Below are 137168 nucleotides of genomic sequence, written 5' to 3' on the forward strand. Positions count from 1 at the left end.
CTGGGGTCAGAGCTGCCTGGAGGGGAATAGGAAGGGGAACTGGCTCCTGGAGGGCACGAGGTGAAAGTTGCTGGGAAGTGGAGTGGGAGGTTTCCTCAAAAAGCCAGGAGGGAACCTGGTGAGTCTGCGCCCTGGCTACCACTTGAAGTCCAAAAACCAGCCTGGCTGCAGGGAAAGCACTGGGGAGAGATGGGAGAAGGATCGTGAACGTTTTACCTCATCCCAAGGGGTTTGTGTGTGCTTGAACCTGGGCTGTCTTTGATGGAGGAGGCTTTGTCTCCCCAAATGCACTCATGGTTTGGATTAAGCCCCGTACACCTGATTTCAAGCAAGCCTGATTCGGATTTATGCAGGGTTTTTAGTGCTGAGCTTCCCAGTCAGTACTTCAGGTAGAAACAGTTTGGGTGGCTGGGTGAAATGGAAAGAGCTATACATAAACATAGTGTCTCCTCAAATAAATGCAGCTAGGATCACCTTATATACTTCTTGATGCATCTAGGTCATTATCTTGTCTATATTTTAACTATAGGGTCAGAACACAGTGCCTGGGGTCTCTGGGACAGATCACAGGGGAGGCAGAGCAGGGTGATGCTTTTTTACCCCTGTTTAGCCAGTGATTGATTTTCAGCTGATTGATTAGCATCCCTATCTGGATTGTGATCACAGTGGCACCTGACAAGTTAGGTGCCAGCAAGGAGTTCAGGTGTAGCCCCTTAAAAGAGGAGGCCTTGCACTGCTCCAGGAAGAGGTGGGTGCATGGTTAGGAGAAGCAGTGGTTAGCATCGTAAAGTAGTTTTTATAGAGGTTTCTCAGTGGCTTGTAGGGGTTTGCCAGGTGCAAGGCAGGAGGCAAAAGGACTAGAGCACAGAAGTAAGCCTGGAATAGGTTTTTATGAGGAAAGTTGGTTTCAACATTTTATTGTCTAAAAGAAGAAAAGGCAGCAATGCCACAGCAGCTGACGCAGACACAGGGGAGAAAGAAAGGGGGGGAAAAAAAAAGTCTAATTACATCATTCACACACATTCATACACATTGTTTCATGGAGACAGCAAAATTAGTGTTGTTTTCTGCCATTTACCACGGATAAAAGATGCATTTTGGTATGGCAAGTGCTGCCTGCCGCCAACAATCTGCGGAGTTCTTTGTCAGCTGGGAAGAAAATTGGGAATTTAGTGGGAAGGGGCATATTTTCCTCAGTGGCCTTTGCTGCCTCACGCTGAAGAGACACCCAAAGGTGCTCCTTTGCTAACCCAGGGCTGCAAGCTGACTAATTCGTGCTCTCTGCGCTCTTTTCAGTTTCAGCAGGGAAACTGCATTAGGGATATTTGGAAATAGAAGAATTTAGATGACCCAAGTGCTTTAAATTGTGGCAGATGGGCAGATGACAGGGGAACATTTACTTTGGGGATACACCCATCTGTCCAGGGATTAACGGGGGTGAGAAGGAGTACGAGCTAATTGCCAAACTCCCTCAACACGTAACCCGGCAGATTAGGCTGAAATAGGTCATGGCTTCACCTCCGCGCTTGCGTAACGAGTTATCAATCCCCTTTTTTATTTCTCCTCTGTTAAGTGTTTCAGGGTGACAGGAAGCGTTTGGTGTTGCCAGCCCTCACTATGTGGGAACGCCAAGGCATGTCCCTGCAGGACTGTTATTTCTAAAGCTGCAGCTGAAGGGATCTTCAAATGCTTTTCCTCTCCTAGAAGTTACCGTGTGCGCTCAAGGAAGGTTCCCCCGTCGCGCGTCTAAGTGCTGCCAAGAGGGAAAAGCTGGCGGCAGCTGGGCACTGCTTGTCTTTCTCAACACATAGAATCACAGAATCCCAGGGGTTGGAAGGGACCTGGAGAGCTCCTGGGGTCCAACCCCCCTGCCAAAGCAGCTCCCCAGCTCATATTGCACAGGGCGGCGTCCAGACGGGGCTGGAATCTCTCCAGAGAAGGAGACTCCACACCCCCTGGGCAGCCTGTCCCAGGGCTCCCTCACCCTCACTGGGGAAAAGTTCTTCCCCATGTTGCTGTGGAACTTCCTGTGCTCCAACTTGCAGCCATTGCCCCTTGTCCTGTCCCCACAGAGCACTGAAAAGGGGCTGCCCATTCCCCCTGCATCCCATACTTCAGATATTGATAAATATTAATAAGGTCCCCCTTTAGTCTTCTTTTCTGCAGGCTGAACAGCCCCAGCTCACTCAGCCTTTCCTCACAGGGCAGATGCTCCAGGCCCTTAATCATTTCCGTAGCCTCCTCTGGACTCTGTCCAGGAGATCCCTGTCTTTTTTATCCCAGGGAGCCCAGAACTGGACACAACACTCCAGGTGGGGCCTGACCAGGGCAGAGCAGAGGGGGAGGATCCCCTCCTGTGACCTGCTGGCCACACTCCTCCTGCTACCCCCCAGGATCCCATTGTCTCTCTCAGCCCCCAGGGCACACTGCTGGCTCATGGCCACCCTGTCATCAACCAGGACCCCCAGGTCCTTCTCCACACACTCAAGCACTGGAGCGCCTCAGATGAGGTTTTATAATTCCATCTAGCAGTTTCTAGTGTATAACACATCCACATGAGACAAGGCTACACCAGGAACTGGGGGATAAATTTGTCAGTCAGAAATGTAATTCATCTAAAAATGTACCATGACAAACCAGTCACAATAGGATGGGATTGTAGTCAGTCATTTATTTGCTCTTTGATGGCTGACTGCACGCTTTGGTTTTAGAAAATGAGGCTGCTTTAACATGAATGAGCCCTTTTCTCTGATGTTTGCTGCAGAAAAGAAGGCGTTATTGAACGTTTGAAACGTGCTAGGAAGCTGGGCATGCATCACTGCTATGAAGAATGTTCTGCGTGGAGGGATTCACCCATGTTTCATCAGGAATTTTGTGGGACAGCATTACAACATGTCATTTCTTCAGATCCCAGGAATCTAGGTTTCTTTAAAGCTTGTGAAATAAATATCTATTTCTGCCTGCAGCGCTGCAATGGAAAGAATGTTTTCGTTGTGCAAAGATACACTTCGACATACTGCAGGAAGAGCTAAGTGCTCTTTGTTAAAGTTAAGCTTCCAGTTGGCCAAGTAAGGAAAAGTTTGGGGGGCAATTAGAAAAATAAAGATGCGTGGAAATGTGCAACCAGTGACTGTAAATCGGATTGCAAACAATAAAGTGGAGGTTAAAGTAACGGGCTGAACGTGTGCTTGAGCACAGTGAAAAAGATACGTGCTCTGCTGAGGAAAACCCTGGTTCCTCAAAATGCCGTTTGAATGCAGGGCAAAGGTCTGGTGTTGGGAGAGGGTTTGGGGTTTGGGTTTTTTTTTTTTGTGTGATGGTTCTCTATTTCCCTCCAAGCAAGGAGGACACCCCACTGCCATACAGCTGGGCTGAGTTTCTGTTCCCTCATGCGGCGGGCGGCGGCGTGTTGCCTCGGCGCACGTGAGGACAAGGATGTGAAGGCACGGGGCTGAAATGCTTTGGCCATGGCATGGCCTGCCTGGATGGTCATGCCAATATCCAGGCACTCAGTGTGCTGATTTAAGGGTCTTAAGAGGGAAGTTTGTGCCGATTCCCGATCCCTGCTTGTCAACAGGAGCACGCTTTGCCCAGTGGGAGAGGACCAGTGATGCTTAAGAGTGAAACAATAGTGTAATTAGGTTTAACTCAAGCTAGTAGAAACAGGAGGGCTTTTAATCTTTCCAGCAAAGTTGCTGTTTGTTCCATCCCACCTTTCCTTACACCTGGGTACCCCTAAAGGAAGCCAGCGGTGTGTGTGGTGCCAGGGGAAGCACCTGGGGCTGGTGGGTGGTTTAATGCTGCGTTCCTGGAGAGTAAAGCAGACCGGGGAGGGGGGGAAGAAAGCAGATCCGAGTGTGTGCTGGAGAAGGAGAGGAAAAAAATCATCCAGGGAGGATGGTTAAAAGGCATCACAACTTGAATTGCTGCTGAAACTGCGGGCATTCCTCAGCCACGACTGTGCTTGCAGGATGGCGATGCCAAGAAGCGAGAGATCTGCTGAACCCCGGGTTCCCTGGCCGGGGAGCACAGCGAGGAAATGACTCACCGATATTACAGTGTAATTAAGCAGCAAGTGCAGCTCCCCCCATGGGAAGGGCCTGGGGGTTCTGAGCTGGGGGGGAAGGGGCGGGGGAGGCTCTCGGAGATCCAGACTGCCTCTCACTCCGCGCGGAAACACGGGCTTGTCTATTGATTTGCGCGTTTATTTACAGAAGAGCCTGCGGAGCGGCGGTAACTACCGCTACCCGCCAGCGGCCGCTGCTCATTCACTCACTGAGCCGCCGGCTTATGCGGGGCTGGAGCAGCCCAGCCGAAGGGCTGAGCCCCGGGGGGCTCAAGCCCAGCACATCAGCATCCCAGGGGCGGAGGCGGCCACCGACCCCGCGTCCCCACCCCGCGTCCCGACTCCCGCGCCGCCACCCCGCGGAGGCGCGCGGCCCGGCCCCGCCCCCGCCGTGACGCGGCCGCCGGCGTCGGTCACGTGTGGCGGAGGCGTCGGAGGCCCGTCCCGCCGCACCCGGAGCCGTCGCCATGCCGCTGCCGCTGCCCGGCCGCCCCCGCCTCGGGCAGGCCCCGCTCCCGGCCCTGCTGCTGCTGTTGTTGTTGCTGCTGGTGGGTCCGGCGCGGCCCATCTCCTTCCAGCTGCCGGGCAAGGCGCGGAAGTGCCTGCGGGAGGAGATCCACCGCGACACGCTGGTCACGGGCGAGTACGAGATCAACGCGCCGCCCGGCTCCTCCACCGGGCCTTCCGCTAACCTCAAGGTGAGGCGGCGGCGGACACCCGGCCGACCAGCCGGGGGTGGGGGGGGACACACGACTGGGGGCGGGCGGCGTGGCTCCGCCTCCCGTGCCGAGCGGGGGCGGGGGGGGGTGTGTGAGTCTGTGTGTGACGTTTTCCACGCGTGACATCACCCCCCTCCCCGCGTGGGTTTACGGCCCATGCGGCGCATCGGGGGGGGGGGGGAGGGAGGGATGGGGCTGGGCTCTGGGACCCTCCCAGCTGGGTAGCGAGGGAGCGGGGCAGGTGTTCGGGCTTGAGCCGAACCCAAGCGTTTTACCCCTCTCCCCCGAAAAGGCCCCAGCGCAGCGGCCCGTCCCATCCGGCGACGTGTAATCCGCCCGCCGAATGGCGTCGGTATCCGGGCGGCGGGCGGATTATACGTCGCCCGGCGGGACGGGCTGTTGGCGATAAGGCTGTCCTAAAGCTGCTGGCACCGTGCAAGAGGAAAAGAGTTAGGGTGACGTGGCTTTCCAAGGGCTCCCTCCCGGCCTAGGGCCTGGCACGGCGGGATGCTGCCGCAGGGAAGGGGCGAGGCTTGGAAGGCAGGGGGAGGGTTTGAAACGCGGGTCCCACGAGGAGCGGCCGAGGGAGCTGGGGCTTTTTAGCCTTGAGAAAGGGAGGCTGAGGGGAGACCTTGTCACTCTTTACCAGCTACCTGCAAGGAGGGTGTGGAGAGGTGGGGGCCGGTCTTTCAGATGGCAAGCGGCAGCGTGAGAGGGGATGGCTTAAAACTGCACTCTGGGAGATTTAGGTTGGATATCAGGAAGAATTTCTTTACAGGAAGGGTAGTTAAGTATTGGAACAGGCTGCCCAGGGAAGCCACGGGCTCACCATCCCTGGAGGTGTTTGAAAGGCATGTAGATGTTGTGCTTGAGAACGTGGTCTAGAGGTGGACTGGGCAGGGTTGGTTGGGATGTGGTTGAACTCGGTGATCTTAAAGGTCTCTTCCAACCTAAGTGATTCCATGATTCTCTCCTAAGGTTTTGGTATGCAAAATAGCTGGTGCTGCCTTACTGTGTCAGGACTCACATGGGTGTTGAGGAGGTGGGTGCTGAGGGGAAGAAGATGATCCTAAAGCACATTCAGGGAGTGTAGGGGAAGGGTGAGCAGAATGTATGTGCATAATAGACCTGTGTGACAAGCAGCTGTTAAAACTTCAACAGCTTGACATTAATACTGTCCACAGCCTGCCTTCTGTAGGCTTTCTTCAGATTTCCCAAGTAATTCCATTGCTACATGTGTGTGACAGTTCTGGGTCTGGTTTTTATTTCTGTCTGAGCTCCGAAGGCTCCAGCAGTCAGCAGGCAGACAGACAGTGGCAGGACGGTCTGCTCAGGTGTCTCTGACCTCAGTGTTCGTCAGTGAGTATCTGAGACCTGACACCAAGTTGTCCAACATCTGCCAACGGACACCTGAAGGCTTTGGGTTCCCTGCAGTTGTGCTTGGCTGTGGCTGGAGAAGGCTGTTTCTGGAGACTTGTGTTTTGGAAAATCTCCTTCCGCTGTGTGTGTGGTTACATCGTTTGTGAAGAGGAAACTTGTCTCTCTATAAGCAGAGCCAAGCAGCTCTGATGCTTTTAAGTTGTTGCTGTAGTATTTGCACTTCAGATTGAGTGCCATGTTCCTGTCTGCCTCTTACTGCTCAGTGATGAAGCGCCCTGGTTCCCTGGTTGCCCACTCTTCTTAGGTCAACCGATACCCCCTCCCTCCCTGTCCCCCCCCAGGCCTGGCCCAGGTCTCTTCCCAAACTTACTTTTATGACTGAGGACCTGTCTGGGGAGGTGGTGAAGCAGTGAATCCCATCCTTCAGTCTTAATCTGGCTTTCCTGCTGAAGCTGGAAAACAAGAACAAGAATCTCTGCACTTCTTGCTTTCCTTCTTACTGTGCCCTGGCCTCCTAAGGTGGTGGGCCTGTTGTAAGTGCCATAACCCCTCTGTTAGGTGCATATGTCACTCCATGTCTAAGTTTGTGTCCTAAAAATCAGTTTGGGGCCCCGTGTCTGCAGGTGTCTTGCTCCTTCCACTCCGAATGGCCCCCTGGATCGGGGCACCGAACGCAGCTACGTTGGTAGTTACTCCTGGGCAGGCTCAGCACAGCTCCTGAGGGTGAGCTGAGCTTGGTGCCTGCGGTAGCCCGGTGCTGACAGTGGGACCCTGTGTTCTGGAGGAATCCATGGGCTCTGCCAGCTGGCTGGTGAGGGTGCCATGGGGCGGCTGAGGTCTTGCTGGGCTCGGCCACGTGCCTCTGCCCCATTGTTGAGGCCTGCGGTTGGGGGCTGTTTGTGGAGGGTGAACAATGCCCTGTCTGTCCGGGGTGGCCTTACCGTAAATAACGTTAGGATAGCATGAAAAAAATCCCTTTCAGGTCCACTCCCCCACAGGCGTTCTGGCGGGGCTATTAGCAGCTCCTCCCGCCCCCGCAGGCCCTGAGTGGGCAGTGTGTTGGGTAATGCTGCTGGGTTTGGATGAGAGCAGAGAGCAGTGCTTTTACTCTCCAGAATCCTGCTCATCAGCAGGCTGTTGCTGGAGCTGCAGAGGGCAAAAGTGGATCAAGCTGCGTAATATCCTCCAGCTAAAGATTAGCTCCGGTGTATACAAAGCCCTAAGGGAATAGGGCTCAAAATAATAGGGACATTTGAGAGCTTCCTTTACCATGTTCTTGTGACTGCTTCTTGGGATGGAGAGCCCAGCGTGCTGATGATATGGTATCGTGCTGATGAAGCTAGTGTGGGTTAATCTGGGGGGCTCCATCAACACCCTATGGCAGCCAAGACACGTGCTTGTACGGGGTGTTTGTAGGCAGTCCTGCACTCCAGCAGGGCTTGCTTGCTTGAGCCCAGTGCCTCCAGTAGTCTGGTGGCTTCTAGGCAGGAGGTGGCTTGTGTGTGGTGGTTTGTGACAGGGGGATGACTGTGCAGGCGTGCTTTGATCTGCTCCTGCTTGAATACAGGTAGAGCCCTGAGCAGGGACTGCAGCGCAGAAGAACCGTGCTCCCTCTTGTTCTCAGGCACTGACAAATACCATATGGTGCAGGGGCAGTGACAACAAACCCTGCAACAGACTATTACAGGATAGTCAGTGTGTAGAGGAAGCTTGTTCCTAAAGTTTTGCCTGCTATGGTTTAGACCCTGCAGCAGGAGGATTTGATTTTGATTACTTTTCCTACCTAATGCAGAAACTGTCACAGAATCATTAAGGTTGGAAAAAACCTCCAAGATCATCTAGTCCAACCATCCCCCTACCACCTATATTACTAACTAAACCACGTCCCTGAGTACCCCATCCCACCTTTCCTTGAACACCCTGACTCTTAACACCTCCCTGGGCAGCCCGTTCCAATGCCTGACCACTCTTTCTGAGAAGACATTTCTCCTAATTTCTGACCTGAGCCTCCCCTGGTGCAACTTGCAGCCGTTGATCACTAGGTATCTGCGAGAAGGGGCTGACCCCAGCTCAGCACAACCTCCTTTCAGGTAGCTCTAGAGAGCAATAAGCTCTCCCTTGAGCCTCCTCCACACTAAACTCCCAGTTCTCTCAGCCACTCCTCGTAAGCCTTGTGTTCCAGACCCTTCTCCAGCTTCATTGCCCTTCTCTGGACATGCTCCAGGGCCTCGATGCCTTTCCTGCCCAAAACTGAACACAGTATTCGAGGTGCAGCCTCACCAGAGCTGTCATCATCCATGTGAATGTCTGCACCTGGTCTGAGTCCAGCAGGCTGCTGGCATCCGTGGCAGGGGAGTTAATTAGGTGTTCTGATAAGAATAAGGAGTGTTTCCTTAGAATGAACGTAGGCCTTTTGTGTAGCCTTTGTACAGGGAAACAAGGCTGTTTTTCTGTTACAAGGTGAAGAAAAGGAGAATGTCTGGCTTACCATCTCCATACCACAAATTACATCCCTTTAAAATTATTCTCAGGCTTTTTAGTCTCTTGAAAGTCCCCTAGTAACTGTAGCACCCGTGTGTTTTCAGACGTACCTGTTGAAGGACAGAGTGGAGGGAAACTGGGAAGCATTCCAGTGGAACACACACTGTTGATTTTCACGCCTTCAGGGTTTTTTTTTTTTGCCCCTGTCTGTGGTCAGAGTAGTTCGAGTGGACGGAGCCTTGAACTGAGCACAAGGATTCTCAAGTCTGCGTCATGAAATGTGTCCCCTTCTTTTTTTACTCTTTGTGGAAGCATTGTTGTAGACATTCTACTGGGTTTTGCCTATTCTTAGTAATTGCATAGACTTAGCACAAAGCAGTCATTATTCTGTCTGCGTAGTCTGAATTGTCCTCTGAAGTGGCCACTTTTATGGATCTTGGCACCCAAACCTTGTATAACTCAGGACAACTCTGATGGCTCGTTTCTAGAGGGGCAGATGTGCTCTTCTCCATTCCATCTTCTAGTGAATCAGGGTGTTTTTGTCCCATAAGGCTTCCCCATATCTGCATTGCTGTGGGAATTTGTGAAATTTGCTTGCAAGAAGAAGGCAGTGAATAACAGTTTGGTTCAGCTAGTGTTCCTAAATGTAGTCTAAATTCAGAGCTTACAGGAGGAAGAGGAGTTGGTGTGGGCTTGGTTTTTCTTGGTTGATTGTTCTTTGGCGGGGTTCTTTTTTGTTTAAGAGTCAATAATTACCTTAGAGGCACTCTGTCAGCTCCTGAAGCAGGGTGAGGAGGATGGGGATTGATACCGTTGTGAGGAAGGAGGGAAATGGGAGAAGGCAGCAGCTCCAAAGGGGGTGCTGTAAGAATTCTTCCTGTGCAGGCAGAACAAGCCTTTGGCAGCAAAGCACCATGTTCATCACCCTCATTGTCTGTTTTGCAGATAACTGACTCAGCTGGGCACATCCTGTATGCCAAGGAGGATGCCACTAAGGGCAAGTTTGCCTTCACCACCGAAGACTATGATATGTTTGAGGCCTGCTTTGAGAGCAAGCTTCCTGTGGGTAAGTGCAAGGTCTGTTGGCTGCTTCTAGCCTCCCAACAAGTTCCTGTAGGTATGTGGATTGGAGGTATGGGTGAAGTGATCCTGAGTGTGGTCCACAGAGTGCTGTTTGACTTTTAAAGCTGATCTTCGAGGCGCTGTGAGTATTCTCACTGTCTGTGCTGCGTTTGAAGTTAAGTAATCCTGTGGCTGCCATGTGGAGCCTCCTGGTGCTTCCTCTGAAAGGGGAATCGCGTGTGCTGCCCGCAGAGGTCACTGCAGTTGCAGTACCCAAGGAGCAAACCACACTGCTTTTGCTGTTTTACCTCATCTTGCAGTTGAGCCAGGACAAAGCAAGATGCCATCGTTCTCAGAGAATGACATGGTCCTGGAGATGATGGCAGAGTGTGCTCTCTTTGCAACGTGTACTTGGCATCAGCCCTGTGTTAGGTTAGCAATCATTTTCTGGAGTTGGGGGTGTGTGTGTGTGTGTGGAGAGAGCGTGGCCTCAGCCTGCACCCGCAGCTGCTCTCTAAGCAGTCAATAAAGGGAAGGGGAAATGAGCAGGACGTCAGCCTTGCATTTGTGCTGCAGGGATGGTTGCCTAACGAGCGCTGAGGCTCGTTTCCTGTGAGCGTGACGCACGGTGCTGCTGCTGGGCTCAACTTCAGGGCAAGGGTGCTGCAGCTGGCCAGTACGGGGGCTCCGGTCCCGGGTGCTGCGGGCTGAGCACGTGCCAGTTCACAGGTTCTCACATGTCTTTCACTGTCGCCATTGGAGTTGTGTTCCCTGGACCTGGTGGTTCTTAAGCCTTACCGTAAAAGATCCCAGAGCATTTCACAGAGAAGTTGCTAGAAGCATTCCTCGGATCCATTGAAAGGCAGCCTCTGCCTTGCTGTTCTGCTCCATGTGTAAGACAACAAAGAGTCTTCAGGTTGAGGAGAACTTTCCAGAGAGAGAAGGCTATCTTCTTGGCTGGCATTGGGAGGAGCTGGCTTGTAACACCTCTTTTGTAGTATTTTATGGATAAGACAGTGACCCCAAAAGCTTGTGATTTTGCTTTTATCTCGCTCCCAAGGTAGGGCTTTGAAATGCTCCTGAACACATCGAGACACACAGGCGCTAGTGACTCATCTGGGAGTCACTCGTGCTATTTACTGTCCAACACCTGGGTATTTGGGAGGTCTCCAGACAGTCCCACAAGTCCTTTCAGAGCTTCCATGTGATCACACACTGAGGTGGGAAAGGCTTCTTTCTTTAGTTGTGTCTAGACTCTTGCTGCTTGTGGCCAGAGGTTTCTTGCCTAGACTGAGCCCCTTGCAGCTCTCCTGATTGTAGCAAATGTTTGTTCCCCGGCTCCTCTGAAGGTCTGACTGGGAATGGGGGAACTGCCCACGTGCTGTTTTACCCCCATGTTTCTCTTGAAGGTTGGTTTGGGGGTTCTTCATAGTCTTGCCAAGTAAGTGGTCAGGACTTTTAGTGCAGCAGCCAAGGAGGATGTTGGTGGAGTACTGGAAGAGGAAAAACTGTTGGTAGAGGAAGCCTAGAGCCGTTGAGACCTGAGAGGTCTAAGCAACTGGGATTTCTCAATCCTCAACCACAGAAATGAGGAAGAGGAAGTGAGAAAGAGATCCTACTTAGAAGGTCCACCTTATCAGAGCACAGGAATTCTTAGGGTGTTCGTGTGACAGGCTTTTTTCCCCCTCTTCCAGAGTGGAAGGGCCTGGTTTTCCTGACTAGTGCTCTGTTCCCAGGCACGCTGCTTCTTCCACCACATGCTAATCTCTGAGAACAGCCTGGCCCACATTGGATGCTCCCCTGTGGGGTTCTTCCTCTGTGATAATCTTTACCCCTTTGCTCCTTCTGTAATCCTTCTCTTCCCAAACTTTCTCAAGTATTAAGCCTCATTTTTTTTCCTGGAATTCTTGCGGGAAAACTTTCTGACATCCAGTTCAACCATCCTGTTTTTCCAGTAACTTTGCAGACTTCCCAGGAAACAGGTCTGTGCTCACATGGGGTGACCTCTTGAAGACCTCCTGGGGGAGGTAGGCATCAGTTTAGTTCAAGATCTCTGGGACTTAAATGGTTTTCTCTTTGCTGCTGATCCAGTCTTTTGTGGTGAGCCCAGGCTGCAGAAGGAGCAGGGGGCTACTGAGGATGTGATGAGCGTGAAGGGAGCTGCCTAGTGCCTGGGGCTCAGGAAACTTGTAGAAGAGCAGCTTGAGTTTTTCCAGGCCAAACCCTGACAACGCTGACCTCTTGTAGAATGTCTGCTTTCCATCCTTGTGCACCCAGCAGCTCTAAGTTTTCTACTTTCCTACCGCCTCTTGGCAGCTCTCCCTTCCAGCCTTACAAATTAATCCTTCCAGTTCTGTTCTGTTCAGCGGCCTTTTCATCTTTCTCATCTCTTCCTGGAAGCTCCAGCTGTCAGCCCAAATTGCTGTATTTTAAGCAACATTTAAAAAAAACCAAACCTCACAACCCTCTCCCTGAACTCTGTGCTTTGAATTTTCTTCTGCAGCTCCTGTTGGCTGTCCTGCCTGCCAGCCTCCTCACATGCTGGATTATGCATGGCATAAGCGGTCAGAGCCTGTGGGCAGAGGAAGGAGCACTCAGTGGATGTGTGCAGCCTGTCTCTTGAAGAGCAGTGCTGGGATTTTAGTTTGTTTTTACAGTAACTGTTCTGTTCAAAGAAAACAGCAAAAAAAAAATCCATCCTGATTTGTCCACTGGGCTCTTGCATAGCTGGGTTTGAATTGTGAGCTCCCTTATCTCTCAGGAAATTTAAGAAACAGCTTGTAGTTGATATGGACCATCTTGTCAGTAGGTTTTTCCATCTTCTGCTAACAGTAGAAGGTGGAGGTGTTAAAGAGCTGTTCACTAGGTTGAGAGAAGATTTGGGGATGTTGTATTGAAGATCTGGTGTGTCTTCCTGGCTCCGACTGGAGTGACCCAGTGTAACCTGTACACTGAAATTGTTTGTGGAGTGAGGGTATGGATGTCCACCTAGCAGCCTCCTAAGGCAAAGTGTGAATATCTGACATGCTCCTGGATAAAGACTCTGAAATTCATAGTATAAATGCACTCAAACCTCGTGCTTTGCTGGCAGCCAGCTGAGGACAACTCTATGCCCCAATGTGCTGCGATTTGGGCATTTACTACGTGCAGACATTTCCTTGGTGGGTGGGATAGAGGGATATGATGCTTGGGTCAGCTGACACATCACATTCTTCAGGGATTTTACATGCCTATCCTGTATGTTTATTTTTTTTCCTCCTGTGAATGTTTTCAGATGTGACAGTTTGTAACAGTCAAAAGAATCTATTAGCCATAGGTGTCCCTAGCTTGGTAGGGTATCTTGAAAGATACCTACCATGTTGTTGACTGCAGCTTTGTCCTCCTCACTGTGCAGCTCCAGCTGGGCAGTTCTCAGAAGTGGTGTTTTCCTGGCTTCAGGAGCCTCTTGCCATCATGGGGTTTGCATTAGCAGTGTGGGTCTTGGATATCCAAGCTATTCTCCTCCTGAAAAGACATGTTGGTGAAGGGATTGCCTTTGCTTCTGCGGATACTGCAGCCATGTGAGGGTCAGTAGTCCCCATGTGCCGTGTTCCTCACCTGGAGCAGTTTACCTCCTGCTCCTTTTGAACCTAAAATCACTTTTAACCCCAGTAGCCTGGACAATTTGCAGGTGCACGTCCTGCTAGGAGGACCGTGGGCTTCCCAGTTGAATATTTGTCCCTCGGGTGACTTGTCTTTCATCAGGCTGTGTCACAGCAGCTGGTATTCATCATTTAATCCTATGCAGCTTTTTTACAGCGATTTGCATCCTACACACACTTAGCACTTTTAGTTACAGCTTGTTCTCATTATCTTTGGGAGGTTCTCCTTCAGCCAGGATTTATTGTGAAGTCTCTGTATTTTTAGGCTGGACTGTGCTGCCTCCGCAGTTAGCTGCAGACAGGGAGGGAGGGGCGGGATGTTGTGAGTTCTTCCTCAGTGGTGGGGAGAGCTGGTGATTTCCTGGCAGGCTGAAGGTTTCACACAATGAATCCTTTCATTATGCTTCCAGGAACAGGGAGGATGCCGGACCAGCTTGTGATTCTGGATATGAAGCACGGAGTTGAAGCAAAGAACTACGAGGAGGTATGTCCCCTGGCTGCCTGCACTGCAGGCTCCCCTTTCCCAGCACTCACGTGATGCCATTTGTAGATCTGGGGCTCGTGATGGGAAGCTGTTTTCCCAGTGGGGATGAAAGCAAAGCCTGCCTGCATCCTACAGTTCCAGGGAAAGCTTTGTATCTTAGGGAAGAGAGAAAAGGACAAACGTCAACTGAAATTAATTCTATACTCTGGGAACTGGAGTCTGCTCTGTGAATTTCTTTGCTAGAACATGACCCAGCTTCTCAGCATAGGTATTAGATGCAGCAAGACACTGAGATGTGAAGTTTCCCCAGCAGCAGAGGGCATTCTATAGTAATGCCAGGTCCCCCTGAAGGTCAAGTTGTGTTGAGGCTGTTTTTCCCCTCCTGTCTGAAAGGTGTGCTGGCTCAACAGCCCTGAAATGGTGCTTCTGTGTTTCCAAACTAGCAGCCCATCCATGTAAAGCTGTTCAGCAGAGTAGTAGCTGGTGAGCAATGGGTGTTTGGGTTGCAGGCATGACTTTTCAACATAGGAGGATGTGGCTTGCTTAGAAACAAGAGCCAGCTCCGTGGAATACCCGTTGCTCTGGGGCTGGGACAGTCCTGGCTGGTGTGGATGCTGGATTTTGATGGCTGCTGCTGTGCTGGTGGCTTGCTAGAATTTGGGGTCAGTGTCGCAGTCAGTCAGCTCCCAGCACAGAGCCTGTACTTGAGAAAATGAAAGTTGTTGGTGGAGAGAGGTTCCTACAAACTATCTGTGTGTCAGCTGTGGGCAGCAGCATGAGAGATGCCTTGGGAAGGAGAGTAGCAGAGGAGGCTGTGTACAGTGCCAGTGAGAAAATGGATACACTTCTGATGTGAGCAGGCTGCAGTTTTTATATCCTCTTGAGCTTTGGGCTAGCTGTTTCTGCGTGGCTTCAGTCAGTCTAGAGTGCATCCTACATGGAGAATAAAAAGTACTTGGGGTCAGAGAAGAACAGAGCAATCCTTGGGCCAGCTGTCTGGCAACCAGATGCTGCCAAAATCTTACGGGATGACCCCAGGAGTGTAACTGGGAGGATCATGGTGACTACACTTACACAGTGTCTTTAAATACAGTCCCGCAGCATGCTCGGGGTTACATGTCTGTAGGGCTACTTACAAGCATCGTCCCTGTGTGGAAAGGTTCTCTTCTGCCTGTACAGATAAAACGGTCTTGGAGTAAAAGTAAGGATCCATTCTGCTCATCAGTGCAGTTAGATCACTGGAAAAGGTCCAAGGACAAACACTGGAGAAGAAGCATTCAGACTTGCAGTCCCACCTGATACCAAATGGAGATCTTGGTGGTGCTGGCCAAGGACCTCGCAGGGCAAGGCAGGCTGTGGTGAGCAGCAAAGGGCCCAGACTGGTCTGCTGTTTGTACAGCTGCTGCAGATGTTTAGCCACACTGCTTTGCAGTGTGCTTCCTTTTTTTCCATCCTCTCTTTCCCCAGGTTGCTGTAGTATTTGTGGGTTTTGACTTGACAGGTTGCTGTAAGACCTCAGAGGAGAGGACTGTTGCTTAGGTTTCTCTCCTGGAATTGCTGCCTTTTTGAGCATTTGCTTATGATGTTCATCTGCTGTAAGATACCAGTGACTGTCTTCCCCTTGCCCTAGTTCTTCTTGGTGAAATGCTGCGAGGAGGCTTGATGCAGGGAGTTGGAGCAAGGGTCACTGATACTGTCCTGCTTGTGCATGGGCATATGCAGTGAGAAGAGGTGGTGTCCAAGTTTAGCTTTGTACACTGTCATAGATCCAGACATTTCTTGGAGCAAAGCAACTGTGAGAGGGAGCTGGGTTAGAAAACCTGACTGCATGGCAGTGTCCTACCTTTGTTCTCTGGGGTAGGGAGGAATAAATTTCTCCATTCAGGAAGTAGAAGCATAGGTAGGGAAAAGTGAAAAGACTTTTCAGAGGGCACCAAGAAGGCTTGGCAATCAGCTACTCTTTCCCAGTTCTTGGTTAGAGTGTGTCTCTTTCTGGCTAGGAAAAAAAAAAATCTGTCTTTTATGAATCTTTGAGTTGCCCCTGAGAAGTTCAGTGGAGGAGTTGTCTCTGTTGTTATGGTGGTCCAGCTGTTCCTTCTAGGGTAACGGTGTTCCACCATCACAGATCCTGTCCATGTTGGCTTCACTAAGGATGAAAGAGGTTCCAGGATGTGCGTCTCTGTGTACATGCAGGACTGAAAGACGCTATCAGATGTTTCTAGCCACACCTATTAAGAGCAGCTGAAGGCATGCAGGATGGAGCAGACAAGCCTCATTTTTTTCCCAATGGAACCTTTGTTGTCCTTTGAATGAGGAAGAGTGCCCTCCAGGAAGATAATAGTGCCGGTCAATGCAGAGTTAGCTTGTCAGTAGAGCTGCCTGAGACCTTGGGTATGTTACAGACCTGCTGCTCTAGCTGTATCAGCAGTGTCTGCCCATCAGCATGCTTACTCTGGTGCCTGCCAGTGTTTCAGCAAAGTGCTGCTTGCAGGTATCTGTCCAGGCCACCAGGTTTTGTCAGTATAACCTATCTGCTGGAAAGCAGGGCAGGGGGGTTTAACCTCCTGTTGCCTGCACCCCCTCACAAACGTGCTCTGAATTGACACTTGTGCTGGCAGAGCTGTAATATACAGCTCACCTCAGCACAGAAATCCTCAGATGACTGCTTGAGGGCCTGCTGCTTGCCAGGATACATGTGTCCTGGGAAAACCCTTCAGTGAAATGGCTGCTTAGCCAGCACTGGCCTGGTTACCAGCATCTCTTCACATGGGCTCTGATGCCCAGGCAGCTGCCTCTGGAAGTGATGTTTTGGAGATGCTTGTGCTTTGCCTGGCCAGTTCCCTGCCAGTCAGCACTTGGACCACTGAGGGATGCCGTCCTGCAGCTTATGTCCTGTGAGGTCCTGAGCTGTGGGTGCTCCACATGTTTCCTGTAGTTCCCTGTAGCTCAGCTCTCTCCTGCTGCGCTACGTGGGGACGCAGCATCTGGCCTTTGTGAGTGGGCTTGTCACTCACTGGTAGTAGTGACAAACTCCACAAAAGAACCAGCATTACCCAAACCACGTGCTGCAGCAGCGTCAGGAGTTGCAGTTAGCTTCCTTTGAGTAATGCCCTCATGTCACAGAGTCTACTAACATAGTCTATTAACAACAGCCAGGACTGGGGCAGGGACACGTGTCTACACCTTGGTTTTTAAGTAGTTGCTATTGTGGACCGTGCTTTCTCATTTAAAATTCCTGTGGATTTTTCTTTTTGGAAACAAGCCTGTGCTTTGTAGGACTGTGGGTTGCACAGAAACGATGTCCTATAAACCCAGCTTTTTAGGAGGCAAGTGTGTTCTTTCAAACCGGCTCAAAGGCAGCCCGTCCTTGAGCGTTCCAGCAGCGTCACCTGGTGGCGCGATGCAGATGGAGCACTTCGTAGCTGCCTGGCTCCTACCAAGAGCATCACGCTGCCCTTGAGGCTGTCAGCCTAATGATAAAAGCCCTGAGCTCTTGCGGGTGTAATCGTACCGCTGCTGCTGGGAATGAGCCCACCGGGCTTTCTGGGGTGTGTGGCAGCAGTCAGCAAAGCGAGTCCCGGCGCTGATATCCTGGGTGGCTGCAGAACGGTGTCGTGTTAGTCACCTGCATCTCAGTCTGTGACTTCTGTTGGCTGGAGGTGTAGTCATGTGGCAAGCTCTTCTACCCACTCCTCAGAAGACAACTGTGAATAAGCTAACATTAGGCCGAATAAGGAAGAAATGTGCTTGCATGCATGCTGCGCTCCTCCGTTGCGTAGGAGGGGTAGTAGGAACGCGTGTTTCAGAGAACAGGTGGGAGAAGCGATAGTGGTTTGTGCAATGGTAGTTTCTGGCTTGTAGAGGTGTTTCCCTAGGGGAAGGATGCCCCAGATCTGTAATATGTGAGGAGGAGTAGTTCAGACTGGCAGTAAAACCCACGTGGGAGCTTTTGGGTTTGGCTCAGTGATCACTTGACTCTTCTGTTTTCTAGATTGCAAAAGTGGAAAAGTTGAAGCCTCTGGAAGTAGAATTAAGGCGTCTGGAAGATCTCTCAGAGTCCATCGTTAATGACTTTGCCTATATGAAGAAACGAGAAGAGGAGATGAGGGACACAAATGGTAAGAGACTGTGTGTTCCTTCAGAGGGATGGAGCTCTAAGACCCCTTTACTGCTGCTGAATGTGTTATTAGGACAGCGTTTGGAGATCAGATGATTACAGTGGCCTCTGCTTGTTTTGTTTCTACTAAGGCAGAACCTGCTGGTGCTTCTCTCCTCCTGAAATAGTCCCTAAATCTTGTGTCCCATCTTAGAAATGTGCTTCTTGTTGTCTCCATCCCTAACGTGAATTACTCTGTACCATTTAACATTGCCATTAACCAGTTTTGCTTTGTTCCCTCTCATTATCCTCCTTGTTGGTCCCTCTGCTTTTATTCTCAAGTTCTGCTGGTGGGCTTGGGTGCCCTTGCCTTCGTGCTGCATGCTGTCTTGCCTTTTGAAGTTTTACAGGGGTGGGGAGAGAAAATCCTGGGGACTTTGCCCTCTTTGAGCCGTATCCTGTGATGTCAGACATCCCGTGCAATGGTTTGTTGTCTGTTTCAGAGTCGACAAACACCCGGGTTCTGTACTTCAGCATTTTCTCCATGTGCTGTCTCATCGGACTGGCCACCTGGCAGGTTTTCTACCTGCGTCGCTTCTTTAAGGCCAAGAAACTGATTGAGTAAAGGAGCAAGTCCTCCTCCCCCTCCTCTCAGACCCAGCTGGACACCGCTGGGACCCAGCCATGGCCCCATGGAGCCATCTCATAGATGATACCCACTGACTGGAGCTTTTCTGCAGATAACTTGGACTCTAAAGGGGGAGGGGAGCCTAAACATCAAAGGCAATGGGGGGGCACTTTTGAAATCCTGTTGGTTGTTGAGGGTGGGGGAGGTTGTGATGGGTTTGGGGATCCTGGGGCAGTGATTAAATAAAATAAGACGTTTCTATGACAGCTGCAGCAAGTTTTTGCGCTGTCTGTTCTCCTTTTATAAACTTGGCTTGATGGTGTCTCCCATCTGTCTGTGACTGTAGTGTTACTCTGAGCCACTTGACCCTGCTGAGCTCTTTATAGGTGCCGTGCAGCTGGCGCCAGGGCAGAGTGGGGCATCCCCGGTTCTGACGAGCTGGGGTCTGAGCCTCACGCAAGCAGAGGTGAGTGCAGAGCAATAGGATCATCATTCCAGCAGGGCCTGAGGATAGAGGGATGTCCGAGGTCTGGTCCCTGTCGTGGACCTGGTGTTTCTCCCTGTGGGAGCTGGTGTCTTTGTGCTGACAGGTCAGGGAACTTGAGCGTACATCGGCTCAGCCATGGGGAAGGAGCGCTTGGGAACGTGTTTGAGGTTGGAAAAGAGAAGCCTTGCCTGGCCCAAATAAGCTGTCCAGCCTTGGTCCCGCCCCCGCTCCACGTGTTTGTCTTTGATTTGCCTCTCCTGATCTGAAATGATGCAGCAGTTTTCCTGAAAGCCTTGGTCAGGGGCAGCCTTTTGTGCAGAGAGGAGGCCTCAGGCAGACACAGTCACAGAGCAAATAGGAGCAGGTGATGTTGGAAACACGGTCCTGCATTGAGCAGGAGACTCTTCTCACCCGACAGCATAGCATTTATCTCATTGGCAGCTGGCTGAATCTCGTGTTCTAAAGAGACCTCAAAGCAAGGTGGACTGCTGCTCATGTGAAGCATGAGGGCCTGTGCCCTGCTTTGAGGTCTGAGGGTGTAAGGGGTGCTTTGCAGGTTGGTAGAGGAGTTGTCAGAAGAATGTGGACAAACTCATAAGAGCAGGACAGGTTGGGAACATGGCAGTGCTATGTTGGGGGGGGGCAGGCTGTGCCCTCAACATTATTCTCTGTGATATTACACAGAGAGCAAGCAGCTTCTTGTTTCTCAGCCTTTCAGATGACATTATGTTAAATAAGCCAGGCTGGGAAAGAAACAGGCAGGTTATCTTCCTGGACATAACCTGCTGCAGTTTTTAGGCAGTGATTAAAATTCTTTTTCACCTTCTCTGCATTCCTTCAGAGCAAATGGTTCAGCAGCACAGCATTCTGGTGTTGTGTGCCTAGATACTTCTGGCTAGGGCAGGTGTTGTCATGGCCCTTGTCTGGCCTACCATTTTGAAACAGCATAGATTTATAATTTCTGACCTGAATCTGATCTATTGCTGAGCGGGAAACAGTTGTCCAGGGTAAGGCAATGGGAAAGAGAATGAAAATACGATTTGTCATCTAAATACATTAGTACTTTGCCTCCCCTTTCCCATTGCCAAGTTCCTGGAGTTGTTAGTTCCACTGGCAAGTGCTTAGTTTGTTTTTAATTTGTGGGGTTTTTGGTTTTGGGGTGGGGTTTTTTTTGATAAAGCCATATTAAGAACCCAAGTCCACTCCTCTGCCCTTGCATCCATTTTATCCTCGTGTGTTTTTGAAAGCTGTTACAGTGCAGAGCAGCAGCAGTGCCACAGGACTGAATTACAGAAGTCATGTGAAGGTAGTTTTAGGTCCTACAGTTTGAAGCCTGTAGATCCGTTAAGGTTTTGCTTTTGACTGTTTTATAACTTGAAAAGACGGTACAAGAAGGGTTCTTTCCCAGTCTTGACTGTTTTGATATCCTCTCCTCTCCCTGTCCTTATCTGGGTACAAAAGCATCTTCATCTTAAAAGTGGTGATGAAGCCTTAAGTCCCCCAGGTGACTGTTAAACTGTCATTGTTCTGGTGTCATGTTTTTGATCTTCACTGTACTGGTAACCACCGGAGAGCAGGTGTGGGGGACTGGTATGGATTTACCTGTAATGTCTGGTTGGGGGGGATTTTTGTCAATTTTTCTCAAATAAAATGTCTTTGGGGTAAAACAACCCACCTCAGCTGTCTGTGTGAGTCTTGTTCTCTCTGTTCATGGTCTTACCGCCTGCTGTCTCGTGCACGCTGACCTGTTGCAGGAAGCAGCGAGTACACAAGAGCCCCTGTGAGCCCTTGGGGTTTTCTAGTGAAAGTGCATTTGTAAAGAATTTTGAGAATTGTGGACTCTGCAGAGGTGTGCAGGCTTCTCTGCAGGGTGGGACCAGCACAGCAAGTGAGATGCCTGTCATACAGGTTATCCTTTGCTGCCTTTCTTCCTCCCCCCTCTTCCTAATCACACCCCTCTATGCTGAGGAGTTTTGAGGCTCACTGGGAAACAAGGCTGGTGCTCTAGAGCACGAGATTCTGTTTGTCACCCTGGGCTCTCAAGTAAAATTTAGTTTCTTAGGATGGGAATTGCTTTCAGTTTTGTGCTTTAGAGGAAACTTTAAACTGTTGCATAGATGCTTTGGTCCCATGAGTGACATGCTTACTGAAGGTGGCTGGGTATTTACCCAATTGCTGAGCCCACGAGCCTTTTGTCATGTGGTAGAGAGGCCACGAAACAGGATTGGGGACAACTAAGTGCTACATAACTAGTTAATATCACCAGGGAGAACTTCAAGAGGGGAAAGTCCCAGATCTTGGGATAAGGATTAGCCTCTGCAAGTTCTTGCCTGGATGAATATTTAAGCATGTGAAACTGTACAGCTGTTCTCATGCGGTAGGTTGGCGGTGGGTCTGGGTTGTTCCAGAGTACTGCGGATGCAGAGTTGGTGTCCTCGTTCCATTTTACTTCTGGGAAGTGGGCTAAAGTTGAGCTGTTGCAGATACTTGGGTCTGAGCCCATCTTTGTGTGTGACAGATGCATCGCTGGTAAATCTGCAATTGCCTGTAGCAAACTGCATCACGTTTCCAGCCTCTTCCACCCACTTGCCAGTGTGACTAACGATGTAATTATCACACTGCGTACCACAGCGTGGTGAGCATTCCTCAGTAAGGTATAGCTTCCTCTATTCCCCCTCCTGCTCTGCCAACGTAGGCTGCACCCTGTGCAAACCACCTGCTGTAGCTGCTGTGTGCAGGCACACGTAAGGGGGTGTTCTACATGCACTGTTCATTTCTTACAAGCTGCTCAGGTATGTGAGGAGTAACCCAAATGTACAACACCTGTGTTACCTACTAACTGGGGGACTTCTGGCTCAAACTAGTTTGGAAACCTGTTGGTGAGATCATTAGAGAAATCCTGCCCGTGTTTCAAGGGGTCCCAGGGCAGAGCTTTGGGAAAGTAGCATGGCTTCTCTTCACTCCTGCCAGCTCACGTGATGTATTTCTGTCTCTCTCATCTTTAGCTATGTCCCTCTGCTGTGCTTGTCTCTCAGGTGCCTGAGATGGCCTTGCCCCTAGTGAACAAAGTCTTCCTTGGGAAATTAATTTCTCATATGTTCAAGGTGGTTTCTTGGGAAGGAGAGAGCACCTGAAATAGATACATCTTTCCCTGGAGATAAAAAGTTGAGGCTGAGGAAGGATGCAGTTCAAGGTTGGTAGTTTCGTCTGATGCCCCTTCTCCACCTGAAAAGTTTGTCAGGCTCGTGCTTGTTCTGTTGTTTCTTCCCCTGAACCACAGCTGGTGGTAGTGTGATGGCTCTGGCAGGCCTGCCTTTGAGGCAGGTGGAAGGAGCAGGGGATTTAGAAAAACTGCTTCATAAACCTGAAACAGGTGAGCTCCACCTTTTGCTGCAGCGCTAAAATACCTTTGTTTGCTCAGCAGTGTTTGTGGGAAGCCTGTTCTGCTTTCTGCTGGAAGTCTGATGCACTGGCAGAGGAGTCGGGGGTGGCTCTGTTTCAGCTGCAGCTGAAGTGACTTAAACTTTCTGCAAACGGCCATAACAGATGCCTGATCACTCCTCCTCTTGCCAGAGGCCCGTGTGGTTTTATCACCTTAAACTCAGTGCATTAGCTTCTGCCTTTCTAGCTCACTGACACACAGCCTGCCAGTGGTCTCCAGGTGTCTGTCCCACTGATCATTGCTATGAGGACCGTTTGTTTGGAGAAAGCTGCTGTCCCCCTGAAGGACCCATCTGCCTTGCACTTCAGTCTTTGCAATAAAGTGTACACGTTGAATAACTTCCTTTGGGGGCATGTTACTCAAAAAAAAGGCAGTGACAGAACCATGCTCACGTTGCTGCCTCACTTCTGTGGTTTCCTGTCACTTAATTTCCTTTCATCGCTGATATTCCTGAGGTACCTTTCCCCTGAGCTTTTACATCAGTTGTGGTATGTGAGCTGCACCAGGAGGTTCCGTTGGAAACGTAATGAGATGCACTTGTTTTTTCTTGGTTATATGGGGGATGCTGTTCCTTCACCTGCTCACAGCAGGCAGGGGGAGGATGTGTTTGTGTTTTCCAGCTAAATCCCATTGCAGCTCTGGTCTGATCTTCTGCAGAGCTTTACCCTCTGGGGTTTTCCCACACATAGCTGCTGCTCAGTCTTTTATTTCCCCCGAATATACTTTGCACAATCTTCCCCTAGGAGTGAGATACTAGCTGTACACATGTAACTGGACTCTCACGGTGTTACCTTCTTCATTACAATTAACCGTGTAGATGCCTTGTCATTTCTTCCTTAGCATGGGCTGCTCTTCCCTTGTGTCAGTAGCATAATCTGTGTCCTGAAAACCATGAAAGAGATCTTTGAAATAGGGCAGTTGCTTGCCATGATTTGGTTTAAATGACAGTATTCCTACCCTTACCCAAAGTCATTGCTCAGTGATGATTTTGCAAGAGGCGGGGTGGCACGTCGCCTCTTGGTATTGTGATTTCTTTAAATGCTTGAGTAAAAAGTTCAGTGCAAAGTTGGGTGTATGTTCTTCGGTCATATTACTTCCCTTAGGGGCATCTTGCTGAGAATTACTGCCCTGCTTTTTAAAGCATAGTAAAGGCAACGTGGTGAGGTGCTAAACCTGGTTGTAGCTGCTGCTGTGATCATTTTATGGAAGAATTTTTATGATGCTGTAGCTAATGCACAAAAATGCTCTGCTTTTCAAATCAGAACAACTGAGGGTTTTTTTAAATGCTCCTCTGGTTTTCTACAACTGTTCCAGATTCCTTAACCCTATTTCTGTGCAATTATGCCATCTAGGTTTAAAAAAAACCCCGTTATTTGCCAGATGACAGTTTGCCAGGTAGTCCCCTTGCAGTAGAGAGAGTTGAACGATCCTTAGAACATGTCTGAGCTTTTTCATGTGTATCCTGCAAGCTACTTTCTTCTGAGGCTGAGTGCTGCTTTTGCTGCTTGGAAGGATGACATCTTTGTATGGAAACAGTTACGATGCACAGCAAATAAACTTTGATAGATACGTTACATTTCAAATAGATGCATATAATGCTGAACAGCTCTTTAACCCTCACTACATTGCAAGGAACCTACCTCATTGTTTTGAGTTCTGAGCAATGTCTTCCCAAGGAAGTGGGATAAGAGCTAACCAGGCTTTGTCATACCTGGGTTTAGGGATTTGTGTTTCAGCTCCTGACATCTCCTGTAAGCATAGGATCACCTATCCTGAAGCTGAACGTTCCTCATCATTCAACTTTGCTTTCCCATCTTTGGCTGTGGCTGTTGAACTTGGAAAATGACCTCTTGAAACGACGGTGGCGTGCGTTATCTATGAAGAAAATAAACCACCTAGGGTTAAAGTTGCTAATACTTCCTTATGCCAGAGAAATTACTGCAGATCCAGATCTAATCCAGATGGTTTATTCCACCTTGGCTAGAAAGGAGTGCTGTGGATCACGAGTGGCACAGCCAGGGACACTGCGTGTGTACGCTGCTAGTGCCCTTGCCTTTCCAGCAGCTCTTTGAGCTTGGGATTCAGTCATGTTTACCCCTTGAAGCGACTATTTTTCAATGATGCATGAGAGTTGTAGCACAGTTCTAAAAAAAGGGACGTGAACACTTGAGCTTTAAGAAACAGTAAAGGCTTTTCTTTGGTATCCGTTACTTCAGTCGTGTTTTTAGTACCAAAAATTAATCTGAAAGCTTTCTAAGGAAAGGCCTGATCCCTTCCTTGCCTTCTTGTGAGGCCAAGCAACTTCAAGTGTCAAGCGCTGAGGCGATTCCTGCCTTCTACGGGTTTTATGAGGCGCTGGGCTGGAGACAGGGAGGGAGGGAGGGCTCCGGCAGCCCGCGCTGAATCCCCAGCGCTGCGTTGCTTAAAGCGCCGGTTTTGACACCCTTGGTCAGGTTTTCGGGGAGGCGGCCGGGCCGAGCCGGGCCCTGAGGCGGCGGGTGGGGCTGAGGCGGGAGGCGGGAGCGCGGAGGTCGTCGCGGCGGCGGCGGCAGGAAGCGGTTCCGGGTCGTCTTGGGGAGCCAACATGGAGCCCGTCGGGCTGGCGGGGCCGCGCTGAGGGAGAGCAGGGCCGCAGCGGGGCCGCGCCGCCGCCATGTCGCTGGGCGAGTACGAGCGGCACTGCGATTCCATCAGCTCCGACTTCGGCAGCGAGTCTTCGGGCAGGGGCGGCTCCCGCGGCGGCGGCAGCCTGCCCGGCGAGCAGGAGGAGCTGCACTACATCCCCATCCGCACGCTGGGCCGCGGCGCCTTCGGCGAGGCCACCCTCTACCGCCGCACCGAGGTAGGCTGCCCCCCGGGGCGGGCCAAACCCCCGGCCGGGCAGCGGGAGAGGAGCCCCTCTCCTCCTCCTCGGCCCCTGAGGAAGGGGAGCCTGGGGGCTGCTTTGGGGAAGAGCCGAGGGCCGCTGTCAGGGCGAGTGAGGCCGTTTCTGTAGCCGGGGTGCTGGGAGACCCCGGCGCCTGAAGAGCCGCGGTGAGGTTCGCCCCGTGGGGTGACTGGCAGCCCCGTGGGGTGACTGGCAGCCCCGTGGGGTGACTGGCAGCCCCGTGGGGTGACTGGCAGCCCCGTGGGGTGACTGACAGGCCTGGTGCTGCGCCGGGAGCAGCCCCGGTGCGAAGCAGCGACTTCAGCCCTCAGTGTCAGGGGGCGCAGGGTTTGGGTTGCAGCACGTTTCAGCATCACCAGTCTCTTGGCCCCCTAAAGTTTCTTAGGGAGATACAGAGACTCTTCTGGCGCTAATAGACTCCTCGTTTTTCTATCTTTTATTCTAGTCACAGAGGACATGGGGGCATCTCATACAGGTAACTCTCGCTCGCGATCAGCATTTCAGTGTCATCAGGGGGAACTGGCTGTAAAGACAGTGCTCCCGTTGCTCCCAAGTCCTTTAATCCCATCCGTTTTGGTCACAGTCTTGCTTTTTAGGGACTGTCAAAGAAAAACACTTGAACTTGGCTCCCAAGGGAAGTTCTTCAGGTTTTTTTTTCCTTGGGGAAAAGTCACCCTGAGGCGTCAGAGTTGTAAGTGAGCACTGAACAGATCGCTCACAGCGTGTCTGACAACCTTTGTGGGCCCAACAAGGGCAAAGTCAATTTGTTCTCATTTCCTTGATTGCTTTTTTTTAAGTTTTATTATTTTTAGGAACACCTTTTTTTTTTTTTTTTATACAATATCCTATAGTTACAAGTGTGTTTTCCATTTATTGAACCGGAATTTAGTCTTTATCGAAACAAAACAAATTCTGTGTCTCTCCCTGGAAACTTTGTAGTATATTTTTCTGGTTGTTTTTTGTCTTTTTGTGGGATTTTTATTTTGGTTGTTGTTCCAAAGTAAGTGCTGGCCTGCTAGAAAGATGGCCTCAGGCCATCACTATTGCTAGTGACAAAAAGAAAACCTCAGAACTTACTGTTGTGAAGAAACTTTGAAATCTGTAACAGGCAGGAGAGTCTTTTTACCATTCCTGAAATGTTAATTTCCTGCTCCAGAGGCCCATAGTTCTCCTCCTCCTAGTGTGTTTTTAATTAAAAGATGTTTTGGTGTTTCAGGATGACTCACTTGTAGTGTGGAAGGAGGTGGACCTGACCCGGCTGTCAGAAAAGGAGCGTCGAGATGCTTTGAATGAAATTGTTATCCTTGCCCTGTTGCAGCATGAGAACATCATTGCATACTACAATCACTTCATGGATAACACCACGCTGCTGATCGAGCTGGAGTATTGTAATGGTGAGATCCCAACTCCCACTTACACACACAGGTGGCTGCCACCTTGCTGAGTCACCCCTCCTGCAGAACCTGCACGGTGTATCCCTGGGGTGTCCTCTGGGGAGCAGAGGAGTAGAGGTGAATTCTGCTGCATAGCTCTGAAGAAGAGGTTGGGAGCTCTTCTGGTCAATTTGGGTCTCAGGTGGCAAAGAAAGAAGCCCGGTAGCTACTGCAGGCTGCTCAGGCAGTAGATGATTTCTTGTCTCCTGAGCAGGTGGTGCAGTGCAAGAAGCAGGTTGTTGGTAGTGTACACTTCTAATGTGCCTTGCTGTGCCCTTTTAGAAGGACAGTGGGAAAAGACTGTGAGAATACTCAGGCCTCTCTGCCAGTACAGAGTGGGGCTGGCTTTTGGTAGCATCACTTAAATAGGCCCCTCCATTTGGCCATTATAAATCAAAGCTTAAAAATCTGTTGGTGCACTGCAGTCAGGACTTTTTCCTGCCTTGTGCTATCAGCTTCTAACACGTGCTATTTAAAAAACAGAAATCTGATCCTTCTGGTAGTGGAGAAAACTTAAAAATTCCATCCAAGAGTAGATCAGGTGGTATTGTTTGGTGTTTGGAGCAGAAACAGTCCCAGCTAGGATGGAGGGTTAGAAGGATTTAGTACGAGAATCTGCGTTGCAGCTGCTTTTAGGCAGCTGGAAGAGGAGGTTGCATGCAGCTAATACTGCTGGAACAGGATACCTAGCCAGAACTGCAGTATGGTTCCTGTTTGAGTGAGTGGGGCAGCTCCCCTGGCTACATACATATCCTGTGTGTGCTTGGAGGTTACTATGAGCTTTGCTTCATCAGCTGGAGTGGGGTGTTTTGGTGGAAGAGGCTGTCATCGTGCATTATCATCTTGGACACGTTGCTTTCACTGGGACAGGTGGTTGTATTTCTGAAGGGTGTTTGAACAACCTGGTTGACAGGTTGGCCAAAGCTGGTTTTGCTTCTCTCTCTTTGTTCTTATGCAGGTGGAGCCCAGTGCAAGACCAGGGGAGTGTAAGCTCATTGATGCACCATTTATTTTAGGAGTACTTTGAGAGAGTTAGTTACCTGCCGTGAGAAGACTGCATGCTTGGGGCCTTTACACATTAACTGGAGGGCATAGAGAGAAGCTGCATAGTACTGATGTCTGCACATGTTTGTTATTGTTTCTAAACTGTTTTACTTTGGGACAGCAACCAAGACACGACTATATATTCTTTTCAGTATGTCCACACTGAGGTATTGATTATCTGAGACGAGCTAATTTTGTCTCCTTGCACACAAGTGGAGCGATGTGGTACCTCTCACACTGCCCTTTGGTTCAGAAAAGCTGCAAAAAAGATGGCAGAAAGTCAGAGATATGGAACAGAATTTACAAAAAGCTGGGCAGCCAGGTAGAAGGCTCATATGAAGAGGCAGAAGTGAATACTTTGGTTAAATGGTCAACGTGAAGAATGGTTTGAAGATATTTTGCAAATGTGAACGTAAGGCAGAAAAAAGGAGTGATGGGGGGTTATAGCAAGGCTGAATGAGAAGAAATTAAGTGAAGGGAATCTTAATTAGATTACCAGAAAAGTCTTCCTAACGTGGAAATCTGAAATAAGTCCCTCAGGGAGGCAGAGGAGCTATCATGACCTGCTTTGGACGCCTACAACTTAACAAGCCCATAGAAGACATACAGCAGAAAGCTGCCTTGCCCTGTACCTGTGGGAATAGGAAAGTGGCTGGCATTCTGTTACTGTTCAGACATAGTATGTGATAATTTGGAAATGGAATAGCAACAGGATGTGATAAAAGATTTGGGATTTACTGGTAGGATGCTAAGTTGGCAGGGAGTGTTACTGCCCGCAGCCCTCGGCATCGTTTCTGTTAGTTCTCCTTGATTCTCATTCAGTCTAATGTCTTGAAATTGTGAGGTGCCCTGAAAAGTCTGCTGGATTCAGGCTCCTGCAGGTGCTGTTCATGTTGTCAGCACTTTGTGAATGCTGCATCCCTGTGTTTGACAAAGCAGAAGAAGGGGAGAGGCATGTCAGAGCTGGGCAGGAAGCAGGGAACGACAGTAACTTGTGCTTTCAGGCACTACTCTGTAGTTATGATTGCTTTCCTTCTCTTTTTTTTAAAATGTAGCATTTATTTATATAAAATGTCAAGCAGGACAATCTCACGTGCTGTGGTGTACTGGTTATAAATGTTTACATTGCCCCAGAAGCACTTACAGGTAAAAAAAGTAGGGACAGCTAGTTTATCTTGCTGCTGCCAAAGACAAACCTCTCTGTCTTTCTCACTGATTTCTAAATACAGGAGGGAACCTCTACGACAAGATTCTGCGACAGAAAGACAAGTTATTTGAAGAAGAGGTAATTTGGAGTGGTGTGAGGGACCAGAGGGGGTGCACTAATGTCCTGAGGATCTGTCTAGTTATCTGAGTATTTATACAACATTTTTCTGTAGTGCTGGTGGAGAATTTCTGTGTATGTCTGAGGTCTGATGTCCTTCCTCTCCTCTTGAATATTGCAAGCATTCATGGGGAGTTGGAAATTCTTTTATTTCCCTTTGCTAAGGGAGGCATAATGAAAGAGAGCACTCAGGTGACTTTGATCACCTTATCATGCAGGCTAACATTTAACTTTAAAACCTTTTTCTGTATTCCTTCCTGGTTGGTACTCAATTTCTATCTCTTCTTAACCATTTTGTAGGTTCTTGTCTGAGTAACTACCTTGAATCTGTCTCACTGTAACTTATTTTTTTTTGTTCCTTTTTCTTTTATTTTCCTTTATTTTTAAACTTACTTCTGCTGTCTGCTTCTACCTCATGCTGGGGTACTTAATGTTTACACTTATTTATCTTACATAATTACTACTATGGCTTTCCAACTCATGGTGAATATTAAGTGGTCACTGTTCGTGTTCTAGAGAGCCCAACTGCACACCTTTCCCAGGTTGTCATTAGCTGTCATTCCTAAGCCTTCACTTACTGAATGCTGTGATGCTTGTCAGGACAGACACCAGAGGCTATGAACAGCACTAGAGCAATCTACCTTTTGGAATATCTTTTCAGAGGTTTCCAAAACAGGCAATTGTAAATTTTCATGCTCCTGAAAGAGCGTGTAAATGGTATGGTCCAGCCCTTTTTCTGTGCCTCTGTCTAACAGGGACAGGCAGGGTTTTGGGAGGGGGTTTTTGAGCCCTCACCTAAGGCTTTTATTCCTTCCTTTGCAGATGGTGGTTTGGTATCTCTTTCAAATTGCATCAGCTGTGAGCTGCATTCATCGAGCAGGAATTCTTCACAGGTAAGCGTGGCGTGTGTCAAAGCTGGGGTAACCAGCCTGGATCATGGATGTGAATGCAGAGCTCCTCTGAGTAGCCTTTGCTCTGTGTTGAAAGCAAGCACAGGCTTTCTATCCAGAGTGTAGCTGGGCTGCCTGGATGTTAAGTATCACCACTGTGAAGAATGTGTGATGGGCTAGAAACCATCTTGTGATGAACATGCAGGAGATTTTGAATATGGAGATGGAATATCTGCCTTTAATGTCACAGCTGTGGGAACAAAGAGTTAATCCGTGTAGGGAGGAAGTTAATTGGTCCATGATTGCTGTAGCACATAAATGATGTTTGCTAACATGGGTAGGAAGAACAGTTACCACAGGCCAAAGGTACTTCCTACCCACTCCACAATTAATAGCTTCAAACCAACATGTACCTCCTGCTGTAAGTCCTAGAGGCTCACAGTGGTGAAGACTTTGCATTGGTGCACTCCTGTGGTATCATTTCTTCACCCTCTTGTTACTTGAGGAAGTAATGTAGCTTGTTAGCTGGTAGTGGTAATTTTGACATTGACTCTGAGGTTTTAATGAGTAACTAATGCCCTTTTTCTGTTTGGGAGGGGTAAATTTCATGGCTTATGTGTGCTTCAGGGAGGCCGTGATGTTCTGGGGAGTGCTGCACAGGTAGACAGCTGTTTCCAGAATGGTTGGGTTGTGTGCTGCACAACATCTTTAATGAGCATAGCTGTGTGAAGATGTTTTCTGTGGGATAGCATCCTAATTGCTGCTATTGTAAACCTTTGGTGATTGACAGGCCTTTCTAAGGAAGGCTTAGTACCCTACACTCAGCAAAGTAGTGCCTAAATTTTTGACCTAAAGCGGAGGTCATGTCTGTCTTGCTTTGCAGTGATTTCCTGCTTCCCACCTCTGTTGCTCCTCTTCACAGCAGGCTTCACAGTCTAGTGGCCCCGTGTGTGGCCCCAAATCCTTCCACAATAACCAAATGAACAGTTATTTCAATGTTTGCAGTGATTTCCATCTGCTGCAGAAGTTGTCATAGTGGCTCAGAGCTTTGCCTTCATCACTTGGGGCATCGCAAAGTCCTGCTTTACTTCAGGTTGTCCTGATCTGCACTGGGGAGTTGTTGATGGAAAAGAGGATGTGAAGAAGTGTTGGCCAAGTGAAGCATATCATACTGTGGGGGCTTCCTCTCTGCATTTACAGGCTCTTATTTGTGACACTGCATATGAAATATTCTGTCTGGGAGAAAGTGTTTCCAGTGTGGCCATCAGCCTTTTGGTTTTCTGGGTGTAGTAGTCACGTTATAAAGAGTTGTTCTTGAGGTGTAAGGTAGAGGGGTGCTATGCTTCAGTTCAAGAGTGACATCTGTTTCACACCCTCTCTGTGTGTTTATATTAGCATACATTCATATTCATGGAGACACATTTTTAGTAAGCTCAGTGATTCCTGGCTTGGGTCTATTTAGAAGACCAGGGAAAACAGGACCTGTTCAGTGACCTTCAGAAGAGATGGAGAGAGGGAAAGTCCTGTCTGTGATCTATGGCCTTTACATCACTCCACCCTGAGTGTTTTAGTCTGCGTTGTGTTTGTGTGTGGATGTGATAAAACATGGATAACTGCAGTTACTGCCCCAGCACAGCCTTTGGAGAGCTCTGTGTGTGAGAGAGTGCTGGCAGAGCAGCAAGTACCTTGTTTTTTGCAGGGAGGTATAGCAGTGTGTGGAGAACTTTGAAATCTGGAAATATATTTGAATCTCTGCATTTCTTTTTCTCCTTTCAGAGATATAAAGACATTAAATATCTTTCTAACCAAGGCAAACCTGATTAAATTGGGAGACTATGGGTTGGCAAAGAAGCTGAACTCTGAGTACTCTATGGCTGAGACTGTGAGTATCTGCTGCCTCTGTGTGCAAACTGGGGTGTGTTTTTCTTTCATCTCTGCATGCCTTGCAGCAGCACAGGAATGATACCATTCACTGTGCTGCTTGTTTTTGGTGCCCCTCTCCCCAGTGAGTGTTACCTCACTGTTTGCTGGTGTGTTGCAGCCTGCAGTTACCCTTGCTCCCCAGTTACCTTTTGGAGGTCTGTGTCTCTGCAAAGCAGCAGCTTTAATACTCGGGCTCTAAACTACATTGCAAGCAGTAGTACTTGTGCTTCTTATGGTAACCAGGTGTGTGGTTTAATCCTGATGCTCTTGGAGAGGGGCACAGCTTTGTAGGAGATTCATTCTGCCAGGAGGCTGTCAAGCTTGGTTTTGTTCCAGACCCTTCCAGAAAGCAGTTTCGCAGCCAGAGTTACGACACAGGCTAAACTGTACTGCAGGCACCTGAAAGGCTCAGCCTGGATTTCCCAGCTCCATTAATTTTTGTGGTGAGCACTAGGCTTGGAAAGGGGAGATGTTGTCTGGAGCTCCTATCTGCTGGAGGCCTTTGTTGTAGTTTGGGACACAAGCCAGCTTGTGCTTCCCCTTTCCAGGCCGTGTGGTTAGAGTTAGTACAAGGCATTGGTGTTCTGTGAGGATGGGGTGTTACATACTTGCCAACCTCCTTCCACAACATGAGTGCAATTGTGCAGTTGCACAGCAAGTGGGAGCTGAAGGCTGCTGCAGAAAGCCCTCCCCAAGCTGGGCTGCAGCAAAACCACTTCTGTTTGGTCTCCTTTTTCTGGAGAAAGTGCAGGCTGTGCTGTGAATTTCCAGGTTTGTTTTTGTCTGTGGTGTGTGTGTTTGTTCATCTACACCTGTGAGCTTTTCTTTCCCTTTTTAACTTCTGAAAGATGTGGAACCACATACCTTCAACCATATTTTGTTCTGTGCATGCTGGCTGTGCTCTGGGCTCGTTGTTCAGTGGGTGAGCTAATGACCCACACCAGCCTGGAAGTAATTTTTTTGGGGAAATGAGTGCAGAACACATTACTGCCAGTACTTGGAACAGTCCAATTACAATTTTGTAAAATGTTTATGCCTTGCTTATGAAATGCTGATTTCTTAATTTATCATTCTCCCATTTGCCAAGGTTGATGCAGGAAATACTTCCTGTGTCTTGGTTTAGGTGCAGTGTCCTAATTCTCCATATGATACTCCAACTAGGTGGGCTTCTAAACCTTCCCTTGGCTAGGACTCATGTAGCTCTCTAGTTGTCATGCTCTGCAATGGGAAATGGAAGGGAGATGGCACACTCTGAATGTGCCCATTAGGTATCTGGTGTGCTAGCAGAGCCTAATGAAAGGCAAGCTTTGTACTCCTTGGAGCTGTGCTGAGAAAGTTGAAAAGATGACAGTTACAAAGATTTCCCCTTCTAATTTTTTAATTTTATTTTGCTGTCTAGTTCCTTCCTAGGGAATGAGCTCCATTCATCTGGAAGTTTCATTCTGACACCTTTTTGTTCTGTGTCTCCTTGTGACTTTGAGCTATGCTGCTGTTTCTGTTGTTGCTTGGAGGGCTTCTGTATGTAAATCCAGGGATTTGGGTTTTTGAGTATATTTTTGAGTATATTTAAGAGAGGGGCGAGTCCTTGCTGCATTCTCAACTACTACTTTATTGAGAGTAGGTACCACATCAGGATCTGAGCAGAGAGGTGTCTTGGATCTTCTAAGAAAAGCAGCACAGGCCTGTGGATGAGAAGAGATGTATCTGTTGTTCCCAATGCTGCAGTACACTGGTGGGCAGTGTCACCTGTGTCTCTAGATGCCAGAACTAGATGTCAGAGCTGCATCTAGCACGGATGCTCGTGGGCTTGTGTGAACATGATGGATGCAGAGCTCCTGAACTGAAGGCTGCTGGATCATTTCTGATTTTTAAATGTTATTTTTCCTAGCTTGTGGGAACTCCCTATTACATGTCACCAGAACTCTGCCAGGGTGTGAAATACAACTTCAAATCAGATATCTGGGCTGTGGGCTGTGTCATCTTTGAGCTGCTTACTCTGAAGAGGACCTTTGATGCTACTGTAAGTCTGCAAACCAGGATAGGCTGAGTACCCTTATTTTTTTATCACCCTGAGATTCCCACTTGGCTTACAGCTTTCTTGTGTTTTCTTTCACGGTTGTTGAAATGTGCTGATTAAGAAAACAGTGGCCTGGCAGTGCCAGCTGTAGCCAGAGAAAATGCCTGTGTGATTTCCCTTACCCTGCACTGCAGGTGCCCCTCTGGCTGCTGCCAAAGCCACCCTTCTCTGCAGTCCTGCCTTTACCAGATGCAGAGTAAAGCTGTGCTGATTTGTATTGTGGCTGCAGAGGAAGCATCCTTTTCTCTACAAGGGAAAGTATGTCACTGTGTAGTGTATTTGGGGTTTTGTTTTCCAGTGGTACTAGCAGTGTATTTTCTGTGCAGCATTCTGTAGTGAAAACTTCCACCCTTCAGATTTCACAGGATTTAATCCTCTTACCATTTCTCAGAGTTTCAGTGTAAGAGAAGTGTGGTCAAGCTGGCTTGGAGAGGGTGAAAGGGAGGATTGCTGGCTGGCACATGGGATTTGCCAGCTTGTGCCAGGAGATGGGAAGAGCTGTTAGCTGCCACGGGGCCAGATTTGGTAACCCTTGAAGAGCCGATGTGTGAAAAGACCACCCTTTCCTGACTTCCTCTTGTGGCAGCAACCAAGTCCCCAGTGACTTTGCTGCTGTATGGTGTTTCAGTGGCAATATGCTGGTAGGAGATTCCATGCAGAGAGAAACCTATCCTCCCTCTGCTGTTGGGGAATTGGGTGGAAAGCTGGATGTTATCACCAAGTCCTAGCTATCAGAGGCACCGTTTCTGCAGGAATCACTACTAGGTTTCTGGAGAACCTACTAGTCAGAGAAGAAGGATGTGTCCTTATTGGAGGAGGAGGAAGAAAATAACGGTGGCCTGTAGCACCTCTCCCCACTGGACACATTGTCCAGTTCAGTTCCCTTACAGCTGGTTGCTGGTTTCTGCCTAGAACCCCCTGAACCTTTGTGTGAAGATTGTACAGGGAAATCGTGCCATGGAAGTTGACTCCACTGTTTACTCCCGGGAGCTAATCCAGATGGTGAATTCCTGCCTCCATCAGGTTGGTGAAATGCTTTTCTGATTTTCACACACCTCTTCCCAGCTGCCTGAGCCATGACATTTGGGGGGATGAAGGGGAATGATATGCCTGTTTCAGCATGAGGGCTTGATGCAGGGTACTTCTTGTGAGGCCTGAGGCATCGCTGAGCCTGGGTTGCCTCCAGTGCTCTGAAAGGATTGTCTCAAGATGCCATTCAGTCCTGCATGCTCTGCAGGAGTGCAGGGTTTACTCTGGGGAGAATTATTTAATGAGATGACAGAATTAATTTCCTGAAAGCAAACGTAATATTGATACTTTCAGAGTGTAGAAGTCCCTCCTCCACATCCCTGGCATTTATCCCTATTCATTCCAAATATTTGAATGAATTCCTTTCCCTTCTGAAGGGAGTCAGGGAAGGATGTCCATGCAAGCTTGAACAAGGTCTTCTGGCCCTACAGTTTCATTGTAGAAGATAAGCATTCCCCAGAGAATGACATGCTGCTTGCTTCTTTCAGGATCCAGAGAAGAGACCCACTGCAGATGAATTGCTTGAGCACCCCCTTCTCAGCAAACGCAGGAGGTAATCTGGTGGTCTTGCTTGAAACCCAGACAGGTGTCAGGGAGAACGGGTGTCAGGGAGAGCAGGAGGGTTTGTACAAACTAGTAACATTTATGCTTTTGTAGCAAAGTCATTAAGTTAATGACTGAGGCAGTTGTTGAGGTACACTTCATCCTCTTTTAGGAAAGTGCATTCTTGCTGTCTTGTCTTCTTATCATTCCATATGTTGTGTTGCTGCACAAGTATGGGGAGAAAGGTCTCTTCCTCTGTCTTGGAAGCTGTGCACTGAGAACACAGAGGCATCCCTGTCTGAGGGTCCTTTGAGGAATGTTGGTCCCACCCTTCAAATATCTGTGAAGGAAGGGTGACCGAGACCCTCCTGCAGTCACTGGAAAAAGCCTTTCAAAACATACACATCATGCAGTACAGAGACCCTCATTTCCCCTTTGTTGCCTCCCTCTTTGAGGAAGACTTGCATTGAAAGTGGTCTGGTTTAGCTTAATTTGACCTCCAACTTGCACACACTGTCTTTGTCTGAAAAGTACACTGTAATTCTGAGCTGGTTGGATCCTGCGTTGGTTGCTTTGGGCACAGCAGGCTTAGTCCTTTATAGCAAGGTCTTTTACTCTGTGGTTGGCAGAGTTTGAGTTTTATCTTCTTGTATGCAGTGGTGGAAACCCAAATCCTGAGCACATTTAGCCAGTTAAAGTTATTCTTGTGCAGTATGGGGATTGGTTGGCTGCATTCTGGTAGATACGTAGCTTGCTGTCCTCAGCTGTCCTGCAAGTTTGTTAGCTATATGGTACATTACTCCTGCCCTACTTCCTGTGCATTGGCTGTGAGCTGGTAAACAGCTGCTACATTTCCTCCAAGAGGGAGCAACACTTTTATTGGAAAGGAAAGCAGTCTGTGTGTGCTGCTTGTCAGTAAATTGCTGTGGGCGATGCAACTGTTTCCTAAAATGCTTTTTTTCTCCTTTGGCAGGGAGATGGAAGAGAAAGTCACACTGCTTAATGGGCCAAATAAGAGACCAAGGTAATTATGTGGCCATGGGTTTGAAAGGAGATGTAGAGAGAACAGCTCCCCAGAGAGGAACCTTGCTGAGAGTGTTACTCTGTGACAACCTTGATGGAACAGTGTAGCTTCAAAGATCCCTAGTGCTGGGAATCTGACATCATTGTTACAGGGATATTGTCCCACCTTTTACTGTGCCTTTTATGTCCTGCTTATAGTATGGCTGGAGCCTTACTTCAGCAGGTCCTGTACAGCTCCAATCTGTCCTACTGAGGCTATAGTCCTTATAGCCTACATATCTGAGGACATAATGTAGATCATTTCTTTTGTGCAGATTTCTTTGAGCAGGCAGAATAAGACTGTCCAAATGCTGAATTTTAAAGGAATATAGATACTTTTCATAAAACTGGATATATGCAGAGGTTCCCTACAGTCCCCAGCAGGCCTATAAGCAGGGTTGCTCCACAAGCAGATAGCTTCCATGACACATATAGCTGCTTTTCTGTTGATTTGTCAGACAGAATTTGACTTTTTTTTCCTTCATACACTTGGAAGTAATTTCTGAGCACTTAATGTAAAGTTGTCCTGGTTCATGGGTTACTCACAAACAGTTTGCTTTGATCACAACTTCCATTTTGCAAACTGCTTGTGAATTGCTTCTTACCTGCATCGAATGGTTATGGTTTTGCTCTCAGATGAAAGCCTGTAATTTAAATGAAGAAAAGAGAGGGAAGTAAAAGGCTTTTGGAGGCTTATGTATTTTTTCTTTTATTCATTTTTCACAAATCAGAGCAGCTCCATGGCCATTCAGTGAAAGCCCAGTCTTCTTAAATGACACAAAATTGGGTTGTAGGCTTCTTAAAATGCTTCCTGGAGGCTACTTCTCAGCTGTTCTGAGACAGGTTTAATCCAGAGTCTCTCTGTAGCAGTTGAGGCCTCGCAGCTGCTCAACAGAGAGTGCAGTTTGTGAAACTAAAAACCATGAGTGGTTGCAAAGGGAAAGCAGATAGCAGTAGGGAAATGAGTGGTGACAGTGAACTCAAACTCATTATTAAAAGTACATGTGTTTTGTGGGGGGGGTCTTGTGCAGGTCAAGTACCGTGAATGAGGCTCCCATTGCAGTGGTGACTTCACGCACTAGTGAGGTGTATGTTTGGGGGGGTGGGAAGTCCACCCCCCAGAAGCTGGATGCCATCAAAAGTGGCTGCAGTGCACGCCAGGTGTGTGCTGGTAACACTCACTTTGCTGTGGTGACAGTGGAGAAGGAGCTCTACACCTGGGTGGTAAGTGAGAGAAACCACAGGAAGCGGGTAAGGGTGGGAGAGGAGCGTCCGGATCCACTGCTGACCGTTCCTGAGTGTGGTAGAATCAGATGGGCAAACAGCTTGGGAAAGGAGAAATCTGATAGCAGTGGACACTGCAAGGCCATCTGCTTTGGGGCTGACCCAAGCCTCCCAGGGCAGGTCTTTTTGGGAGAAGTCCTCTGTCATGACAGACAGTGTACTGAAGACTTGCTGTGCACTTGAGGATTGCAGGTGGTGGAGACTTACAGGCTGAGGCACTGAGTCTTGCTTCCCTTCCTGACTACTGAAAACACACTGATACTCTACTGGCTTGTATATTTTTGAGAAAGTTTTCCAGGATCAGAATACCAGGGATGAGTGATCTCCCTGTAATACAGGTGTCACCTGTGAGGCAGCTTGTGGGTGAAACCAGAGATATCTCATACTAAACAAGCTTGCTTTTCTTGATAAATGGAAATTCTGTAGTAGTTTGAAGTGAATAAAAAAATACTGGCATATAGTGCTTTTTCAACAGTTGAATTCAGTCTTCTTGGGCTTGGATATGGTCAGTGATGTGGAGGCATTCTGCATCTCTAGGCTTCCACAGGCTTTTCTATTGATGCAGAATCTGTTAAGACAGATTGCAAAGTACCAGTGGGTGTGCAAGAGAAGAGGGAGACCCACATGGGAGGAGAGCAACTTGAAGTCATTTGCTGGATGTTCCCACAAGAATGGTCACTGGAAACTTTCAGCTGGCTATTAGTATTTTAGCTTTAGCATCAGCACTACTCTAGAGTTGGTTTGTCTTTCCTGTGGAATCGTTAGGTCTGGCCACTTCAGTGACATTTGTTTCGTGCTACAGGTTCCTTTGCAGCCGTTAGGATTTAGGGAAGTAGGTCAGAAAGCTGGAGGATGAATGAACCTGCAGGGAGCAGGTTCTGTAGCCTGGCAGATTGAAAAGGAGTCAGGTTTCCCCATGGGCAGCGACCTGTGACCAGATCACTCTTTGTGAGTGCCTAACTGCCTGAAAGCCTGTGCTGCCAGTTAGGATGCTGCCATGCCATATAGACAGCAGTCTCTTTCCTAGGGTAACTAACACACTTTGTCTTGCCCTTGTCTGTCTTCTGTTTTTCATTTGAGGTTCTGTAACTACTGGCACTGTCTCTGGAGCTGTGGAAACCTAACCTTACCCAGGTGTTTCTGTCTTGCAGAATATGCAGGGGGGCACCAAGTTGCACGGGCAGCTGGGACATGGAGACAGAGCCTCCTACAGGCAGCCAAAGCACGTTGAGAAGCTTCAGGGAAAAGCCATTCGTCAGGTGTCCTGTGGAGATGATTTCACAGTGTGTATCACAGGTGAGGGTTGGAAGGGGGGACCACTGTCCCCTCACTTTGCTGTGCTGTGGAGATGTTTGCCTTCACAGTAGGATTAGCAGAGCAGCTTTGTGCACAAAGGAGAAAGCCCTGTATGCTGCCCACCCCTCAGTTTTGAGGGTAGCAGGTGCAGTAGTGGAGATAGATGAACTTTATTGTACAGAGGAAAACATTGACTCCCAAGAGAGCTGAATGTTTTGCTAAGGATGTGTGGCTTTTTGGTGATGAAGCTGGGTGCTGGGCACAGCTCCCTGTGGCTGTGCAGTTGCCCCTCTTTCCATTGTATGTGTTGCCTCTATACGTGCCCATATTAAAGACAGAGGAGCCTGAAGTCAAGAATGCAAATGTGTTTAAAACTCTTTTTAGACTGGGAAAAGTATCACCCAATGATAAAAAAAAAATGTGTATCTTGTATTTGCTATTTAAATCAGAAAGCTTGAGGCCTGGTAGCTGTCTGTGTTTGTAACTCTGCTTGTACTTTTAAAGATCTGTTAACTGTGGTGGTGTCTGTTATAGAAGAATTTGAATCTCACTTTACCTGTGAAAACAATTCCCAACAAGGTAGTTCCCAGCTTATTTTGCCAGTGCTGGAAAAGCAGAGGTTTGGCAGAGATGAGCTCAGATGCTCAGCGTGCTGGAGAAGTGACTTAGGGAGCCACTGGATCAGTTTGTAGGTTTCTGTTGGAGAAAGTGGCAGGTTCAATTCAAGATTTTTTTGGCACTTGTGGCCTGAAGTAGCTATAGGTTGTGGTGTAAGGTCATGTGCCTTAAAATGCACGAGGAAGGACTCCATAGTCTCCTTATGCCTCTTTAGTTCAGAGGAAGGTCAGATGGTTACAGAAAACATGTTGCTCTGGCTCTGTCCTGAGAGGTTAATATGCAGCCTGAGACAGGCTCTCTGTGCTGACTGAGCTTCCCTTGTGTCCTTCAGATGAGGGCCAGGTGTATGCCTTTGGCTCAGACTACTATGGATGCATTGGTGTTGACAAGGCTTATGGCTCTGAAGTGCTTGAGCCCCTGCAGCTGGATTTCTTTCTTACCAACCCTGTGGAGCAGGTCTCGTGTGGAGATAACCATGTGGCAGTGCTGACCAGGAACAGAGAAGTCTACACCTGGGGCTGTGGAGAGTACGGTAGGTAGAGTGGCCCTGGAACCTAAAGGCACTGGGACATGCCTGCTCCAAAAAACCCCAGCTTGTGCAGGTGTGTAATGCAGGGCCTGAGTGAGGGCTGTCTGGTAGTCCTGAGGGGCAAAGACCTTGTTTCTTTGGGGCTTCGGTGGGTAACTGGGGACTGAGCCCTTGGGACTTTACTCTGGGAGCTGCTAAGGTACCACCTGGCTTCCTTGTAGGGCAGCTGCTCTGTGAGCGGGGTGTCGGTCCCTTGAGGACTGTCAGGCCATGATGCACATGGGGGAGCAGGTTTCTAGTCCTGTAGGGAGATTCCTTTGGGGCTGTGGAGAGATGGTGCCATTTCTTAGGGATGAGCACCTTATGGGGCCGTTTCTAACTGCAGTGTTTTCACTGATGCAGGGCGCTTGGGCTTGGATTCAGAAGAAGATCACTACACCCCTCAGAAGGTAGGGCTGTGACTACTTCTCAAATCTGCACAGGCATAAATTCAGTTTAGTTGCTGTTTGGAAATGCTAACTGCCTGAGGCTCAGGTGTGGGTTTTGAGGTATCATAGAGTTTACTTCCTCCCTTCATTTGGCTTCATTTCTGCCTAGAGGTCATGTATGCCCCTCTGCCCACTCCCAAACCAGCCAGCATCATGACTTAGAGCTTCATTGCTCCGATCTCTGTGATGGGACTGGAAATGCCTAACTTAATGTTGCAGAGATCATAGTAGGAAATTCCAAACTGCATACCATGTGTCTGCAGAAGAAACTCAGATCAGTGCAGACAGCTGGGAGTTGTTGAATTGGACATAGTGAATTAAAGATGAGTCAAAAGTAAAACCCTCTTGAAATACAGTGATGGGGTAGTTGAGGTAATAGGACCTGTTGGAGGTTAGAAGCCAACAAGGATGTGCCTGGAGACCAAACATCTGTGATTACACAGTATCACACACCATAGAGCCAGCCCTGCTCAGGTAATGGTGTCTGGGGCTTGTAGACCCCAGGGAGCTGGGATGCCGTTGCACCAGGCTGCGGGTTCCTGTGCTGGCTCACTGGTGTCTGCACACAAGCTCTAGAGTGCCTGGAGTTTCTGCATGGTGACCAGAATTTCAGTGTGCTGTAGACTTCATGATATTGCACCTTCATTCAAAATAACTGTGTAGGCTATTGTCAGTGCCCAGCCTAGCTGAACTACTGCTCTAACCCTGTATGTTTTCCAGGTACCAGCTTCTGTGTAGTAGGTGTTGGGATTTTGATTTTCTTGGGATATGTTTTTTTCCACATAGGTGGATGTTCCAAAGACCTTAAACATTGTGTCTGTTCACTGTGGCTGCGATGGGACTTTCCTGCTCACCCAGACAGGCAAAGTATTGGCATGTGGACTCAACGAGTTCAACAAGCTGGGGCTGAATCAGTGCACATCAGGGATAATCAACCATGATGTAAGTGCATTTGGGTCCCTGGCTCCAGCTCCCAGCTGGAGGAAATAATGGGTAAACGGAGGTCCTGTGACAGTGACAAAGCCAATTTGTTACTTCCAGTCCAAGACAATGGATACTGTGGTTGTGGGAAGAGGCAGATTGTTCCTCAGTTTCCTGTCTGGTCTATGGGTTTATGTCAGATCTGAGGCAGTGAAACAGAGGGTTAGCTGTTCCAGGTTGACTTGGCCTGTGACATAGATTCCAGTAGTTCTTTACCATACCCGTGTTGGGACTGTCTAGGCTAATGTTGTGATGCTTGAGTAGGTCTTGGCTGATGAATGTGTGGTTTTTTCCCACGTCTTTTCTCAGACATACTATGAGGTGCCATATGCAACTTCCCTTACTTTGGCCAAGCAGCTCTCCTTCTACAAGATCCGTACCATCTCTCCAGGGAAGACACACACAGCTTCCATTGATGGTGAGCCCTGTGCATTAAGAAGTGAATACTGGTTGCTGGAATTACTTTGCTGGCCCTTTCAGCCTGGCCCTTGAGTTGTGCTCTTGATAGCAAGACTCAAGTCTGTACCAGGAGCCCAGGATTCCTGTTCTTCAGCAGTGTTGCCTCCTGGCCTGCTGAAACAGCATCAGCTTCTTGGTCAGCCTTCCCTTTTTTTAAAGAGCTAGAAAGAATTTTCAGAAGTTTTGGGAGGAATCATGCTTTGGGCTGGGGGCAGAGTTGCTTGTGAACAAGTTAAGCTGCTCTCAAGTGACACCTGTCAGAGGGCTGTGAGTCCCACCCCACAACATCAGAAAAGGGGAGCAATGGGAGAGGGAGCTGGGGAGGTGTTTCCAGGCTGAAGCCGTTAGTCTTGGCTGGCACTGACCCCTCCCAGCCTGTCTGGCTTCTCAGCAGAGTCCTTGCTGGTGCTGGGCTGTTCCTGCTAGCTCTCTGCATGCATGGCTGCTCTCAGGGTTGGGCCCTCACCGTGACTGTCTCCTCGTTCCTCCCCACAGAGCGAGGCCGCCTGCTGACGTTCGGCTCCAACAAGTGCGGACAGCTGGGCGTTGGGGACTATAAGAAGCACCTGGGAATTAACCTGCTGGGAGGCCCCTTGGGGGGCAAGCAGGTGATCAGGGTTTCATGTGGAGATGAATTCACCATAGCTGCTACTGACGGTGAGTGGGTCTTTGCGAAGTTGGGTTCCTTTGAGCAAGACTTGCAGGGTGGTTAACTGGCTCCCACGGAGCATAGAATCATAGAATTGTAGGGGTTGGAAGGGACCTCAAGAGATCATTGGGTCCAACCCCCCTGCCAAAGCAGCTCCCTAGGACATATCACTCAGATAGGTGTCCAGAGGGGTCTTGAATATCTCCAGAGATGGAGACCCCACCACCTCCCTGGGCAGCCTATTCCAGTGCTCTGGCACCCTCACTGTGAAAAAGTTCTTCCGCATGTTGGTGCGGAACTCCCTGTGCTCCAACTTGCAGCCATTGCCCCTCGTCCTATCCCCACAGACCACTGAAAAGGGGCTGCCCATTCCCCCTGCATCCCCTGCTTCAGATAATTATAAACTTTAATTAGGTCCCCCATTTCCTACACCACCCCTGCAGCACTGCACTGAAATAGAGGAGTCCTCCTAGACTGGGCTGTCTGGCCCTGTTAGTTGTCCCAGTGCAGTGCCAGAGTGCTGCAGAGTGACAGCTTGGTGGTGGCCTGTTAGATACATTACCAGTTTGTTCTCCCACTGGCCAAACAGAGCTGGTGGATTAGATACTTTGGGATGGCAGTTACAACAGGGAGGCTCCAATCCTTGGAGCAATGACAGGGTGACAGGGAGAGCAAATTGAAGCTGCTGAATCTCTCTTTCCACAGACAACCATATTTTTGCCTGGGGTAATGGTGGGAATGGGCGTCTGGCAAGGACATCAACAGAGAGAGCTCATGGCTCAGACATTTGTACCTCGTGGCCTCGGCCAATATTTGGATCACTGCATCACGTTCCTGACCTGTCATGCCGTGGCTGGCACACCATCATCATTGTTGGTAAGTGTTAAGCATAGGATGAAATTTTGGGATCTTAGTTATGGTCATGTGCTGCTTGCCAGGACCATAAATACTGCTTGGGAATAGGCTGTGTGTTTCTGGGGGCAAATGTGGTGGGCTGCTCTGAGCTTTAGGCCTGCAACACTGGCATTGTTGTGTGCTGCTGTAGGAGTTGTCTTGCTTTCCATGTTGTGCTCTGAAAGTGTGCTTCTCTCCTTGCAGAAAAGGTGTTGAACTCTAAAACAATCCGATCCAACAGCAGTGGCCTGTCCATCGGTACTGGTGAGTATAACCTGCCCTGGGGAGCTGTGGTTTGAGTCCATTCAGTGGTGGGTGTGAGTGGGTGGGGTCTGGCCCCGCAGCATGTTTTTTCTGCCTTTGAAAGGCCTCACAGAAGAGCTCAAAGGGAGGAAATCTAGTTGGTGCCCTGCATGGGAAGGCATGGATCACAGGTGGGAAACAGCGAGCTGAAACGGCAGAGGAAGAACATGGATGCAGTGAGGCCTTTGTAGTTGAGGAACTTTGATTTGACAAGGAAAAGCTGGGAGGAATTCTTTGAAGGGAGCTGATAAGGGAAGAGGGACTATGGAGCAGCTGCATGCAGTCCCATTTCTTGGACCTGTGGAAGGGCTGTGGCTAAGGCTGCTGTACACAAGCCCTGTTGGGGAGGCCTGCAGAGAGCGTTAGGAGATAAGCTGTTGAGGGAGATGCTGCTAGCATGTGCTCTCACCGTACAGCCCACATCCCTGCATCTTCTCTGCTCTCGCTGAGGTTTGGCAACAGGAACGGTGGAGGTGGGAAAAATACAAAGTTTTCATTCCTGTTTGCTAGTGGCTCAGAGCTGCACAACTGGAGGAGGAGAGGAAGAGGATAATGAACAGGAAGCAGAGACCCCCAATCCCAGTGGAGGCTTTCGGGGAACCATGGAAGCGGATCGTGAGTTGGGGGGCTGGATCAGCACCACAGAAGCTAAAGGAGGCAACAGTGCTGACAGCAGCTCCTGTCCTGGCTGGCTGCGGAAGGTAATGGGGTGTCTCAGACAGGTCTTAAAATGGGGGTCCAGGCTGGGAAAAAGCCAGTGGCCCCTTCCATCTTTAAGGGATGCCCTTGAAAGGCTCTAGCTATGCTCTTGTGGGGAACTTTTTAGGTCTTGCTGCCTTTTTTACCACAAGAGGGTGTTGGTGCATTTGTTGAGGAGATGAAGTCAGCTGCAGGAAGGCGGGCAGGCCTGACTACTGCTTTTGTGTATCCAGGAGCTGGAGAATGCTGAATTCATCCCCATGCCTGACAGCCCCTTTCCTCTGAGTATGGCATCTTCAGAGCCGGAGAAGGAGACTCTCCCTTACCAGAAACTTCAAGGACTCAAAGTGGCCTCTGAGGAACCAGTTGGATTAAACAAGCCCAAAACAGAGCCCTGGGTAATGTTATCCATGGCTAAAAAGCTCTTGGGGACCATAAATGGCAGTGTTTTAATATTGGGGAGAGCTGAGAAGAGGGTGTCAGATTGCCCTAATTCATCGGGATAAGGAAGAAGAGGGGTGTTGATAATCAAAGATGCTGCTGCGAAGAGAACACAGGAATGTAGAACACCACTCTGGGGCTTGGTCAGATTGAAAATAATGAGATCAGTTCTGTGGAAAAACGTGGTTAAGGCAAGTGGGGGAAAAAAAAGAGAAGCCTAGGGGAAGATAGAACAATTCCTGCTTTCTACATTTCTGAGAAGGAAGAAGAATTGATATGGGAAATAACTGAGCAATTACAGTCTGTGGGAGTACCTTACTGTAGAAGTTTTCTGTCCCAAGAGGAGGCACAGATCTCGTGCTTAGGGAAAGGGGGGTAGACCAGATGGATTCTGGTGACAGGAGGACAGGAGCCACGTTCCCAGAAAAAGGAGGAGTGGTTTGTACTGAAGATAGAATGACTAGTAACTCACTGACCTTGGCAGCTGAAAGCTTGGGGAGTCGGGAAGAGAGCTGGGTGGCACTTTCTGTGTGTGGTTTCTTGTGGCATACACAGCTCCTGACCTGACTTCTCTCCGTGTGCCTGCAGCCTGCTTGCTTGAGTCCAACCTTGCCGTGCAGCGAAGGGAAGGCTGCGTCCCCTGGTGCAGGTTGCACGTGCAGTGCGCTGCAGGTGGAGGTGACGCACCTCCGAGCCCTGGTTTTACAGTGTCTGGACGACCAGAAGAAGCTGCAGCAGGAAACCATTCGCCTGAGTGCCCAACTCCAGCGGTTCTGCAGTGGGGCAGAAGGAATGCAGCAGGTGAGGACCCGTCACCTGGGTGTACAGCCACGCTCAGGGCTCACTGCGCTCCTGTGTAGGTTGTGGTGGCTGCGCAGAAGGAAGTGGCTCTTAGTAAACGTCTCAAAGCAGAACAGGGGGAGTCTGTCTCTTGACAGCATGGTGCCAGTCTCTTGATTGAGCTGCTGATGCAGGCTGTAGTAGTAGCAGCAGGAACAAAGCCAAGAAGACAGTTTCCTGTGAGGACAGCCCAGTCCTTGGGGGACCTGGGATTCCCCTTTGTGTCTGATGGGCAGTCAGATGTCACAGAGAGTCACAAATGGCTGTGGAGAGTAGGAACTGCACAAGGCAGCTTCTTTGCAGCTAGTCCTGGAGCTGTCTGGGTAACTGTTGTGTGTTTTGGCAGGTGGAGGTTCATTCCAAAGGAACACAGACAGCCAAAGAGGAGATGGAAGTGGATCCAAAACCTGACTTGGATTCAGATTCCTGGTGTCTCCTGGGAACGGACTCCTGCCGCTCCAGCCTCTAGTCTCCTGAGCCCACTGGGATCCATCTAACTTCACAGCACACTAACCGAATGCAGAGAGCGGCTTTCCTGGCTTCAGGTCACTCGCAGACAAGGAGCGAGGCCGGAGGCTCCAGAGCAGCACCCATGTATGTTTGACATGAACTAGGAGTGAGTTTGAGAGGGAAGAGCCCCTGAGCTCTAGGCCAGCTCAGTGATTGAAGCAGCAGCAGCTCCTCTTTCTACCTTATCCGTCAACTCTGCACGTGAGGCAGAATGGCCCCGTTACAGCAGTGGCTCCAAGTAAGCTTGGGGCCCTTTTGCTGTTTCACTGCTTCTTGGGAGCTGCCTTTGGGACCTTGGTATTCATCACTGCATCTCTAGATGAGAGGAGGAGATATGTTTTGTACTGAAGCTGGCTGAACCCTAAGACTCGCCACCTTCACTTCAGAGGGGTGAAGGACTAGGATCCTCTCCCTACCACATGGTAAGGCCCAGCTGGTGAGGCTGCTCCCCTCTGCTCAGGGGCAGAGGGAGCAGAGAACGTCTCATTCTGGAGGCAGTGGAGATCTTCCTGTTAGGGAGATGATGGAAGACAGCATGTCCCTGGCCTCGAGGCACAGCTTCTGGCCAGGTGGCTGCGTCCAGTGGCCTGTATAGACAGAATTTAAAGGCTTTATTCTGGGTGCCTAGAGCTTTCCAACTTCCAGGCAGCACGCCGAGATGAGTGAATCAGGTGGTGTTTCCAACAGCAGTAGCGGGGACTATCTGAGATGGGATCTCCGGTTCTCAGTTTCAGACCACCTGCTTTGCAACCAGATGACAAGTGTCTGGCCTCAGACTAAGTCACCCGTTTCTTGCTCCAGCTGTTCAGCTTGGTTTGGGTGCCAGAGCTTCTGGTTTTTTGGCATAAGCTCGTAGCTGCTCCCTGCTTGGCTTCTGTACTGCTCAGCCCCTGGTGCCCACGCTCTGCGTGGGTGTGGGAAGAATCAGTGTTTTTCCACTCAGTGTTTTAATGAAGCTGGAATGCGGTTTCCTACCCAGAATAGGTCATTAATGCTGTGGTCACAGGATGCAGCCTTCCCTGATAACCATGAATGATCAAGTCTCTGTCCGGAATTCACCTTCTTTCTGGAAGTGAAAGGCTTTCCCAAAAAAATTGGAGATGGGAAGAGGCATGGTCTGATGCTTGAGATTTCCTCATTTCCTGTTAGAGGACGAGGTGATTTTATTTCCCTTAAATTTACTAGCAAAACTGACTTTGAACTAAGCTTTTGGGATTGGTAGGATCCCTGCGAGCAGCTAGCCTCTCCTGCCTTACATGAAGCCTTCTAAGGAGTCCCGAGTCCCTCTCGCCTTTGCTGTGAGAGTGGCGTTGTGATTTCATGAGGCTTAATCCATCCCTGTCAGTGGCATGTCACTGGAATCGCCTTAGGTCTATTGCAGTTGGATGTCCTGTCACCTCTCCGAGACTTCTTTTGAGAGACTGTTTCCAGGGGAGCCAGCATTCCCCATTTGCCTCTAGAGGTGGATGCCAAACCATTCTGCTTGTAACTTTACGCTCCTCAAATACTTCTTTGGTGCCTATTGCTAGTATCTTGGAGCTGAACCAAGCAGAGTTTCTCCTGCACAGAGTCTGTGGCAAGAATCATACCAGTGTGCCTGTCCATTGTTACCAAAGGAAGGTGAGGAGGACAGCCCTCCTTGGGAGGGAGGGAGTGTCAGGCACATCGCTTGGTTGCCCTTGTGACTCTCCTCTCCTTTCCCCCCCTGTGCATTGGAGCCAGTTCTCAGGTTGGGGTCCCAGCTAGAGGGTCGTTGTTGCGGTTGGGAATGATTGACGCGTTGGCGGCGGTGCCTTTGAGGAGTGAAGAGTTGATCCTGAGCCACGTCCAACAAGCCAAGCACCAAGCTGATGGGAGTCGCTCTCCTGCAGTGCACTGCTATCCTCATTTCTCAATGCTCTGCAGTTGGGAAGCTAGGTGCACAGACTGGATTCCCCTTGGATCTAGCGGAGGATGAGGGTCCCTGACAGAGGATGCCCTGTGCTCCGCAACCTCATATGTGCCTTAGAGGGTTCACGCTATCCGAGTTGTGCCTGTTACAGACCACAGATTTCACACCAGCCAGCTATGCAACCAAAAAAAAACAACAAAAAAAAAGCAGTTTAAAGCCAGCACCTTTGTCTTGGGCTGAAAATGGAAGGGCAAGTGGGCAGAAGTGCCTTTGAGCAGTTTCAGACCCTTTTCACTTCTCCCCTTCTTGCAGTGCTAGCTCCGTACGTGTTGGTCTCCTGCTAGTATCGCTGCTGAGTTGTTATAGTGGAACACAACTTATGCCTGCTCTGACACTCTGGCTGAATACTAGTTTGTCGTCTTTTTTTGAAAGGTTAAAGGGTGTAGTGGTTTGGAGTTCCTGTTTAAATAAATGTTTAAATTCATTCTCCTGTGTTGGGAGTCTTATGTCTTTTTTTGCTCCCTCCCTGCCCGAAGAGAGGAAGGGGAAATCTGCAGATAGCCAGCTGGCTTCAGGGCATTCTTGTGTCGTTTTTTTTCCTTATAGAAAGAGGGCCCAGGGGCCTTGCAGGTTCTTTGCCATGGGAAAAAAAGATGTCAGGTTCTGTGTCCCTTCATTAAAGAAACCAGCCAAACAAAACCCACAAAACAACAACAAACAGCCAACAAACCAGCTCTTTCTCTTGCTGCTGCATCTCCTCCTGGTGACGTCAGGCTGCTTTTGTGTGTGTGTGTGTGTTTATTTCAACAGTTTGACTGCCAAGTGGGAAATGAGTAACGGGAAGAGAGAGGCTCAAAGGGAAGAAGTACCTGTTTTTCTCTCAGAACAGCATCTGCTGAGCAGTGAGCACAGAGGTGAGAGAACCTGCCTGACACCTGCACAGCCAGTGGTTCCTGCACACTGTATTTAATGCTTGTCACTTCTAACTTCTTATCAGGGTGTTTAGGAAATTGTGAGATGTTGTGAGAGGCAGAGCTGGATGAGAGACTTAAAATTCACCAGAGATTTGGATACTGAAAAGGCAGCGTGTTTCCAAGAGTGGTGGGGTCGTGCTGCAGTAGCTGAAGAGGAAGCTGAGCTGACAGGAATAACGTAGCCTGAGTAAGGCTGGGTCACGCTAACCGTGATGCCAGAGCATCAGGGTACATCACAGAATCACAAGGTTGGAAAAGACCTTTAACATCAAGTCCAACCATTCCCATCCTATGCTAAACCATATCCCTAAGTACCTCATCTACCCTTTTTTTGAACACATACAGGGAAGGTGACTCAGCCCCTCCCTGGGCAGCCTGTTCCAGGCCCTGACAACTCTTTCAGTGAAGAACTTTCTCCTAACATCTAATCTGCCCCTGCCCTGGGGCAGCTTCATGCCATTGCCCCTTGTCCTATCTCCTGTCCCCTGGCTGAAGAGACCATCGCCCACCTCTCTACAACCTCCCTTCAGGTAGTTGTCGGTGGTGAGAAGGTCTCCCCTCAGCCTCCTCTTCTCCAAGCTAAACATCCCCAGCTCCCTCAGCCGCTCCTCATAGTATTTGCCCTCCAGCCCCTTCCCCAGCCTGGTTGCCCTTCTCTGGACTCACTCCAGGACCTCAATGTCCTTCTTATGGTGAGGAGCCCAGAACTGGACCCAGCACTCAAGGTGCAGCCTCACCAATGCCCAGTACAGGGGCACAATTACCTCCCTAGACCTACTGGCCACACTGTTTTTGATACAAGCCAGGATGCCATTGGCTTTTTTGGCCACCTGGGCACACTGCTGGCTCACATTCAGCCTGCAGTCAACCAACACCCCCAGGTCTTTCTCTGCCTGACAGCTCTCCCCCAAGCCCGTAGCGCTGCAGGGGGTTGTTCTGTCCAATGTGCAGCACTCTGCACTTGACTCTGTTAAACTTCATCCCACTGGTCTCAACCCATCGGTCCCAGCCTGTTCAGACCCCTCTGAAGAGCCTCCCTACCCTCAGGCAGATCAACACTTCCTCCCAGCTTAGTGTCATCTGCAAACTCACTGAGGGAGCTTCAATCCCTTCATCGAGGTCATTGATAAAGATGTTGAACAAGACTGGACCCAGGACTGAGCCGAGTTACTGAGTTTTAAACCAGTTACCACAGACTTTCTGGGTACTGCTGTTTGGACCTGAAACAACAGCTCGGCAGAGAGGGGTGAACTGCCAATGCTTAGCTCTGAAACAAAGATAACAAACATGGGATTTAATTTCAAAAGCTTTTGTTTAATCCACAGTTTCAAACTCGGCATCAGCTGTTTGGCTGTCACTTAAGTCCCCAGCAGAAGGATTTACTTTACAGTGTCAAAAGCTCTTCTGCTTGTATCTACTTCAGTCACCAGTTGTGCTCTGCTGAATTTGAGGACTCCCTAAACCCAGACAGTGAAACATGGTGCAGGAAAAAGGGAGTTAATAGTGCAAGACAGGCAGTGGTAGGAAACTACTCATTGTTTAATTCAGTAATACATTTCATTAATTCCAGGAGGCTGGCGTAAAGAATCATAGAATCATAGACTGGCATAGGTTGGAAGGGACCCCAAGGATCATAGAGCTCCAAACCCCCTGACACAGGCAGGGACACCAACCTCCAGGCCTGGAGCTACACAAGGTTGCCCAGGGCCCCATCCAACCTGGCCTTGAACAGCTCCAGGGACGGGGCATCCACCCCCTCTCTGGGCAGCCTGTTCCAGCACCTCACCACTCTCTCTGTAAAAAACTTCCCCCTAATATCTAATCTAAACCTTCCTTCCTTTAGTTTTAATCCATTCCCCCTTGTCCTGCCATTGTCTACCCTTTTAAAAGGTTGATTCCCCTCCTGTTTGTATGTTCCCTTCAGGTACTGGCAGGCTGCAATGAGGTCCCCCCCGCAGCCTTCTCTTCTCCAGGCTGAACCAGCCCAGCTCCTCCAGCCTCTCTTTGTAGGGAAGCTGCTCCAGCCCTCTGATCATCTTTGTGGCTCCTCTGAACCCTCTCCAACAGTTCCACATCTTTCTTGTATCGGGTGCCCCCAGCTCTGGACACAGGACTCCAGCTGGGGCCTCACAAGGGCAGAGCAGAGAGGGACAATCCTGTCCCTGTCCCTGCTGCCACCCCTCTTCTGATGGAGCCCAGGATACCATTGGCCTTGTGAGCTTCAAGAGCCACTGCTGGCTCATGGGGAGTTTCTCATCTCTCAGGACCCCCTGTTCCTTCTCAGCAGGGCTACTCTCAAGAAGCTCTTCTCCCAGTCTGTATCTGTGTCTGGGACTCTTCTGGCACAAGTGCAACACCTGACACTTGGCAGTGTTGAACCTCATCAGGTTCACCTAAAAAATAGCGCTTGCAGTTTATCCCTTTCCTACCTCCTGTCACCTGTTGCTGTCTTGTATTTCAAAGCACCGATCAGTTTGGGTACAGCAGATGACTTTCCATTGTTGGGATCTGTTTTTTTCCTCTCCTCTCCAGGTTTTTACACTCCCACACCTGGCTGGCACGGTGCAGCACTGACTCTTCCTGGGACCTCTGGGCTTTTCTAGGGTGTGTCAGGGGGGGTTTCTGCAGGGGTAGAAGCTCTGCAGGTTCTTTTAGGAGGCGGGTCCCCCTCCTGGGGGCTGGAGTGTTTCTTCCCATTCAGCTTCTGACTACCCCAGCTTGAGGTAGTCGCTTTTTATCCCTTTTACCCCTTTTATCCCTTGTCCAGGTTCGGCTGAGCTGCTGCTGCGTTGCCGAAGGGCCCCCAGAAGCTGCTGCCTTCTGCTCCTCGCTCCTCCGGCGCCTTTCCCCTGCTGTGCAGAGCACAGAGCCCTCTGTGGCCATTCCAAACAGCTCGCACAGCACTAGTTCATATTCAGACTGGCAACGTGACTGGCTGGCAGCGCGCAGGGGCTGCCCCGAAGGGCTTCACAGGGCTCCCCACGCCCCGGCGCTGCGCGGGGCCTCTACCGGCCGCCGCCTTGACGGCTGTTGCCTAGAGACGGGCACGCTGCCCATCCCCTACCGCCCGCTGGAGAGCCCCACCTCTATGGCTGGACAGAGCCGATTGGCCGGCGGGTGCGTCAATTATTCATGAGGCGGGGAATGAGGAGCCAATCATTCCCCAGCCGCTCGCGGATCCCGGCTCTTCATTGGCTCCGGGAGGAGGGGGAAGGCCACGCCCCCCAGCGCACGCCGCGCAGGCGCGTTGGGGTGGGCGGAGTTTGCAGCAGCGGCGGCGGCGGCAGCAGGAGGAGGAGGAGGAGGAGGAGGAGGAGGCGGCGGCGCTGCCATGGCGGAGGCTGAGGGGCTCCTCTCTGTGGACTACGAGGTGTTCGGCAAGGTGCAGGGCGTCTTCTTCCGCAAGTACACCCAGGTGCGTGGCGGTCCCGCGGTGCGCCCTGCCCCGAGGGGCGGCCGCCGTGCTGCGGTGGCGGCTGGGGCTGCGGCGGGGTGAGGCACGGCCTGCGCTCCAGCCGCTTCTGAGCGGGGGCTGCTGGCAGCCTGCGCTGCCTGAGCACAGCCGAGGGCACGTCAGCCCCGGTGTTTCACGTGAGGGAATATAACGAGCAGTCGGGTGAGTCCTTTGCTGCTTTCCTGCTGCTTGAGCCGTAGGAGTGTCCTTGGAAGTCTGCGCCTTACTGATAAAATGCAGTGCCAGTGTCACTGTGCAGCTGTCACGGTTTGGGCTAACTATTTGTCGCTCTGCCTTCCCTTCCCAGGGGGAGGCGAAGAGGCTGGGGCTCGTTGGTTGGGTCCAAAACACCAGCCACGGCACCGTGCAAGGACAGATTCAGGGTCCAGCCGCCAGGGTACAGGAGCTGCAGGAATGGCTCAGGAAGATAGGAAGCCCCCAGTCCCGCATCAGCCGAGCCGAGTTCAGCAATGAGAAGAAGATCACGGCGCTGGAGCACAAGGACTTCCAGATCTTGAAGTAACTTCATCCAGGAGGAAGCGAAAGCCGAAGCATGAGCCCTCATGGAATGCTTCCTTTCTTACCCATTGGTTCAGCCAGCCGGCATTCAGCAGCAGAGAACTTTATTTTGTTGCGCTTCTATTTATTGGTTTGCTGTACCGTTAGTGGGGGCGTCAGCCCTTCCTGAGACCGTGGCAGGCAGGGCAGGGGCTGTGTGTGCAAGGAGGGGCAGCCTCCCTGTTGCCCCACACCCCCACTGAATGGCTCTGAGCGCGGGAGTGCAAGGCACAGGGTTTGTACAGTGCCACCATCACAGGAAGGAAGCCACAGAATCCGTGCTGGTGCTCGGTATTGCTGAAGACCCCGTTACTTCTGCGCCAGGAGCGGTTAGTTTTGTTCTGGGACTTGTTTTACTTTAGAATAAAGTCGCTCACAGCCCCCTGCGTGCAGTGGATGTGTCACGGGGTTTGGGGGGGGCTGTGCCCTTGGACTGCCATCCTGTTGTAATACCTGCCCCTGGGGGTCCGGGCGGTGTTAGGAGCAGCCCGTGGCGGTGCTCTGAGGGGGAAGGAAGGCGACCTTCCCGCCGCTGTCCTTCCCGCCGCCGCTTCGTGCTTCCCCTCCCCTTAGGGAGGCTCGGCCTCGGGTCGGAACTACAGCTCCCAGCATGCACCGGGGGTACGGAGTGGAGGGGAAGGGACGGGCAGAGAGGTGCAGAGGCCGTCTGGGAGTTGTAGTCTCCCGGGCCACAGCTGCGCAGGCGCAGTGGGTTTCCTGTCAGGGCCCTTCGCTCGCCGTTGCCCGCCTGTGCGGGGTCGCGTGCGGACCCGGCGGCCCGCGACGGTTGGTCTCGCGCCGCGGCCGTTGCGGAGCCGGGGCCGCCTCAGGCCGGGGAGGGGGGGACGGGGTGTGGGGGGGGGGATGCGCGCCACGCGCTGCCGGTGAGGCGGGCTCGCCGCCCCTGTCAGCGGCCCCGTCCCTCCGGACGCGGCTTCTCTCGGGAGCGGGCGGAGGCGCGGGCGGTGAGGCCGCGGCGAGTCGTGTGGTAGCGAGCTTGGGCGCCGGGCTCGGCTCGGCTGCCCTCCTCTGCTCAGGGCGCCCCTCGGTACCTGTCGCACAGCGGGGCACCGGAGCCGGCGAGCAGCGTAGGGGGTGCGAGGAAGCATTGCACGCCCCCCCTCATCCCCCCCGGCCCCGAGTGCCACTGAGAAACCAGTGGGCGTGGAGGACTGGTAAATAGTGGGTCCTCTAATAAACAGCTTACTCAGTGTCCCGCAGGCATTCCTGAGCTCTCTGTGCCTTTCTTAGGCAAACTGCACTGGATGCTCTTGGGGCAGAATTGAGGCATCCTGAATTTATGTGAGGATGCTGAGGTAAACATGAGAGGAAAGCTGAGGTGAACATGAGTAGAAAGCTGAGGTGAACATGAGTGGAAAGCTGAGGTAAACATGAGTGGAAAGCAGCTGGCTGCCCAGGCCTGGGTGATACTCTGTTTTTCACACAAACAGAAGTGGGAGCCTTTCGCTTGCAGGTCCTTCGAGTTTTGCCTCATTGTGTTTGGCCTTTGGTTTGGGTATGTTAACTCTGAGAGCCAACATATGCTACTGATGAGCACAGACAGATTCTGGCCGTTTGCCCTGAAGGCACCAATGGTGTGTGGGTCAAAGCCTGAGCAGGAAAATAATCTTAGAAAAAGCCTCTGAATACCAGGAAAACTAATAAAAGTGAGCTTACGGGGGTAAATGAATTAAATACAAGTTTTTCCAGGCCTTTAATTTTTATTTTCTCTTTTTTTTTTTCCTTTTTAAAAATATTTTTTCCTTTTTTTTCTTTTTCCCCACACAGGGTGTTGCTTTAAGGAACATGGAGGAGTGACTTCCCTGCGGTGTATTCCAGTTTCTCATCCATGTGATTTTGACATGATTAAACGTTTGGTGGAAGATGTGCGAGCCAGGCTGCGTTCTGGAGTGACTATCAACTCACTGGGGCAGTGTGTAGAGGAGCTTGTCCTCAACAGCATCGATGCCAAAGCAACGTGTGTCGCTGTCAGGGTGGATTTGGAAGCTTTTAAGGTCCAAGTTGTGGACAACGGCTCCGGGATGGGGAGACAGGATTTACATGCAATGGGAAAGCGGTACTTCACCAGCAAGTGCAGCTCGGTGGGAGACTTGGAGAACCTGATGTTCTACGGCTTTAGAGGGGAAGCTGTGGCAAGCATAACCAACATGGCCAGCGTTGTGGAGGTTTCATCCAAGACCAGCAGGACAGCGAAAACCTTTGTGAAACTGTTTCACAACGGGCAAGCGCTGGAAGTCTGTGAAGCTGAGTTGAGCAGGCCAAGTGCCGGAACTACAGTTACCGTATGTAATCTGTTCCATCAGTTACCAGTGAGGAGAAAGTGTATGGATCCTGTGCTGGAGTTTGAGAGAGTGAGGCAGAAAATAGAGGCTATTTCACTGATGCATCCCTCTGTTTCACTTTCTTTAAGGAATGACGTCACTTGTTCTATGGTGCTTCAGCTCCCGAAGACAAGAGATACCTACTCTCGGTTTTGTCAAGTTTATGGGCTGGGCAGATCCCAGAAGTTACGGGAAATAAATCATAAATCTGGGGGATTTGAGATTAGTGGTTATATCAGCACCGAAGGGCATTACAACAAGAACATGCAGTTCTTGTATGTGAATAGAAGGCTTGTTTTAAAGACAAGGCTACATAAACTAATCGATTTTTTATTACGAAAAGAAAGTGTCATTTGCAAGGGGAAAAGTGGCCCTACGAGCAGACAGGCTAGTTCAAGTCCTGGTCGCCATCGTTGTGGCCCAGAGTTGTATGGGATCTTTATTCTCAACGTGACCTGTGCCTACAGTGACTATGATGTGTGTCTGGAACCTGCAAAGACTCTAATTGAGTTCCAGAACTGGGACGTTCTTCTAACTTGCATAGAGGAAGGAGTGAAAATGTTTTTGAAACGAGAACATTTATTTATTGAACCGTGTAGTGAGGACATCAGAGAATTCAATGAAGACAACGACTTTTGTTTGCATAGCGCTCCGGTTCCGAAGCCCTCACTCCCTGGTGAGGTGAGTGTCCAAGACAGCTTTAAGAAAGCATGTGATAAAATTGCAGACTCCTACGAAATGTGTAACTTGCAATCAAGAGATGTCAAAAGGAAATCTGTTGCTGGCAGAAAAACATCCAGTCCTGTAGAATCAAATGAAAATCGACAGGAAACTGAAATCACCCCAAATCAGACGGTTGCTGAGCCGTCTGGTACATGTGGAAATAATAAAGTGGAGATTCCACTGGCCAGCAAAGATGACACAGCTTCTGATTTCATTATATCAAATATCTCACAGCAGGAGCCAAAAGACACTAGGACTTCCCAAAAAGTGTCTGATACTCATCTGAAACCTTCAGAAAATCTTTGTTCCTCTTTCACTGGAGGTGCCAGATCAGAAATAAGAAAAATAGAGAGATGTGGTGACCTGCAGCATTGTGCAGAGGGTTGCATAAAAGGTGTGGGAAGCCAGCAAGACAAAGCAGTGCAGAAAGTCTTAAATAACGATGTTCGATTGCTGTCCGAAAGAAAAGACCCTACTGAAACAGCAACAGGACCTGAAACTGTCTCTGGAAGCTCATTGATGAGACCATGTAACGCAAGAAGAGGAGACAGGGAAACAGCTGAAGTGATAGATGATGCTGGAAGAAGGGGTGTTAGTTCAGTACCATTAAAATCGTGCTCTACACACTTCATAACGTGTGCTGTACAAAGTGAGCCCCCACGTGAAAGTGAACAACCAGGAACAAGTCTCACATTAGACACGAGGTGCAGACCCGAGCCTGGCAATGCCAAGGGTATTTTTGGCCACAAAGTGGATTTTCCAATTGGGTCTTTAAATGCCAAGGATATTTCTAGTAATACAAATAAAGAACATACACCTCCTTATGCCAGAGATGTACACGTGGCTGATGGCAATGAGTGCTTAGAGAACAGAACTTTGTCAGATCAGGTGAGCGAGGAGATAGCTGTGCCTATTGCCACCAGTAAAAGGCATGATGAGACCTCAAATGTTACAGAATTACCACTGGCAAGTTCATCAGGTTTTACTTGCAATAAAGCTATAAAAAGTACCAGAAGACAAATAGCTCTACCAAGATCCCAGCCCTCCAAGAAGCTGAGCTTGTCCACACAGCTAGGTTCTTTGGAAAAGTTCAGGAGGTACTATGGGAGAGTCAAGTGTGTGCTGCCAACACCATTGTCAGAGCAGAGTGAATTCCATCTCAGGGATTTTAATTCACAAGCTAATTCTGATTCTTCAAAGAACAAGAATGACAGTCACAGTAGCTTGAACGCTTGTCAAACTCCAGCTGTGGAAGATACAGATTCTAGTAATAGCAGCCAGATTTTTGTTTCTGTGGAAGAGACTTTATTCTGCCATGAAGAAACTTCACAGAACAATCAGGCCCTTTGTGAGAGTCCTTTTACACTGTCTGATTACTCTCAGGTTAGTAAAAACAATACAAATTGTAAAAGATCTCCAGGGTCATTGTCATCCAAACTGTCCAGAATGAAAAGTGACCACAAAGAAGTAGAACGACCTGGGGAGCAATTCCAAACAGATTCCAGTAGAAAAGATGACTGCTCTCTTGATCTTGAGTCTTCAAATAACGATTTTTTGTATAATGCTTGTCAAATGTATAAAGTCTCAGAGGAGAAAATGAGAGAATGTAATTCCAGCATTTCTACGGGGGATGCACGCTGCCAATCAGACAGCATGAGACCAGAGCCCCTGAAAAATCCTGTCAGCCCCTCATCACCCAGCAGTGTGGAAGGGGAGCACACAGTCTCTTCAAGCAGCGTTTTATCGTTACCTGCTGAAAAGGACTCTGCTCACATCATCTACAAAGATAAAAGCCCATTAGATCAAACCTCAGAACAACATGTGAAAGATACTGAACTTCCCCCTGTGACCTTCCTAAGTAATCTGGACTTCTCTGCAGACAACACAAGCACGGGTGACCCCAGGAGTGGTTTGTGTTGGTCTGACTGGATGCAAGATTTTGACGTCTCATCGGGTAAGACAATATACATCAATAAAGCAACTGGGCTGAGCACCTACAGCACTCCTCCTGCTGAAGCATTTCAAGCTGCCTGCGTGCAAGATATAACAACAATGGCTGTGAATGTTGTGTCAGAGAACGGTAAGCTGCTGGCTGTTGTAAAAATGGGCAAACCCTCTGTGTTCTGTGAGGTGCATGTGGTGTCTTGCACCTGACAGCTTACGCTGCAACAGGCTCTGCCTTACGTGGAACGGCCAGATGGAAAACAGGAAGGTGTGGGGAACCATGGAGATGGTAAAACATTAACATTCAAGACACTAAAAGATAATAAAAAGTAAAACAATGAAAAGGAATGTCAGCAACTTCTCAGCTGCTTGGTTTGCACTGGGTATTGTGGCATTTACTGTGAATAGTTATACGTCATCGTTGTTGTATTTAGAAGAACATACTTCAGAGCAAGTGTACCAGAAAAATATGGTGGGTTTTACCATTTTGTCCTAAAGAGTTATGTTTCTAAGAAGGATGCAGGGATCTCCTGGAGAGAGTCCAGAGGAGGCTACAGAGATGATTAAGGGCCTGGAACATCTCCCCTGTGAGGAAAGGCTGAGTGAGCTGGGACTGTTCAGCCCAGAGAAAAGAAGACTAAGGGGGGACCTTATTAATGTTTATAAATATCTTAAGCATGGGATGCAGGGGGAATGGGCAGCCCCTTTTCAGTGCTCTGTAGGGACAGGACAAGGGGCAATGGCTGCAAGTTGGAGCACAGGGAGTTCCACACCAACATGGGGAAGAACTTTTCCCCAGTGAGGGTGAGGGAGCCCTGGGACAGGCTGCCCAGGGGGTGTGGAGTCTCCTTCTCTGGAGAGATTCCAGCCCTGTCTGGACGCCGCCCTGTGCAATATGAGCTGGGGAGCTGCTTTGTCAGGGGGGTTGGACCCCATGAGCTCTCCAGGTCCCTTCCAACCCCAGGGATTCTATGATTCTATGATACTTTAGATGTTGTACAGCACTGGTGGTGGTTTGGTGGTGGAGCTTTTTCAGGGGTGACAGCACTGCGTTGTATTGGCTTTCCAGCGGTGTGTTGTTTGTGAGTCATTGATCTGTCGGGTTTAGTAGCCAGCCAAAGCACCACCATGTGGAGCTTGACCTTCTGCCCAAAATGTTTGGATAGTGCATTGATATTTATGAAGAGAATACCTCACGTACCCTTATGGTTACAGATGATCTATGGTCTGTAGTCTTTGGAGATGTGTATCATGTTGCATCTTGGCAATGGCATTGTTCTTAGCCTTATCATTGGTGTTACTCTCCATTGTATCAGTGGTGCCACATGTTTTGAACTCCCATCGATTCTGTTATTCTTTAGTGAGATGTCTACTGCAGCTTTTCTGCTTTTCTTAAGTTGAAGTCCAGACCTCCCACACCTTCGCAAGGTGTTTGAACTGTGGCTAGACCCTGTAGGTCTTAGATTTTCAAAATTCAACAAACATGCTCTTTTCACGTGTTTTTCAAGCAAAGGATATGAATCCCCTTTAGCCATAGGAATAAACATAATTGTGTCTTAACAAAGCATTCATGTCTCTTGAAGCTGAGCACTGGTTTGGACTGCTGTTAAGACCTAGGAGTGGAATAATTTCTTCACTTGCTATGATTGCTTTCATTTTGCTTTTTAGAGTGGTGTCAGTAACCCCATGGTGTTGACTTAGAATTTCATAGTCCCATGATTCCTTAAGAACAGTATCTCATACATAAATTTAAGGAAATTACACTGGTTGGTGGATGGAGGTAAGAATAAACCCTGTCATCCTCCATGACAGCAGTGGCCATGTGCTGTCTTTTCCAGTCAACAGAAATGTTGGATTTTGTAGGCTACGCTCAGACATCATTGTGCTGATCAACCTGATTGTTACAGGAAGATGTATCAAGCTTCATTTCACCAACAGATACCTTTTTGAATAATCTAATGCTATGCATTTGTAATAGGTTAACACCCCAGTTCAACTTGGTCTTTGTTGTTTTGCCAGCTGTGCTTACATTTTTTGTTCCTTTTATTACATTATTGACCGATATGTCATGATGCCAGTGTATTTTAATGATCTACTGGAAGCAACTGAAAATCACTACTCAAGTATGGTGATAGTATGTGGTTTGCATTTATAAATTAGATGTGTTATCACCCTGAGCACCTTTTCTGATGTTACTTGTCAGAAAAATTGTATTAATAATACTTCTGCCAGCTCTGAATGCTTACTGGCCTTTGGGCAAGAATATCCTTAGCTTTATTAAAAATATATGCCCTGAACAAGGATTTTCCCTGCAACAAGAAGCAGGGAAATGAGTTTTTCTTTACGAATCTCTGTATAAAATACTGGACTTCTGTCTGTATGGATGGTGGATGCTTCTGTGAATTTGAGGGGTAAAACCTTTCGATGACAATTTAGGCAGCATTCTTCAATTTGCTGCAGTTCAGCAAGAACCCCGACAGCCCATCTTGTCCTCTAGGTTTAGTGGCAATGGGATGCTGAGTTAACTCTCCCATGCTGGGCTTCCAGTTTGGATTCTTCAAAGGATTCTTGGTCCCCAGGGTAGGACCATCGTTAGCTGTTAGTGGAACAGATCCAATGGTCAGGAATCCATGGACTGGCCTAGGATGTCGTAGAGCCTTTCCACACCGCGCTTATCAGCACGCAGCTGGTTTTCTTTGGCGTTATCACTCTGCCACTTTTCCGGAATGCACACCCTTAATTTCTTAATAGAAAGGAACTTTTATTAATTCATTATTATTTCACAAAAGAATAGAAGCCTGAATTGTACCAAAGGAAGGGTGAAATGTTTACCCCTGCGCTGGAAATCCGAGCCACTTTTCTTAATAATCTTGATAACAGTGTTGATTTGTAATATCGTTAAATCATTTTTGGGTGGGTAGGAACATGTTGTTAGGCTTCCTCTGATATCTCATGTTGTCTCACTGACTTGTCCTTTTCAGGTTTACAAGTTCCCGATAACTGTAGTAAGTATTGATAAGAGTGGTGATTGACAGTTTTACCACACCTTAACAGAGCAAAGTCACAGACTTTACTATGAGACTCCTCTTTCCTTTGGGGAATAATGCTTCTAGTTGCACTGATTCTGGAAATAATCCTTAGGGCATTACAGCAGCAGCCAGTTTTTAAGAAGGACAGTCTTGCAGAAGCCATGGTAATATTTTAAAATGATACATTTCCTGGTGCAAATGTGTCTGATAATTCTCAGCTTTTAACATATATGTGCTGTTATTTCTTAATATTAGATTGCAAAATCTCTTAGTTTGTACAGGGCTAAGCACATGATCGTTGATGAGAATCTAGTAATTGTATAACCTTTTGTGATTTTGCATGCTGGTGAATCTGCAGCAGTAAATTTATATTGTGTTTAGGAATTCAGTTCAGGTGCCATCCCTTTAGAAGCGAGATTGTGCTACCCTTCCTTCCTAGACCTCGCAAAGAGAAGACTCTAGCAAGCCAGGATCTGAGAGGTAGGGCCAGCTTTCCAGGACACAGTGTTCTGCAGTTTAAAAAAAATCAAAGAACTCTCCCAGATGTCCCAACAGGAACCCAGAATTACTCAAGGTCTGTTAACAATGGGACTGTGTGAGTCATCTCAAATCTAGAACTGGAAAAAAAAATATCTTTTGGGGTTGAAGGCAGGTTAGGGGATACTTATTTACAGGATGAAATACCCAGTTCTTTGTTAAATTATGTCACAAGTTTAAAGAATAATTACCTACTCCCTTCTTTGTACTTGTTCCAACCTTGGAATGTGAAAAATAGTTTCAATCCTCACTTCTTTTTTTTTTTTTTACTTTTTTTTTTTGTGTGTGTGTGTGTGGAAAGGATGAAATCACCTTTTTGGTATGTGGCTTTGTCCAGAGAGAGTGGGTAGCTAACCAGGTCTGTCTTTCTCCCTGTTGCCCCTTTCCCAGTTTCCAGGGCCTTTTCAATTGTGCTGCAGCATGTTTAGGAGTCAAAAAGCTGCACAGTGTCCTTCCTAGTTAAAGCAGAGAATAGAGAAGCTCAGTCTTAAGTTCCATTATTTATTTCTACGTTCTCCCCTTTTTATGATGGAGAAAAACAAAACAATACTTGTAATAGGTAGAGGTGCCCTGTGCACTTTCTGTTGATGGATGGTTGTAGTCCATCCACAAGACATGTTATCTACACTGTCTTTCACAGATGCTGAAGGGGAGTCTCTCCAGTCGTTGCTTTCAGAATGGGATAATCCTGTTTTTGTTCCCTGCCCAGAGGTAAGTATTATCTCTGATCTTATGCTAAAATAGCAGTCACTTCAGCCTTATAACTTATATTGCATAGAAATTGTTCAGTGATATGTTAGCTATAAACCTGGCAGTCAGGCATTTCATAGACTGTTTATGTGTAAATTGTTGTGGATTCATTCTAAGTCAGGGTATCAGGCTAATCCATTGCTTTAAGTAATTCCAAAAGCAAAACATTATTGTAAATTGCCTTTCCCTCTGCAGAGATAGACATCTTAAGATTAAAAGTTAAAGGATGGAAAAATTGTGTGTCCTCTTTGTGGAGAGAGTTAAAATAACCCAGCTTTCTTCCGTGGGATGCAATGGATCTTAAAAATGTATTCTACTATGTTTGTTTTTATAGCCTGGCAGGATTATAGCATGTGAGAGGGAAACAATGCTGGAGCTTTTAGAAAAACTTCCTTTGTTGTCATGAGATAGCATTATCTTTAATCATCATGTTGTGTGTGTGTGTAAACATATGTATGTAACCATTTCCACCTGCAAACAATAGGGATGGAGTAGCAAACCACCTGCTGGTGAGTTTCTGAACAGTTCTGTTCATTTGTTGCTGTGACTCATTACAGGGTAATACATCTTTTGTGATGCAATCCACTGAGGGCTCAAGTTGGCTGATAATTAACTTCAGGTTTTCTGATAGGTACTTGAAAATCAGCCCGAAGGCATTGAAGTTAGCAGGTAATATCCAGATGGGAAAGTAGATGGAGATGGGAAGCAGAGGGAATGGCTGCATTAGTTAGTGCTTTCCCTGGGTAGAAAGTTTGGTTTGTCAAAATACACATTTTTTCCCCAGTTTTTCTTAAAGCTGAATTGTTGGGGGTATTTTGTGTGTGTCTGTGGGGGGGTTTGCCATATCCTTTATAGCCTGTTTGATCTGTTTTTCCAGATTGCTGTTGATGTGACCAGCAGTCAGGCTGACAATCTGGCTGTGAAAATTCACAATGTCTTGTATCCTTACCGTTTCACCAAAGACATGGTGCACTCAATGCAGGTACAACATGATCTCTCACTACATTTCTCCACCCAGCAAATGGGATTTGCTGATGTTTCTGCCTGGTGGGAAATAGGTAGCCATGGAGATAGTTTATATCCCTAATTTTCACAAGCACAAACAGAGTTCTTGGTTGCTGTGTGATACCAGCAGACACATGTTATGCCAGATCTTAGTATCATCTCATGGTTAATCAGCTATGTACAAGTGACTCAAAAATTCATTGGCTGTATGGGTAAATCAAGAGACAGCCCTCTTACTGCTGCTTAAAAACACTGTTCAATAAATGATATTTCAATGGGCAGGTCGTTACAGTTCATATTCCTCTGAAATCTGTATCCTGTGTCTTCCATTTTTGTTGACCTCAGAAATTCAAATTCAGTTCCTGAACAGAGTGGTTTCAAAAGCAAATCCCAGATTTTGTGGAAAGCCTTGAAATTTCACCTTAAGATTTATGTCTGCCCTGAAAAATGATTCTTGAAAGTGGCAACACAGCATCAAGTTTAACTGTTTCAGTGCTTCCTTATCAAATGTTTTGAATGTTAGCTTAAAAGCTAATGCAAGTGTATGGCTTCAGCTTAGATTCTTTGATAGTTTGCCTGGATAGAAGTGCCAAAGTGTTTGCTCTCCCTGTCTTGCATCCCAGTTAGTGTTATTCTCATGCAGTCAGGTTGCTGACTTCGAGTTTGCAGGTTCTGACTGTGTGGAACATGGTAGTGTTGATCTCCAGGGTGGAAAGGGATCCAAATGATGCTTACTTATGTTGTGTGTGCAAAAATAACAGGAATCAATAGAGTTATTACAGTGAACAGATTATGTTTCAAAAAGATGGGAGAGGAAAGCTGGAAAACTACTGTTCTTTAAAACTTGCTGAGTGGTTCTGTGATTAACTTTACCTGCATAATATTTTCCTTTGTATGTTTTTAAGAAGGTAAAGCTAGAAGAAATTACCACTACCCATCTCTGAAGAAGCTAAATACTGCCTTCAGTCTGAATCTTTGTAGAAAAGGCCAAAAGCACAAAATGTTGCATCATGCCACAGGAAAAGTATAAAAAGAGTCATTAATGTCTTGCATCCCTGCAAAGAAATAGGATCATCTGTTCATTTTTACTTAGGAGGTGAACAGTGCACATGTTGTGAGACAGAATTCAGAGTAAGCTGGGTCTGTGCAACTTGAGGAGACAGCTCTGTAGCTCTGGTTGATTTCTGATGCTTGAGGAGAAGGTGGAATCAAGTCACAGAGGCAAATTCTACATCAGAAAATGAGGGGAAAAAAAGCTTACTGGCCCCTATAGGCCAGGTTGAAAGAGGTTGTTTACATTTTCTTTTGGTGATACCAGGAAATCAAATGCTGGAGAGTGTTGCTGTGCACAGGTTTAATTCCTCACTGTGGTGGTTTAACTCCAGCTGGTAACTGAGCACCATACAGCCTCTTGCTCACCCCTTCCCCCAGGGGGATGGGGAGGAGAGTGGGAAAAAAAAGCCTCATGCATTGAGACAGCTTAATAGGATAACAAAGGAAGATAATAATAGTAGTAACAACAACAACAACAATAATTCAAACAGTTGCACAGATACAATTACTCACCATATGCAGAAGGAAAAAAACCACCCCAATGCCCAGTCTGTTTCCAGGCAGTGAGTCTACCTCCTGGCTGGCCTCCCTGGGTCTATCTGGAGCGTGATGTTCTCTGGTAGGGAATGTCCCTCTGGCCAGTCTGGGCCAACTGTCCTGGCTGTGCACCCCCAGCTCCTTGTGCACCTGGCAGGGTGTGAGAGGCCGGAAAAGTCCTTGACTTGGTGTAGACACCACAGCTACCTAGAGACAACTAAATACATCACTGTGTTATCAACATTATTCTCATTCAAACACATCACTGTACAAATCACTAGAAAGAAAACTAGATGGACCTCAGCTGGAAGCAGGGCACCAATTCAAGGAGGCTTTTACATGACCATTGAAGCCATTCAGTAAATTTCCAGCTCCACCTTAGAACAAGTGGAACTCTTGCCCTTAGGAGTCTCTCTGGGGGGGAAAAAAACAATACAATAAAATATTCAGAAATATTTCCTTGGATATTTCAAAACTTTCTCTTAGTTCCAGATTAAACTGTTTCATGACCGATTTATGGTCGTATAACTTTATGCCAGCATTGTCTTAGCTTAAATATTTGCTGCCTTTTCCATATCTAGTCCCCCACTGTATTTATGAAGAGTAATTACATACCTTCTCAGTCTTGGTTTTCCTAGGCCAAATTCTTTAAGCCTGTGGGATTAGAAAAGATATGGTTTCTACCCCTCTAATCATCCTACTAGCTATTGGTTGCATTTGATCCTTTTTTGGTTATGATTTTCTTTCATTTACCTTCATTTTAAAACGAATTTTACCAATGGCTAATGATTTTTCTGAGTATCTTGCAGGTTCTTCAGCAAGTGGACAATAAATTTATCGTTTGTTTAATCAACACTAGGAATGAACTGGATAAAAAGGCAGGTAAGAGTGGCTGTTAACATGAAGTTGAGGTGGTTGTCAAGTGCAGTTACCCAGAAGGAACACTGTCCTCTTAGTATTCTCTTCTTGCCTTGGGATGATACTGTGAGTAGAGGAAAATGTTAGCCTTCACTTGAAATGTCCTGGATCATCTTTATCTTTATTTTGGACATTGTTGAATGTTCCTACTGCCTTCAGATTAGTGTTATAAAAATAGATTGTACTCAAATTACTAACATCTTTCAGACTCTGCTCGGGGTGTCTGGACATAATCATTGTTGGAGCTTGCAGAAGCTGTACAAAAAAGGCATTCAAAGCCAGTTTTTGCAACGTTTTTAAAGACTGTATCAAACAGAACAGTTTGTGGGTGACCTCAGCTCTCCTTCTGAAGTTAGATGAAGATGTCAATAGACAAGAGTTTCTGACTCAATCTAATTACCTTAATTTAAATGCCAATTTGGATAACTGAATTTCTGTTCTGTAGTGACTTTGTGTTCTGCCAGCACAGCCGCCTCCTCACTTTATTTCTGTAAAACTGGCTGATAGTTATCTTCTAAATGTGGCCTCTAGGGAATGGTCATTCTTCCCAACCTGTGCAGCTCCTTGGTACCAAGTTGCCCGTTTCTCATCTGTTGTGGTACATTTTTAGATGGAAACCTCCTCATTTTGGTGGACCAACATGCGGCTCATGAACGGATCCGCTTGGAGCACCTTATTGCAGGTGAGGATTCTGTTGGTCTTAGGAGAAAAGGTAATTAATTAGTGCACAGAAGAGTACAGACAAGCTGTCTGGGATGTGTGGAACCTGTGACTAGTGGTGTTCCCCAGGGCTTGGTGTTGGGTCCGGTTCTGTTTAATATCTTCACTGACGACCTTGATGAGGGAATAACATCCACCCTCAGCAAGTGCTGATGATACAGAGATGGGAGGGGTGGCTGACACACAGGACACTGCGCTGCCATCCAGAGAGACCTGGACAGGCTGGAGAGCTGGGCAGGGAGAGACCAGATGAGGTTCAACAAAAGCAAGTGGAGAGTCTGGCACCTGGGAAGGAATAACTGCTGGAATCAGTACAGGCTGGGGGATGACCTGCTGGAGAAGAGCTCTGTGGAGAAGGACCTGGGGGTCCTGTTGGATGACAGGTTGGCCATGAGCCAGCAGTGTGCCCTGGGGGCTGAGAGAGACAATGGGATCCTGGAGGCCATCAGGAGGAGTGTGGCCAGCAGGTCACAGGAGGGGATCTTCCCCCTCTACTCTGCCCTGGTCAGGCCCCACCTGGAGTGTTGTGTCCAGTTCTGGGCTCCCTGGGATAAAAAAGACAGGGATCTCCTGGAGAGAGTCCAGAGGAGGCTACAGAGATGATGAAGGGCCTGGAGCATCTCCCCTGTGAGGAAAGGCTGAGTGAGCTGGGACTGTTCAGCCCAGAGAAAAGACGACTAAGGGGGGACCTTATTAATGTTTATCAATATCTGAAGTATGGGATGCAGGGGGAATGGGCAGCCCCTTTTCAGTGTCTGTGGGGACAGGACAAGGGGCAATGGCTGCAAGTTGGAGCACAGGAAGTTCCACACCAACATGGGGAAGAACTTTTCCCCAGTGAGGGTGAGGGAGCCCTGGGACAGGCTGCCCGGGGGTGTGGAGTCTCCTTCTCTGGAGAGATTCCAGCCCCGTCTGGACGCCACCCTGTGCAATATGAGCTGGGGAGCTGCTTTGGCAGGGGGGTTGGACCCCATGAGCTCTCCAGGTCCCTTCCAACTGTGATTCTGTGATTCTATAGGATATTCATTTGTCATCTTTGTCCTGATCCCTCAGGGAGTGCAGACCTTCAGTATCTATAGCAGTCATAGTATTGGCAGCTGAAAATTGTTACAGTCTTTCCAAATATAGAAGATATACACCCTACCCACGGATCAAACTAAAATAGTCCTGACATAATGAAAGAGCAGGAAGACTGATAGGAAAAACAATGAAGAGGAAATAGAACAACATCAATAAGATTATGTGGTTACACGATGAAGAATAAGACATGGGATGCAGAGTAAAGAGCACAGTTCATTCAGTTCCTTTTTTAGCTGAATACTGTGCATAAAGCCTAAAATTTCCACAATCTGAAACTGTTTGCAAAGGGATAATAGCCTTCTCTGTAAGCTCATTAGCCACTGGTTTCAGTGTTAAAAAGCACAATAGCCATCCATCAAGTACTTAAAAATCATTGACCTTCTCTTTCATCAACAAATACTGCGCAGTTCCTGCAGAGAGGGTTCCAGGAACTCTGCTCCTTTTGGTCAGGTACTGAAAAAAAAGTGAAAAGACTGAAGGGAGAAATGCTTAATGAATAGTATTTTAATTCCAATTTGTATCAGACTTTTCTGTGGAAAACTTGCTCTCTGAGAGCTGAGCTAAATATATCAGTATTTTTTCTGCTATTTAGGGTGACTCTTTTTTGGAACTGGTGGGAAAAAAACAAAGTGGCATTAACCAACCCTTCCTCAGGGACTAGATGTCTGGTTTGTGACATTCCCAGTCCTCCACAAATTTCAGGAGAAGGCATTCTGTGGTCACTTTTTAATCCAAACAGAGGATTACATGCCAAACCATAGGGTCATTAAGGGTGATGCCTGTGTAAATATTCTAAGAGGGGATACTTCTAAACCATTCATTCACAGATTCCTATGAGAAGGAAGCTGCAGCATGTGGCAAGAAGAAATTACTGTCCTCCTCCATCTCTCCCCCTTTGGAGATTGAAGTTACAGAAGAACAAAGAAGGCTTCTACGGTTAGTAATGGATGATAGCTCTAAACTTTTGGGGGTGGCTCTGTTGACCAGGGAGATGTCTATATATTGCTAGGTTACCAAAAAGCTCAGGAAAGAAGCTGGTGCTTCTTTCTGAGACCAATTGGCTATAGCTATGCTGAGGAAAGTAGGTGTGCTTCCCAGGCACATCCTTACAACATCTCAAGTTGAAACGCTCTGGTGTGACATCTCTGTGTCTCTCCAGTGTGGTTTGGTTTCCTTGGGAAAGTAAACCTTCATGTGTGGGCCAGAAGAGTGCCAAGGCTGTCTCCAAGAGATCTTACTGCCTAGGGCTCAGGTTTTGGGAGTGTGCCCTGGAGTGCAGAGCCCACAGTATCAATCACATCACTAATTTAACTGGCACTGTTTGAGAAGAGAAGGACGGGCTGTGGAAAGTTGGGATTGTCATCCTTCAAAAATGCATTCCTTAATCCTAGGTGCCTGCTGAGAGCAGTTTCTCAAATGTTTCAGAATAATGGCTTCACTACTGTTCAGGTGTTTACCTGCTGTACTGCAGGAGTTTAGGTAGAGATTTGTTGTTGGACTATTGGAGACCTATTAGACACCAGTCAAACTTGTCCCCCAGAATCCCTGTCTGTCACCTGCCACATGCATGTGTGGTTTTTTTCTTCCCCTTCATTGTTCTTCATTTTCAGGTGAAGTTCCACCTAACATTCACAGTACTACCTCAGTTTTCTCAAACTGTTTTTAAATTACTCCTTAAGATCATTATAGGGATACATCTGTTTGGTGTCAAGCCCTTCTTGGGTGTATTCCAATCATAACAGTATCACTGCTGTATCCGTTTGGTGACTCTTGTGTGTGACAGTGGCCAATACCAGAAATTCCAAAGCAAGGTGTAAGGCACTGTTATGTTCCACCTGCCTTAGGGAAACACTAGAGAACAGAATTGTTGCTGTTCACAGTTCAGTAATATTTGGATGCTCTTGTTGTTCTTACCTCTTAAATATGTTTTTGATAACATCACTATATTTGTAATGCCTCTTGCTCAACCTGGAATTGTTTTTCCACTCATCTTTGCATGTTTTCCATTTTGGATATATCTACTTCTGAGGCTGGGTGGCCAGAACTGATGCAGTGTATCAAGTGAGGGTATCCCACTGACTTGTAGAGTCTGCTTTTTTGGCTACTGCAGCTTGCATGAACTGCTTGGTTATTGCATGGGCATGACAATGTAACACAAAGTTGAGGGTTTGTTTTTCAATTTTGCTATTTAGGTAGAAGCCAACAAAACTTACAAACAGATCAGATTATTACAGATAATTTGCATGTATTTGTCTTTAGAAGCAGTGAATTTTTAAGCCCATTTTTCATTATACCTTTTTCATTCATCCTACTGATTTCATTAATAGTTTTTCTACTTGCTTTAAGTTCTGATTGAGTTCAACATCATCTTTAGTCTCAGCTAACCTAAATAATTTTGTGTTTTCTACAAATTTGCCTGCTTGATAGTGCCCCTTCTTTTCCACATCATTAATAAACAATGATGAAGATAAAGATCAGGACTCATGTCCTGTTGAACACTGACCATCTGTTGCCAGCCAACACTTTTTCCATAATCTCTGAATCATGACAAATGTTCCTTCTTTATCCATGAGAACTTCTTGTATTTGCATTTCTGTCCACTTTTAAGAGGTGGCATCAGAGGCTTTTTGAAAGATCAAATAAATTGTGAGCTACTTTTCTTCATCAGCTAAATCACAAACATACTACAAAAATCAGTAAGATAATCAGAAAGGTGTGGTTTTCTTTTAAGGACAGTGGTTAAATTATTCAGTGGAGTGTGGTGCCAGTTGTGATTTTCAGTTACCACTTCAGATAATTGATTCAAGAACCTTACTGGTGCTGGCATATACTGGTGCTTTATTGTGGGGGGGGTTATTTTATCAGTATTCACTGGCAGTTCATCTTACAGTCACTCTGCAAGACTATCCTTACTAAACTGCTATGAATTAAAAGTATAGTGTAAAAATCTAAATCCTGTTGTTATTATTGCTGGCAGAGTATTGACCCCATCCTGTGGTAAAGTTTGAGGTAATGAAATAAATTAACTTCCCTAAGAGACCTTCTTCCTCTTCAGCTAGGCTTGCTGTTTAATAGCTCAGCTGGCCCTCTGGTTCACCTGCAGCTTTGATTCTATTATTTCTCTGTTAGGCATTGCAGTAAAGCATTGTTTGCATTGTTCTCTTGACTCTCCTGAACTTCCTTTTTTTTTTTATTCCCCAGAAAAAGAAAGAAAGAAAAAAAAAGCAAAAAAAAAAAAAAGCCTGCTTGATTTCAGTAGCAGTTTGGATTCTGTCATTTCTCCACAATCTCTTTGCTCTTCCTAAAGGCTTTACATGTCTTTGTTTTTGGGTAAAACCACCCAAGTTATCTCCATATTTTCATGACTTGGTTTTAGTAAGTTTAGATTAGCTTCTTTATTTTCTGTTCAAAGAACCTATTTTCTAAAGTTGACCTTCACCACCTTTGTTTTAAGTGAATATTCCCTGAATTAATAAAATCAACTCTATATTGTTACAGTTGTTCTCATTTTGAAGACAAGTTCTCATCTGATCATGAAGTCCTGGGTTTTTTGTGTGTGTTTTTCCACCCACAGGGTGACATATGTCAGCTTAACTAGAGGTTCTTTCCTGGGTTCTCTTTGCTTAATGGGATATAAAGTTCATTAAACCAGCATAAATTTCTTAGAGCATTTTTTTTCCCAGTGTAAATATTTGCCATTACTCACCAATTGAAATAACTTATTTATTTATTTATTTAGATTAGACTTAAAGGACTCTTCATGCTGTGTGATGTCAGTATTTGGAGTGTTTGTGTGTGGTGAACCAGACACCTTGTGCATCTTTAGAAAAGACAGACTTCTAAATTTAGGCCCAAAGCTTCTCACCACATAATACAGGAACTCTTTAGATCTTGTGGTGGTGAAACATGAAAGATGCACAGTTGATTTTGAGTGAAAAAAATGTGGCCAAATACAGGCTGAAAGGGCAAAATTTCTTGGCATCTCAGGGTGTGTGGATTTGGAGACTGGAAACTGCTGCAGGAAGAAACCTACATGGGGACTAAAGAAGTATTTCTGTGTCCTGTGGAGACACAGCTACTGTGCTGGTTATCTTATTTCTGATATATATATATATATTTTATCCCCTCAGGTGCTGCTACAAAAACTTGGAGGACTTGGGTCTTGAATTATCATTTCCTGAGACCACCAGCTCCCTGGTTCTAGTGAGAAAAGTGCCGCTGTGCTTTGTAGAAAGAGAAGCCAACGAACTGCGGCGGAAGAGACACCCTGTCACTAAAAGCATTGTGGAGGTCAGATATGGGTGCTACCAGGCCACCTTCTGGTTTAGTGGCCCAGGGTATTAGATATCTCTGTTAGAAGACAGTGAGGTCCCTTGGTAAATACAGGTGCCATCCCTTTTAGTAGCTAAACAGTCCCACAGCTAAAATCCCTGAACTGTAACAGAGACAATAGGAGACTGTTCCAGACTTGTACTCATGGAGAAGCTAAGAAAAATGGTATGTAGTACAGATGTTTCAAGAGTTTACTGTTCATTAATGCTTGAATTAACAGTAAAATTATTAATATTACTGAGACAGAAATATTATTAGTTAGGATTCAAAGTCATTTTCATCAGTCTCTATACAGGCAGTGCAGCTTTCTAAAAGCTGCTGTTCCAGATGCTCCACAGTTTGAGGAAGAAACTGATGAACTGATTGTTTGTAATTTCCACTGTAAACAGCTCTCCACAATCATAACAGCTTCGAGGACTCCTTAAAACCATTTCTGCATTAGGCTGAGCCATTGTGCATCAGTCCCATCTTGCCATAGATCTCGTTTGATGTGAAGAGACAGAGAAGATGATTATTCTGATTAAATTTTCTTTCCAACCTTGCTATAACTGGGAAGTGGTGTGATCTGGGAGCCAAGAGCACTAGAAGCAGCAGAGTAGGGATCATGTCTCTGCCCCACGAGCATTCATTCTTAGTTGACACCTCAAGATCTCATGGGCATTTTGGCAGATGTATTCTGCAGTCCATTTTATTTCAATTGGGACTGGTGGCACCTATTCATAATTGATTATGAATTGATTGTGGTTTAGGCATCAGAAATTAAGTTCCTATGGACTGTTATCCACAGAAGAAAGGGCAACTATTTAAAGATAACATGCATTCATTGCACTCTGAGGTATGAGAGTTCCATTATACCCATTCTGCAGATAGGAAGCTGATGCAGAGGGAAACCAAGTAATTAGTCTGAAGTCTGATAAGATACTTGTCAGGACTTGCACCCGAATCTTTCACTCTCTGGCCACTGTTCTAGCAACAGCATCATTTTTCTGGTTCTGTCAGTTACACAGTAAATTATACACAGATGTGGTCAAAGCAGGGGATGGGCAATGAGAGGGACAAATAGCAACTGATGGTACCTCCTTTTTCTTTCCAGGAGCTTATCCATGAACAAGTTGAGGTGAGTTGCTGCCTGCTTCTAAAGCTGACTATAATAATGCAAAACTTACTGCGTGAACCAAAGGCAGTAAGTGTGTTAAGCCTCAAATGAGAGAGGTGAGCTAGACAATCCACTAGCTTTCCCTCATTTTTAGTTTCCTTTGTGTTACAGTTCTTCCTTTGTCTCTTATTAAATGGAAACTGAGATGATGTTCCCTTACTATTTTTAGCTAGTGCAGACCACAGGAGGAGGAGCACGAGGATCCACTCTGCCTCTGACATTTCTGAAGGTGTTAGCTTCCCAGGCCTGTCATGGTAGGAAAACTGTACTTTTCTTTCACAGGCTTTCTTTTAATTTGTTTTACCCTCTCTGTCTCTGCACAAGATGCTCCAAGGAGCAGTGTTTGCAGAAATCCTGGTAGTACAGAAATCCTGGTATCACAGACTGTATGTGTTTCATAGGGGTGAGATAATGGTCTTTTCATGGACAGCACTGAGAGGGACAAGCAATCCTTGTCTGATTCATTCGTGTATAGGCTTAACGTTCCCTCCAGCCCTCACATGAAACACACACAGAACACAGTTGTAAGATGCACTCATCTGTATGAGCTCTAAACCATTCCAACAACAGCTTTGTGAAGGGACAAGGAGAGGTGCTGAAATCTGCTTGAAAGCAAGCAGGAAAGAAGACACTCTTCCCCAAAAGCATTTTTTATTTCATTTAAGTATCAAAAGTGCAAGTTTTGTGCACTATTGTAAGCATCAAAAGTGTGCCTGTGCCCTTTCAAGGGATTTTGGAAGGAATGCAGTAAGCAATAACATCTTCTAAGGGACTGTTGCTTTCCAGCACCTGGAAATGAGCAGACCTTACCGGTGTAGACTGCAGTAGCTCTAGGCTCCTGTGGCAGATCCTGTGCCACAGACAATTAAGGTTATGCTCAAGGGGTAAACGTGAACCAAAAGCATCTGTTTCACAGAGTGTCACTGCACTCTGCAAATGGCACACAATATATGCAAGTCCCCAAATGCAGATTGCAGATGTTCTTGTGCATGGGTGAAGGCTGAAAACTGCCAACACCTCTGAAACGACTCCCTAACGTGCTGTGTGGATTTCCTCTGGATGCCACTAGACACTTGCTTCTGAGAAAGGACTTAGCAGCAGGCCTTTGGTCTTGGAACTGATGCCTGTCAGCAGCAGGCACAAAGAACTGGTAAAGCCTATGGAACTGGTAGTAGCATTAGTGAAGAATTTGTATGGGTTTTCTTTTTTCAGGTGCAATTAAGTTTAATGAGCATTTGACTTTAGAGGAGAGCTGCAAGCTTATTGAAGCTTTGTCATCTTGCCAGCTGCCCTTCCAGTGTGCCCATGGAAGACCTTCCATGATGCCTCTTGCAGACATAGACCATCTACAGCAGGAAAAGCAGGTACAGTGTGGGACACAGATAACACCTCTGATAACACACACTCTGGCTTGAGAGGCATGTCATGTATGTGTGTATTAGAACTGGAATGGTCTGGTTTGACACCATCACCACTGTCTGTATCTTAAATTTTTACATAGCTGTTAGCAATAGAACAAAACTTGAGCACATTACACCCCTGTCTTGCAAACATGTTAGCAGTGATCTTGCCATATTTCATTTGAATGGCAACACTGACTTGAATGCATCCACTAGTCCTTTAAGTTAAGCATGTATTTGGATTTCAAGTGTTAAGTTATGAAATTGGATTCTATGGAAAGTCAGGTGGAGTTAGCTATTAAAGAGACTTGGGGATTACTGTATTAGGGCAGAGTATGGAGGCATTGAAGCTCCTTTACTTGCTTCTAATTTAGTGCTTCTTAATTTTTCTCCCTCCAGCCTAAGCCTAATATGGCTAGACTTCGGAAGATGGCACGAGCATGGCACCTATTTGGGAAAAAAAAAAGGCCCTAATAAAAAGTTAAGACTGTAAACTGCAGCCACCAGAAGTGTTGGTATGATCCAGGTCCTGCTGTCGCTGGACAACTCTGCCTTGTGCAAAGCCAAGTTTCTGAGCCAGGGTAGTCACTGAAGTTCTGCTACAAGTACTGACCTAAGAAGCAGAGATCAGAGGGAACTTGGAAGGAGGAGCTCACCCTGGGAGCCTGGAGAAGCATCTTCAGGATTAAGGAATTACATTGTAAGCCTAAGCCCTATGTCAGTACTTGACTGATGGAAGAAGTTGCAGCCACTCACAGTTAGTGAAGTGCTTTTCCTCTGCAAGCATGGAGTGCTTCTGCCTGAGAGAGGAGACTTTTACTTAATGTATTTTATAGTGCTTTGAAAATTGAGAGGTATTTATTAATAAAATTAACATGCTAAACGCTTTCTTTGGACTCATAGCAGTGGTTGGAATGAGGATTGACCAGCTTAGGTCAATTTAGGATCAAAAAACATTCTTTTTATTTAACTAAGCAGTGAATGACACACCCAGCTGTTTTCTCCAGCTCCCTGCAGTTTGCATTCTTGAGTGAGAGATTTCTAAATCCTAGCACAGGCCCACATTCTCCGGGTACAGAAACTTATCCCCAAAGAAATAACTAAACAGCCCACTGCACTTTTTACAATAGGCAGACTTTTTTTTTTGTCCTTCAGGTTCCAGTTCTATTTTGTGTCTCAGCCTAAAGTAGAAATTCATTTCAGATCAGTTAAAGATGACATTTTTGTTTCACCCCAGACATCCAACTCCAAACCAAATCAAAGAGGTACTAACATCTGCTCGATCACAAGCAAAACAAGGAGTGGAAACTGCTTTTGTCTGATGCCTTAGCTGTGGTATAGCACCATCAATGCCATACACTGATAAAAGGGACTGAGGAAAAGTCATCTGACTGACTTGGAAAGCCTGAGATTTCTAAGAAGGTCCATGGTGCCCCTCAGAAAAATCAAGAACTTGCCAATAAGACAAGATGTCTACCCAAGCAGAGCAACTGCAGTCACTCAAATAATATAGAAGGACCCTCAGACTAGAATAAGCAAAGCAAGAGGTTGAGCTTTGCCTTCTGACACAGAGGTGAACAAGCCAGCTGATGGGCACCTGAAGGTCTGCCTTTCAGCAAGGATGGAACTCCCATTCCAGCACTGTACAAAAAGCTGGGTTGTATTTCAGCAACTCACTGAAAATTGTCAGAATATTCTACCAAAAAAATCCATCTGAAGACAAGTGCCAGTGGATTCACCACGTCCACATGTGAAATCACACCCTAAAGCCTGCTGTGGCGTCATGGGTGCAGGCAACTCCTTACACTGCCAAAGCTCCTGCTCAAGAGAAAAAACCAGCTGTATACAGGCAAAGTGCTCAACAGTGAGACAGATCACTGCAAACAGCCTTTATTGGGGCACACTTTGAGGTAACAGCTTAGCTGCCCCCAGGAGTTACACGTCTGCCTTGCTGATTCAAAATCCAAGTGGGTTAGCAGCCCCGCGTAGCGTCTCATGCAGCAGGAGACCTGCAGCTCTGCCTCCTCTTGCTTCTGGGTGGGAAAGACATTGCTGAGCCAATCCCCCAGAGCAACCCATCTTCGCAAGATACACTTGAATTAGCTGTTGTATCTTCCTGAAGGGAAGTTTACTAGGAAGAGTCTGGAGAGTGAGGTGCTGCAGGGCATTAGAGTTCATAGTCGTCCGGATGGTAGAGCTCGCTCATCAGGCGGTAGATGTAGGAAGGCGCGTTGCCCCCGATGTTGGAAATGAAGAGAGTAATGAGCTCTGGAGGGACGTAGTCAAACACTGGGCAGTGAACGTTGATCTTTGCCAGGATCTCCCCTGTAAAGTGAGCAGCAGCAGCAGCGTTACACAAAGCAACTCAAAAGTCCATTTAGCCTTCTGCACTTCTTCCTGAGCCCCTGAAGGAACTGGCTGTGCATGTGCCACCCTCAAGTCAGTACTGGAACATCCTGAGGAACTTCCTCACCGATGCCACTGAGTTAACAGGCATACAGCAACACCAATCTCCTTTGGTATTCTACTGATAAAAGCCCCAGATCCCCTCTGATGTACATTTACTAACTGCCAAAAAACCTTCCAGTATGTAATAGAATAGAAGCAGCCTGATATTGCCAAAGTTGTTATTTCAAGAAGGCCAAACCTGGTATCATCATTTCAGAAGTCTCTGTTGCATAGGAACAGGGCTGTGGTGGAGCTTTTGCTATCTGAAATCGGGCTTGGGACCTGATGCCTTTCTAAAGATGGTGCCTGTGTGGGAAGCCTCTTGCAGAGATACTGGGTTTCAGCAGGTGGATCACATAACAAAGTTTCAAGAAGTTAACTGAGCTGTAGGAAGGAAAGGAAGCTGCCTTTGCTGTTGGGCACAGGAACCTGCCACCTGCCTAGCACCATTATCACAATCCTATAATAAAACACGGTAATCAAACACAGACACAAACAAAAGTGCCAAGACAGTGTTCAAAAGAAATCCTTTCTCTGTATTTCCTGTAATAGAAAGTTAGGTATAAAATAGGATTGTTCCCAGCACTTTTTCTCTGCTTAATAGGAAAGGATTTTCTGTCATGGGTTACACAACAGTCCTGTCTACATTTTGTGTGAGCTATTAAAAAAGCGCCTGAACCAGCTTGACCAGCGTGTGTAAGGAAGAACCAGTACCTTCTGTGAATGGCAGCACTTCCTGTGGTGACACAAACTTGTGGAATGAATCTTCTTCATTAGGGAACTGAATGAGAAATAAAGTACAGGAAGGTCAGGAAAAAAAAGAAGAGACTGTCTCATTATCCTAGTGAAACCAGATCCTGGGTGGTGCAAGGGACTCAAGCAGAGGAGGATGACTTGCCAGGTGTATGACATCTGTTCACAGTAATTACACAGTGCCTGTGACTAGAAACCTTGTAGGATCTACAGGTGAAAAGTTTTTCCTCAGAGCTTTAAGAAGCTGCCTGTGTCCTGGCTGCCCTTCTGCAAAGCCTAGGGAACTGGAGCATGGGAGTGACCTCCTCAGTCTGCAGCTTCATCTGACAATACTGAAAAAGTACTGAGTGTAAGGAGATTTTCAGAGCCTCTCCACCCACCTCGGTCAGTACAGAGGGTCTTTCAACACTAAAGCTATGCACTGAAATCTGCTGTGGTCGAAGAAAACCAAGTATGATGATGTCAGTCTCCAGCAGGCAGTGATCTACATCCTTATACCAAACACACTGCTTAGCCCATGTGGCAGAGATCTTCAGATGTGCCAGATTTGGGTGAGGATCTCCTACCTAAAGTAACAGCACCAGATGGAGGAGATGGCTGAGTTACCAACATCACCTTGGAGCAGTTGGTGCTCCACAACCATAAAAATCCCCCTCCCCCTCCACACAGAGCAGGTGTAGTCCCAGATGGCAGCTGAACTTACCTGAGGTGAAAGCTTGAACATGGGAGCACACACGATGAGCGGAGTGGAGTGGTGTTTGGCTGCCAGCGCCAGGGTGTGCGTCCCACTCACAGCCACCAAGGCACCGTTGGCCAGGATTGTCTTTGTACCGATGATGACCTTACAAGGAAAATCAGTATTAGACAGCGTGTTCCATGGCAAAATGGGGAAAGAACACTTACTGGCTCACACTCTGCCCCTGATGAGCTGGAAGAGTTTGTCAGTGCAGCCAGCAAACGCTGGAGCTAGATTAGGCAGCCAGCTGCCCTATGTTTCATCTGGCACTGGCTCTGCACCGAGACGTTGCTCTCTAACAAGCGTGACTCCAGCATGATGAGGCCAGCACAGAGGCCTTCAGAGGACAACTCTTAGTTCTACTTCAGGGAACATTAAGCAGAAACTGGGGCTGTGTTCCTTGTTTTTCTGTAAGCCTACAAAGTAAGCTTTGTAACAAGTTGCAGCCAGCAGTCAAGTTACAATTCCCTTGCTGTAAAACAGGAGTAACGAAAAGCAGCTTAAAATCTAGACAAGAATTGTCTATATTGTGGCTGGATTTTATTATGTTACAAGTACTGGGGTTTTTTTGGTTGGTTGTTTTTAGTTTGGAGTGCCAAGTCGTCATGTCTGTAAAGTACAGAACAGGACAGCCTAAAAAGAGAGACCTTGGTGATTCCCTTCACCACCCATCTTGGGTTCCAGGCAAGGGGAGTTTCTCCCCTTTAGAAATGCCGCTTTTTGTTCCATCTGCTTTAAGAAGTGAGGCTAATCCTCTGAGGGTCTCCTGGCACTTCTCGTGCCCGTTAGCCACGAAAGCAGAGAAATCTATCACCATGCACACTTAATCATCACACTGACCCGGGGTTCCACACTGAATCTCCACCAGGAACTATTCCAATTTGGAGTCTTGAATGAAGAAACATACCCCTCAACAGCTGGGATCTGCAGCTGGTTCGGGAGGCCTGAGCACCCACCCTGCCACCAAGCTCCCTCCTCCGGTGGAGCTGTCCTTACCTTGTTGACTCGAGACATGACAGCAAAAATAGCTGCATCACTCATGACAGTTGTTTCAATGTTCTCTTTGGACAGTCGGACAGCCATTTCATGACCCTAAAAAGACAAGAGAATTGCAATTAGCCCCCTGGGACTCCTGCAGTGCAGACAGAGAGCGCAGCACTCAGTTCCTGCCAGAACTGCCAAAGTACTAAGCAGCACAGCACAAACACAGCCCTGAAGGACAGGGGGGTAGGGTAACAAGCTGCCTTTTCATCTCTCAGCTGCAGAGGAGTTGCCGTAACGCTCAGCTCGCCTCTCAGAGACAAGAGCTCGGCAACACCACCCAGGACAAGGCCGCGCGCTGAGGAGACGGCGGGCCCGGGCCTCACCTGGCAGAACGGCGCGCACTCCGCCACCATCACCTGGAACTTGCGCTTGCGGGCAGCTTCCCGCAGGAAGGCCTCCACGGTGCGCGAGTAGCCAATGGTCATGATCACCTCGTTGGAGTGGATGTGCTCCAGGGCCTGCATAGCGATGTTGTCCGTCGTGCCCTCTGCAACAGGAGGAAGCCGTGGGTGGGGGAGCAGCTGGGAGAAGCAACACTCGTCCTCCAACAAGATTGGTTTTTACTAACGTGATGCCCCGTCCCCAGAGCTGCTCAAGGCCAGGTTGGATGGGGCCCTGAGCAACCTTGTGTAGCTCCAGGCCTGGAGGTTGGTGGCCCTGCCTGTGGCAGGGGGGTTGGAGCTCTGTGACCCTTGGGGTCCCTTCCAACCCAGACCAGTCTATGATTCTATGATGCTGTGGGTGCTGGTTAAGGGCCTGGAGCATCCCCCCTATGAGGAAAGGCTGAATAAGCTGGGGCTGTTCAGTCTTGAGAAGACTAAGGGGGGATCTAATTAATGTCTATAAGTATCTTAAGCATGGAATGCAGGGGGGATGGGCAGCCCCTTTTCAGTGTCTGTGGGGACAGGACAAGAGGCAATGGCTGCAAGTTGGAGCACAGGGAGTTCCACACCAACGTGGGGAAGAACTTTTCCCCAGTGAGGGTGAGGGAGCCCTGGGACAGGCTGCCCAGGGGGTGTGGAGTCTCCTTCTCTGGAGAGATTCCAGCCCCGTCTGGACGCCACCCTGTGCAATATGAGCTGGGGAGCTGCTTTGGCAGGGGGGTTGGACCCCATGAGCTCTCCAGGTCCCTTCCAACCCCTGGGATTCTGTGATTCTCTCCCCATTCTCTTTCTCAGTGGAATGGGACCAAGCAGCTGTCCTTTTTATGCCCCACGCTTCCTAGCTACATGTAGACAGAGCTGTATTGAAAACTGCATCATGAGGAAGGGGTTGTGTCAGCACCACTCCAGCCAGCCACCATGCCCACACAACTAGTGACAGAAAATCCCTGGTAGTACAGGCTGATAGCTCCAGATCTGTGTGTAAAGGAGAGGCAGGGCAAGCTGGGCCTTAGAGGGAGGGGTGGTGCCTGACCTGTCACAAGATTGCAGAGAAAGAGAAGTGTATCACAGTGTTGCACACAGAAGGGTCAGGTTATTAGGCATGTGTGGGGATTAAGTCCAACCTTGGCCTACTTTTGGTACTCCATAGGGCTCAATTCAAGACCTCCCAGAAAACACAGAGCACAAGCCAACAGACCCCCACACACTTGCTTCCAGAACATTCCACCCATTTCCCTGTAAGCCAAAGCGGGCTTAAACTAAGTCCTGGAAACAGCAGGACATGTTCCTTCAGATAAAGCCTCCCAGATCCTTGCTGTTTTGCTTCCACCTAAAAGCAAGGTTAAACACCATTCCTATTCCATAAGGAGCTCTACTGATGGAGCAGCTCAGACCCATCCATACCTAGCTCTATCAGCAGCTCGTTAATAGCTTCAATGACGTTAGCTCTGAGAGGAGGATAAGGGGTGCTGAAATCCTCACTCAGTCCTCCAGAAGTCAGGAGTTTGTGCAGGGATTCTTGCTGGTCGCTTTCCTCACTGCGCCCGTGAAGCCTGTGGAGAAAAGCAGCCCTTCAGCCTGGGGAAGAGAGGGCAGGGGCACAGGCAGGCTGAGTACTGTCCCCACAGCACAGCACTGCTGGATGTGAACAGAGGGGAAGGAAAAACACACATGGGAGGCACGCCACGCCGTGCCAAAAGGTTTCCCTCCCTGTCTCTGGCAGAAAGACAGCCGAGGCTCTGCCAGGAAGCACCTCCCAAAGGCACATACAAATGCAGCAGCCCACAGATGAGGAGCAGGCTCAAGGCTGCTGCTCCAGTGGGATGGGCACTCCTGGCAACAGAAAGAAGGAACAGGCAGAGTGTGGTCACGCACCCACAACACACACTCCAAACAGTTTCACTACAGAAACGTCATCAGCTGCGCAGAAAGCTCCGGGTTTCTTTGGATGTTCAGCTGGCTGAATCCCTCTTAGGAGGGGTGGGAAAAGGGGGTGATGGGAACTAAAGGGGTCCTAGGACCCTAGGAGGGCTACAGGCAGCAAGAGAGGCACTTCACCTGCCATACTCCTCCCGAATGACCTTCAGCACTCGTCGCACCATGTTGCCCACAGTTGTCTCGGACAGCTGGGCTGCTGCCATCCTCTGGCCTTCCGTCCGGATCAGATCCATCAGCTCCCCTGGAAGAGGGGAGCGACACGTTTAGCGCTGCCCAGAGCGACCCCCTGGGAGCATCAAACCCCACAACAGCCCCAGGGCCAGGGCTTGGCTCTGACACCGGCCGCACCACACGCAGAGAGACGCGCAGGGCAGCCGCTCGTGGGGCGCTTCGTTCCCCTGGGTCTTCTACAGCGCGACTCGGGCGGTCACAGCGCAGCCCGGACGCTTCGGGAAGGCGGCGAGGTCAGTGAGCGGGGGAGCGGCGAGCCAATGGCCCGGCCTGGCGCATCCCGCAGCTCCTCAGCGGCGCGGTGAAGGGCCGGTGCTGGGACCCGGACCGGCTGGCGGCTGCTAGCGGGGCTCCCCGGGGCGCCGAGCACGGCAGCAGCGCAGCCCGACGGCCTCGGGGCGTCCCCGCTCCCGCCTTCCCACGGCTGCCAACCCTCCCCCCCCCGCCCCGCCGCCGCCGCCCGGCCCTCACCGGCCCGGCTCCATCGCCCGTGCGCGACGATCTTCCGCAGCAGACACAGCGTCTGCCGCGCCGTCTCTTCGGAACGCGGCCGCTCCCCGCCGCCGCCCCGCAGCCGCGCCACGAAGGCCTCGATCTGCTCCGACAGCTCCGAGCCGCGGTCGGCGGCGCCCGGCATGGCGGGGACGGCGCTCCGGACCGGGGGAGGGAGGGAGGGCGGAGAACCGCCGACCTACGCGCCGCTTCCCCTTCCGCCTCCCCGCTCCCCCATTGGCGGAGGCCGGTAGGACGCTCCCACCCCCCCGGCAAACGTGCAGCCGATGGGAAGCGCGGACGGCGGGTGGGCCGCGGCCCGCAGGGGGTGGCGGAGGGTCCGGCGTGGCGGGCGGGGTCTCCCGTAACCCGGGAGACGGGCGGTGCCCCCCTGGCCGCCCCGGCCGGGCCTGGCTGCGGGGGCGCGGAGGGGCGGGAGGCGGGCGAGCGGGGGGCAGGCGCTGGCCGGGTCCGAGCAGCCTCCGTGCGGGGCGGGGAAGCGCCGGTCCGCGCGTCGCTGCGGGCACCGCGGTGGAGCGGGCGGGCACCGGGCACCGGGCGGTGGCAGCGCAGGGCCCGCCCGCGCCGGGGATTTACTTTGGAGCGGGCGGTGTGCTGGGCGCGAAGAGCCAAAGCAAATGGGAGTGGGAAAGGCGCAGTTCCTGGCAGCCCGATTGTTCTGGCTGGCGCAGCCGGGCCCGGCCGTGGATAAGGCAGGAATGCGGCTCCTTTGTGTCCAGTTCCTGCAGCCCCGTGTCCAGGGAGCGGGCGGCAGACACGGCGCGGTTCTCCTGGCGGTACTTCTCAGCCCAGCGGCTCTGCTCGGTGCCCCCTGGGGTGAGATCAGGAGCTCCGAGCAGACTGGTTGGTGCTGGAAGCTCCCAGCGGGCGCTTCCTGGGGGGCTTCGGGTGCCTGATTCCCTGAGGCCTCGCCCTGCAGCCGGCTGCCGTCCAGGCTGTTGGGTCTCCGGCAAGGCTGGTGTGCTGCAGGGGATGTGTCACTTAACTCTGGGCTGAGGGTCTTTCCACACCTCTCCTCCTCCTCCTGCTGCTGCTGCTGCTCCCCACAAGTGCCCCTGTGTGCCTGGAAGCCAGAGCGCCTGCCAGCCTGGGGGAGGCAGCTCGCCGCATCCTGTGAAGACCTAGCCAAGGGCCACGTGCCTGAGTTCGCCTGGGTCTGCTGAGGGGGTGCTGGAAGCCAAGAGCTGCCCTCCTTGGTGAACTTGTCTCATCCTTTGGCCCTGGAGAGAGTCAGCGGAGGGTCTGCCCTGCTCTTGGCTCTGCTGGGTCCCGCTGTGCTGACCAGCCACGTCCTTGTTCCCCTCTGTCTTCTCCCCCTCTGCCTTCTCTCCCCATTCCCCTCAGCTGTAGGGATCTGCTTTCTTCCATCGTGCATAAACCGAAGGCTCCCTGGGGAAAGGCCTGCCCAGCTCAGTGTTTGTGCAGGGCAACACGGCTCCCTCTTTTCCCCCCTCTGTGCAGTTACATTGCAAGCAGGGCAGGGAAGAGCTACTGGCTCCCATCAGCCGCCCATCTCTGCTGCTGGCTGTGCCAGTGCTGTGCTGTGTGCTGGCTGCCCTGGTGTGCAGAGGCTGCTCCCATGCCTGCTGTGCTGTGTACCAGCTGCCCTGGTGTGCAGAGGCTGCTCCCATGTGTGCATTCTGGGACCTGGGCACGCAGTGAATTGGCCAAAAAAAGTATATTAAAAGAAAAAAAAAAAAATCATGGCTTTGGAGCTTTCCTTTTGTTTGTTTACTTATCTGGTTAGTAAACACAGCAGCTCTTGGAGATTAGGCAGGAGGGAGAAGAGGAAGGGAAACCGGACTCTGAGGTTATGACCTCCTTGTGGATGCTGGGCTGTTTACATTCCCTGCTCTGGTCCCAGTAACTATTGCAGGGCAGTTTCTTCTCAACCCCTTGCCAGGCTGCCAAGGTTTTCCTTGCTAGTGCTGTTCTGCCCTGTTCCCTACAGCACTTTCTGCTGGGCACTGCTGCCACAGCCAGCCAAAGGCAGCCATCAGTCAGATGTCCCTTGAGGGGCAGAGTCCTGCTGTTGGTCTGCTGCCTTGTATTTCATGAATGAAAGCCTCTGAATGGGCATTTTGGGAGCTATTAGCTCTGTGGAGCTGAGCAGTGCCAGAACTTGCCGCTATCTTGTGAACTGAAAGGCAAACCCCAGGCTCTGGCTGCTTGGAGGGACCGTGGCCACATGACATCTGGTTGTCATTAGCCAGCAGCTGCTGCCAGGACTCAGAGTTAGGCAAGGAGTGCCCAAAAACACCAAAGAAGGGACAGGTGGGAAGAGGAATGGGAGTGAGGGCAGTGCAGAGAGCATGGGGCATGTGGGGAAGGTACCTGGAAAGGTAAACCTTCCTGTATAGTTGGCCAAAATCTTCCTGCCTTGCAGGCTGTGCTGGCTGAGGCAGTTTGGTTGGGGGCACATGTGTGCATCCCTCTGCAGCTGGGAGGACTTGCCTGTTGGGCCACTGCTCCTGGGTGTTACGGAGTGTAACTCCTCTCTCCTGCTGCAGCCATGGACAGATGCCTCCTGCACAGCACCTTCCCTTCCCTTCCCTTCCCTTCCCTTCCCTTCCCTTCCCTTCCCTTCCCTTCCCTTCCCTTCCCTTCCCTTCCCTTCCCTTCCCTTCCCTTCCCTTCCCTTCCCTTCCCTTCCCTTCCCTTCCCTTCCCTTCCCTTCCCTTCCCTTCCCTTCCCTTCCCTGTGGGGCAGAGTTGGCCACTGCAGCTTCTCATCTGGCGCAGGAGCGAGGAGGCTGACACGACTGCAGACAGTGCTGGTGCTGTGAGCAAATTGCTGAGCCAGGGATGAGCTGGCTGGCTGAGTGAGGCAGCACGTTTTCTGGGCCTGCAGAGGGGCTGAAATCTGGCTCAGCTCAGAGGGCCAGCCTGCCCAGGACAGCATCCTGCTCTGTACCATTAGGGGTGGCTGCTGGAGACGCTGCTTCCCCTCTGCCCAGTGAATTCTGCATCCCTGGGGACTGAAAGTCATCCCCTGAGTGCTCGTGTGAGGGAAGGGAAGGCAGGACGGAGGCTGGGTAGAGCCTGGGAGCACTGGAACATCGTGTGCTGGGAGGCTGTTTGGATTAGAAACTCTCAGCGGATAAGTGGGCTGGATGAAATGCCAGGGAAGGGAATCAGAGTTTGCTGAACTCCAGTAATTGGACTCTGTCTGCACCTCCTGGGTAAGCAAAGTGAGCTGCTCACGCTCAGCGACGGTAGAGGGAAGGAGCCAGCAGGCAGGAGCCAGCAGAGCCACAGCCCAGCAGCAATGACTGGGCAGGCTGTCAGCGTAGCAGGGACTGTGAAAACTGACCAGGTGACAGGGGAAGAAGGAGCAGTGTAGGGACATCCCCCTCGCACGGGTGGCTGGGGGGCAGTCACGGACCGTGTGACACGTGGGAACGGGGGGAACACAAAGCGTGGTCTGAGGAGAAGGACGTACCAAAGGTGTCTTTGGTGTGATGGGATTGCTCACTGGCAGGTCCATGAGAGAAAACCAGAAGGGAGGACCCCAGCCTGCAGCTCCTACACCACACAGCTGTGAAGGCAGGGCTGCAGGGAGGCAGGAGTCAGTCTGCTGGAGGGCCGAAGGAGCCCCAAACGGCTGTTGTCTTTGTGCTGCAGGGAACAAAACAGGTCACTTTTAGGAAGGGAAGCAGATGGAAATAATGGGCTGAACAAGTGCTGAATGTGCATTTAAAACTCGACCTTCCAGGGAAAGAAGACACAAAAGCCAAACAAACAGCCGGTGATCAAAAGCAGGTACGTGGAGAGCCGGGAAGCTCAGCAGCTCTGGGAGTCTGGAGGCGCACGCACACGTTGCCTGAGTCATCAGCAGTTTTAGCATGCTTGAAATTCGTGGCTGACACTGCAGGTACCAGGGCACGTATTCTGCTGGTGCTCGCTGATGACCCTGGGAACAACTGCCTCATCCTTGGGCGAGCACGGGAGCCATAACCACCTCGGTGGCCAAGGAGGAACAGGCACAGCTTGCTGTGGGGAGCAGCAGGCTGGATTCAGCGCCTCAGGTTAGCGAAGGATTTGATGCAGCTCCTTGCTCAGCAGCCCGTGTACAGGCGCCTGTCTCTGCCTGGAGAACGGGCTGCTGGCTCGCCCTCATGTCAACGCAGCACCCACAGGCAAGGCCGAGCCCGTATCCAGAGCCCTGTGGTACCGATGGAGTCCGTGATCCCTATGGGAAACGAGTAGGCGGTTCTGAATGCGGCCCAGGGACAGTCTCTCCTGCCAGCAAGTTCACCATTCGTGCACCCACCACCACCCCCCTCCCCTCAACCCCCCCCTTTTTGGAGCCTTAAAAATAGAGAATGAGGCTGGGAAGCAGGACGATTTTTCCCGTGCTTGTGGAAGCAGCCCAGGCCGGGCTGCCCCTCGCCCTTCCCAGCCCCTGGGGAGAGGCATGGGAAGTTGGCGTCCAAATGCCTGCCCTAGATGTGGAGCGTCACTCGTCTCCTTCGTCCGTGGCAGTTCCCCAGGTCTCCTCTGGGGATGCAGGCAGCTGGAGGCAGCCGGTTCAAAGGCCAGGCTGGTCAGGAAGAGGCAAAGGGAAGTGTGGGAAGTCGCTGCGTGTCATGTAGGAAAACAAGCCCCGGCGAGGGACAAGGGAGCGCAGCGCAGGGCTGGGTGGGAGGTGCGGCCCCAGCATCGCTAGCGGTGTGCCAGGCCTTCGTACCCAGGAAAGGTGTTGGCTGTGCCCGGTGCCACCAGAGGCACAAGCGTGGCTCAGAAAGCTCGCTGGCACCAGCGCAGGTGCTGGCTGTGGCTCTGTCCCCGCTCGGAGGGCAGGCGGCAGGCTGGCTGGGCCAGGGAGGAGGTGATGCCGGGGTCTCATCCCTCCAGGCTGGCTTTGGAGAAGGCCCGAGCAGGCCTGGCACGGCTGCAGGAAGCCAGGCTCTTTGGGGCCAGACAAAGCGCGGCCTGGTCGCTTTGTGGTCACCAAGGGGTCCGTGACACCAGCAGTCTGGGCTGCTTCCTGGTCACCGGCCAGCTCCCCGCAGTTCCTCCCGCTCACGCGCTCCCGGCGCTGCAGCTGGCCCCAGGCTCGCCTTGCTCATTGTCTGCTGTGGGTGATGGCAGCTATTCAGCGCCTGCCAGGTTTCAGGGAAAGGGAGAGATGAGCCACTCCTCCACCCACGGTCTGGGAAAGCCTCCGAGACGAAGCCCTGCCGATGCACACGTTCGCTCCTTGATGGGGAGAGCGTGCTGCAGAGTGTGCATCCCACCCCCCCCCCCCCCCCTTTGCCTGCATCCCGTGCTTTTCCCCCCCTTATCAGCAGGCGTGATGCTGGGGAGCAGAGCTTGGAAGCAGCCCAGCCTGCTGCCCCGTCCCACACAATAGCAGAGCCTCCAGCTCCCTGTCTCCTCGCCTGTTTGCCTTCAAGAGCCAGGCAGAGTCTCGCCATCACTATTATTTTGCTTTGTGTCAATATTATGACAGCTAAAAGCAGGAGAACTGCATCCACACGATAAGCAGCCAGAAGCTCTGGGCTGGGCGTGGATCGGGTTCGAGCTTGGCAAGGGAGAAAAGTGCCTGGCAGCCCCTGCCCACCGGCTGGTTGAGCCGGGAGGGCTGGGAAGCGTGGGGCAGCGTCAGAGCAGCGAGCAATTTGTGGCCCTGTGCCTCCTCTCCATTCAGTGCTCACTGCCCTTTTCCCTGGGGAGATGAAGCGCGACAGATGTGCAGAACATGCTCGGCTCTCCGGTGGAAAAATAACCTCCGTCTCTTTCCTGTGGAGAGGGGCTCTTCCGCTTCCCCTGGGGGAGTCCTGCCCCTCCCGGGGCTGCCATACCCCCTCCCTGGGGCGCAGGCCTGGGCTGTTTCATCTCTGCTGCTGGTGGAGGGTCACATGCACGCTGCTGCACCAGTATGTCCCAGTCACAGCCCGTTCGGGCTTTCCCAAGCACAGCACCCTGGCTGCCAGAGGGAAATCCCTGCAGGGCTTCTGGGGTTCAGGGGCTCTGCTCCCACACCGGGCTTTGGGAGAGGAGCTCGGGCAGAGCAGGGTGAGCTGTGCCATGGGTGCTGTGTCTCAGCTCCCCTCTCCGGATTCATCACCTCATCTGCAAGAGGCTGTTGTTTTGGTGCAGCAACTGCAGGCCCTGCAGAGGCTGCTGACACAACGCTTACCTGTAGGCACCCACGTATGCTCAGGGCTGCGGTTGGGCTCTCCAGTGCCTCACCCTGCTCCAGGGCTGTGCTCTCCTGCGAACACCCGTGGCCCAGCCGGTTCCCATGTGTGGGGCTGCCTGGCTGGCTGGTGGGGAGCTCTGTGCCCACCTGTCTGTCACCTCCCCACCAGATACAGCTGACTGGCAGCTGGTCTGGGACATCGTTAACCCTCCCATCCGCTGACAGCAGTGCTTTGCCACCTGTCCGCATCTTCGCCCTGGTGGGAAGGTGACTCTGTCCCCTAGCCTGGGCTCAGCCTGGGCTCAGCCTGGGCTCAGCCTGGGCTGACAGACAAAGCGTTAAGCTGAGCTGCACTGGCTCTGCCAGGTACTGACCTGTTGCTGGAGCACTGGCTGACTGGGTGCTGCGGCTTCCCAGGGCTTGGGCCTGGCAGGCGCAGGGACCTCCTCCTCCTCAGTGGCATCGTCCCTGCCCCATGGGGGGCTGCTCCATGCCCAGGAGCAGCAGCCAGGCTTGCCGCAGATTCCCCTGCTTCGAGTGCTCTTGGGCAGCCCTAGTGCCCATCCTATGCCCTTCCAAAACCTGCGCCTGAGTCACGGGTTTGCCAGCCCCAGCGCCTGTGACTCACAGCGGCGCAGTGTCGGAGGGACAGACCCTGCTCCCTTCAGCCACGGGACTGAGCCATCAGGTGCCTGCAGTTTTGTCCAGTGGTCCCCAGGGAAGCTGGACCCCCCCCCCCCCCATTCCCCCCACAGAACCAAAACAAACAGCAGAGTTCCTGCCACGTGCGGCCGGGGCTGACTAAGGCCGGACGCTTCCGCCTGCCGCGGGCGGCAGCGGCCAGGGCCGCAAGCCACCAGCATCGGGGTGTGCGGCACGGCCCATTTCCCCCTATTGTCAGCCTCCTCCTCAGCAAACACATTCCCCAGCGCACCTGGGCTGGGAGGGGGCACTGACGCTGCGAGAACCAGTCACTGGGAGTGAGGGATGTGCTGCTGCCCGTGTCTCTTGGGGGCAGAGCTGTACGGCGTGGCTCTGAGGGCACCTTGCACGTTGTTTCCTCGAGGAGCAACGTTGACCAGCCAGGGCTCAGTGGTGAAGCCCTGCAAGGGCACTGGAGAGCCCTGTGTTTCCCAAAAGAAATCAGCAGCAATCTCCCAGCCAGAGGCCTGGGTCTCCCTGTGTGGAGATGCTGGTGCTGGGGAAGCCTTCACCAGACCCTGCCCATCCCCACTCCCACTCCCACTCTCACGCCGGTACCAGCAGCTCCAACCAGCCAGTCTCCAGCCTTTTGCCTTCGTCCCCACTGCGGAGACACAACCTGCAGAAGGTTGAGCTGGTTTCTCTCAGTGTTACCTATGAACAAAGTTCCCTGTGCTCACTGACCGGGGAGCTGAGGAGGGTCTAAGAGCTGCATCACAGAGCAGGGGAAAGCAAAACGCTGAGGGTGAAACATGGGCACTCTGGGATGGAAGGTGGGCTCAAGCAGCTCAGTGTCTTGTGTCTTCATGCTGGTTTGACCTTGGAAGCCCCATCACAGCGCAGGACTTAGGTAGCTGCTGGGAAGGCTCTTGCCTGCTGTGGGACACAGCAGCAGCAAACTGAAGGAGTTGCTGTGGAGGTTTTGGCTCTTCCCCTGGCAGAAGCCTCCAGCCCTGATGTCCCAAAGAGCAGCAGCACAAAAACAATGACTGGGGATTTCATGGGTGTTCTCCAAGGGCTCAGTGGGTGACTGGCTGCAGTCAGCTTAAGAGGGACAGAGGGATGAGTTTTTGCCGGACTCCACCTGAGATGCTGAAGGTGGGACTTTGCAGGGGAGAAGGTGGGGAATTTTGATGGTCAAATGGGGCTGTTTTGTGGAAAAAGGGGACTTAGAGTGAGGTTTTTCAGGGAAGATCATCTGCCTGCACTGGGGGTCCTTCAGTGCTCACAGGCAGCCCAGACCCCAGAAGGTGTCAGAAACATGGATGCTGGCCCACTACCCTTCAGGGCTGCGCTGTGGCACGCTTGCTGGATTGGCCATCCTCACTGGACTGCCAGGGCTCACCTGCAGCAGGAACACACTGTCATTCCCCACCCACAGCAGGGACACACCATCGTTCCCCACCCACAGCAGGGACACACCATCATTCTCCATCCTCCCCCTCCCTAGCGCTGTGAGCAGAGCAGGGAGGTGGCATATTCAAGGCGATGCTCTCAGCCTGCGGCCACTGCATCAGGCTCACAGTGGGGGAGGCAGCCACCCTTTAAGGAAATGTCTCTATTTGTCTTATTTCCCTGGCTAGTCCCCTGAGCCTCCTCTGTCCCTTGTTCCCAAAGTGCGTAGCTTGGCTCCCCAGGGCCTGGTGGGAGGTGGCGTCAGGGACGCGACGGTGAATTTATAGCATCGACCTCCAGCCCTGTCCTGCATCTGGGGCAGGGTAGGCTTGTCCCCTGGGGAGGGAACACAGCAGAGGGGAAAGCAAGCAGCCATGGTCCCAAACCAGCTGGATGTTTCTCCTGTTCGCAGGAGGATGTTGCTGGTCACAGGTTACCAGTGTCCAAATATTATTTCGCTGGTCCTGTCTCTCCTCCATGCTGCCTAGAAAGGGGATGCTCATCCTAGGAATGTAAACTCTGCCCAAGGCCTCTGAGGAAATAGCTTCAGACCAGGAACAGGATTGCACTCGGTAATTAAGGGCTGGTCTCCCCAGCCACAGGGCTCCTGGGGGAGAGCCCTTTGCTCCAGCGCCAGAGGCTGGCCTTGTGTCTGCGAGGTGGCCCCAAGGGACCTTCCTGCAAGGACAGGCGTGAGGCCCCGTGTGGTCACAGTCTTTGCAATAACAGGATTCTGTCTGTCCAGCGAGTTGGCAGCAGCTGCTGCTCGGGGCAGCCTCTTGTCTGGGCTCTGGGGCAGGAGGAAACGCTCCCTTCTCCCCCCAGTCCCAAAACCAGCCCTGGGGAGACTGTGGATCCTCTTGGTCCAGGAGGATGGCTGAGGCAGAGCACATCCACGCTCCAGCCATCGGTGTGGGGACACTGACTGCTCCTTGCAGCCCAGCCAGGGGTGAGAGCGTGAGCAGCCCCCCGCAGCCCCCACGCCGTGCTGCTGAGTGATGAACTGCAGCGCTCCCAGCCCCCCCTCCCCGGCGGGGTCAGGGTTTGTGTGTGTGCTTATCTCTGCAGCATCTCCCTGCTAATTTGCCAGGCCCAGCTCCAGCAGCTCTCTCCCGGGTGCTTAGCGGTACCAACGCTGGGAAGCTCCAGCCAAAACCCAGCTCCTGCTGACACCAGAGCCACTGCCATCTGCAGAGCCAGGCAGGGCTGGGGACAAGCAGCTGGCGTGTCCTGCATCCCCTGCAACAGACCCCACAGGGATGGGGGGGGGATGAGCCACCGGCATCCTCATGCTGCAGGAACGGACCTCACACGGAGGTGGGCAGGGAAGCCCTGGAGCAGCCCCCCACCCCCCCACCCCCCACCCCCCGGCTCTCCCAGGAGAACAGAAACGTGAATCCCGGCAGGGACACAGACCTCGTTATTTCCCTGGGACCTGCAGCCCGCAGGAGATCGTGTTGCCCACTGGAATGTCTCCCTTTCCCACCTCCCATGGCTGCTGGCACTTAAAAATAGAACAGAAAAGGCCACAGAGCTCCCCTGGGGTTACCCCTAGCAGTAGGGCTCCCCTGGGGTTACCTCTGGCAGTAGGGGTTGGTCCCAGACTTGCTCCAGGGAACCACTGTGCCACCTTCCCTGCCACGTCAGACAGGACTGGGATGCTGTCCCTCGAGCTGAGGGGGCTGGAAACCCCCTGACAGGGCGCTGATGGCAGGGGCTGGCTGGGCGGGCACAGGGCAGCTTGGGTGGGGATGGGATGGGTGGAGGGGAACGGGGTGGGACAGGGCGACGGCGGCGGAACGGGGTGCATGGACGGGAAAGGGGCTGCTGGGTGGGCACAGGGCAGCCGGGTGGGGGGGCACTGGGTGGCCGGATGGGCACCGGGCATTGCACGCCGAGGCTGGGAGGGGTGGACCAAGACCTGCGGGAGCTCCGGGAGCCCCGACACAGACCCGCCCCTCCTGGGGATGCACCGGGCACGGGCCGGTCCCCACGAAGCCCCGCGGCAGCCCGAGAGGAAAACGACCAGTGCCGGTGCGCTGGGTTCCGCCGCGCCCGGGGGGCACCGGCCGTCGCCGCGTCCGCCGGGGCCGGGCACCTGCTCCCGCCCCGCGGCGGGGCCGGGGCGGGCGGAGGCGGGGCGGCGGCGATGAAATACGGCGGCGGAGCGGAGCGCGCTCCCATGGCCCGGCGGCGGCGGCGGAGGCGGCGGCACGGCGGGGCCGGTGGGGCCGGTGCCCGGCGGGGGCGGCATGCCGGGGGCGGCGGGGCGGCAGCGCTGAGTCGGTGCCGGGGCGGCGGGAGCGGCGATGCGGCTGCTCGGCGCCTTCCTGCGGCTGCTGGCGGTCGGGGCGCTGGGAGCGCCGCCCGCCCCGGTGAGAGCCGGGGGGATGGGGGTGGGTGGGAGGCGGGAGAGAGGGGGGGGGGGGTCGGCCCGGCCCCGCCGGAGCCGAGGGGCAGGAGCGGGGGGTTCGGAAGGAGGGCGGCCCGGCCCCGGCGGTGCCGCTGCCTGAGGCGGCGGTGGCGGCCGGGACAGCTCCCGGCGCTGGCTGTGGGGACGGCAGCGGGTGCCCTTCACGCCGCCCCCGCCAGCGCCCGCCTTTCCCTCCCTTCAGGCCCCTGAGGCGCGGGGGATCGCCAGCGCGGAGCCGCACGGTGAGTTGGCAGCGGGTGGCCGCCGGTGCCCCGGTTTGGGAGGGGGCGGCAGCTCGGGGAGGGCTGCGCGAGGGTCGGCGGGGCGGGGGGGGACGGGACACACACACACGGGACACTCGGTACCCACCCCCGGGGCCGTTATCCCTCCGGAGCCCGGCAGCGGCGCGGGGAGCTTTGCGGGGTGTCGGAGCAGCCCGTTCCCTCAGCCCATCCCCGGGCGCGCTGGCGGCCGCGGGCCGGAGGGGAGCGCAGCCCTGCCCCGGGCTCGCCGCTTCTCCGGTGCCGGCTGCGGTGTCCCGGGCGGGACGAACGCTCCGTTTCGGCTCCCCTCAGCTCTCCCCGCTGAGAAACACGATGGGACGGTGGTCTGCTGCTGCGCCCGCCGTGGTGATGGGGCGGGGGACGGTGGGGGGGGGGGGGGGGGAGTCCCGCGGCGTCGGGGCGCGGAGGAGAACGCGGGGTGCCTGAGGAAGAGACGGAGCTGGTGGGCGGCTGGAGAAAGAGCCCATCGGGGGTAGAACGCAGCGGCTGCGTGAGCCCCCGCACCAGTACCGTGACGGGCTTAACTGGGCGCGCAAGGGCATCCTGTGCGCCCCTGTGCCCGCGGGATGGGGTGGATGCAGGACCCCGCCGCGGCTGCTGCACCTGCCCCGGGGCGCCTCCTCACCGCCCCCCCCCCCCCCCCCCAACCCCCCCCCCCCTCCACCCCCCCCACCCCGCTCTCTTGCAGTCCTGAGCTTTCGGGAGATCTGGAATCGCAGTTTCTGCCGGCCTCTGGAGCAGCTGGTGGACGTCATTACCGAGTTCCCCAACGAGGTGGAATACATTTTCAGGCCCTCCTGCGTCTCCCTGCAGCGCTGCGGAGGCTGCTGTGGGGACGAGGGTCTCCGCTGCGTCCCGGTGGAGACAAGCACAGTGACCATGCAGGTAAGTGCTGCTGCTGCTGCTGCTGCAGGGCTGTGGCTGCTCTTACAGCTTCACCTCCTCCAGACACTGTAGCAGCATGAATAACCAGGGGAGGGGGCTTACAACTGCTCAAATGCAGTCAGGAGGGTCCCTCTGACTCCTCTTTGGGCTTGTCCTGAGTCCAGGTGACATCCCTGGTGGTACTGGCCTCATTCTCTGCTTCCCTGCCCTCTCCTCTCTGTATGGTCCCCCTTGCAGACTGCTGTCGCCCTTCCAGACCTCCTCTGTCCCATGGTGGGGCTGGCTGAGGTCCAGTTGCCCATGACTGCCTACTGAGGCAAAGCAGGTGGTACCCCAGAATCGCAGGGAGAAGGGAGGCTCCCCTGTGTCAGGAGATGCCTGGGGTGATGCTGACAGTGAAACTGGGCTGGGGGCACAGTGAGCATGAGGGGCTCCAAGAGCTGCATTTCCAGTCCCCACCTGTGGGAGCTGTGCCAAGAGGGGTGGGCAATCCCGGGCTGCAGACAAGCTGCTGGTCAGCTCCCTGCCCTGCCATGCACCAGGCAGCCCTTGTCCTCGCCCTGCAGCCCTTGTCCTCGCCCTGCAGCCCTCACGCTGCCAGAGATCGACCGGCTGCTGCTGCAGGAAGCAGGGAGAAGCTCTGCTTTGCTGAGGGTGATGGACTTAGGAGTGCCTGCAATGAATCACCAGTGATTTTGGTCCCTCAGGGGGGTTGAAAGCTTGTTGGTGGAAGGAAGGGTGGAAGTTCCCAAAAGGTTTTGCCTGAGATGGAGCAAGAGCCTGAGGTGACTCCCCAGACACAGGTCTCCCTTCATGGGAGTCACAATGCCAGACACTTCTGTGGGGACCAGAGGGAATCACACTGAGGATGGACATACAACACCAAGACCCTGGATGTCCATTCTGAACTCTGGGCTGTGGACTGACACATGACAGGACAAACCCTGCACCCCTGGGCTAAGGGGGGCAACGTGTTACTGACTCTAAGCTCAGTGCTGAAGGGGGGCCAGGAGGAGGCAGCAGCAATAGGAATGGCCTGGAAAACATGACTGGGGGAATATTCCCATCAGAGAAGGGAGATGTGCAAAGTGGTCAAATATATCAAAGCCCTCTACAATGGCAGAGAGAGAAAAATCTCTAAGGCTGGGAAATCCCAGGACTGTGGGACTTAAATTCCAGCCCTGAAGACATGGGTGGCATTAGCAGAGCTGGGGTGGCTGGGTCTGGCCCGTGCTGCCTGCGTGCAGAGGTGGAGTCCCTGCTGCCAGAGGTCCTGAGGAACAGGTTGGACATGCGTCTGCCAGAGAGGCTGGGGTGTGAGGCAGTGTGGTGGGAGCCCTTCCAGCCCCCTCCTGCTGCCGGCTGGGAAGTAACCTTTGCTCCTCTTGCAGCTCCTGAAGATAAAGCCAAATGGGGAGGCACCCTACGTGGAGATGACGTTCACTGAGCACAAGCAGTGCGAGTGCAGGTAGGGACCCCAGGCTCATTTTGCACCCCTGTGCCCTTCCAGTAAGAGCAACCCTGCCAGCTCACCCTGCATGTGGGGCAAGGATGCCCTGGGGGCACCCTGGCTCTCTCCACACTGGGGTTTGCTGGTGTCTAGGACCCCTGCTCAGCCTCAGGCTGCACCATGCCTCTGCATTGTGTGCATAGTGGTGTGCATCTGGGTCAGGCACTGTCTGCAAGGCTGGAGCTGCTGCAGCACCCTGGCTCTTTGAGCAGGGATGTCTGTGGCCCCCATCCCTGTGGCCACGTTGACATACCTGTTGGGTGTTCCTCTGGGTGGAGGGAGGAGCTGCCTGTGGGCAACAGAGCAAGGCTGGTGGCTCTGAGGCAGGGATTTGGTGTGGGGCAGTGTGCCCAAGCTGGTGGCCCAGCAGGGAGCTCTGTGGCTTGGCACACCTGAGCGTGACCGTGGCCCAAAGACCAAGCTGGAGGGCTGGGCTTTGGGCCTCTGTTTAAGGGAGGCTGCCCCATCTAGGGCTGGAGAGAAGGGGCTTGCACATGTGGAAAGCTAAAATGCACAGCACCAACCTGGCACAGGTATGCAGTGCTGGCCCAGGATGGCTGTGCCACACCAACCTGCCCCAGACTCCTGGCATATAGTTAACCCCTCAGGTTGAGCTCACTGTACCCTAGAAGAGGTGAGAACTTGGGCAGGATGGAGCCCCTGTCCAGGGACTGCAGTGTCATGGGAGTGGGGAGCATCTCCAGTGCTGCTGGCAGCTGGTCTCTGTCACAGAGCCTCTCCAGCTCTGCCTGCATGGGGTCCTGGCTTGGACTCTCCATCATGACCCCAGGGCGATTTAATATTGCGAAAACTGCAGACTGAGTGTCCTGCTGGGCAGCTGTTAGGCGTGATCCTTGCCTGGAAGAAGAGCCTGAGGATCCCTGGGTTGGTATTCCCCTGCAGCAGCTGTGCTGGAGCAGACCCAAGGCCCATCCAGCTCTGCACCATCTCTGCAGCATCTGTCCGGGATGTAGAAGAGGGAGTGGGAAGAAGCAGATGTGTTACTTCCTCCCCTCTTGCTTCCAGCTAATTTCTGTGCAGGGAGTTTCCTCAGCCTGTTGTGGTGTTACTCCCCAAGGGTTACCCTAGGTAGTATCCTACAAGTACTTGTGCAGGCTGCCACTGGACCTGTGTAAACGTTTTGCTTCTGCAGCACCTTTTGGTTTCTCTCCAAGCCGCCTTCCACACCTTCCCAGCGCTCCCATCTGAAGTTTAGTGCAGGCATGGTGGATGTCCTGGCCTTGGCCCTGGTAGAAGATGCTTAAACAGAGTATGTTGTGTCTGTTTAAGAACAGCTACCAGGGCTTTGCAGCAAGCCCTGCGTGCTCCTTGGGACGTCGCATCTTGTGCAGTGACCTGAGCTGTGAGAGCTGCCACTGAGAGCAGCTGAAGCTGCTGTGCTTCCCAGCCTCCTGGGCAAACTGCCACATTCCCAGGGGAGTCACCAAAGCCTGGCCACCCCCTGCCTCTTTGCCATCTCTGCCTCCTGTAGTCAGCTCCTGGCTGAGGAGTTGATAGTGTGGAGAGAAGTCACACTTGGTCTCTTGTAAGCATAAACGCTGGCAGGTAGATTGTGCTGTGCATGGTGGGGGGCATCTCAATAAAGCACCTCCAGCAGCTCAAGAGGCAGCATGGCCTGAGCAACCCCCTCACTCTGTCCTTTTCCCACCCCACAGGCCCCGGCAGGACTTGATGAGGCTGGGAAGGTAAGCGACATCAGGGGCAGCATTACTGGCTGGGGCTGTGGGTCTCATTCCCCACACATCAGCCTCTCTTGTGGTACTCTCATTTTGAAGGAGGAGGCCCAAGGGGCGAGGTAAGAGAAGACAAGACAAGAAGAGACGTAAAGACTGTGAACTGTAAGTGAGCAGGGACAGGCCTGGGTGGTGTTCTCTGGGCTCACCTCCTTGGGGTGAGCGGCTTCGTTAAGCCTTTAGGGTCTTTACTGATGCTGTGAGCAGTGAGGGGTTTGTGCACAGCAGAGACAGGAGAAAGCAGGGCAGAGGGGACAGTGGGCAGCTGTGGGGAAAGGGGCTTTTTAACCAAAGGCTTAATAGGTTCTCAGTCTCCAGGCTCAGCAGCTCAAAGCTGGCCCGTTCCCCCCAGGGTGGGGATGGGTGAGCCGGGCGACTTGGTGGGTAGCTCTAACATCATCACAGACCCTGCCAGGTTTCCTGGATCCATTAATTTCCAGTTTCAGCCCCATCTTGCTGCCAGCTGTGTCCTTCCTGCAGTCCTTGGCTAGTCATTGTTTGGGTTACTCTACCCTTTCCCTCCTTACATTTAGCTGACTGTCAAGAACAGCTTGCTGTAGCAGCACAGGCTGGACTCTTGCTGCAGATGCTTCTGGGGTATGGTGCCCCTGGCTGGCACTTTCCCACCCTATTTCCCCATCTTGGCTGAAGGTTGCTGCTCAGGGGCTCAGCCAGCCCCTGCAGCCCCATTGCCCTCACTCCTCCCTGTGAAGAGATTGCCTGCAGTCCTTACCCCGTGGTTCTGGGATGGAGAAGCCAGGTACAGGGAGGGAGGCACTCAGGGCAGAGCAGGTGAGCCTGGAGGTCCCGGTGCCCTCCCCATCCTGGCCACACTCACCCCATGCTCTCTTTGCAGATGCGGCACACCACGCAGGTAGCCTCTGCTTTGCCTCCAGCCTTGCTCCTGCTGCCTGAGCTTGAGCCAGCTGCATCTTCCCCCTGGCACAGGGGACTTATGGAGCTGTGCCCCTCCACACAACGGTGGGGAGCAGCAGGACTCCGGCAGGACAGAGCTGACTGGACTCTTGCTTGGCCCTGGTGGGAACACAGCCTGGAACTGAGGACTTCCTTGCCCAAATGCACCCTTTGCAGCAGGACAAAAGGACCCATGACCAGGGCTGGGGCTGAAGATGAGGAGCTCAAGCAGTGTGATGGTGTTTGAGGGCATCCTGGGGGCAATGAGGAGCAGAGCTGGTGGATGCAGTGCTGGGGACAGTGTGATGCGGGGGGCAAGCCGGGATGGCTGGGAGGGTTGCAGCCCTGCAGCTGGGGAGGAAGGAAGCCTGGGGCAGGCACGGCTGCAGGGCTGTGTCCATGCCAGCTTGGCATGGGGCAGCCCAGGAAGGTGCCAGGGAGCTTGTCTGGGAAGCACTCCTGGTGGGAAAGGGGTGGGAATTGGGGTTGCCAGGGCTCCTCACAGACTCACAGCCACATCCCAGGCTTGCCCTGCTCAATAAAGCCAGGTGGTCAGATGCAGGAGCCAGCAGCCTGAGCACCCCTACTTGCCCTCCAGTAGCTGCAGGCAGGGTTCTTGCCCTGGGCACCCACCCAGGCTGGAGCAGGGCAGTCCCGTGGCAGCACAGGGCTTGTCCCTGGCACCGACTCCTGCAGCACCCATGGGGCTGCCCTTGGTGTGACACTGAAGATGAGGAGCCAGCAGGTCAGAACCAAGCTGCTCCCAGGGCTAGGGCTACCCCTGTGCTGGAGCTCAGGTGGGAACCAGGAGATCCTTGGGGGAAGTGCCCTTCACACCACAGTGTGGGGCTGGTACATCTCCCCTTTACCATCCCCATCCTGTTCTCATTCCAGTCCAAGTGTCTGGCTTGCTGTCCTGTGGCTCTCCTTCTCCCTGGCTGGACTGTTGCAAGGTTAGGGCAGTGGGGTCAGGCTGCTGTTTCCTGCTTTCCCCCATCATCTGAGTCTGGGGGAAAGCCCCTGCCCTTGCTTCTGGGTGCCTTCAGCAGTGTCCCTGGGACTTTTCCTCTCCCCTTTCCCACCCCTGCTGCAGAGGGGGCTGGCTGCCAAGCACATCCCATGCTGCTCCATGTGAGCCATACCCCAGAACAGTACATGTAGCCAGGAAGCCTGAAGGTGAGTTGGGCAGCAGCATGCTCATGGGGCACCCCAGCAGAGGGTTAAAACAAAATCAAGGGGTATTCTTAAAAGCTTCAAGCAAAAGGCTGGAGAGCAAGGTGTGCAAAGGCTTCAATGTCATCATCAAATGAGGTGACCTGCAGTTGATCCTGCGCTGAGGAATGAGGATGGAGCCTAACACAGCTGGTGTTGAGGTCTGAGGTAGCTCCCCCCACATCTGAGGTGGCAGCCCAGAGCTGGGGCAGGGTCCCTCAAAGCTGGTGCTGCCTGGAGCTGGCACAAGGACATGGGGGCAGGGCAGGTCCTGTAGCAGCAGTACCCTGGCAGAGAAAGCTGGTGGTGGATGTTGAGGCAACAGGAAGCTCCATGCTGCTACCATGCAGCACAGCATGGCTGAGCTGCACCCATGCAGCTGGACATATCCTCCAGGAGCTTGCTGGATCCCTTTTGGACCCCATTTCTGCTGCTGGAATCCACAGTGTCCTGAGGCACAGCCCACCTGGGCTCTGCCCCAACAACAGTCCACGAAGCTTCTCCTTGGCAACCTCCTGGGTGAGGGGGACAAGCTGATCCCTGTCCCCTGCCACTTTTAGGGTTTGGATGAGCCACATGGCCCTTAGCTCTGGTGGCCTGTCCCGGTCCATGCAGGCTGTCCCTAACCTCACACGCTGTTTCAGCCTGGCAGGTTGGGCTCTGAGGAGAGCCCTGTGCAGCACTCGAGGGGTGTAGGGGGTGGTGTCTGTATTGGTTTTAGCAGTAAGAGTTTCACCATGGTAGTATTAAACTTTAAAGAGGAAGTAACATTAAACCCAAGGATATTAATTAATAAAAACAGTTTTGTCAAGAGTGGTGATCAGTGTTAAAAAGCATTTCAACCAAGCTCTTGCCCAGTGGCTTTTCCCAATCGGTCCCAGTGTCTGACATCACCTCTCTGGCTGCTGTTCCACACTGAGAGTTTCCAGGCTGGGCCAGAGCCCCCTGTGTCGCTTCCCCCTGTGTCACCCCAGCCTCTGGGGGCCGTGTCCTGCCTCATCCCCTGCTCATCCTGTGTCAGGGCTCCCTCCAGTTCCAGGGGCTGTTTCACTGATGTTTCATCAGTGAGGGAAGCTTGATAAGCCCTAGCAGCCTCCTGACACTTCCAGGGCTGCTGTAGGCATTATACAGGCAGGGGAGAACCAGCTCCCATCTCTACATGTCCCTGCCAGGGAGGAGAGTCCTGGAGTCCCAGGACTATTTTCATCCCAGGACCTTCCTCATCCCACAGTGACAGGGACTTCCAGCAGGACATTGCACCTAACAGTGACGTGAGGGTCAGGGTTGGGGCCTGCTACTCCATGGCTCCCGGTCTTGGGGGCTTGCAACCACCACCCATGCTCCCTCCCAAGGGGACCAGCCACTGTCTGCCTATCTCCCCTCTGTGTTGCTCTTAGTCGTGCCTTTTTGGAGGCTCACACCAGTACCTCCTGTCTGCACTCACTGGCCACAGTGCTCATATCCCCTGAGCACCTACAGACCCCCCCCATGACCTCAAGCACTGCAGGGTGGAGCTGTAGGAAGGGACTGGTTCCCTTGTAAAGGGACCAGGACAGACCCCAGCCCCAAAAATAGTGGGGAGCAAAACAACCCTGTGTTAGTACTCCACGGACAGGCAGCACCCAGTGCCACCAAATCCCCCACCCTCACCCTGCCTGTGAGCCCCTTGCAGAGGGGCAGCAGTCTCATGGGAGCAGCATGCCACTAGTTATCAGCATCCCTGAACTCCCTGCCTCTCCCAGGCTTGCAGAGCAAAGGTCTGTTTAACAAGGCTTTAGGAGCCAGACCTGCAGCGAGCTGGTTTAGAAGGAGAGTTACAGGGGACACAAAACATGAGCTGGGCTGTACTAGGAACAAAACAGTTCCAAAAGTTTGGGGAAGTACCTGGAAAGGCCATGTGGGGATCAGCCCAGAGCCGTGACGTTGGAGCTGATCAAGTCCTGATGTTAAAGCTTCGCTGGCAACCTCCACCCTCCACGATCCTGGGATGCCAGCAGAGCTCTGCTTCCCAGCAGCTTCTCCCTGCACACACGGGCGCAGGTCTCCCACGTGTCTTTGTGCAAGGGATGATGTGCTGAGGCCCTCACCTCTTGCTTGTGGCTTACAAGATTTTGCATCCTGGCAAAGGTGGGCATAACCCTTCTGCTTGTTGCAGCCAGCCACGCTTGCAGTCTCAGTGTGTGCTAAGGTTTGGCCAGATCTCACACATCGATTTCAGGCTGTAAGGAAAAAGGGCACCTCTCACCTCCCCCCCCTCCTTGTTATTCGTTGGTGCTGGTCTTGCTTTGGAAGTTCTCACTTCCTGAGAAGTGCCACAACCTCTTCAGCAGGTTAATTTAAAACTAATCCCCCAAATTTTAAAATCCTCCAGGTAGCACTGAAATGGGAAACTGGAAGCCCATGGGTAAGGGCTGCTGTGCCTCAGGGCTGGCACCAACCTTCTCCCCTTGGAAAGCTCTTTCTTACAGGCCAGTCCTTGGAGCAGTTCTCCTTGTCCATGCCTTTGGCTCACTCTCTTCTGCACCAGCCCTTGTTCCCTCTGCCTTGCTGGCCCTACAGTAGGGCAGGGGTGGCTCAGGGCTGAACCACCCCAGCATCACCCAAACCTGGCCCCACTCAGCTCTGCAAAGCTCCAATGTGGGCTCCCAAAAGGGGGTCTACCCACCACCTTCCAGCTCCTCCCTTCCTATGCAAAGGAGACATGGCTTTACCTGTGTGAACCCACCCAATGCTTTAAATGCAGACCCGATTGGGACTCTGGGCAATGGCTGGTTTACCTCTGCAAGGACTAAAGGAGGGGTTTGGCAATGATCTCACCAGAGTTCTGTTCCCCTCCTAGTGACTCCACACATCTCTCTATCTCCCCAATACCCAAAGCCCTCCACACATACCTCACGCTGCCATTCAGGCTTGAAATAAGTTCCCAAAAACCAGACGAGTCTGCGAGAGCTGGTAGGAGGGATGGACGAGACCCCAAAGCCTCAAACAGCTCAGCAGGGGGTGTGGGTGCCCCCTTCGGAGGCAGGTAGAGGCACGGGCTAGTTTCACCTTATGGGAGGAAGGAAAGACGCTGGCAAAGGCAGATCTTAATGAACGGGAGCTCTGTTAATTAAGGACAATTAGTGGTGACTAACGACGCTAATTAAGTACCAAGAGCAATGGCGCTCAGCGCACCTTAATGGGGCGGTGAAGAGCAGCGGCGGTGGCGCATCCCGGCCGGGACACCCCCTCCCCTCCCCTCCCCTCCCCTCCCCTCCCCGCCCCGGACTCTCCCGGCGCAGCCCCCGGTGGGGATGGGGATGGGGATGGGGATGGGGATGAGGATGAGGATGAGGATGAGGATGAGGATGGGGATGGGGATGGGGATGGGGATGGGGATGAGGATGAGGATGGGGATGGGGATGGGGATGGGGATGGGGATGAGGATGAGGATGAGGATGGGGATGGGGATGGGGATGAGGATGAGGATGAGGATGAGGATGGGGATGGGGATGGGGATGAGGATGAGGATGGGGATGGGGATGGGGATGAGGATGAGGATGAGGATGGGGATGGGGATGGGGATGAGGATGGGGATGAGGATGAGGATGATGGGGATGATGATGATGACGATGATGATGATGATGATGATCTCATCCGCAGCCAATCGGCGCCGCCCCAGCGGTCCCGCCGCCCCGGGGGCGTGCGGCGGCATGCGGGGCCCGACCCCGCCCCGCCGCATCTGTCGGCGCCGGAGGATGCTGCGGGCAGCGCTCGCGCAGGTGCGTGGCCGCGGGGGCCCGGCGGGGCCGGGCACGGGAACGGGGATGGGGGGGGGGGGGGGGGGGGGGGGGAGCGGGGGGAAGGTGGGGCGGGCGCGATGCGGGTCACCGGCCGGAGAAAGGGCCGGGGCGTGCGGCGCGCCTCACCCCGCGCGTCCCCGCTTCCCTGTCTCCCGGCGGCGCAGGGCGGCGGTGCGGGGCCATGAGCCGGCCGGAGGCCGAGCCCTGCTCCCGGGCGCTGGCGCAGGCCCGCGTCTACCTGGGGCAGCTGCGGAGCCGCGTCTCCCCGGCGGGGCCCGAGGGCGGCGGCCGGCGGGACTACCTGGTGGAGGCGGCGCGGCAGCTGCGGCTGGCGCTGGAGCGGGATGTCAGCGAGGACTACGAGGAGGCCTTCAACCACTACCAGAACGGCGTGGATGTGCTGCTCCGCGGCGTGCAGGGTGCGCGGGGCCCCCTCGGTGGGCGGGGAGGGGTGGGGTGGAGTGAGACATCCCTCCGGGGAGCACGGCCAGGGGACCAGGACATCCCTCCTGGGAAGCCAGGGAGGGGACCAGGGCATCCCTCTGGGGAGCACGGCCAGGGGACCAGGACATCCCTCCTGGGAAGCCAGTGAGGGGACCAGGGCATCCCTCTGGGGAGCACGGCCAGGGGACCAGGACATCCCTCCTGGGAAGCCAGTGAGGGGACCAGGGCATCCCTCTGGGGAGTATGGCCAGAGGACCAGGGCATCCCTCTGGGGAGCATGGCCGTGGCACTGGGGCATTCCTCTGAGGAAACCAGGGAAGGGGGACCAGGGCATCCCTCTGGGGGGCATGGCCAGGGGACTGAGGCATCCTTCTGGGGAGCGTGCCAGGCCTGTCACACTCGCCCTCTGCACTGCCCACAGTTGACCCCAACAAGGAGCGTCGGGAGGCTGTGAAGCGGAAGATTACACAGTACCTGCGGCGTGCGGAGGAGATCTTCAACTGCCACCTCCAGCGGGCTGCAGGGACTGGCAACCCCACTGCCACGGTGAGGGCCTGGTGTGGGGCAACACAGCATCTGTGGCACTGGGAAACCTGGGGCACACACACACACAAAGCAGCCCCGCTGAGCCTCCTTGGCCACCTCTGCTGGGTGTCATGGCACAGAGAAAGCGGCAGACACATCAGCTGCAGAGTGTCCTGGCATGCTGGTGGCTGGGAGGGACTGGGCAGCCCTTTGCCCTGCCTGGAGAGAAGAGCTGAGGTGGGCCTAGCTCGCCTCAGGCACCCCCAGGACCTCCTGCCACCCCCAGGGGTGTATGTTTTAGCTGGCAACCACCGTACTGGTGGTTTTGGTGGGACTGAAGCCACAGGGGTACCACTTTGTCAGGTGTTAAAAATATTGTCTTCCCTGTCACTGTTCCCAGCTGGATGGAAACCAAAGACAACACCTACAACTACCTGAAGGGAGATTGTAGAGAGGTGGGCGATGGTCTCTTCAGCCAGGTGACAGGAGATAGGACAAGGGGCAATGGCAAGAAGCTGCCCCAGGGCAGGTTTAGATTGGATATTAGACAAAAATTTTTTACTGAAAGAGTTGTCAGGGCCTGGAACAGGCTGCCCAGGAAGGGGCTGAGTCACCTTCCCTGGATGTGTTCAAAAAAAGGGTAGATGAAGTACTTAGGGATATGGTTTAGCTTAGGATGGGAATGGTTGGACTTGATCTTCAAAGGTCTTTTCCAACCTTGTGATTCTTGTGGTCTTGTGACAATGCCAGATCCCCTTGGTGTTGAGGCAGTCCATGTCCATGTGTGAATTCTGGAGTGACTTTCCCTCTGTTGCAGGTGCAAGCTTTCCCTGAAAGCTTCAGAAATCCAGGAGCTGGCCAAGAAAATGGTTGAGCTGATGTTAGGAATCAACCATGGCAGTTAGGAAGTTGTCTTTGGGTGTCAACCAGCCTGGCAGTATTGTTGCCTGCTTTGAAAAACTATGTGGGCTTCTCCTACCCTCTGTCATGGACAGTATCATCTCCAGGTCCCTCACCCTCTTCTCTCCCACCTTGCAGGGTTACAGCAGCCTGCGCTTCCGGCCCATCAGGACGCTGAGCTCGGCAGTAGAGAACCTGAGGAGGTGTAAGGTTGTGGGGGTGATCGATAAGGTAACGACCCAACCTGGAACTGGGGGTGGGAGTGGTGTGTCAGGCTGGGGCTGGGCCACAGGGAGTGTAACCTGGAGGGTCCTGGTAGATGGGCTGGGCTGCTGGGCCCCAGTACACCCTCCAAGGAACGTGAGGGTTACCATCCACAGCACTCCCAACGAAGGGAAATTCCCAGGTGAGGATGTGAGACTCTTCAGGGGTTAGTTGGGAGGTCAGTTCATGTCCCCCATCCTTCTGCTCACAAGACCTCCCAAGGTAGTTACACGGGTGGCGACGCATTAGGTTCTCTCCTGTGCATGGAGTTGTGCTTGAGGGCCACTCTTAGGGGTGGTTTAGACTTCAGCAGAAGATGAGCTATCATAGAATCATAGACTGGTCTGGGTTGGAAGGGACCCCAAGGATCATAGAGCTCCAACCCCCCTGCCACAGGCAGGGACACCAACCTCCAGGCCTGGATCCACACAAGGCTGCCCAGGGCCCCATCCAACCTGGCCTTGAACACCTCCAGGGATGGGGAATCTACTACTTTTCTGGGCAGCCTGTTCCAGCCCCTCACCACTCTCTCTGTAAAGAACTTCCCCCTAATATCTAATCTAAACCTTCCCTCCTTTAGCTTTAGTCCATTCCCCCTTGTCCTGCCATTATCTGCTCTTATCCACATGAAGCAACTAATCAGCACCACGTGACCTTGGAGTGCAAATGGCGCGCCGTCGCCACGCGCACGCTGCCACACTGCTCTCCTCTGCTGGTCACTCCTCTTGCTGAGTGACAGGAGCCACCTCTTTCTTTAATCACCTCTCCACTCCCTGGCTCTGTGCCTGTCTCATTGCTAAGAACCCATGGTTCGCCTCTCAAGGGTCGGGGTTGGAGCACCACCCAGCTCCTTCAGCTGGGTGGGAGTTTGCGGTCCCAGAGCGGGGTCCCTGGGTGGCTCCTGTAGGCTGTGTGGTGGGGTGGGAGCAGTCGCTGCTTCTGACCAGTGCTCTGTGTGTGCTGCTCCCAGGTGCAGATCGTCCAGGATGTGGCCACTGGTGGGACCTTTGTTCTTAAGGTGAGTGTTTTCAGTTTCATCTGCCTGCTTAATCATTCCAGAGCCTCCTTGTCCAAGCAGATGGCTGGGGCAGGTAAGAGGACCAAAGAATAGCAGATCACAGAAGTGCTAGAGGAAGTTTGTTGTTCATAGAGCTTCTTGTGGTTCTTTGGGCTGCCTCAGCCATCTTCTGTGATCAGAAGGGAAGTGGTTCTCCTTGGTCAACCATCCCTCTGCCTTGCAATGCTGCAAGCCAAGCTTTATGGCTGTGTTAATCTGGGTCAGCCCCTGAAAGAGGTGATGGGTGTGGTGCCCTCAGTACAAACCCTGGGGAACTTCCCAGTGCCCTGGGAACTGAAACACTAAAGGACTTTCATAATTGGACAAGGAGGCTCTGGCATGGCAGGGAGAAGCATCAGTTCCAGAGGGGAGAAAAGAGGGCTGGGGTGGCAGGTTCCCATCTGAAGGCAGTAAGGGCTGTTGTGAGGAAGGCCATGCTCTGGAGCAGTAGTGTTCTCTAGGCCCCACAGTGCAGGTGGGGGGCACTCTGCCTCCGCAGAGCTTTGCAGAGCCAGTTGTCATGGCTGGGGGCTGACAGGGAGCTCCACTTCAGCTGAAGTAGGGAGGCAGCCATGGGGTTTAGCAGATGGTGCGCTACCTTTCTGGCTTGTCTCCTCCCCTGTCTACTGTGCTGTCATGTCCATCTACCTGTACCTCCTCAGAGCCTCCCCAAATCCCATGTTGAGACCCGGGAGCGGCAGACCATCATCCCTCACGGGGTGCCCTTCATGGTCAAGTTGCTGTGCTACTATGTGAGTGAGGACTCCATCTTCCTCCACCTGGAGCACGTGCAGGGTATGGACAGCATTGCCTCCCATCTGTGGAGCATCCTTTAAAGCCTCAAATATACTTCTGCTGATGTTTAGGGAATGTTTTTTATGGTGACAGCAAAAGACATCTCCTTCTTAGAAGGGTGGTAGGTATCAGAGCTTGGAGACTTTGTGGAAGTTGCTGCTCAGCTGTATTGGGGATTCTGGAGGTTTAGTATGAGCTGGCTGGGGAAGTAACCTAGAAATGGGTCTGTGGAGACCCAAGAGGGGGGAAGGGGGTTGTGTGCGTAGGGGGTCTTATAAGGAAACTAACCCTAGGGACCACTGAGTCCCACGTGAGGGAATGGTGATGCTTTCTGTAAGGAAGTTGATGTGGTCCAGGGTTTTGAAAAGAAAAAAAAACTCTTAATTTTACTGGTGGTGTTTGTCCATGACAGGGAAGTGATGGAGTAGGAGAACCACAGGAGGGAGTTCACCTAGATGTTGTAGAACAAAAAAAAAAAAATCCTTCAATAAGACTTTTATAACACTTTTTATTGGTTATAAGAGAAGAAGCCACAGTGGATTTTGAGATCAGACCAAAGGGAGGAGACAGAGGATTGAAGCATAAAGGGTGGGGAGCACACTGGGGTTGGGGTACAAGAAGGTGGCTAGCTTGGGGCTTGTCCCAGATCCTGCTGAAGTGTGTCAAGTTAGAGGCTTGTCCCAGGGACCTGCTTTGCTCTCTGCTGTGTAGGGAGCAGCAGGTGGAGTCAAGCAATGACCAATAAAGCCTGGCTTGTGTTGGAGAGCAGCCTCAGCTCCTCAGGTGTTGCTGTAGGATGAAGCTGCAGAAAGCAGCCAGTATCTGACTGTGGTGGGGCTGGGAAGCCCTGGCAGTGTGCTGTGGGCTCCAGGGCTCACCGCTCTGGCTCATGCTGTGGGAGCTCTCTAGCATCGCTCTCACGTGCTGGGGAGAGGCTTTCAGGGGATCAGGGGCATGTGTGGAGATGTGGCTGGCCTGTGACATGGAAGCAGCAGAGCTGGGCTCAAGGAGCCTGCAGAAGGAAGAGCAGGGCTGCTAATGGAGAAGGGAATGGAGCCTTTGGTGTGGCATTGGGCATGGTGTGCTTGGAGGGCTGGGGAGTATTCTGCATGGGCTTGAGCTTTGCTGGGGAGACTAATGATGCTCAGTCATGTCCCCGGTGTGTGGGGCTTGGCCTGGGGGATGCCCTCTGCCCCACCACTTCTTCTCTCCTCTTTCCAGGGGAGACGCTGTGGTCTCACCTCCGCTCCAAGTACTGTGCCCAGCAGGGCTCTGCTGAGTCCAACACCGTTCAAGCCCCGAGGGACTGTGGCAGAGAGGACGGCGTGGGAAGCTCCCAGGGCGGCAGCCAAGTCTCTGCTCGGAGAGGCAGAGGCCTCCTAGGCTCTGTGACCCACCAGGGACTGGGCCACACTGGTGCCTTGGCTCCTTGGGAGCAGTCCCCTGACACCATGGACCCAGGCTCGGGGACCCACCGCCAGCTTCGCACGGCTCCCGCCGGTGACACAAGGGCTACAGCTGGTGGGCAGGATCTAAGCGCGACTCCAGCTGTGTCTGGCACTGTGGGCCACGTTCCAGCAGCGCCAGCCAAAGGCCCTGGCCATCCTACCAACCAGGGCCTGGTCGTCTACCCCTGGGATGCTCTAACCAGTGGCACAGGCTGCGTGTTGGAGAGAGCAGCCCCCCAACAAGACCCCAGGCCGTGTGTGACTGAAAGGCTGCCCCAGACACTGGGCCCTGTGCTGAAGACTGCAAGAGGGGGCCTGTCAGGGGCGAGGCAGCCACCATTTCAGCAAGCGCCTGAGGTCCCCTGGGCTCGGCCTCCCTTGGCCTTCCCCGCTCAGAGGCAGCTTCGTGCAGGAGCGGCCCTGCCCAGCTCTGGCAAGCCCCGTGGGCCTGACCCAGCGGTGCAGCAGCCCTCTCAGGGAGCAAACGTGACCTGTGGCCGGCTCAGAGAGCAGCTGCCATCAGCACAGTGCTGGTCTGCGGCTTCCCGTGGGCATGGCCGGAGAGCGTGGGCTGTGAAGGAGGAGCAGGTGCAGCTGTGGGCAGCAGAAATCCTCCTGGCCTTAGAGGGACTTCACCAACAGGGTGTATTGTGCCGGGATCTCAACCCCAGGAACCTGCTGCTTGATGCAGCTGGTAGGTAGTGCCCAAGGCTGCAGCCCTGAGGAGGAAGAGGCTGGGAGACACTGCCATTTGCTCCATTTCCAGGAAATACAAGACTTCCTTGGGTCTGCTTTGGGGGAGGGTTGGGAGCCCAAGGAGGTTTGGATGTTTCTGAGCCTGGAAGCGTGCTCTTGGTTGGGATTTCCAAGTGGTTATTACAAGATACAGCTCTGCAGTGGGAGAGTCAGGGGCCGTGACCACAGGAATGCATTGGCCCTGCTCCTGCCTGGCTGCCTGGGAAAACCCAGCGCGGGGAAGCTGAGACCAGCTGAACTGTTCCTGAGCTTAGCAGGACTAGAGTGTTCCCCTTCTTGTAGTTACTGCCCACAGGGCTATTCTGGAGCTGTCCCATTCCTTCAGGTCGTGGGTACTGGTGGCAGTGCGAGCCAACTGGCTGGCAACATCTGTGGCAAACTGGAGAGGTACAAATTGCTTAGGAATAGCAAAATGCAGAGAGCTTTGCAAGAGAGCTTTGCTAACCTTCCTCCCTTTGGCACTGCTGCTGTTCTTGATGCAGCCTGCTCTGAGATCCATGAGCTTGGAGCCCACCTATGAAGTCTCACCAGTTGCACGGTTGTGCTGGGCATTTTGGGCAAGCCAGGGGCTGTACAGTGCCTCTGTGTTTGGGGTGCAGTGCCCTGGCTGTTCCCAGGCATGGAGATAGGGCTTGGCCTTGTGCTCTGAGCAAACCCCTCAGCTTTGTCCTAACCTCCCTGCTTTTGGCTCTGGTGCTGCTCTGCAGGTCACATCCGTCTCACCTTCTTTGGCCAGTGGACAGAGGTGGAGCCCCAGTACTGCAGCCAGGCACAGGAAGAGCTGTACAGTGCCCCAGGTAAGGGATGTGGCCCTTGCTTTCTCCTGTCCTTGGCCAAGTGCTGCTAACCTGGGGAGAGAGCTTCTGCAGGCAGTGTGAGATGTGCTTGGCAGGGCACAGCTACCATCACTCCCTGCCTCCAGCTCTAATGCCTCTGACTCTTTCTGCAGAAGTGGGGGGGATCACAGAGCCCACGGAAGCAGCTGACTGCTGGAGCTTTGGATCTCTCTTGTACGAACTGCTAACAGGAATGGTAAGAGGCAGACAAGCTTTGGAAGGTGGGGAGGAGAAGGTGAGATGGTAGCACAAGAGCTCCCTGCCACCAGGGCTGGGAGGGTGCTTTTCCCTGCTGACATCTCAGCACTGTGCCAGGTTACTTTAGGTATGTAATTCCTAGTGCCTGGGCATGATCTAGGGATGTTCAGGGCCCCAGGCTTTAAATCCTGCTCTGTGGAGCTGTGGGTGGTGGGTGAGGATGAAGGCTTGGCAGGGTGCTCGTCCCCTTCTCAGTGCCTCTGCTCACTGTAACCCTCTGCCTCCTCAGCCACTGTCCCAAAACCACCCTTCAGGGATTCAACCTCACACCCAGTTGCATCTGCCAGAAGGGCTCAGCCTGGCTGCTACCTCACTGCTCACCGAGGTGAGGGGCTGGGGTGGATGGGAGGGGAGGATGGGGACGAGAGGGTCCAGCCACTGACCCATCTCCTCATCACATTTCTCTGCAGCTTCTACAGTACGACCCAAAACGGCGTTTGGGCTCTGGAGGAGGCGGCATGGCAAAGCTGAAGTCCCACTCCTTCTTCAGCACCATCTCCTGGAACAAGCTGGTGGGCTAGGCAGGCTGTCCTTCCCCCAGGGAGCCGGGCATGGAGCCACTGTCCCGGGCACTTGTGGCCCCAGGTGGCAGTGCAGCTCTGCCTGCTAGGGGAGGTTTGCCTGCACGGGCTGCCCTGGAGCCGGGCATGCATGAAGTTTTGCAGCCTTAAATGTTCTTCTGTCTCTGCTTTGCTTGTTGGTGTCTCAGAGAGGAGGCTGCAGTCTGTGCCAGGCGCTGTTCTCCTCTAGGCCCTCTTGGAAGGAGCCAGGTGCCTGCCCCCAGGGCTCTGCTTCTGGGGCAGCCCTTGCTCAGCTTCACCTGATGTCCTGAGCCTCCCACCCTATGGTTTTTATTTCTGCTGCTACCACAGTGATCCCCCACCCCGTTATTTTTTGTGGCTTCCCAGCGCCTCTCCTCCGGGCCCTGGTGGCTGGTGCCCAAACAGGGGTCTGTGCCCATCCCTGGCTGCATGTCTGTGTGGGTGATGCCTGCTGCGGGGAGAGATGGGAGGGAGCCCTCTGCTCTTCTCCCCCAGCCCTTTGAAAAGAATAAACCACTCATTACTGCTTGCAGCACTGTCTTTTTTGTTTCTGAGCTGGGCTCCGAGAGGGAGAGCCCCAAACCTGCCTCAAGCCTGTGTAGGAGCCCAAGGTTTGTGTCACCCACTGGTTCTCAGCACCCTGCAGCCACAGCTTAGAAGGTGGCACTGAGAGCTGTGTGCCCCTGCCTGGCTCATGGCCTTGGGGATCCACGTGGCTGCAGCTCAGAGAGGTGGGAGGAGGCCTGGCATGCCCATGTTTTCTTCTAGCCTTGACATTCACCATTGTTACACCACTGTTAGAGGCCCTCACAGACCTGGATGCTCCTTGCTGCAGGCAGGACAGTCGCCCTCCCACCCTCTTCCCTGTCCTCCGAGCACAGGCGTGCCTGGGAGAACAAACAGCAGAGGTTTAAAGGGATGAACGGGGAGAACCAGCACTGGTAGAAGGGGGCTGAGAGTAAATAAAAGCCAGGATTAAGGAAGAATAATGGCAAGGGTAGACAATGGCAGGACAAGGGGGAGTGGATTAAAGCTAAAGGAGGGAAGGTTTAGATTAGATATTAGGGGGAAGTTTGTTACAGAGAGAGTGGTGAGGGGCTGGAACAGGCTGCCCAGAGAGGTTGTGGGTGCCCCGTCCCTGGGGGTGTTCAAGGCCAGGTTGGATGGGGCCCTGGGCAACCTTGTGTAGCTCCAGGCCTGGAGGTTGGTGTCCCTGCCTGTGGCAGGGGGGTTGGAGCTCTGTGATCCTTGGGGGTCCCTTCCAACCCAGACCAGTCTGTGATTCTATAAGAAGTCTGAACCGCGCAACTCCCCTGCGGCACCCGGCTGCAGCTCCCGCCCGCCGCCGGCGGGAAGGCCCCGCGCCCGGCCGGCTCGGGCGGCGGCAGCAGCTTCTCCAGCAGAGGGAAGCAGAGCCCGGGCAGGCCCAGCGCCCACCCCGGCCAAGGCGGGGCGGCTCCGCAGCAGCAGCAGGACTAACCCGCAGATACCAAAGCCGGCCAAACAGCAGCGGCACCGACGCTTGAGGCCTCTCCTCTCTCGGGCAGCCGGTACTGGCTGAACCCTCCAGCCGCAGGCTCCCAGCTTGGCCGCCAGCCTCCAGGTCCTGCCACTCAGGGGAGGTTCAGCAGGAGTCTTGGACCCACAGCCAAAGCTGCAGCTTCTTCCAACAAAGGGCCTTGGGCATCGCCCAGGAAGGTCAAAAATAGGGAGGTTCAAGCACAGCAGCTAGAGAACTAGAAGCTACAGCAAGTCCTCACAGGGCAGATTAAGTAAAGGATGTGCTGGGCTGCATCCTTGTAAGAGCTTGAGTGTACGTTCTCCCCCTTTATTGCGGCTCCAGCCAGAACACAGGCTTTGCCCTGCCCCAAGCTCACGTACAAAGTCAAGGTGGACCCTCTGTATCCAAAACCAACAGGGGGCTTGGTTGCTACCAGCACTTTAAAACCAGAACCTTCTCTGTCACCCCACTTGTGCAAGAGCAACCAGACCCTTTGCCCCTCCTTTACCGCACAGGGAAGGGGTTTTTCCTCTCGCTCTTACTCTCTCCTCCTGTTCTACCTCATCCAGGGCCAGAGGAAAGCTGACTCTATGCAGAGGTTGTCCATAGCTGCCAGGAAGCCGTAGGAACCAGTACTAGGAACTGCTCTCCCCTTCAGTCAGCACGACAGCTGTGAGTGCAATCGTTTTCTGTAAAAGGGGCTACTGCCATCACTCGCAGTCAGGAAGGGCAAACCATTCTCTGAAGTTGATGACAGAGCTGGAAAAACCCTACCATGATCCAGGAACAGTTCCATACAGTTCCAACAGGGACAGCTCCTTGGGGAAGCGCTCACAGCACCACAGAACAGACAGCTTTTGCTTTACAACTCTTCGATTTCGTCAACCTTTCCGTCCCTGCAACTCTCAAGTTTTTTCAAAACTTCCCTGACTTACAGCACCCCCCTCTTGCAGCAGAGAAAACCCAACCTCGCTCCCCACCTGCAAGAGCCTGTCCCAGTTCTCCCTCTTGGCCATGATGCCATTTAGCAAACACTGGGAATTCCTTGGCCTCTCTCTCCGGCTCTGTTGCTAGACCAAGAAAAGTACTCATCCTTGCTGGGAACAGGCAACTCTGTGCCAAAGAGATTCTGGGGACAGAGTTCACAGCCAGACAAGCATCAATTTAGTCCCAGCAGGGCCAGACCCAGCTCCCACTCCCTTTTCTCTCACCACCAGGTAAGGGGCTTTGGACATGACCCCAGAGACGCTGCTGATGCTGGAGTCCTCCCTCAGGTCCCCTCAAACACACCCCACCTCGCAGTCGCTGCCCAGTTTTATTTCATTTAAAATCCGCTGTGTTAAATATTTTAGTTACAAGTTTCTGTGTAGAGGGTAAGAGTAATAGACTCTGCAGGCACTAGCAACCCCCTCACTCCCCAAATATATGTGTGCGCTATCAGATTAAGGACTGCCCCCCTCCCCCCAAAACCAGCAGCCGTGGGCTGGGATATACATTACACTTAAAGAGCTGGCCCTCCCCAGCTGTCTCTCTGCTGGTAGCAGGCCAGGGCCTGACAGGCAGGAAGCCAGCAGTTGGATCCACCATCAGTGAGCCGTGATTCAGGGACAGCTGCTGGGGGCTGGTTCTTACCACCACCACCACCACCACCACCCCCTCCTCCCCCCCCCCCACCCCGTGTTGGGCATGTGATGGTGACAGGGTTGTACCCCCAGGAACAGTGTTACCTCCACAGAGGTGACAGGCTCTGCCCAGCTGGACACGAGCATTCACGCTACAGTGACCAGGCTGGAGAGCAATGAACCATCTCCAAGGGGAAGCAGGAGAGCTGCTGCTGCTGCATTCCTGGCTGTGGAGGGAGTGTAACTAGGGCACTGCCAGAGGCGTGAAACCTACCTCAAGCCCTGCTCTGATTAAAAGCTCTGCTGCAAGCAGCCCGGGGGTCCCCAGACTGCCCTTGCAAGGCAGAGCAGTGAAGTATTTTCAAGCAAAACAGGGACACAACGTTAGCCTTTCCTCCCCTCTCCCTCACAAGAACCTCAGTGCTAGGAAATAAAGCTGAACCTGCCTTGGAGCAGCAGGGAAAGGTACCCTAGCACAGCAGCAGCAAGCAGTTTCCAGTGGTATAGGACAAGCTAGAGGTGAGTTTGGTGCCGTGAGGGAGAGGATGCCCTAGAGATGGCTCTGGAAAGGCAGTGCCATTCAGTGGCTGGCCCACTGCATTAGCGATCCTCGTGAGAAAGTGACCCCTTCGTTAAACAGAACAGGAAAGGAGGTAGGAGCTATTCCCACAACTGCCGCCGGGACAGCTCTGATCACAGCGGAGGGAGGGAGGCTGGAATGACCCCTGCCAGTTCCTGAATGCCCTGCGTCGCTCCTGCTGGTGCTGCGGCCCTGCCCTGGGTGGGTTGTGGTGGGGGGGTGGCTGCTCTACAGGTCGAGCAGCAGCAGGCGGGGATCCTCCACCGCTGCCTTGATCTTGCGCAGGAAAGTCACCGCCTCTCTGCCGTCGATCAGCCGGTGATCGTAGGTCAGCGCCACGTACATCATGGGCCGCACCTCCACCTGAGGGGCAAGAGTAAGATGGGCATTAGCAAGCTCAGCCTCCTCTGAATCTGGGGGAGACCTGGCTTTTCCTAACCTGGCAGAATTACCCACCCACACTGATCACCACCCAGGCTGGGTCCGCACAAGACCAGGTTCCTTCATGGAGCTGCTCTCCATCACAAAGGCTGCAGCCTCTTACTCCTCTCCACACATGAAGCAGATTATCCAGTTCCCCCCCTCACAGATAGGACAAGATGTCCTGGACACCTCATGGAAGTACCAGCAGAGCTGCCCTACACCCATTAGTCTCTGCTTCTCCTGCACAGTAAAGCCTTCTGGAAGTTGACACTCAACCTCCTAGAAGAAGCATGTGGGATATGGCCCTCATCCCACTGAGACCTATTCTCTGTTCACTGAAACCTCCTGTGCAACTCCACTTACTTTGCCTCCCACAGCCACAGGCCTGTCGAAGATGGCATGCATGCCTAAGATGGCAGACTGGGGTGGGTTAATGATAGGTGTCCCAAAGAGTGACCCAAAAACCCCTCCATTGCTGATTGTGAAAGTGCCACCATCCATGTCCTCAACGGCCAGTTCATTCTTCCGTGCCTAGAAGAGAAAATAAGGTCTTAGTAAGCCACACAGATCACAGAAGGCAAAGGACATGGGTTTGGATGTTCAGCCTCTCCATGAATAAATACAGATATCAAGAGCTTCACTTATTGATCTATTCAGCTGGAAAACCAGCATGTATTACTTGAAAACACATCCTGTCTTGATATGTTAACATTTACTGGATTTGGGGAAGGCTTCTTTTGCCTTCACTCCCAACTCCTGCTTTTGCAGAGGAGACGGACACAGGGACTTCTATCCCAGGGCAGTTCAGCCTTGGCCTCTAAAGACAAAGGTGAAGACATGCCAAGCCCCCCATGCATAGCTTGCAGTCTTCTGGAAGGGCAACAAGTAGATAGGCTTGTTCTGTAAGGCACGGGCACAGCTAGAGCTGTAACCGGATCACTCCCCACAGCACCACTCACCGAGTTAGAGGTCAGAGGGACCAAACCAAGGCATGCCTATCCAGCACCCCCAATTTTCCCCACTCCCCCCAGTTCTTTTCAAAAAGGCCTCCCACTTTGCTTACCTTCTCTCCCAGCTTGTAGATAGCACGCTCTATGTCAGCAAAATTCATATTTTCTACATTCCTAATGATGGGGACCACAAGACCCTGGGGAGAAGCAAAGCACACGATCAACAACTTCACTGCAGCAGTATGTGTGACTGTTGTCAGGCAGGAACCTGGCTTCAGCCCAGCAGAGCTCTTGCCTCCTCCTTGCCCCACAGCAGGTGGCTGGCAGAGCTGCCTCACACCCTGGCAGCCTGCCGGCAAAGCTGGCATGACACACACCAAGGGCCCGTACTGCAAGTGAGATGTCTTTGCTCTTGGTAAGCCCAGCTCGTAAAAATCAACCAGGCCTATGGATGTGGAGCTGGATCCACACAAAAGCAGGTAAAGCAGTGGGCAGAGCTCAGCTGCCATCTCCTCCTAGGTGAGAAACAGAGTCCCCTTGTGCTGGACCTCCCCTAGACTTTGGGAGCAGTGACAGAACTGCAGTCCTGGTCAAACCTCTGCCTCACAACAGAACCAACTCATTCAACATCTGTATCTCCATCCCTTACTCTTCCTGGACAGGAATGTCTTTTTGAAGCAGCAAAGCGATTTAGAGAAATGGGGGGGACAGCACAGCAGGGTTAGCCAAAGGACAGGACACGCAAAGCTTGTCAATGCCATATCCTCATGGGCCCATGGAAGAAAGTTCCCCTAATTTGGCCCTTCTCATTAATCACTGAGTTCTATATTGACCTTGTCACTACATCTCCTAGGAGTGTGGCAGAATATTCTTGGTCCACCTTCCCCTGACACACAGTGGACTGCTGAGATGGGTGTCAGATGTCTCATGTCTAAGATCAGTCTCATCAGCAAGTTTCCATTGCAGAGGAGGGCAAAGCTGACCTGGGTCTAAGGACAGGGTCATCCCAGACCCAAGGCTGCAGGAACCACGGCCAGAGCACCCAAGGTACCTACCCGGGGAGTTGCTACAGCGACACTGATGTCCACATAGTCCCTGTACACAATCTCTTTGGTCGTGTCATCAATCACTAGAGGGAGAAAAAAGTGGTTACACATGCAGTACCCCAGAACAAAGGCTCAAGAGGCCAGAAGTAGCCACAAAATCGTAGCTTGCTCAACTCAAGCTTCAACATAACTCAAGAGACAAATGAGCCCTATCAGGACAGACAGAAAGGAAGCAGTCCAGGTAGGTCAGTACCCCTCAGACATCACCTTTGTTGTTCTCTTCTGGGTTTCAGCAAGCATCTCTGATAGCCCCCACCCCAGGAACTAGACAGCACAGCTGCTGCAGGTGCACACCAATGAGCAGGCTGGCTGTGCATGGTCCCAACCCCACTCCTGGCAACCCTTTCCTAACAGAGCCCCTCTTGGCAAGCTGTCTTCTACCTAAGTGGCATTCACAAAATCAGCTGCAGCATGTAAGACTGCTCCCCTCCTTTTCTCTATATTGACTTGCTTGCCCAAGCCTATTAGCCCTGTAATGGACTTGGCCACCAGCTTTCCCCCACCCTGCCACATTCCCTGGTGAGATGTGCAAGGGTCACCACTCACCTGCATTCACAACGGGCTGGTCCTGCAGAGCAAAAGCCGCAGCTTTCACAAAAGCTGACATGAAACCCAGCTTCAGGTTGTGCTTTTTCAGGAAGGGTTCCTTGTGTACAGCTCTCATCTCCCGGATGTTGCTGCAAAGCACACAATGCTGGTCAGAAAACACCGCTCCCTCACTCTGTAAGAGATTTCAGTGCCAGCTCCAAGGATGGCGATTCTGCACCACCAGCCAGCAAACCAAACTCCCAGCCTGCTGACAAAAATCCTTCCAATGCCACAGGTGAGATGGGTTGAAGGGTGGCTCCAAGGACACCAAATGAAGGATCCAAGAGGAACTGGTCCTGGACCAGAAACTCAGCAGGACAGGGTTCAACTGCTGGGCTGACACTGTGAAGTGCTAAGGCAAGGTGGAGCACAACTTAGGCTCAAGGTTGCTGCCAATTCTCTGGAGACACCACAGCCAGTACCAGTGTGGCACTGCAGACAGCAGCTCCAGGCATGGCCAGGCCAACCCTGGAGGGTGAAAACACAGGAAATGCAAAGAGCAGAAAAGCTGCATGTGAAGATGGTGGAAAACGACTTCAACCACTGTGCAAGTCCAGCGCTAGCCAGCACGGTGATGCTGCCACACCCAACCCTGGCTCTGTGAGTTGAGTGATAGTGAAAGAAATCTTGCCAGGTGCTAAGGCAGTGGGTGTCAGCCCCCCTCCCAGCCCTCAGCCAGGCTAATCGTGTTTCCCCACTGTTTCTATTTATCAGAACAGGCTATTTACAGAAAGCCAACCGAGCCATGACTACAAGTTCTGCTTATTCCAGGCCAGTATCAGATGCTGTGGAATTGCATGGTCCATCCCTCCCCACCTCCAGAGACCTTGAGTCTTTGAAGAGACAGTTTCAGCAAGGGGCAGGGGTCTCCCTCCATGGTTTAAAGTGTTTGTTTTCCTGCACCTAACCTTATTTAGGGCTAGGATTACCGCCCAAAGACATTAGTGCCTCCCAAGGCGCAAGGACTGCAGCAATGAGGACAGGGTTTGCTATGAATCTGGCTCATTATGGCTTCCTCCTTTCAGACACTGACCCCCCCTCCCCGTGGGAGGTGGGAGGCCCCAGTACAGGCCCTCACCAGTCAACCTCACAGCAATCAATCCAAACCAGATTACCAGATGCAACGAGAGCCCCAGGCCAGCGTAAAGCGACACCTCAATGAGCCTCTGAGAGGAGATAAAGCTGCAGCACTTCCCCTCCAATCAAGACTATTTTGCCAACCTTATTGTTCTGAGACCCAAATATTTACATGTTTTGTCTTAAGGAGCAGAATAGGATTTCACAAGGCAATTTGATTTGGGCACAATTTCCTCTTAATGCACTGTAACACAAGCTGCCCACCTTCCAAAGCCATTAGTGCTCTCAGTCCCTGCAAGCACTTGAGTCAGGAGACCCCCACCTGCCCAGAGGGGATGGGAAGGATGCTAGTCTCTGGAAAGCTACACCATCCGACAACAGGGGCCTCAGGCCTATATACAGTTCACCTGAAAGGCTGATGAGCCCTGGGGAACCACCTCATGGTGGTTCATGCCTAACTCCAACAGCAGCAACCTGTCGGTGTGGCAGACAGCAGATGCTCCATGTTGGGTGTCTCCTGATAGCCACTACACAAGTGACACTAGTCACTCCAGCTCTCCTGCTAAACATCTACCAATCCTCAACTAAGAGTCACACAGATGAGGAACCAGGCTGCCCCTTTTACAAGCAGAAGATGACTCCTGAGGAACGACAGGACAGTAGGAAGCTAAGTACCCCTCACACCACCACCATCACCCTTGATGAAGCTGCTCAGATGGTGGTACACACCTAAGAGGTCCCAAATGACACGTTGCCAATCCCTCCAAAGAGAATCAGCAAGATCTTGGCTGCTATTTAAAAAGATGGTTGCCTGTATGTAGTTCTCCTTGTAAAGGAAACAAAAGGAAAAGGTCTGCCCCCCACCTCATATCGATTTCATTGAAAGTGGTCAGCATGGCACAAGTATTCTGAGCTTCTTTCAGCCGCTGAGCAATACGCTGACGCATCCTATTCATTTTCACCTGAAAATTAAAAAGACATAAGCAGAAGCTGCCTCAAGTCCATGCAAGGGGCAAACTTACAAAGACCCTTCTTCTTGCTGTCAGGCTGGCTAGTAATGGATGCCCAGGGCCAAGGTTTTCACTCTGGATCATGCCAGGCTGAGGAGTCGATTTCACCAGCCAGCTCAACACATGGTTTCCAGCATGAGCCTGATGTGCAAAGAGCAAGCCTGCTAAGAAAGCAGGCTGCTCAACCACATTCTCTAAGAATGCACAAGGCAGGTGCACCAGCCTCAGTCCTTTGCTTGTGGACAAACCAAGCAGATTACACTGAGCTTCCCATGTTCATTCAGGAGAATTCAAGACAAGACTTTTGCCTAGAAAAGACCTGTGTCTTCCTCCCCACCCCTAAGTGGTGCCCTCATGTAGAGCATTTCCCCATCCGCCACAGCCCCACTGAGATGGGTGTGAACAGGCACATATGGACACACCTGTAAAGCTCAAAACCTGTGCCAGAACAAGCTGTTACCCAGCAACAGAAGTGCAGCAAGGCCCCCATTCCCACAGCTTACCCTATGCTCTGATCTGGCACCTTTGCTGGGCGCTGCTTCCCCAGGGGGGGCTGCAGCTGCAGCCGGCTTCACTGCAGACACTGAGGGTAAAGAACACATCAGTCAAAAAGGGAAGCCAGGGCTTGATCACAACACCCTGAGGTAGAAAGCCCATTTGTGCTCCTTGCTTAAGCAACACAGTGCAGAAGCGGCCCTGAAGCGGGCTGTGCAGGTACCAGGCACAGCTGAGCTCTCCAGCCTGCAGCATGCAGGGCAATAAGGTGGGGAGGCCTTACCATAAAGGCCAGGCTGTTGGCAGTCTTTAACCTTACATGTTCTCCCCAAGGAAGAAAAGCTTGAAAAATAGGAGAAAACAGCTGTAGCCTCACCTGGTTTGCTGTCAATGGGCTGAGGTGACACAGGCGGCACTGGTGGCATTGTAGTGGGAATCGGTGCTGCAGCAGGAGGAGGAGGAGGAGCCGCAGCTACAGGTTCAGGGGCTGCAGGAGGAGGTGGGGCTGCTGCTGGTTTGGCCTTGGCAGGAGCAGCTGAAAGACAAGGAATAACCATGGTAAGGCCAACCCACTGTCAAGGATCTCAGAGTCCAAACAAACCCTCTGGCAGAGTGCCTTCATGCCTTTGGCACTGCTGAACTGATAGGAGCCACCGCAAGAGGATCCCCATGGTGAAAGCATCTTACTCATCAACACTCTAGCTCTCCTCACTGTGCAGGAGACAGGATACTAAGGAGGGTGGAGAAGAGGGGTTTATATCAAGGAAATGCTCAACTAATTTTAGATTAGAGCAGCAGTTTCCTTCAGAGAGAGCAAAAGGGGAGTTTCTCCCTCAGACTAAAGTTAGGCTGTTCTAATGGACAACAGGAGTATTTTCTTCCAGCTTGTCCAGGTTCTGGACAGGCCAGAGTTAACCTCCCCAAGCAGTCAGCACAGAAGTAGATGAAGGAAACATTTAACCTCCCTCAGGATCCTTTTAAATGCCTTGCTTCCATCTTCAAGAAAAGACTGATGGAAACAGGAAGGCCCCTGCAAGTTACACACACCTGACTTACCTCCAGTTTTCCTGAGTTTGAACAGAGGTGTCCCCCCTTCAACCTTGCCACCGTCGGGTACCAGAAGGGCTTCAATAACACCAGCTGCTGGGGCTGGAACTTGCACTGATGTCTGCAAAAAGGAAAACCAGTGAAATTCCCCCAAACACTGCATGGAGAACAAGTGCCCAAGAGAAGATGCCAATATGCACAGATACACAGTGTAATTTGGCACAGACAGCGGCTCTGTCTCGCACCATTTGCACCACTTTTCACACCCTCCACCAGGATTGTATGTCAATACTTTGAAGTTTTAGATGCTGGCAGTGTGACATACAGTCTGATCTTCCTGCTCCGAGGTACAATCAAGAACTGACCTGCTGCCAGCACCTTCCTGACAGCAACACTGGGAAGCAGGACTTGGCAGGAAGCTTGAGCAAGAACTTTAAAGCTTAGAAGTCCTTTAAGCAGTGAATAAACTTAAAGACTAAATTTAAAACAATCTGAAGATGTCCTATGGCTCTGCAGGTTTCTCATCTGTTTAAACACAAACAGGTTTCTTAGCTTAGAGCACTGAAACTGGAAGGAGGAGTGGAATTGCAGCTCCAATAAACATTAGGACAGCCGATGCTTAATCACATGTATGAGGAAGGGCTAAAGGGCTACCTCTTCCTTCTCAGTTACTTCTCACTTAAGGCACAGACAGATGTCATACTAGATGAGAATTTCTCCATGAAGGGAGGAGGAGCCACAAGCAGGGCCTGCAGGCTCTAGAGGCTCTTAGCAGGAGAGGAGCCGCCCGGGCCATCCGCTACAGAACTAGAAAAGGTTTTGGTCCAGAAAAACTCCTACCTTGTCTGTTTCAATCTCACACACCACTTCATCTTCCGCCACTGTGTCTCCAACAGCTGAATGACAGATATGAAGACCACTGTGAGGGAGGTGTGCTCCATCCTCCCCTCTTAACCCACAGCAGTCTCCCCCTCTAACCCAGTATTTTCCTCGCCCCCGTTATCCACAACTTCTGAAGAAAAGTTTAGTTCAAACCATCAGTCCACTGCATACTCAGAGTCTGATTCCAGTTCAGACATCACCCTTTACCCAGCAGCTCCCACCAAAGAGAGGTGCTGAGGCAATAACTGCAATCCTCACCCCTTAGGAGAGCTGCAATTAACCGCCTCATTTGTCACAGCCGGAAAGGCACACAGCAGGCTGTCAGCTGGTGAACTACAATCCATGCCAGAGTTGTCCAGTGCAGCAGCAATGGGGCTGAAAATTTCAAGGGAAAAGAGGCAACTGCTTACCTTTCTCCCACCTGACATCTCCTTCTGTGACTGACTCTGCAAAGGCTGGTGTGTTCACCGTAACCACGTCATCCCCTGTGAGAGAGACAGGCAGACTTGAACACGTTCAGAGCTCAAAACTCACATCACTGCTTCAATTCTTGTCACCAGGACTCTGCTAGAGGTGGTAGGTCAACAGACATCACATGTTGGCCTTCTTGCTTCAACACTGATTAACACTGAGTCACAACTGGAATTCCCATTGAGCTTAAAGTCACATTGTGACTAGTCAAGACCTTCAAGGGCTGGGACATAAACCCTTGCCCATCCACTGAGGCAGGACAGCAGTGGGCCTAGACCAAGGGTGGAAAAGGTGGCTTCAGCTGTTGTCAGGACAGGAACAGGTAGCACAAGAGCCACCCCCTGACTCCTGACTTTTTACTTACTGTGCACAGCAGTGGTTCTGAAGTAACGGACAGTGAAGACACTGGAGCTATTGACTCTGCAGAGAGAGAGAAAAACATGAGCACAGAAGCACGTTCCTGCAGAGGCAGCCAGCACCAAGCACAAGTACAGAACCTACGTTTGCTCAACTGATCCAAAAGGCTGCTCAGCTAATGCATTTCTTCCAAGGGACTCCTACTTACTGTTCAAGTTGCAACAGTCCCACTAAGGAAGGAAACATCCCAGCTTACCATCACTAATGCTCTCCCAGACTCAGTGAGAAGCAATGTTTCCAGAGTTTTAACTTAGGGAGACATCCCAACAGGATCCCTGTGGTTTAAATACTGATAAAAGGCTGACCTAGCCAGCCCACCCTACACCCAAGACTAGCACAGTCACCATTTTTTACCTCCAGATCAGCACTGTCATCACTATAGAAGTTGCTGGATTGCTCAAAGAAAAAAAGCAGCAAGCACCATAAATTGCCTATGGCAACACATCCAAGAAACAGCTATTTCTCTCCACCATGTCCCTTCACAGGGAGCTGGCAATCCCCAGCACTGCAAAGGGTGCTTTTTATACCTCCTGACACCACATCTGGAAACCTGAAGTAAATGTTCTTCAGCATTTCCTCTAACATGGGCTACTTGGTGCAAAGAGATCAGCATTTCTGGGGTTTATGGATGTGCTCTTAAGGTTATTTCCCCAAATACACTTCTTACAAGACCATCTCAGCAGCACAAACCTTGCTGTACAAACAACAGCCCCCTGAACCAGTCTGCTTCTCCTGACAGAAACCCAACTAGGAGGCCACCATACAGCAAACCAGACTTCTAGTCAGATAATCAAAGGGTAGGGATCCATTTATCACCAGTCTCTTTAATTGTGTCCCTTCCCTGCTTCAGTATCTGGTTGCAAACAAAGCTTATTTTCTTTAAATATGCCACATCTCCTAACCTGCAAAACCTAGACTTTGTTAGGGCTGGCTCCACACTCCTATAAGATGGAAAGTGGTTCTAAGACAGCCAACCATATTCTACTCTATCAGAGCTCCAGCAGCCCCAGCCCCTCCACATCACAGCTTCCCTGGGGATACTTACACAAGCTTCCTGCTGTTGGTGTAAGCCAGTCCCTGGCTCCCAGCCACACCTGTGAATGAGAATGGTGTTACCCCACAGGAACCTTATCCAGCCATCCAGCCCTCAAGTGTCCCTGCCAGATAAAAGACTGCAGAGGACATCACTGTCCACCCTGAAAGATGCCTGGGACTAAATGGGGGATGTAGCCATATAGAGGCACCTCAGTGCCATCAAACCTGCCAAAACCAGTGGTCCAGTCTTCATCTAGATGGGAAAAGTTTGTATCTTGTCCTCAAAGCTAATAAAGATAATTTTGAAAAGGGCAAACAAAGCAGCAGCTACCCCAGTCAGAACAAACCCAGGTAACAGTGATGAGGGACACTGCTAGGACTGCAAGGACCTCAGCTGCTGCTGAGTTATCCTCACCAATACAAAGGGGTTCCTAACAGGAGCAAGTCCCCTCTAAGGGGCACCCCCAGGAAGCCTCACAGTCACACAGACAGGCAAGGAGGGAAAGAAAGAATGGAAATGGGATACAGGGCAGAGTAGTAAACCACCATCATCCCTCTTCTCTGTCCACCAGCTGTCCCAAGAACACTTCTTTTCCAGACCCCACAGCAGGGAGGCAGTTGCAGAGCTTCTCAGTTTCACACCCCCCACTGTCCCCTCCCCACGCCACTCCTGCGCCCTGATGTGGGGATTTTTATTACCAACTGAACCTTTGTCTCTTGCAGGGCACTGGGCAGTTTTCCAGACTAATCTTGAAAAGAGTCAGCACAGCAATTGGAGAACATAATTACCTCAATTACACAATGCCAGGAGGAAGAACCAATTTCCCTGCTCCCTTTTAAAAGCCACGACACAATTCCGACACCGTCCCCTACTAAAGAGCTGACACTGGAACTCTGAAAGCCAGAAGCAGCACTGAAGAGATGCTCACAGGCAAACTAGATTTGACACATCACTTAACATTTCACCCATCCTTTTCAAAAGGAGCTGGTTAGAGAGCCAGGCTCTGCAACTGCACGTGTCTCAAGCACTGTGAAACCTTCACTGGAGCAGAACTGGGCAGCACGCACACCAGGCAAGGGAAGCACTCACATGGAAACACAGCTCACTTCACCAACTGTACTCTGAAATGAAATAAAAGCCTAAGACTCACCAGACAGAGAGCATCTTGCCAGGGTGCAGTTCCCCTGTGAGAGAGAAGAGGAACCATCAGCATTGCAAAAAGAGATGGACTCACCCAGGGAGGACTTCAGTTTCCCCACGAGACCTGGATCAGAGATGGTGCCACAGGATGAAAACACAGACCATGATGTTCACTCCTAGTCATGGGGTTTCTTCTCTTTGTTTGTTTTAAGGCTATGCAGCCTTTGAACTCCACAAGGACAGAATTTCCCTTGATGGCAAGATTTCCACTGCCTTCAGTGAGCCAGGAATTCCAGGTTCTAGTGATGTTTCACCTCATACCCACGTAATCATTGACTGCACTCCTAGCTCAGCATAATATTGCTCAAAAGTAAAAAGGATTTCAAGATATTCCAGTTCTGTTCCCTGTTGTTATTAGGTGCTTCTCTAGCACTGAACCTGATGATCTGGACATTTTAAGAACTCTTTAAAAGCTACAGGAACATCATGGTAAGCATGACTAAAATGCAGTTGACTGATGTGGATGGAACACCAGCTACTCAGCAGCTCAAAGAACCTTTACCAAGCAGCTGAGGTAAGAGGTATAAATGGATTTCATTCACCTCTTCCATGTCTAAAGGGAGGTTTGTGCCTAAGCCCTAATTTCAGGTTGAGATATAACTGATCTCAGATAGCAAAATAATTTGTGGAGCAGCTGTGTGTGATAAGATAACACAGACCAAGGACCAAAGAAATACTTAAGCTTGTCACACCTTCTACAGGACTTAGTGCTGCAGCATACAAAACAGTTCTCAGTGGACACTTTCCCCCAAGGAAACTACCAGGCCTGGCATTGACCCCTTGGCAATTTGATTCTCCAATCTTTCCAATGGATTGGGCTTCTTGGGTACGGACACACAGTCAGCTCAATGACTGATGGGTGGTTCAACAGGGTGATATTAGCTGTGCTGAGGATGCAGGCTGTCAGGCTGACTTGCTGCTAGCCCAGCCTGGGTCTGGCAGAGCTCAGCAGCTCCATCCCAGCAGCTCCATCCCAGCACCACGCAGCCACCCTGCTCACTGATCCCCTGCAGGGACCGGCAATCCCACACCCACAGTCAACTGGCTTTTGGGGGGGCCTGTGGGAGCCCCTGCCCCAGGCCTGGCTGGGGAAGGGAAAGCAGGGAGCAGAGTGCAGACTTTGCAAAGTCACTGTCAACACCACAATGCTTAATCTGGGTGCAGCACTGGGCCCCTGCTAACTCAGATCTGGTTGGTGCAGAGCTAGCCCCAAGCTGGGATCAGCAAGGCAAGCTTCAAGTTAAGCCTGCTGGCTCACCAGGATCCTCAGCACCTGTGTTAGTTCCTGTATTGATCAAATTCCTTCCACTTTCCATAGTGTCCCTGATACTATGGAATTCACTGCAAACAAAACATCAAGCAGCCTCAGCTCCCCTCTGGTAATTAATGCTTTCCTGGGTGCTTTGTAAAGAAAGTGCTGAAGGTATTCCTAGCACCCTTGTTAAGAAAGGGATAACAGCCCCAGGCTGAGCCCAGACCAGCTGGTTTATTTGCTCAGGACCAGTTTGCTGGTAACACACAGAGAGAGAGAGAGAGAAAAAAAAAGAAGTTTCAAAAGTCTGTCCTAAAATAAACTGTTGTGAGAAAACACATCTGCAGCTCTCCTTCATGAGAGGTGCCAAGCCTGGTATTCCACCAGTGCTGCTGATTGAGCAAAAGAATTGGTACCCCTCTGTGCTTCCAATCTAGGTTAAGAACTGAGGAAAAGAGCTCTAATTGTGAGGAAGAAGCCACTAATGAAAGACACCAAGACTCCTTCCATCTTGTGTCTATCCCTTAACCACAGTACCTCAGAGATGCAGGTGCAGCTGGGAGAGATGGCCCACAGGGTTGTTTCCCACTCCCCTTTTTCCTGCCAGAGTCTCTGGGATAGTGCCTGTTCCTGGTATCACCTGCCTAAACCTGCCCTCTGCCTGATCTTGGAGCTTCCTGGTGAAAACATTTCGGTTTCACTAGCTGGTGTTAGCCCTTTGGGGTCACTTTAAAGAGACAGCCTTCACTTGGGAGAAATCAGTTTTGGTCTAATTAGCTGGTGACTCGGGTAGCAAGCGATTAATTTTCTCCCTGTGCCTCACATGACTTCTCAGAATCGTTTTTATAACTGTTGTTATGTCAAAGTGACCCTGGCACACCACCACGTCCCAAGCCACACCTTTCAAGGAGCTGTCACCTTCCAGTAGGTCACTGTGAAATGAATTCATGGAAATACACCAGCTAAAGTGACAGATTTCTCCTCCAGCAGTGGGAACGGGGACCAGTGGAGGTACCAACACTACCTGAATGGGAGGGTGGAGTTAAATTTCACCAGAGGCAAAACAGAAGCCCAGTGCTGGGCAGCTCTGACAACAGGCAAAGCAGTCAGAACAGGTCAGTTTGGCATTCTCAAAGCAAAGCAGCTCCTGCTTTAACCCCGAGGATGAACACAAACCACTGCTGCATGCAAAGCCCCACTGCACATCTTTCAGGGATTTTAACACAATTATATATAGCAGGCAGGGCAGATGCTAAGACAGGATGGAGGTAACAATGCTGAGCGCTAGAGGATAATGTTACTAAGACAACAGGCTGAGAACTCTTCCCAGCATGCAGGGAAGATCCAACAGGGAAGGGAAAGTTCTTTATGAACTCTTCCCCCAGATAAATAGGGCTTGATTCTCAAAGCACTGAATGCAGCTCCTGATCAAACCATCCTTTTATTTTCCAGCCTGGATCTTCTCTGGACTTTTTCAGGTCATCCTTCAACACGCTGCCTTCCCCCCCTCCAAGTCTTACACACTCAGGAGCAGGCTCCTGATGAACACCCATCACTTCCACTCTACATATGAATCCAGGACCTTTTCCTCTTTTACAAGATCAGCAGAATAGAACCAACCCTTCCCCACCCTCGTTTCCTGCTGACTCCACTGTTCCCCATCCAGCCCTACACCTCTGAATTTCAGACATCTACAGTTTCACTTCTCCCACCAGAGGTGTGTCAAGCTCTGGCATTTCTTCCTGTCGCTCAGAAACCCCTCCCTGTGTTAAACCCCTTGTCCCAACTTACTCCTCACATCCCTTCTCAAAGCTACTACCACCACCCTGACACCTTAACTTTCCTAGTATGTTTAATAGGTTAACTAAATTATCTCCCCTACCTACGACTCACTCCTTGTCCTGTGACCTCCTGATCTCCAGACTAATTTGGTAAAACACTTGAATACTCCAGCAGCCTTTCCCCCCCATTCTGTATGGTTATGCAGCACCACTGACAGCAGACAAAGCTTAAACATCACTGAAACACCACTTAAATAAGCTTGTTTTCAGCTGCACTACAGTCAATCTGTATCCACGTGTGTTTACAACAACACATAACTTTATGATTGGCTATAACACATCTATATAGTGCAGGTTTATATATGTACACACATTTATAAACAGAAGCCTGTTAGCAGCACACACACAGAGACAAGCAGTTGACACACAACAGCCTGATGGGGAAATGTGATGTAGTTAAGTGTGGAGCATTAATATTAGCTGTCAGCACTTGCCTACACTCACACACTGCCTAAAACCCAGTCTCAGGCTCTAAGGCTCCAGCTGCTCATCTGGAAGAGGAGTGATCCTTTTCCTCCCACAGGTATGCATATATACATATGCATACACGTGTTTAGATATATATATATGTACATATACACGTGTGTGTATATATATATATGTACATAAAGCTGCGTGTGTGTGCTGTGTCAAGGGAAGTCAGCAGAGGACTGAAGCCAGCAGAGGACTGAAGCCAGCCGGCCAGGCACAGCCTGGGTGTTGCTGGGAGCAGCTGCCTGGCTCTGCAAGCCGCCAGCACAGGGTACTGCCGTCTGCATCGCTCCACCGACTGCCTTGAAGGCCGAGCACGGGTCTACCTGCCGGTCTGCACCGGGCAGACCCCGGCCGGGGAGGGTCTCTGCTGGGGCTGCCGGCAGCGAGGTCCCTCCAAGACGCTTCAGTCCCGCGACCGGCGAGGACGGCGGATCCCGAGAGCGGCGGCTTTGGGCAGCTTTCCCCGCGGATCAGCTCGGCCCGGGGCCGCAGACGAGCCGCTGTCGCCGCCGCCGCCCTTTCCGACGGGGGCGGCGGGCCCGGCCCGGGCGGGGCTGTACTGGGGGGGGGTGCACACACACACCTCCCACCCCCCCCACACCCCCACCCCCACCCCCCGCTACTCCGCGCCGCGCTCAGCCCGGCTCCTCCCGGGGGACGCAGCCCCCCCACCCCCCCGCCCCGGGCAGCGGCGTCTCCCGGCGGGGAGAGGAGGGGACGCGTCCCGGTGCCCTTGGCGCCGCCGTCCCCGCCCGCCCGCTCTCCTTCCCTCCCTTCCTCTCCTCCCCTCCCCTTCCCTCCCCCGCGGCCGGTGCCCGCTGCGGACAGTTACCTGCCGGAGGGCGCGCAGCGAGCGGCCCAGCGCCCGGCCCAGGCAGCGGGACCGCCACAGCAGCAACATCGCGGCGGCAACGGCAGCGGCGGGAGGAGCCGGAGGGCGGACACCGGAACCAGGCCCGGCGAGAGCCGGAAGGGCGCGGGGCGGGACCAACCTCTGCGGAACGGAGGGGAGGGGGGGGACGGGACGGCACCACGGCGGGCGGGGGGGGGGGGTGTGTGTGTGTGTGCAGCGGGGGGACAGGGCAGGGCCGGGCGGCTTGGGAAGCTCCTTCCCAGCCGTGGGTAGGATGTGTGGCGGAGCCCCGGGCGGCGGCAGGCGGCTGGGATGCGCCCTGTGCCGTGGCTGGCGGTGCCCTGTGCTGCCCCGGCGCCGGGGGCGGTGGCATCGCGACAGGCGGGCGAGGTTGTCTTGTGTCACCGCGGCACACAGGCAGGCGGGGCCCTCAGGAAGCCCCTTTCCCCCGGTGTGGGCTGCGTGTTAGAGGCCTCTGAGCATCCCCCCAGCCAGCTTCTGGCTCCCTGCCTGCTCCCAGGTTGGGGAACCACCGGTGGAAGAATGCCCAAGGATCGCAGAATCCCAGAATCCCAGGGGTTGGAAGGGACCTGGAGAGCTCCTGGGGTCCAACCCCCCTGCCAAAGCAGCTCCCCAGCTCATATTGCACAGGGCGGCGTCCAGACGGGGCTGGAATCTCTCCAGAGAAGGAGACTCCACACCCCCTGGGCAGCCTGTCCCAGGGCTCCCTCACCCTCACTGGGGAAAAGTTCTCCCCCATGTTGGTGTGGAACTCCCTGTGATCCCATGTGTAGAACCTGGAATTTAGTTTGGGATAGGTGTCAAAAGGCTGGCAGCCAGGCAATCGCTCAAGGAGCCGAGTCCAGGTTATTCAGCCATTGCTTAATAATAGATGAGCGGCAAACTGCAGCCTTCAAAACAGCCTCCAAATAGAAATTCACAACAAACATCTTGGGGATCATTTTCAAAGGAAAGATGGTGAATAGAAATCTAGTCTCGGAGGCTTTGAGGATGTGCTGACTGCTTTAACAACAGGCAGCTGAGCCAGAAAGGAGCTCTGCCAGGGAACTCCCGACAATCTCACTGTCGAGGGCTAATTTGAGCCAGACCAGTCGATGTCAATTGCTTTTACCCACAGCCCCCTGCCTAACAAATACAGCAAAGATTGCCAGTCCAGTAAGCATGGGGGGGGAAGTAGGTGAAAGCCCCCAGAGTGGCATGTGTGGTGAGGCTTTGTCCACCCACCCCACAGCTCCTGTTCCCAGCATCTCACAACCCTGCGTGCCCCTGGGGCAGGTATGTTTGTCCTGGGTCTGGGGTCAGGATGAGCTCAACTGAGAGCGGTACGGACTCTAAAGCACCCTGAGATAAGCAACAGACTCAGCACTGCTGCTTTTACTGTGTTGTTCCATTTCCTGGCCACATCCTACGCTGCAGACCTCCAGGGCAGCCCAAATGCCTCCATGTCCCCATAGTGGGGAAGGTTGGAAAGGTCTGGGTGCTTTCTGTGGGAGCTGGAGCTCTCGTCCTTCAGGACAAGAAGGAACGGTCTCAAGTTGTCTCAGCAGAGGTTTAGATTGGATATTAGGAAAAACTTCTTCACTGAAAGAGTAGTCAGGTATTGGAACAGGCTGCCCAGAGAGGCGGTGGGGCCACCATCCCTGGGGCTGGTAAAAGAATGTGTAGAGGTGGCAGTCCTGGACATGGTTTGGTTGACATGGTGGTATTGGACAGAAGTTGGACTCGATGATCTTTTTGGTCTTTCCAACCTTAAGGATTCTATGATTCCTTGCCCACGGCACTGCTTGCCTCAGGCCCTGTCTGTTTGCATCACCCCACCAACAGTTCAATCATCCTGGGTCATTGTGGTGCTTTGGCCCTGGCTAGAGGCCAAATGCCCACCAAGCTGCTCGCTCACTCCCCTTTTCAGCCAAAAAGGGGAGAAAATGTGTATTGGGAGGCTTAGGATTCAAGGTAAGGCCAGAGGGATCACTCTCCAATTAGCGCAGTGGGCAAAACAGACTCAACACAGAGTCATGGTGCCCCCCCCAAATTTTAAAGGGGTATCTTCTTGTCTGTCCCTCTGCCCACCTGGGCAGCCAGCAGCTTTGCACTAGCTGAGCAAGGGTGGAGGTGGTTGAACCTCACGTCACGTCCCGGTCCAAAAAGGAGGGACAAGTAACTCAGACTGGCTGATGCCCTGTGTTGGAATTGAAGTGAGACAACCTGTAAGGTCTGTGGGTAAACAAAGATTTTTATTCTCTAGCTGGGCTCACTGGTAAATAACTGGGTAGCAGAAAGGTGTATAGCTTAAAAGAGTGGGGAAGGGAGGGAAGAGGGAGAGGCAGAGGGAAAAGAGCAGGAAGAAAGAGAGAAACTGAGAAAGACAGATTGATCCATCACTGGTCCAGGTTCCAGAGCTGATACAGCCAACAGGGATCTCTGGTTCACAGGGGATTTCAGACTCTTTCCCCCCTCAGGTGCACTCACCTTCCCCTTTTTGTGTTTGCCCTATCCGTGCAGCCTGCCCTGGGGAATTTCATCTCAGGTTTCATGAATCGGGTGGAGAATGTCCTGTGCTGAGCAGGTACTCCTTGTGGGTCATTAGGGCTGTCAACTGGAATATGAATTTTGCAGTTAAGGGAGCAACAGGTCTCGCTCTGGGCAGCGTGTAGAAACCACCTGTCTGTTTATCCCCTCTCCTCCAGCCAAAGCAGAGCTGCCTCCTTCAGTGCTTGTCAGGACAGCTTGCCCTGCTGCCACGGCTGTTTGAAACGTTCCTCAGACACGCTCAAGGCATCTCCACCTCCTGTTCCCTTCTCAAGTTTCCCCTCTCTTATCATTGCCCCAACCCTCCGGAGAGAGCAGTCCTTTGTTCCAGGGGCTCACAAATCAGCTTCCCTATCCCAACTATCTGTTCTTCCAAGCACTTGGTCCCTGGCATCCCTGGACCTGACCTCCTGGATGTCCATCTGCATATTCAGAAGTCGTTCCCAGCTGGTTGGCTGCCTCTGGCCTCTCCACTCCCTCTAAAGGACCTGAAGCAGAGCAGGAGGACACGGCCATAGCAGGAGGACACGGACACGGCCAGCACTGCCTCTGCGGCATCCCGGTGGGCCCCGGACTCCTGCCCTCCCCACGCCCCTGGAGCCAAGGTGAGTGGGGTGGAGAGGTGCCAGCTGCTTGGGTTGGGGACTGTTTGCTGGAGGTAGAGGTATGTGGTGGCTGGGGAGAGCTCTGAGGGGATAACTGCAGTGCTGGAGGGGCGGCAGGCTCCTCTGTGCGCACTTCTCAGACCGAGGAGCATCTGGGGAACCCCATGAGGGTTGGCTCCCATTTTGGACAGGACATGCTTGCTTCCCTTTCTGAGCATCTTCATGTTGTTCCTCGGTGTTTTCTCCTTCAGGCAAGAGGAGCCTCAGCTTCCTTTTAGTGTTTTGGAAGGTGGTACTGGGAAAGGCTGGGAGTAAGAGTCGGAACTGAGGCACGTACCTGCTAACTCAGTGGGGAAAGGAATGCATCAGTGGAAGCATCTTGCTAGGGGCAGCACTGCCCGGTCCTGTGGCACTGGGGAGTCTGCTGGGGGGAGCTGCCATAGCCTGGGACCACAGGCTCAGCTCCCACCCTCCAAACCTCTGACAGAAAGATGGTGGGATTGGAAGCCCTAGGCAAGTGGTGTGCTTTTTGGCAGCTCTTGAGTTGATCTGTTTATGAGGGGTGTCTCACCCTGAGTTTCTGGGGCTGGAGAGCCTCAGCATAGGGGGTGGGTAAGCTCCCTGACCTTGCTGTTGAACACAGAGGAGGTAAGAAAGTGAGGTAGCAGGACCTGTCTTGTGCCTGTGCCATGTGGAGAGGCTTAATGGTGGATGACATCTGTGACTGCATTGCATTTGCTGGAAGCAGCTGGCAGGATAAGAGGCAGCCTCAGACGATGGTAAAGCTCGTTATACAGGGGTGGGGGTGATGCTGATCGGTGCTGGCACCCTGATCTCTTGCTGTACCACAGGTAAACTGAGCAGTTTGAACGCTCCTGTGACAGACTGTTAGGAAAATGAATCCCTAATGGTTGGGAGGAGTAGGGGAGACAACAGGGGAGAGCAACGAGTGGTGCTGGACAACCCAGAAAATGCTTGCTTTGTCAGGACTAGAGCTCTGCAGAAGGTAGGGCTCTCCCAGATACCTGCCTGGAATAAAAGGCTGCTTGAAGAAAGGCAGTCTGGTACCAAACAGTGAGTAGAAGCCAATCTTCTGCACTGCTTATTAGCCTGGGGGACTCGCCGTGGGGCAGCCAGCCATGGGGACAAGAGACTGATGGCATTGCAAATGGTCAGATTATTTCTGAGTATAGCCAAAGAATCTCGTACTTTAAAGGTATCTGGAAAAGACATAAACCATCCTAATTAATGTGGCTGAGGAAGAAGCATCCCAGAGGGATGGTGACTCTGTAATTGCCCAGGATGCAAGCTTTTGCACTTCTTTTGCTGTCCAAGCAAGTGGAGAGGGTGGATCCCTGCCTGGAGCCAGGATGGCAATTTTAAGCTTGAGGCTGCTGGCTCAGTAGTTTCTCTCTTCCCTGGTAATCCCCATCTGCATCCCTTTTATTCTGTGTTTTAACAAGCGCTTAGGAACACTGTGCTGTGTTAGCCTGAACATCCCAGCGTGTCCTGCTCACATCACCCTTTCACCCTCGCCGTGCCCCTTCCCACCAGCCTGTTTGTGCTGCCCTGGCCCCCCAGCATTGTTGCCCATCACCCTGCCCTCAGGGCTGGGTGCTGGGTGCCAGCAGAAGCATGCAGCAGCCATGCCCTGGCCTCGCTGCTATGTGCCATGGATGCCTTTGCCAGGGATGTGGCTGCCACCCTGTGACAATCCACAACCAGATAGACTAATTTGGCAGAGGTTAAAGCCCCTTGCATCCACACTGACCTCAGATCACTCTGGGTGGCTGGGCTTAACCCCTGAGTGATGCCCAGTTGGGTGTTTTATCGTGACCAGATCTTCACAACTCTCAGAGAACAGAATTCAGACTCAAAAGGGAGTCAAGGTTCAAGTCACTTTATTTGGCCCACAACAAATGTGCAAGAAAAGGGGGAAAAAAAAAGAGAAAAGAGGGGAAAAGAGAGAGAGAGGAAAGAGGGAGAGAGAGATTGCAGTATCTACCACCACGGGGCTACGGCGTCCAATGGCCTCAGGTCCAATGGCAGAGCATCCTCCCATGTCTTCAGGTCCAAGGGGGGAACATTCCCTTGATGTCTCCATGTCTTCATGACTTACCCTCTGTCCCCTGATGTCTTCCCCCTTTTTCCCCATGCTTCACAGTGGATGGTGGAAGGAATGCTGTCTTTTGTCTTTGGGGTAGATGGTTCCTGATGTCTTCAGGGTGGATGGCTCCTGGTGTCTTGGAATGCTGCCCTTTTGCCTTCAGGGTGGATGGTGGAGTGCTCTCCTGGTGTCTTCAGGGTGGCTTTGTTGGTCTTGCCTTTTTACAGTGTTATCTGGTTGGCACAGTCATTATGTCCTTGGGAATTCACTTTGTTGTGTGGTGTTGTAAGGATGAGGATTCATGGGGATTGAGAGAATAAAAAGGGGGGGGTAGAGAAGAAAGAGAGGGGGGTATGGTTCTGTCAGTGATTGTTAAGGCATATCTCTTGTACCTTACACCTCCCCATGCCCTGCCGGTGCCCGGGAGCACCCAAACCCACCTTTGCCCAGGCGTGCATGGCAGGGGCTGTGTCTGGGGCTCACCACCCTTGTACCCGAGTCCAGGGGCCCAGCAGGGAGTTTCCTCAAAGGCCTCTGGCACGGGCACAGTGTGGGAAGTCTGCATTGCTGGGCCCACCCAGGCCTCACACCACGTGAAATGAACTCCAGGCACCATAAATGCCTGGTGGGGAGGTGGCAGTTGTGACTGCGTCCAGGGTGTTGCTGCTGCCATGCTACACCTGACAGCCTGCTCATGGGCTTGGCAGTACCTGGAGCAGGGAATGGTCTGGGAACAGGGATGCCCTGGGATTTGGGGAGGAAAATATCTCTGGCTCTGTGCATGCAGAGCTGCTGTATGATATCTCTTCCACTGACACTTCTTGCTCTTTCTCCAGCCCCACACTGCTAGCAGGCTTAAACCTTGAACACCTTGGAAGCATGCCAGTCCATCACTGGAAGTGATCCCAAACCAGCCGAGGGGCAGCTCTCCTGTGTGCAGGCAGGAAGAGGAGACAATGGAGGGCAGCACTGCCTCTGAGCAGGACAGAGACTGTGCCACTTCAGGGCACAGCCAGGGCCTGAAGACGGAGCCCTGTTTCCAGTCCGACTTTCTCTCACCTTCCCCCAGTACCTCCCTGATGTCCCAGCTCCTCAGCCACCCTGTGGTTGGCAGGAGCC

General features: G+C 51.7%; 8 protein-coding genes and 1 long non-coding RNA gene across 11 annotated transcripts; 7 read left to right on the top strand and 2 right to left on the bottom strand.

Annotated features, from left to right (window-relative positions):
• Positions 1 to 4509: 4509 nt before the first annotated feature.
• Positions 4510 to 18734, top strand: TMED10 (transmembrane p24 trafficking protein 10). Its single transcript, XM_084263904.1, has 5 exons — positions 4510 to 4764; positions 9592 to 9712; positions 13760 to 13833; positions 17825 to 17951; positions 18433 to 18734. The coding sequence occupies exons 1-5, from the start codon at positions 4534 to 4536 to the stop codon at positions 18552 to 18554; spliced, it is 675 nt and encodes a 224-aa protein (XP_084120030.1). The 5' UTR covers positions 4510 to 4533; the 3' UTR covers positions 18555 to 18734.
• Positions 18735 to 25080: 6346 nt separating this feature from the next.
• Positions 25081 to 46874, top strand: NEK9 (NIMA related kinase 9). Its single transcript, XM_084262752.1, has 22 exons — positions 25081 to 25328; positions 26590 to 26767; positions 29080 to 29135; positions 29997 to 30067; positions 31841 to 31946; positions 33876 to 34007; positions 34977 to 35087; positions 35582 to 35646; positions 36610 to 36660; positions 37730 to 37922; positions 39134 to 39278; positions 40228 to 40428; positions 40828 to 40874; positions 41700 to 41855; positions 42204 to 42312; positions 42849 to 43010; positions 43708 to 43878; positions 44101 to 44160; positions 44710 to 44900; positions 45132 to 45296; positions 45928 to 46140; positions 46526 to 46874. The coding sequence occupies exons 1-22, from the start codon at positions 25140 to 25142 to the stop codon at positions 46646 to 46648; spliced, it is 2895 nt and encodes a 964-aa protein (XP_084118878.1). The 5' UTR covers positions 25081 to 25139; the 3' UTR covers positions 46649 to 46874.
• Positions 46875 to 46937: 63 nt separating this feature from the next.
• On the top strand, positions 46938 to 49072 carry LOC311191497. Its single transcript, XR_014617287.1, has 2 exons — positions 46938 to 48309; positions 48412 to 49072. It is a non-coding gene; the product is annotated as an uncharacterized lncRNA (long non-coding RNA).
• Positions 49073 to 52879: 3807 nt separating this feature from the next.
• Positions 52880 to 53947, top strand: ACYP1 (acylphosphatase 1). The gene is made up of 2 exons (XM_084263911.1): positions 52880 to 52969; positions 53316 to 53947. The coding sequence occupies exons 1-2, from the start codon at positions 52886 to 52888 to the stop codon at positions 53529 to 53531; spliced, it is 300 nt and encodes a 99-aa protein (XP_084120037.1). The 5' UTR covers positions 52880 to 52885; the 3' UTR covers positions 53532 to 53947.
• A 1481-nt stretch (positions 53948 to 55428) lies between these two features.
• On the top strand, positions 55429 to 75980 carry MLH3 (mutL homolog 3; the record flags this gene model as incomplete). Its single annotated transcript, XM_084263519.1, has 12 exons — positions 55429 to 58711; positions 61986 to 62084; positions 62782 to 62852; positions 63769 to 63873; positions 66296 to 66368; positions 67015 to 67086; positions 69032 to 69140; positions 72335 to 72494; positions 73630 to 73653; positions 73862 to 73946; positions 74905 to 75056; positions 75492 to 75980. The coding sequence occupies 12 exons, from the start codon at positions 55429 to 55431 to the stop codon at positions 75564 to 75566; spliced, it is 4308 nt and encodes a 1435-aa protein (XP_084119645.1). The 3' UTR covers positions 75567 to 75980.
• Positions 75981 to 76947: 967 nt separating this feature from the next.
• On the bottom strand, positions 76948 to 83285 carry EIF2B2 (eukaryotic translation initiation factor 2B subunit beta). 2 transcript variants are annotated; one of them, XM_084263810.1, is made up of 9 exons: positions 83097 to 83285; positions 82515 to 82635; positions 81861 to 82009; positions 80397 to 80560; positions 80026 to 80121; positions 78997 to 79134; positions 78674 to 78859; positions 78255 to 78321; positions 76948 to 77417 (listed from the first exon to the last, which is right to left on the bottom strand). In XM_084263810.1, exons 1-9 carry the CDS (start codon positions 83260 to 83262, stop codon positions 77260 to 77262), a joined length of 1245 nt encoding a protein of 414 aa, XP_084119936.1. In that variant the 5' UTR covers positions 83263 to 83285; the 3' UTR covers positions 76948 to 77259. The 2 variants fall into 2 exon arrangements, with proteins under 2 accessions (XP_084119936.1, XP_084119937.1); XM_084263811.1 differs by lacking the exon at positions 78674 to 78859.
• Positions 83286 to 93653: 10368 nt separating this feature from the next.
• On the top strand, positions 93654 to 99106 carry PGF (placental growth factor; the record flags this gene model as incomplete). Its single annotated transcript, XM_084263121.1, has 7 exons — positions 93654 to 93757; positions 93998 to 94037; positions 94768 to 94964; positions 96356 to 96432; positions 98151 to 98180; positions 98271 to 98333; positions 99085 to 99106. Exons 1-7 carry the CDS (start codon positions 93692 to 93694, stop codon positions 99104 to 99106), a joined length of 495 nt encoding a protein of 164 aa, XP_084119247.1. The 5' UTR covers positions 93654 to 93691.
• A 5212-nt stretch (positions 99107 to 104318) lies between these two features.
• RPS6KL1 (ribosomal protein S6 kinase like 1) lies at positions 104319 to 111941 on the top strand (the record flags this gene model as incomplete). Of its 2 annotated transcripts, none has more annotated exons than XM_084264080.1 (8): positions 104319 to 104556; positions 105003 to 105127; positions 106145 to 106237; positions 107241 to 107288; positions 107990 to 108122; positions 111034 to 111123; positions 111276 to 111358; positions 111831 to 111941. In XM_084264080.1, 8 exons carry the CDS (start codon positions 104319 to 104321, stop codon positions 111939 to 111941), a joined length of 921 nt encoding a protein of 306 aa, XP_084120206.1. The 2 variants fall into 2 exon arrangements, with proteins under 2 accessions (XP_084120206.1, XP_084120205.1); XM_084264079.1 differs by lacking the exon at positions 111034 to 111123 and adding an exon at positions 111650 to 111745.
• A 2834-nt stretch (positions 111942 to 114775) lies between these two features.
• On the bottom strand, positions 114776 to 130881 carry DLST (dihydrolipoamide S-succinyltransferase). The gene is made up of 15 exons (XM_084263418.1): positions 130767 to 130881; positions 126318 to 126351; positions 125177 to 125225; positions 124079 to 124134; positions 123654 to 123728; positions 123202 to 123257; positions 122371 to 122482; positions 121691 to 121849; positions 121323 to 121402; positions 120674 to 120771; positions 118691 to 118821; positions 118094 to 118167; positions 117152 to 117235; positions 116452 to 116619; positions 114776 to 116028 (listed from the first exon to the last, which is right to left on the bottom strand). Exons 1-15 carry the CDS (start codon positions 130833 to 130835, stop codon positions 115894 to 115896), a joined length of 1380 nt encoding a protein of 459 aa, XP_084119544.1. The 5' UTR covers positions 130836 to 130881; the 3' UTR covers positions 114776 to 115893.
• Positions 130882 to 137168: the final 6287 nt, after the last annotated feature.

The sequence above is a fragment of the Gallinula chloropus genome (genome assembly GCF_964237585.1).
Source record: "Gallinula chloropus genome assembly, chromosome: 4".
NCBI lineage: Eukaryota > Metazoa > Chordata > Aves > Gruiformes > Rallidae > Gallinula > Gallinula chloropus.

Bases quoted from the DNA above. Each gene is read 5' to 3' on its own strand.
- EIF2B2 (XM_084263810.1), bottom strand. From the start codon at position 83,262: ATGCCGGGCGCCGCCGACCGCGGCTCGGAGCTGTCGGAGCAGATCGAG. The intron at 78,860-78,996 runs GTAAGTTCAGCT...CTGTTACTTTAG, and splicing joins TGTTCAAGCTTTCACCTCAG to GTAGGAGATCCTCACCCAAA. The intron at 78,322-78,673 runs GTGGGTGGAGAG...TTTCTCATTCAG, and splicing joins GACCCTCTGTACTGACCGAG to TTCCCTAATGAAGAAGATTC.
- TMED10 (XM_084263904.1), top strand. From the start codon at position 4,534: ATGCCGCTGCCGCTGCCCGGCCGCCCCCGCCTCGGGCAGGCCCCGCTC. The intron at 13,834-17,824 runs GTATGTCCCCTG...TCTGTTTTCTAG, and splicing joins AAGCAAAGAACTACGAGGAG to ATTGCAAAAGTGGAAAAGTT. The intron at 17,952-18,432 runs GTAAGAGACTGT...TGTCTGTTTCAG, and splicing joins GGAGATGAGGGACACAAATG to AGTCGACAAACACCCGGGTT.
- NEK9 (XM_084262752.1), top strand. From the start codon at position 25,140: ATGTCGCTGGGCGAGTACGAGCGGCACTGCGATTCCATCAGCTCCGAC. The intron at 25,329-26,589 runs GTAGGCTGCCCC...TTGGTGTTTCAG, and splicing joins CCCTCTACCGCCGCACCGAG to GATGACTCACTTGTAGTGTG. The intron at 40,429-40,827 runs GTAGGTAGAGTG...TCACTGATGCAG, and splicing joins CTGGGGCTGTGGAGAGTACG to GGCGCTTGGGCTTGGATTCA.
- DLST (XM_084263418.1), bottom strand. From the start codon at position 130,835: ATGTTGCTGCTGTGGCGGTCCCGCTGCCTGGGCCGGGCGCTGGGCCGC. The intron at 121,403-121,690 runs GTGAGGCTACAG...CTTTACCCTCAG, and splicing joins GCCCATTGACAGCAAACCAG to TGTCTGCAGTGAAGCCGGCT. The intron at 116,029-116,451 runs GTAAGTGGAGTT...CTTGCCCCTCAG, and splicing joins CTGTGGCTGTGGGAGGCAAA to GTGGAGGTGCGGCCCATGAT.
- ACYP1 (XM_084263911.1), top strand. From the start codon at position 52,886: ATGGCGGAGGCTGAGGGGCTCCTCTCTGTGGACTACGAGGTGTTCGGC. The intron at 52,970-53,315 runs GTGCGTGGCGGT...TTCCCTTCCCAG, and splicing joins TCTTCCGCAAGTACACCCAG to GGGGAGGCGAAGAGGCTGGG.